The sequence below is a fragment of the Ambystoma mexicanum genome, chromosome 11, assembly GCF_040938575.1.
Source record: "Ambystoma mexicanum isolate Mex_15411 chromosome 11, UKY_AmexF1_1, whole genome shotgun sequence".
NCBI lineage: Eukaryota > Metazoa > Chordata > Amphibia > Caudata > Ambystomatidae > Ambystoma > Ambystoma mexicanum.
The window spans coordinates 645011871-645156049 of record NC_090934.1 but is presented as its reverse complement, the minus strand read 5'-3'; positions in this window follow the sequence as shown (position 1 = coordinate 645156049).

The window sequence follows — 144179 nt, the reverse complement described above, 5'->3', positions numbered from 1 at the left end:
AGTAAGGCGGTAAGGATTTACCGGTACCAGTAAAATACCGGTACCGGTAAACCCTTACCGCCATCCGTGTAATGAGGCCCAATGACTTCCGACATAAAAACTGGAATTGGCATATAATTCCAATGAGTAAAGGCCTGTTGGTTTCAATAGTCTCACTGGATCCCCAACATCGAGGCAATCCAGCCTCCTGAGGTTCCCTTGCTACCCCTAAAAAAAAAGATATATTTATTTGTATATACGTATTTATTTATTTATTCACACTGAAGCTCCTGGGCTATGGCCAGGGCCATGTGGATCTTGTGGATAGGAACAAAAAACAATGTGTCTTTCTGGAATTCTATACAATAACAGCTAGACACATTAACGGGGTGAAAGGTCATGTTCTATTGCTTCCCATAATGTCATTTCAGGATGGTGTCATCAGAGGTCATATGATGTCACTTCCGCTACCCCAGGCTTTTTGTTGAAATGATGTCCCTGATGGGGAAGCAGGATGATTCTCCAGACCTGTCAAAAATGTATTGGGGAGGTGCGTCGATTGCTGAAGATTACTTTGGTAGAGTCAGTATCTGACAATAGAAATAGAACAGTGCAAACTTGGGATGAAACATCTAAATTCAACTATTCAAAATGTGTCATTGATATGGTGGATTTAAATGTAATAGCTATAGACCCCCTTTTAGCCCCTGACCTCCTTTAGAACCACTATGGTCTTTTCGAACGATCCTTCTCAACCCCTTATTCACTCTCACTCCCAGAATTCCTTCCCAACGTGCTCCTTAACCCCAAGACTCCTACACCTATGCACCTAGTGCAAAGCACCTTCTCCCCTCAATTTACTCTCCCGATGCATCGTCACACAGTGATCGTAACCCTTCTAACACGCCACTTGTAGTTTGCCAGTACTCCATATGTCAACCACGTGGAACGCTGGAGATTCTAGGAAGTGCACCCCCACCCTATGTGCTTCTTCCTCTGACATTCATCTTGCTACATGTTAACATTGTAAGCAATGCATAGTACCAGCCCACAACTGAGCGTTAATCATTTTACTATCTGATCTTCAGGATGCATGCTGTTTTATGCAGTAGATTAATTATTATTTACTTTTCTTACTGTATCTCATTTAGTGGTTCCGCATATGGTCATTTGTTTGAGGCTGCACCATACACTGAAAGACTGTTCTGGGAATGTAAAAAATGTGCATGCACTAAGTGGGACAATAAAGAGGAAATACCAGGCCTATAATTACACCTTTCGGCTCAAAAAAGTACTGCATCAGACGTGCCCTAGTGTGCCATCTGTTTGCAGAAAGTGCATTTTCACAAGCTAGGTCGTTGTGAAGCCGGCTTCGGCTGTTAGAGTTTCACATTTGCCACCAACTAAAATAAAGATAGCTTCCAAAGAGCAGCATATTATACCAAGAAAGATCATTTGTGCTGAATATTTGATTTGGGCCTCAACTATTGAATATCATCTAATATGATATGCATAGTTTTCATTTATGTAAACATTGCATAATTTATGTCCAAAATCAGCAGGGAAATGTAAACCTGAAAATGCATGCATAAGGGTGAAAACGTGCGCCCACGCTTTCTTTTAGCTCAAACTCGAAAAGTAAGCAGGAGGTAAAGGAAACTGAAGTCTTTATGGCTTGGGGCTTACATTTATTATTCAAGGCATTCCTTGAAAATTGCTGTTATATTCCTCCCCAAAGCAACACGGTCATACGTCATTACATAGAGCAATCCGTTTTAAGAAGACTGGAATGATTAATTATGCATTCCCATACATGCTCGCATTTTCCAATCTTCTCAAAATTAGCTGATGTCTTCCAGTTGGAAACAGCACCTGGCTATTTCGCAGAAACATCAGACCCCAGCTGCTGAGTGGTGTTCACTCTTTTGAATGTTGACGGCCATGTGTTTATGATGCAGTATTCTGCCATGTATCTTTAACTCACCTTTAAGTTCCAAGAAATTAACACTTTCTAATACAATACCAGAGATAGCTGGGGTCTTTACACCTTGATCCTACACATGTTTCACATTTTTCAGTGTTCTGATGCACGTTTGCAAATGAGGCAAAGGCTGAGCGGTTGATTCACAGTAGCAGACAGGAAAGCAGAGCAGAAGAAGATTTAGGTGCATGCTCTAATTATTCATGAACATAGTAATAATTTGAGAGTACACTGAGCATTGTCAAGATAGAATGCACTTTCGCTCACTAACATGTGGCAGACTATGCCCATGAACCATGGCACCACATACGGCATTGAGAAAGAACCCCCATCATTGTACTACCAGAAACAAATATCAAGAAGGTACTTTGCAGTGGTTAAGGAAGGCATACTTCTTTAGCAAGGATAGACCATTCATGAGAATGTAGAAAACCCAACCCTTCCAAGGAGCTGTTGGGCAGGGTCTCTGTGACATATTACAATCGGGTGATGGTCTAAAAGCCCGGCTTAGTAATTCCATCCCACTGAGGGAGATCTGCTAATCAGATCTCATGTTCATAATCTCCATGTCCAAAGCATAGTGAACACATGCACACTGATGAATTTGTGTCCTGATCTGCAGTGCCTGCTCTCTGGTAACATAGTGCAGGTTCATGCATTACAGGTGCCCATTTGACAGCTGCTGTGACAGCCAAGTCTCTGCAGTGCAGGGGCTGCATTTATGATATAAATCTCAGTTCCAAAACCCCATCATTATGAGTCTACTGTCCTTGTGGCATGTTAACCTTTAAATATAAGCCCCTTTGTTAAAGTATGGTGGATAATATTTCTGTTAATTAGTAGCAGCCAACTGAAATTGGTATCACACATGTCAGCCCTGTGAGCCCAGCTCAGTTGTTGAACATTATGGTTAGTTCCTCCAGCCATGCTGTCTTTGCTGTTCCCAGCAATACTGTTGCCCTGGGGGTTACCTTTCTTCATTTCTTTTTAAAGTCTTGTAGCACACTCCCCAGATAGACAGATACTCCACAGAAAGCTGTCCTTGAAACAGGAAACAATGGGCACACCCATTCACAAAAGGAGTATCCTTGCACCAGGGTGCTGCATACCAAAAGGGCCTTCAATTCCATTTAGAAGCGAAAGGTGCATCATTAGTGTAGACACAGGGAGCACCTTACATCTGGAGGAAGTTTCCACCATCTTGTTTCTCTCTGCCACTATCGTTCCTTCCTGTCTGCTCCACGTCCTGTTGCACAAATCACTTTTGGTGTGATTACAGAAGGTAAAGTCCACTTATTTATAGAACAACGACTTTACCACTAAAGCAGCTTTCCTTTTGCCCAATCACATGTAGACCTTTGTCTTTAAAAGAAGTTGTCACCTGCTCCTTCTTTGGACCATCTCTGGACTTCAATCTTTCAAGACGATTTCATTTAACCCTGCTGGGAGAGCAGTCCTTTCAATAGTCTTCCATTAGTGAGGTGAAGATGGGTAGTCCAAAGCAGAGGCTAGAGCTGTCCCCTAACCATCTCTAATGCACATTATGGGTAACCTGATGCTGGAGCAAGACCTGAACCTCTGACAGCCACACTCTTATCCAGGACCTCACCATGGTGAAGGACCCCTGAAACTGTGTTCCAGCCTGCCCCGTGTTTGGCAGCATGAGAAAAAGGCTACTCTTGCTACTGAGACCCTGGCATGGATCTCATAACTCTGGAGAGGAAAGTTGTGCTCTTTCACTGTTGAACCGCTGTGAGATGTGATTCATGCTCATTTTACAATGTTTCAAACCAACAGGAGACACCAGAACTACCTTTGCAAATCACCAACTTTTAAACTGCAGTTCTGCCCATTTGAATCAGTTTGCTGCCACAGCGTGCCAGCCGAGGCGCATTGTTGCCTCGACTTGAAAAAAGCATTGTTCCACCTGCATTGTTCGAACTGCTGTTCCTACCACCTTTCACATCATCACTCTACTTGCAGATTGAGATGACCCTTGTGTGCTCTGCCTACTACATCCCTCGAGCCTCCACATCAAACTGACTCACCTGCACACCAAATCACCAGCACGACCTCCATTGAACCTCGACCACCAAACAGAACCTGGTGACCTCCATGATTCACATAACTTGAATAAAGCTTCAAACCAAAGCATCCTACCGTTTGACACCACCTTGACACCTGCTTGCTTCTGAACTATTGCAAAGGCCACATTTCAAACTGAATCAAACACCAAACAGCACCAAGAATCCCAGTTTGCAATGTAGAACCTCCAAGAAAAAGGTATTACGGCTGACAACTACCCCCTGGTCCATTTTGGGCCCTAGAGACTGTCTAAGTCACATTAATAATTTGTGCACCTCAAGAACATATGCTTTTTGAACATTGTGGTTTTTATTGCCTTGTCTCCACTGTCTCATTACCCAAATTGCTGCATCTTGCTATATTGCATATTCTTTGTTTTTTCCACTAATGTGTGTTCTATTTCATTATTATTTCATTTGGTGTGTTTAATTAAAGTAAACATATTTTTTTATCGAACCTTGATTGGACTTTCCTTTCTTTTGGACCACCATACTTCACTGTTTGGGTTGCCACTGAATCACATTCACACCCCTTTTGAGAGTAGTGCCTCCTTTTGACCCACAATATCACCTAAGGAGATGGAGGTATATCTCATAACTGGATGGGTGGATGGATTTATTCATGGATGGAGGGATGGATGGATGGGTGGATGCATTGATTCATGGATGGGTTACTTCATGGATGGATGGTTTGATATCATATCTCATAACTCAGCCTGTTTTACCTTCATGATTGGGTTCACTCTTGTTTTGTAGTAGTGTGAGGGCTGAGTAGGTGCTTTAGACTTTTCTCATCCTTATTTATTATTTATTTATTTAAAAATGTGTTAAGCACAAACTAATGCCCAGGGGAGTCTAGGCGCTAAAGGATGAAGTACAAGAAGACGGGTACATTAGGAAGGTGAACCAGTTGGTAAATCAGATCAGATGGGACTTCCAGGGCAAAGGTACATTGCCACAGTCTCCCCTCAGGAAATTTGGAAAAAAAGTTAAAAATTGTGCATTCCAAAGTATACTTGTCAATGTATATGATTTAAAAGGTTCTCTAGCGTAACAGTAACTTAACATTTAGTTTATCTTTGGTAAGAGTGAGGAAACACAAACTGGAAACCTTATAACACATGTGTTTAACTACAAGGGAAAGTTTGGGAAGAGGGGATGGGCAAGCAAGGAGCCAGGATGACTGGAAGAGAAGTTAAGAAGAGCAGAAAAGCAAGCTGCATCAGGCAAATCGATCTTAGTGTGTTGATGTAGCACTTTGTCAGAGCCTGAAAGTGCTAAAGGGGAAGAGAGAGCAGAGGAGAGCCGGAGTGTGTGTCGAATGAGTAGTTGTCGAATTGCATTTATGAATGTATGGCTATGGAGCAATAGTGCTTACAAATGTGTCTTAATTATGTTCATGGAAGGCCTAGTTTAAGTATATTCTAGAATATGGTCCTTATTCTTGTCTTAACAGTATCATCACAGAGACCCTAGTTGGAGGAAGCTCTGCCCACAGTTGCAAGAGTTGACAGCAGAGAAAGATTATGATGAGTTTCAGTACTCATGACATAAGTGTGAATCTTTGATCTCTGAGAGAAAGTTAACAATGTTTGGCAGTTAAGCAATGTGCATTTCAGGTCAAGCAGTATTTGTCTGACCTGCTTGAAATAGGAATGTGACGAATCAGAGTGTCTTTAACTATGTTCTGTGATGGATCTAGGGTATTTGTACCTTTTCCCCAATGCAGAACCATCCTCTTTGAAGCTAAGGAGGTGAGCCTGCTATGCAAGACATACCCACTCTATGGGTCTGGGCAAGTGGGACCTTACCAGGAGTGACTCCCCTCTTGGGGACAATAACTCTCATTCCCATGAATAGGAGAAACTCCCTATAGAAGAAACACTATGCCCTTATATTGGAATTAATATGCCTAAATGTACTGTTGTAGTTACCTGCTCCTTGACTTTTGGCAATGCCGGAATGCACAAAAACAAAACAAACAGAAATGAAATGCCCCTTTAAGAGCCAGTGATAACCCAAAAGAGATGAACAACCCTACAAAAGGTCGAGAGCACAATGCACAGTGGATAGCCTCTGATATACGAATGTCCTGCAGGGATGGAGTGCTGCTGGGCCACAGAGACAGTGATAGTGCAAGAGAATTTTAAGAAGCTAAAACAAATGCCAGAAGGCCAGCAAGGAGAGCAGTGACGCAACCACTGTAGGGACGGGAATGAGACAACCATCCCTCTTGGTGATGTGACCAAAGGGTTTACGTGGTTGGCTTGGAGCCCACAAATGAACGCTGATACCTTGCGCAGACGGATTCACAAGTACCCTGCTCCACTGGTGTACATAGAAACAGCCGAGGTGGGCGGTTGAGTGACAGAGACGTGGAGAGACCAGAGGGTGAAACCAGGGGGAAGATGCCCTGATGAAATGCAAAACCCTGGGAGCCAACCCAATCCAGACAAAGGTAGCAGGGTTGTTCTGGGAAGGGGAAAACAACTGAAAACAAATGAAATAACTGTGGATGTGGGTTACGGGAGCCCTAGAAACCTGAAATGTTGTCTTTGGAGAGAGCCCTTAGTATTGTCAAGTATAATAAATCATGCAGGCCTGGAGGGCCCTATAAAAGACCCTGGAAAAGTAATTAATATGATAGAATCTGGAGGCTTCAACCCATTATAGGAGAATGCTCAAGAAAAGCATACCAGGAATTGGGGAAAATATACAAGAAGGATCACTATGTTTAAAGATGTTAAGAGTTTAAATGTCTACCAAGAGTTACAGAATCCCTTGAGGAGTGTGCAAGGAGGATTGAGGAACTTTCTTTATTGACTTTAAATAAAACCTTCTTTTCCATCTGAACTATGAACATTACCCTGAGAAGAAGCCCACTGAGTTCGGCCAAGGGAAGTTATAACCAGAAGCACAGTGCTCTGGTCTTTAGGTTAGTCTGCCATAGTGATCAGGCCAGATAGAATTAGAAATTAGATTACGGGTGGATGACATACTTATTTTTTTTATGACTGACTATCAACCTTTATTTTAGGTAGGGACAATCCTTCAGTGATAGAGACAGCTAGACAGCAGAGGGAAAGGGAGGCAATTCCACAGAAGGGAGCCAGCCGAGGAAAGTGATAGACCAACAGCTCTCTGTTTAGCAAACTGCTTCGCACGCAGGGAGTTGGTGCCAAAGGAACGTAGGAATCTAGAAGGGGAGTATTTGGTCAGGAAGTGTTGAAGATAGAGTAGACCCCGGCCCCATATAGCCTTGTGGATGATACAGAGGGATTTGAATTTAAACCATGCTGGGACCGGGAGCCAGTGAAGTCTTTGTAGGGCAGGAGAGATGCAGTCCCTAGGCTTGAGGCCAAGGGTAAGTCTTGCTGCCCTATTCTGGGCTATCTGGAGGGGTTGCAAGGTGGACGAAGGAAGATGGTTCCATGTGATAATGTCCCCACAAAAAGGTGTGTTTTCTTTATGGAGAGGGGGATACCCCTGCAACTCCAGCTCCCATTTACCCCATATATATTGTCACTTATGCCATTTCCCGGTGACTAAATGTATGGCGACATTATATATGGGGACAATATTACCTTATTACCTGATACCAGAAAGATTAAAGAAGAAGCTATTGCAATAGTCTAGCCTGGAGAGGACCAGAGCACAGGTAACATTGAGTCTCTGGGGGAAGATGAGGAAGGGTAGAGTTCCTTTCAGAAGGAAGAGCTGAAAGTGGGACTTCTTGACAATGTCCTGAATATGAGGGATGAAGGAAAGGGAGAAGTCGAAGATGACTCTGAGATTCCTGGCTTCAGAGGAGGGGGAAAGGGGGGAGCCCATGGAGGTAGGCTAGAGTGACAAGAAGAAATAGGCTGCAGGGGACCCAATTGGGAGAACCTCTGTTTTGCTGGCTTTGAGGCAGATGTCTTTAGCAGTGCACCAGGCCTGGATGGCAGAGAGGCAGTCGGAGAAAAAGGAAGGTGCAGAGACGTCAGTAGGAAGTTTGAAGAAGAGTTGTGTGTCATCAATGTAGCCCTGGAAGTCGATGGAGAAGGAGGAAATGAGGCGTGCCAGAAGAGAAAGGTATATGTTAAAGAGACAAAGTGGAAGAATGGAGCCCTGAGGGATGCCACAGTTGGAGGTAGGAGGAGGAGAAAGAACCCAAAATAATTTTGGAGCACAGTCACTTAGGAAGGAGGTACGCAGTACAGTGCCCGCTCCGAGATAGCAAGCATATCAAGGAGCCATTTTATGAGGATGGAATGGTTCACTGTGTCAAATGCAGAAAAGAGATCAAGGAGGATGAGGACAGCAGTAGAGTTTAAATCCAGGGATGCAATCAGTTCTTCACGGGTGTTCAGAAGAGCAGTTTCCATGCCTCTGGATGCTCGGAATCCAGACTGGTGGTCTTGTCGACCTCCAACAAGTTCTGTGTGAGAAAAGAGTTGGGTGAGGGCCAACTCCCTAAGCATTTTCCCCAGGAAGGGGGTGATGGAAATGGGGCATTAGTTGGTTGGGCAGGAGGGGTCTGCAGAGAGTTTTTTTAAGGAGTGGGCACACAAGGAAGTGCTTGAGTGAGGATGAAAAAACATTGTCATGAGGAAATGTATAGGCCAGTAGGGCTAGTTATTATATAGATTCCTACAGGGGACAGTAGCCACTGTCCAATCAGTGAGTTTGAATTTACATGTATATTGGTTCATTGGATTGTTTTTGAATGAATCCTTTTTTGGGCCTATCTTACATTTGGTGACCCACAACATGATTCCAGGCCCAACTGGGGGGCCAGGAGCTCCTCCATCACATTTTCTTGGGCAAACGGCACCTGCATGCAGAGAGCATAAACTGCACACACCACAAGAAGGCCCACCAACGCTGGGGTAATCCAGAAGCTTGCCTGATCACTGGAGGCTTTGATGCCACCCCCATGTTTGCAGGCTCTTTGAGGGGGGTAGACAACATTGGTGGTCCTTGGAAGAACATAAAGAACAAGAGTGCACCTGATGCATGAACAACAAATGGAAAAGTGAGTATTGTGAGGAGTGGGAAGTGTATGAGAAAGTGAACCATGTAGTGTACTTTTCATTTTGAGTAGAAACAGAGAAATGGGCTCCTGCAGAGTGACATCACAGTAGTAGTAGTGAAAAAAGAGGTATTGTAGGGAAAACGTCCCTCGACAGAGGAGGGAGGGCAGCACTGCTTAAAAGAGAAGAGAAGTCCTGCAGTGGAGAGGACTGTGTCCCTCTGTCCCGAGGTAAGGGGCAAGAGGAGGAAAAATAAACCGCTGTGTATATACGTGGTGATTTGGGAGTTTTTGTTAATTGTGATAGAAGGGTGTTGTTTAATTTAAGGTGAGAATAGTTTTATGTGTGTGTGAAGAGTGGCGGAAGAATTTGGGGTGGTGAACGCATTGTCGGAGGGAGATTCTTTTGGAGATTCTGTTGGGGGTTGTCAAGCAGAGACGCACAGTGATTTTGTGTTTCCCTCTATGTTTTTTGTGGTAAATATGGGTTCACCAAAGGGGGCGGCCTCTGTAGACTTTTGTTGGAAACTTTTTTGCTGTGCTGATTTGCCATTGTGTCATTGTTATGTCATGTTATGTTACCGAAACATGTAAAGTGCAACATTCACCAACAGACCTCTTGGTGCTAACAGAGCAAGGTGAGGAAAAGAAAGAACTAGAAGAGATACGTTTTAATAGACCGCATAAAACCAAGAACATTCTCAATCGCCTGCAAAGCACGTGGAAGAGAGTTCCAAAGTTGAGCTGTGGCAACGGAAAAGGAATGTCCCCAATCCGAGCAGCCTTAAATTGAGGTACGGAAACAAGACAGGCCTCTGCAGAGCGCCCATACCTATTCTATTCTATTCTATTCTATTCTAGTGAATTTGTATATAGCGCCAACATGCCTGCAGGCCTCAGGGCACTCACATAACAACAATAGAGAGCCCAAAAAAGTCCTAAATTAGTGTGATGGAATTGGGCTCCTAAGCTCCTCCATCGGCAGATAAGGGTGACATCTGGTCTGTAAATACTCTGCACCAGTATCATAAAAGGCCCAGTGAACCAAGCAGAGGGCCTTAAATTCAATATGTTTAGATGTTTAGCAACAGGTAGCCAATGAAGTTGGCACAGAACTGGGGAGATATGCGCACAACGGGGGGTAGAAGTGGTTAATCTGGCTGCGGGATTCTGCAACACTTGGAGCCGCTGCAAAAGATAGGTGGGGTGTACAAAGAATAAGGAATTCCAACAGTGCATGGCTGACATGATTAAGGAAGACACCACAGGAACATGTGACTGCCATGGAAGAAAAGGAAAGACCATATAGAGGTTTGAAGATGATAAAAACCTGTGACTTGTGTTGTTTAAAATGTGTACACCAGTGGACCATATGTGTAAGAAGCTTCTGACATATATAGAGAAAATCCTTAAGTACCATAATGAATGGATGACGGGAGCGAAAGGGAAGATGTTTACTGCATCACCTGTGGAAGGTGCACACAATAAGGGAATCATTGAGCATATGTACTTGCATTTGATGTCAACATAGGGTGTTGTTTAATTTAAGGTGAGAATAGTTTTATGTGTGTGTGAAGAGTGGCGGAAGAATTTGGGGTGGTGAACGCATTGTCGGAGGGAGATTCTTTTGGAGATTCTGTTGGGGGTTGTCGAGCAGAGACGCACAGTAATTTTGTGTTTCCCTCTATTTTTTTGTGGATGTATTTTGAACAGCAAACATCTGGTTCAGGCTGAGCAAACGACATGCTCAGCTGGCACGGTGCAGCAGTGTACTACTTCGAGAGCACAGCAAAAAAGGTTTGAAGCGTCCTAAGAAGAGCAAGAGGCAGGCCCACAGGTTCAATTGGTTCAAATGTGTTTGAGTGTGTTTGATGACAGTTTGATTTGGTTTGGCAGGGGATAACTGCAGGAGACCAACTGCATTACTTCTTCAATTGCTGTGAGTCCCTAACAGGGGTGAGTGAAAAAAGGAGCCCTTGTTCTTGTTATCGTTCTACCACAGGGGGCTGCTAACACCTGCAGAGGTCCTTCACCTCCAGTGAAGTCCTTGATATTGGAGTAGCTGGTAGAGTGGTAGTTGTTTCTCCTACAGCATCTTACTCCCATTTCCTATGGGAAGCAAGCTTGCCTATGCCTCAAAACAATTCTTCAACTGAATGGCATAGGGCTTTGAAGAGATCAACTCTCACAAAAGAAGTCACATTAATTCTTCCTTAAGTCTGGATGGTCCAAAAGTGAATCAAAGAAAGAGGGGGGAACAACTTCATAATAAAGGTTAGAGACCATAGTGGATTGGGTAAAAGCAAAAGCAAGTCTTTTGTAAGAGGCCCAACCCCTATTAACAAGTGGTCTTTTCCTAATTGCATCATGCACAAAGTGGGTTGTGCGGCAGGAAGTGGAAGGGCAGCAAGGAATGAGATGTAAAAGGAAGAGGAAGCCTTTCCCAAATCTGTTTAGCTCTGTCTGACTACACTAACTCTGCCTCATTTTCAAGCCCACAGCATCAAAGCCCATTTGGCGTACACTACCCCTGTGTCAGGCTGGCCCTTTTCTTTAGGGTGTTTCCTTTGATTCCTGTTTTACCGGACAGCTCCTGCTGAGCCCAGTCCTACTGGAGAGAGGTGTTAATGGACCTCACAAAGGATCAAACGAGAGGTATAGTGTTTCAGTCTGTTGACCTGCTGGCTAAGCAGGGACAGGCCTTGTGACTAGAAACTCACAACCCTTCTAGAACTGACATCGACTCAGTGGTGACAATTCGAGTGTTTACATGTGTGTGAATCTTTTAATAATTATGTGCCACCATACCACAAAATGTAGTATTTGCTTATGTTGAAAGTGTTTACATGTGTGTGAATCTTTTAATAATTATGTGCCACCATACCACAAAATGTAGTATTTGCTTATGTTGAAATACTTAACTGCCACCAGGATGATACTTCTTCAAAATGATGTGGTTTTGGAACAAAGGTGCAGATTTAAATGCAGTGCCTGCACTGCAGTAACTTGGATGTTACAATATCTGTCAAAAGGGCATCGCTATCTTTGAACCTGCTCTGTGCCACTGGCGGGCAGGTGCTGCAGACAAGGAGATTGATGCAGCAGGGCACATGTCCCTATGCTTTAGGCGTTAGAGCTTTATGACTGTGGGGTCCGGTTACCAAATTACCCTTTCGGAGCTGGAATTGCCCACATAATTGTTTTAATTATTAAAAATCACAAAGGCCAGGGCTTCTATACACATGCCAGATGGCAATTATTTTGACCAGCATCACATACTAGGAAAGAGCAATGATAGCTAGTGGTTTTTTCATCATGATAGGAATCCAGGGAACAAAGGGCCTTGATGTAAGTAGCATAGTAATTATTTACCAAGCCTTTCAACAAGTAATCCAAGTTTCTGGCTGCACCGACTGGAAGAGAGAAACAAGATTGGGAGACGTTATGTGTAGATTAAATGAGACAAGACTGAAGAGGGAGTGAAAACATGAGGTACAGACATTAATGAAATTTGAGAAATACCAGTTGGTATAACTAACTGCAAGATCAGTAGGGGAGAGCAAACAAGAGAATATGGCAAAAGTTAAGAATTCAACTGCACTCAAGGTTGTCAATTAAGTTATGAACTTAAGAGGTGTGTTCTATGCAAGGGTTACAGATGATTCAGGAATAGCAAGTTAAAAGCTATCAGAGGTGGGTAATGCAAGAGAGGGTACAAAATGCAAGACAGATTCAGAACAGAAGATAGCATCAAGGGAGGATTTTGAATGTGAGAGGGCAAGGAGTAAGCTGGCCATCATGAACATATTTCAGAATAAAGAATAAGCGGAAGTAAAGTTAGAAATAGTGAGACATATAGTAAAACTAGTCTTGCCAGTGAACTTTCTAAAACAATTAAATTTTATGGTCCCACAGATGTTTTAATTCTATTTGTCTGGTTTACCCTAAGCACTAAAAACGGCTAGATCATTTCCTCTAAAATTGTACTCCACACATATGTGAGTGCTGCTATATGCAGACTATGGGCCTCATTACACGTTGTGCGGTAATGGAATACCGGTACCGGTAAAGATTTACCGGTACCGTTTATTCCCTAGGCCAATCACGACCCGGACCCACCGCTATCTGCGCACCCGTTAATTACGGTGCCACTAATAGCGGCAAGGCTGCGGGCGCGCGACCCCCAGGCCGGAATTAGCGCCATGGCGCTAATACCAGGCCATCACAAGCCATGCGGACATGGCATTAGCGCCATGTTAAACACCCAAAAACCCCTTACTGGCATGGCGCTAATAACGGCATCGAAAAGCACCCGTTAAGAGACCTGAGCAGTGTACCCATCCACTACAGGTTTACACAATCAGCACAGGTGCATGCAATGGAGACAGGCAGCACAAAAGAGCACACCACACCCCTACCCACACCCCTTCCCACACCAAGATGGTCCCAATAGCAGCAGCATGACATGACAGCCTTGACTACATGATAGCAGTGCAGCACCAACAGCAACAGCCCACACCAGAGGTGACCCGTAACAGGTACCCATTCCTCACACCATACAGGGAATGCCAGCGATCCACTGAGGAGGTGGCTCCCAACCCCTGTACGGAACCCACAGAACCAGCAGGAAGAGGACAACAATATTGCACATCCCCGTACCTGCGTCGTGATAGAGCTGGCAGTTAGCCTTCCAATGACAGTGCTCTGCTGCCTAAGCAGCCTGAGTGAGGCACTCCTGTACAGCCGTGTCAAAGTGGCAAAGATAACCAAGCTATGTGTAGAGCACCAAAAATTGTGCATATTATGGAATGTGCCAATGCCACCTGAAATTGACATGCAACCACCAGAAGAGCATGATGGGTATGTGGATGAGTACAGGTGGAATGCCCCGGCAGGACATGCAAGAGGCAATGCCAAGAGGGCACAACGATGTGCATCAGCATCTGATTCTGAAATCCCATCAGGCACAAAGGTGAAAAAGCATGGACGGAGATGGATATTGTTGCCCTGGTGCATGTTTGGAGTACCATAAAGGACCCTGTCCAAGATAAGTGACACATACGCAATGATGGAGACCACGCTTGGGTTTATTGAACAGAATGTGATAAGAAATGCAACACCCCAAAACACCCAAATGCACCCTTACCCCCCTCCCTCCCCAAAACACCCAAATGCACCCTTACCCCCTCCCCCCCAAAACATCCAAATGCACCCTTACCCCCCCCCAAAACACCCAGGTGAGTCTTATGGTGTCTATAATGTTTCCTGCACCACATGTGCCACCTGGTCCTTTGTGGAGCTAAGCATCAGGGCCCCCACCGACATTGGGTTGCTGTGATGCGGGACACCTCAGGTTGCGCAGGGAGCGGCGCAGGGGGCTGGTCTGCTGGGAACTCGCTGAGGAGGAGGTTCCCAGTCGATCTTGTGTTGGGGGTTGGTGATGCTGCTCCATGATGTCCCCAATACGTAAAATGGCGTGGCGGAGTTGGCCCATCTCCTGGAATATCCTGTCAGTGCAGGCCTCCATTGCCTCCTTTGTTTGCCCTGCATATTTTTGGAGGTCATCCCTTAGACGGCCTGTCTCGGCCACATGCTGGGCGACCAGCGCAGCCATGTCTTCCTGCCTCCGGCTGATGGTTGCAAGGTCTGCCAGGGTGGTAGGTGCTGCTGGGCTGGACGGTGCGCCCTGGTCCATGCACCTGGCATCCAGTGAGGACAGCTGAGGGCTCCATGCACCTTCTACAGTGAGGGTGTCATGTGCTCCCTGGGTAGCAGATCCGGACGTTGCCCTCGGACTCCCCTCAATGGACCATGTTGGGCTGGGGTCATGGATGAGTTGTAGGAAGTCGATTGCATCCTCCTCGTCACTGGCCAGTGCGGTGGCTGCTGCCTCCCCATTGGAGCTGGTGGCTGCGGAGTGCGTGCCCTCCGTGCTCATCTCAGCAGTGATGGGGCACACTTGCGTGGGTTCGGCTACAACAGGAGCCGTGCCCTCAGGCTGTGATGCAATGGTGCTCCTGCTGCCCTTGGCCCTCTGCAGATGGACTGTCCTCCCACTTCCCCTGGAGGTGGTGGCGGTGTCACCCCTCTCATGCATTCTGGCTTTTTTGGCTGCTGGGGGAGTACGTGCTGCGGTGCTTGTCTCTCCAGTGTCTGTCGGTGATCCTGTGGAGGAGATAAATAGGGTACATCATTGTTAATGGGTCTCGGTGCCTCATGCAGAATGTTCACGTCATGCTGCTCTATGCATTGGGGCCTATTCATCAGTGATTCTTGTCATGGGGATGTCGGGTTGGTCATGCATTGATGGGTCAGTATTGCACGTGTATATGGTGATGCATGCATGTATGTGTGTGGCAGGACCAATGGCCTGGTCATTGACACATGTTTGGGGTACCCCCTCACCCTTCACTGTGCATTGTTTGAGGTATTCACTCACCTCCATCAGATGAGATGGCCACACCATGCTCCATGTCTCCGACCCCCTCTATGGCTTCGACTCCGATGGTGGAGGGACATGTCTCCGCCCACTCCTTCATCTTCAGAGGTGATTCTGCGCCTCCTCCTGTGGCCATTGCAAGGTTGCGGTTGACTGATAGGATATTCCGCACACGTAGCCGGAGGTCGTCCTACCTCTTGCGGCAGTCCTTCACGCTGCGGGTGGTAGTGCCCACCGCACTAACTTTGCGGGCAACTTCGTCCCAGATGGCCTTTTTCTTGATGATCGCCTCCCGGCGCATATCATTGGCGAATACGACCTCCGCATTGGCTGCAAGTGTGCTAGTCAGCATTATGAGCTCCTGTGGTGTGAATTTCTCTTTCCGCTGTCGATCAGAGGATTTTTTCAGGGCCTTTGACATCTTCAGGCAGTCCTGGATGGTTTTTGGTCAGAGTTCTCCGGAAAGATGTCCTGGATGCAGAGGATGGCAATGGATTGTGTTTTTAAAGATGGCCGCCGTTCTCTTTCCCATTCCTGTGCGATGACGCTATTTCCGGTTCCGTTTTTTAACGGTGTCCGCTAATAGCGGTGACCGCTATTAGCATGTTGCGTGAGGGAGGAGGTGCTATCAGCACTGTGGTCGAGGCCGGTAATGGGCATTTTGTGGACTTTTGCGGCATGGCGGTAATGACATTTACGGCATGGCGCTATGCTCGTGTCCGCAAACTCGTAATGGGACGCTATTAGCAGTCTTTTGCGAGGGCGGACATGCTAATAGCGCCATGCCGTAAAATTCCGATTTTTACCGCACAACGTGTAATGAGGCCCTATGTTGTTATTCTGCATTTAACACTGAATGGACTTCAGAGAGCTTGCCAGCTTTTGAACACTATTGTGTGAAAAACGTACTCAGTGGCCAAATCATTTATTTTTATAAGGCTTGAAATTGTCAATTTGGGTGCAGTATAGCCTCAACAATAATTGTGCAAGTAAAGGATTTCAAATATTTAGGTGTCATTTTTCAAAGACATTTAAACTTGTTAAAACATTTCTTAGAGATATCAAAAAGAGCAGTTATCATGTTGAATTCATTGAACATGTTTATGAATGCCCAGGGATCCCATCTGAGAGGCCGGACTAGTCTGAGCTCTTTGGATTTTTGTAACCCAAATGGTGCTGGTAATTCGGTCTCTGGAAATTAGCTCAAAATGCTGGATGCTGGAAATGTAAGTTCAGTCATGTAACCCTACTAATCCTGTCTATTCACACCCCTTACTAGCTGCCTTAGTAGTTTGGGAACATGTCAGTTACAGAGTGACATGTGTATTACTAGAAATCTGATGGAACCCTGTTCCAACAGTCAGGGACTGCTGTTAACAGTGGCAGAGCCAGATGACAGATTAATAAAGCAATTGAAAGCCATGTCTAGTTTTGTCATGAACTCTGGGCATCTGGTAAGAAGCTAATCTGTGCCTATTGATATTATATTGGTTTCTACTCCTGCCAGAGGTTGTGTATCTAGATGTTTGGAACTTAATTTCATCTTACATACCATTTGGGTTCAACCCTAGAAACTTCCCTTTGTTATCTCTGGGAATGATTGTTTCCTTCCTCCAAAGAAAAGACATGCCACAGGGGCAGGGAATAACCCATGTTTCAAAGGGCAGGCTATGCTAGCAAGAGGAAAGTCACAACACATTAGTAATTACTAGCGACTCTTATTCAGGGCAGACAGCCGAGAAGGAGAAATAACAGTAGCCTGGAGAGTAGTAGAAGATTCATTAGACCACTCATACTTGTCCCTTCCCCACTTTCTACAGAAAACACACTATGGGACTGGCATCACCGGGCAAATACATTTATTTATAGCAGTCGGGGCTGGAAACTTATACAGTTGAAATGGTCAGAATCCACTGTAATATATGGACGATATAAGGTTGTGAGGTCACCCATTTAATTGAATCATCTATGGATGTCAGAAGAAGAAAGATTTCACATGAAACTTTATTTGTGTATAGACTGCTGAAAATAATCTGCTATAGAGGGGAAGATTGTGATACCACAAAGTAAGCAAGACCCCACCCTCTACAATCCCAGGGTACCATTTGGAGTGAACTGCTGTGTGGACAAGGCAGCCTGCAACCTGAGCACTGGAACCAGGTTCCTTCTCACTCGAGATGACAGTCCCAACTAGTGGCAGAAAAAGGGCTTGCCTTACCCCAGAAGACTCTGGACGAGTTACCTTAGCAACTCATTACTAAGGAAACAGCTGTGGGCTCATTTTTGCACCTCAAAGTGCTATTTAGCTGACTCAATTGTTTCTGAGTATTTTTAAGAAGCTATGGGCCACTTGGAGCTGTTTTTGACACCCACCACTTCTTCGATCCAATTCTAGCCATCGAGTCAGTGACTTGAACATTACCTGTCGTTTTCAAGATGATCACCATTGTAAAAAAAAATGTAATTGCTGGACCTCATCAAACTGACTCAATCACTTTGAGAGAAGACTCAACCATTACAAGGTGTACATTGCAATGGTACAGTGTGTCTTATTATCTGTTTAAGTCAGTTCTTAGCACATTTAATACATCTTATCTATAAGGATATTTCTTCTGTCTTTCCCTTCAGATTCAGATCCTTCTAATGTAGAGTGTTGTGTCTCAGATAATCTTATATTTGCCTGTAGAAGTCTGAGAATTCTAAGCCACCTGTTCTATCTTTGAAATATTTTGTCTAAAACACTCTTCATTCATTGTTGGGTTTTTGTATTACCAGTTGCCATATTTGCAAATCTTTGGGGGAATTTGCTGTACTTCACACTCCACTGTTATCTACTTTAATATATTGACATATTTGATGATAAGGTTTGAAGATTTTACCTGAAGCTATAATTAGGACAGCTGAACATTAAATGAATTAGCAGTTGTTACGGAAAAGCCAAAATACAATCAGATCATTTGCACACTATGGGCCTCATTACGACCCTGGCTGAATGGGTTTAACGGCTCCAGTAGAGCTGCCAGTGCCGTTAAACCCATTCCGTCCTATTACGAGGTCCCGTTGCAGGACCCGCTCTGGACGTCTGGTCAGACCAGACGTCCTTTGTGGGTCCCGCGAGGGGACCAGCATGCTAACAACGGGCCTGTCATTAATGGGCCCGTTGTTAGCATGCTCCCCATTCCCATTGAACCCTATGGGGCTCAAATGGGAATGGGGATGGTCCGGGTTCCCTGAATGGGTAAATACTGGTCTTCCAAATGCAGAATGGCCCAGTATTTCCCCATTCAGGGACCACAGACCCAGACCCATGGCTGCCTTCGAACTCGTTTTGAGGCCCTATGTAAACAAGCAGTTCAGGATGATATACATGATTAGTTTAGCTGTGCAGTTATTATTTTTAAAGTACTGAGTAAGGCACATTCAAAACCTCTTAGTACTTTTGTATACAGCTCCAGTTAACTACATATGTTTAAATATATTAAGCGGTTTAATCTTTTAAAAAGGAAACAATGTGAACATTGAGATAGGAAGTAATGTTTCCAGTTAACATATTATTTATACAAAATGATTTCATGGTCATTGGTGTGTGATGTGTTACATGGTTTCAATTAGAAATGTTCCTGTCAACAAAAACATGTGATTTTGGCTGGAAGAAGGACTACAATTGAAGAGATAAGAGATTTAAGTTAATGTCACATAAAAGTGTGAGGGGTCAGAAATGCGAGGCGGACAACTTTGTAAACATTTTTCACAAGAAGCCATTTTATAAACTTAAAATGGTGTGATAAAAGCCTTGCTTTCGTTAACCTAACGTGGGTTTCCCAGCATATGAAACTACAGGCCCGATTCATGGAAATGTAAGCAGAAATCGCACAAAGTCCACACGTCGAGAAGGACACTGCGCAAGCCTGCGAGATTAAGTAAACCTGCACTTGGCATATTCATAGATCAAAATGTGCAATTCCAGCAGACACACAGAGGGAATGGAGCTGCGCGAGGAACAACCACAACACACCCCCATGCAAAACCAAAACCCAAGCCATACCCCAACCCAAGCACAAACCTCTGCATCCACCCCTGAGCCACCACTCCCAACATCCACCTAGAGGGGTGAGGGCAGGAGCCCTCCCAGCCCCCCAGCCCAGCAGAGGACCCGAGGAGGATCCGAGGAGGGAAGAGGATCCAGGAAGAGAGCGCGCCATCGGAACAGGGCCTGCCTGACCCTGTCCCCACAAGTGCCTGACTCGCCCATGCCGGGCGCATCGCGGCACGAAATCGAGGCTAAACCTCGATTTCATTCGAAGGAACCGCCGGCAGGCGGATCGCCGGCCAATCCAAAGGCCATTCTAAGGCCTGTTGTGTGCCCCAGGTCCCCCACTCCCAACATCCACCTAGAGGGGTGAGGGCAGGAGCCCTCCCAGCCCCCCAGCCCAGCAGAGGACCCGAGGAGGATCCGAGGAGGGAAGAGGATCCAGGAAGAGAGCGCGCCATCGGAACAGGGCCTGCCTGACCCTGTCCCCACAAGTGCCTGACTCGCCCATGCCGGGCGCATCGCGGCACGAAATCGAGGCTAAACCTCGATTTCATTCGAAGGAACCGCCGGCAGGCTGATCGCCGGCCAATCCAAAGGCCATTCTAAGGCCGCTTGTGTGCCCCAGGTCCCCCACTCCCAACATCCACCTAGAGGGGTGAGGGCAGGAGCCCTCCCAGCCCCCCAGCCCAGCAGAGGACCCGAGGAGGATCCGAGGAGGGAAGAGGATTCAGGAAGAGAGCGCGCCGTCGGAACAGGGCCTGCCTGACCCTGTCCCCACAAGTGCCTGACTCGGCCATGCCGGGCGCATCGCGGCACGAAATCGAGGCTAAACCTCGATTTCATTCGAAGGAACCGCCGGCAGGCGGATCGCCGGCCAATCCAAAGGCCATTCTAAGGCCTGTTGTGTGCCTGTTTGGAGCCACAGGAGCCAGGGGCCACAAACTCTGCCCGTGCTGCTCCAGGTAAGCCACCTGCTGCCTAGAAGCGTCTAATTTACAACGCATTACTTACGCTCTTCTCTAACTAATTGCTGCCTATATAACTGGATACGTCCCATCTCATCTCCTGTCACAGACTGCAATGCCTGCCCAATTGCCACTTTGTACCTAGAAAACATTATACTGTGCCCAGTAAATTGTGTTGCACTGCTGTTGGCTACCTAATTGTGCCTTTTCGCATCTAGATGCCCTTGCTCTGCACCTACCCTCTTGATAAACCTGACCTAGGTACCCATGAACCTATGCATTTAAATTTGCCCCCCATTGCTCTGCTAATGAATTGTCTCATGTTTGCATAATCTGATCCACACCCGTACCCACCATTACTACCATTGCTGTGTCCTCGTACTTAGACCCTAGTTTTATTGGTACTACTTACACCTAGGTGTTCATGGTCTCTCTTAGTGTGTCGTGCCTCATGGTCGCCAACGGACCACTTGAACTGTGTTGTGCCTTCTGGTCGCCAACGGACCACTTGAACTGTGTTGTGCCTTATGGTCGCCAACGGACCACTTGAACTGTGTTGTGCCTTCTGGTCGCCAACGGACCACTTGAACTGTGTTGTGCCTTATGGTCGCTAACGGACCACTTTAACTGTGTTGCGCCCTATGGTCGCTAACGGACCACTTGAACTGTGTTGTGCCCTATGGTCACCAACGGACCACTTGAACTGCGTTGTGCCTTATGGTCGCTAACGGACCACTTGAACTGTGTTGTGCCCTATGGTCGCTAACGGACCACCTTGATTGTGTTGTGCCCCATCATCATTAACAGACCATGCACTCTAGCCCACACTGTGCTTCGTGAATATCACACCCTCTACCACTAGGCGTAGCCCCAGCTTCAACCAGCCACCTGCACTATACTTTTTGTGCCACCCTAGCCAGACATCTCAACCAAACAAGGAAAGTAAAGTGCATCTGCGGACCACACTAACTACCATGTGTAGAAATTTGACCTCCTCGACCCTCCTAGCTACAATCATGACCTTTGCTACCCTCAGCTCTCGCCCCCCCATTGATAGAAACCTGAGACTCAGGGCAAGGCTACCTTGCATTTACGAACCTAAAAGAAACAGTACGAACAATACTGCTAGACTTCCATCTTTACAGACACACATGGATAAGCAAACTCTAGCTACGACACCTTTAATTCCAACCCTAACTCCTACTCACCCCGACCAAAAGATACGCCAGAGTCAAAATAAGCACACAAAAAGACTCGCAAGTCATCCCATTCCCAACAACACCCTAACTCTTACTGGATCCCTTATCAATGCCAGATCCATGGTAGCACATGCAATTGAAATTGCTGACATACTGAACAACAGTAGCATTGACTTCCTTGCCGTAACAGAAACCTGGCTCCATGAGGCAGCAGGACCCTCACTGATGTTAGCCATACCTGACAACTACCAGATCCACAGAGTAGACAGACCTAATGCTAAAGGCGGTGGCCTAGCAATCATCGCAAAAACCACCTTGCCTATCCGACTCACCACCTCACACCCCTGCCCTTCCTGCGAAGTACTTTCAGCAAAAATGCAACTCTCCAATAACTGCACGCTAGCCATTCACCTGATCTACAGGCCCCCAGGCCCCCTGGGAACCTTTGAAGATGACCTTACTACCCTCATAGCGAACAATACCCAAAAACACTCGCAAATGTTGCTGATGGGTGACTTCAACATCGGCTTCAATGAATCAGGCAATAAAAATGCCCTTTCTATAACAGCTATCCTAAACGACCAAGGCCTTACCCAAAAAATTCTCTCCCCTACACATGCTAAAGGCAGAACCCTTGACTGGGTCTCAGAACTCAACTGTAACATAGTCATCACCTCCATCACCCCTCAACTATGGACCGACCACTTTCTAATTAAATTTCATTGCCACACTTGACCTCCCCAGTCCCAAGACTATCAAAATGATACCACCTCTCCCCACCAGAAATAAAAAAGATATTACTACAGAAAAACTTATCCCCCTCCTCCTCCCCACTATTAACGGTCTGAAGGACAACACTGACCCAGATACACTAGTAGACACCTTTAACAAAGCTATGTCTCACGCACTAGACACCATTGCACCTGCAAAATTACGCAAAGCTAAGCAAGAAGCCCACCTCAACGCCTGGTTCACCCCCCACCTTAAGGACCTTAGAAAGCAGAAACGAAAGCTCCAAACCATCTGGCGTAATTCGCCCACTAACAACAACAAAGCCAAGTTAACCCAAGCTACAAAACACTACAAGTCTGAAAACATCAACACCAAAAGAAATGTATTCAATGACAGAATTACCAATGCCAAATCGAATACCAAGGAACTATTTGCCATCCTCCGGGAAATGGAATCCCCTATCCAACCATCTGACACGGTCCCAAAGGACAAGATATGGTGCACTAATATACAGAATGCCCTATCTAACAAAATCTCCACCCTTCAACTTAAAATAACGAACAAAAAAGACGCCCTCTCTCTCACTGATCAACAACTGCCTCCAGTAACTGAACCTACCACTATCCCCCCTTTTAGCTTTAAACCGATCTCCATCATCGACACTGAAAAGGCCACCCTCTCACTGAAGCCCTCTAATTGTAAGGGCGACAGCTGCCCAGCTCAAATAATAAAGGACGCTGCCAGAGACTTAGCCCCTTTCATCTCAAAGCTCATTAACTCATCCTTCAAATCTAACACAGTGTCAGCCAACCTAAAAGAATCCTGGGTCCTCCCCCTTCTCAAAAAACAAACCCTCGATCCTTCTATCCCGACTAACTATAGGCCCATTACCACAGTGCCCTTCCTACTAAAAATTATCGACAGAGTAGCCTATCTCCAAATTCAAGAGTACCTAGAAGCTTATCATCTACTAGGCTCGCGCCAATCGGGCTTCCGCCCACTCCATGGCACGGAAACTGCCCTGATAGACCTCAAAACCAAAATTGAGGAATTTAAGGATAATGGGAAAACAGCGCTGCTACTCTTACTGGACTTGTCAGCAGCTTTTGATTTGGTGGACCATGCAGTCTTATGCAACCACCTCAAGCTGGCTGCCAACTTCACAGGAGACGCTATAGCTTGGGTTCAATCCTTTCTAGCCAACCGGACTATGAGAGTGTTCTCCTCCACTACCTGTGCTGACCCCATCCAAATCACATGTGGAGTCCCACAGGGTTCCTGTGTCTCACCTACTATGTACAATATCTTCACCAAGCCATTGTTCGACAAGTTGGACAGTCTGGGCGTCACCTACACTAATTACGCAGATGACACCCAGATCCTCATACCCCTGTCGGGCAACTACGAAGTGGACCTGGCTCTGGTGAACAAAATTTACATCCTCATTCAAGCATGGATGGCCACACATGGCCTCTGCCTGAACGACGATAAAACTGAAATCCTGCTCCTCGGTTCAGACCACAAACTATCCAAACTCACCCCGGACTACACCTCATTTAACATTGATAACAATACTATCAAGGTTATGCGCGAGGTCAAAACGTTGGGTTTTTACCTTGACTCAGCCCTCACCCTCAAAAAGCAAGTGAACTCCCTCGCCTCCTCAACCACCTACACGTGTAAACTCATCCGTGCCGCCAGACCCTTCCTGTCCAGTGCCAGCTGCCTCACCTTGGCCAATGCCCTTGTCATGTCTAGACTCGACTATTGCAACGCCTTATACTCAGGGGCCAACAAGTCGGTCACTGACAAACTCCAGAGATTGCAAAATAACGCTCTTAGAGCAGCTCTGAACATCCCACGCAGAGACCATATCTCCAAACATCGGATTGAAGCCCATTGGCTAAAGATAAAGGACAGAATCCTTCTTAAAACTATCTCCCTCACCGCTAAATGCCTCAACAATCAAGCACCCCCCTACCTAGCGGAAAGAATCAACTGGAGACCCTCTAACCGACTGACGAGATCTGCCAATTCCTTCCTACTGGAAGTCCCCAGATTCAAACTTACCACAGCGGGCGGTGCAAGTTTCCCAGTTAGAACTGCACAATCATGGAACACACTCCCACCCGACCTTAGATGCCCTTTACCCAACACAAGATTCAGATCCTACGCTCTCAAATGGCTGCACAACAACGACATGCAACGTCCCTCACCCTAGTGGTAACGGCACAACCTGTTATAATGCTGCTCTCTTTGCGTTTAAACTTGATATTCTATATGCATTGTATCACCTACTGTGACCAACCACTGTTCTTCTGTAACAGCCTGTGTCAGGCTTTGTAACTAAGTTTCGAGCCCTCTTGTACTGCTGCGCCCAGATGCCCACGGGCTCGGAGCGCATTACCAAATAAATAAACAAAACAAACAAACCATCCAGCACCACTGCAAAAACGCTGGGCCCCCTCATAAGCATGCAGCACCCCTGCGAAAACTCGTAAGTTAAGGATGCACCCCCAATGAAAACACGCAGGCTCCCTCGTAAGCTAAGGCAGCACCCCTGCAAAAACACGAGAGCCTCCTCGTAAGTCGAGGCCGCGCCCCCCAACAAAAATTCACAGGCTCCCTTGTATTCTAAGGCTGCACTCCCAACAAAAATGCAGACTCCCTTGCAAGTTAAGCACCCCTGTGAAACTGAAAGTCAACACCCCTACACCGTAGGCACTCATTCTGCAGGCATATACTCCTACTGAATATTAACCCCTCAAGTCCAGACACCACCCACCAGCCCCCTTCAGGTCCGACACTACCCCAGGCAGTCCCCTCCACCTCTGACACTACCCCACACAGCCCCCTTCATCTCCAACACTACCCCAGGCATCCCCCCTCCCCTCCAACAATACCCAAGGAAGCCCCTTCAGCTCCAACACTACCACAGGCAGCCCCTGCAAGTTCAGGCACCACCTACCAGCCACCTTGAACTCCGACACCACCCGAGGCAGCCCCCAAAAGTACAGACACCATCCAACAGCCGTCTTCACCTCTGACACTACCCCAGGCAGCCCCCTTCACCTCCAACAGTGCCCCAGGCAGCCCCCTCAAGTCCGGACACCACCCACCAGCCCACTTCACCTACGACACCACCCCAGGCTGCCCCCGCAAGTTCAGGCACCACCCACCAGCCACCTTCACCTCCAACACCACCCGAGGCAGCCCCCTCAAGTACAGACACCATCCAATAGCCACCTTCACCTCTGACACTATGCCAGGCAGCCCACTCAAGTCCAGACTACACCCACCAGCCCCCTTCACCTCAGACACCACCCCAGGCAGCCCCCTCAAGTCCAAATACCACCCACCAGCTCCCTTCATGTCTGACACTACCCCAGGCAGCCCCCTTCACTTCCAACACTACCAAAGGCAGCCCGCTTTATCTCCAACACTACCCCATGCAGCCTCTCAAGTGCAGACACCACCCACCAGCCCACTCCACCTCTGATACCACTCCAGGCAGCCCCCTCAAGTCCAGACACCACCCACTGCCACCTTCACCTCCGACACCACCCCATGCAGCCCCTCAAGTCCAGACACCACCCACCAGTCACCTTTACCTCTGACACTACCCCAGGCAGCCCCCTTCACCTCCAACAGTGCCCCAGGCAGCCCCCTCAAGTCCGGACACCACCCACCAGCCCACTTCACCTCCAACACCACCCCAGGCTGCCCCCGCAAGTTCAGGCACCACCCAACAGCCACCTTCACCTCCAACACCACCCGAGGCAGCCCCCTCAAGTACAGACACCACCCAATAGCCACCTTCACCTCTGACACTATGCCAGGCAGCCCACTCAAGTCCAGACTACACCCACCAGCCCCCTTCACCTCAGACACCACTCCAGGAAGCCCCCTCAAGTCCAAACACCACCCACCAGCCCCCTTCATGTCTGACACTACCCCAGGCAGCCCCCTTCACTTCCAACACTACCCCAGGCAGCCCCCTTTATCTCCAACACTACCCCATGCAGCCTCTCAAGTGCAGACACCACCCACCAGCCCACTCCACCTCTGATACCACTCCAGGCAGCCCCCTCAAGTCCAGACACCACCCACTGCCACCTTCACCTCCGACACCACCCCATGCAGCCCCTCAAGTCCAGACACCACCCACCAGTCACCTTTACCTTTGACACTACCCCAGACAGTCCCCTTCACCTCCAACACTATCCCAGCCATCCCCCTCAAGTCCAGACACCACCCACCACCCACCTTCATCTCAACACTACCCCAAGCAGCCACCTCAAGTCCAAATACGACCCACCAGCCCCCTTCAGCTCCAACACTACCCCAGGCAGCCCCCGTCACCTGACACTACCCCAGGCAGCCCCCTTCGCCTCCAACACTACCCCAGGCAGCCCTCTTCACCTCTGACACTACCCCAGGCAGCCCCTTCACCTCCAACGCTACCCCAGGCAGCCCCATCACCTCTGACACTACCCCAGGCAGCCCCTTTCACCTCTGACACTACTCCATGCAGCCCCCCAAGTCCAGACACCACCAACTGCCCCCTTCACCTCCGACACTATGCCAGGCAGCCTCCTTCACCTCCAAGACCACCCCAGGCAGCCCCCCCACCAGTCTCCCATGCATGCAGTTCAATGTATGGCTGCAACTCACCTGAACCTCTGTGGTCTTCCTACTCCATGAAGCACACCATCAACATGTCCACTGCTAACATGATCAACAGGAAACACTGAAGAACAATCCTGGACCGTAGCATCCGCTGTCATTCCCTGGCAGACTGGAATCTGAAGCCCCCCAGCCAGACAGCACTACATTGCATCAACAACCCTGTGGCCACCCAATCAACATGTAACAAACCTATTCATACATCGGCCAGATCTACATATAATGACCAGACACATCACAGTCTGCGCACAAGTGATTTGGGTGGAAGTGGTGCCAAAGTCCCTGTTAGGGCCACAATGTGACAGGCCCATGGTGTGATGGGAGGACAGAAGAGAGTGCATGACTCACTAAGACAAGAAATGTGTGCTGCCACACAGGAAGAGCAAAGGTGGCTCACAGAGGTGGAGCAAGACATGAGAGCAGGCAGTGTGTGTGCGCATGACATCGGTTTAAAACAGCAATGACAAACACATGTGCAAGAAGCCTGACCGGGGAACACCTCCACAGTGAGTCCACCTCCCTCCAGCCCAACCACACTGATGCCAAACACACAGTGATGCTGCACATGTAAATGCAAATAAAAACATACAGTGCAAACCCAGTCTTCTGATGGACCCACCCCGACATGTCAGGCTGATGAACATCCTTCCAGCTGCAACCATTACTGCAACAACAACACAAACACACAGGCACGCCACAAGACACATGAGTGCAATGGAGAGATGCACCGGCTGAAAAGTGAACTATCAAATTTGCAGACACACAAGTGAACGACCCTATACCTAAATAACTATGTACAGGAAAAAGAGGGAAGCAAGGTCTGGGGCAAATAATAAAGGAAACTTACACCTAAATAACTATATACAAAGGCAGTGGGCTAGTACTCCTCTCCAATCTCCCTCAAACTGTCTACCAGGGCTGAGTCGAACGCCACTTCCTCCTCATCAGGTGGGCCTCTGTTGTTTCCTGGAGGGCTTGCAGGGTGGACAGCATCTATGCTTTGACTTCCCATGCCGCCCTACAAGTGGCCACCAGGATTGCAGCCCGCCTCCTTGCCCAACATAGTGCAACCTCAGCCCTGGCCATCACCACTCTAGCTTCTTGTGCCCACTGGCTCTCTGCCACGATCCATCGTTCATAGCTCATGAACACGCAAGACATTGAGTGCATAATTTCCACTTGATCTTCCTGCTTCAAACTTTCCACCTGCCTCTTTGGGGTGGTCTGCCCTGCAACATAATGCCTCCTCCTCATTGCCACCTGTTGCCGCTGTGCCCATTGCATGCTCCATTGGTACGCCCTCCGACCTGATGACGATCATCAGGGGCGTACGTCACCTGCACTGCTCCATGGTGACTGCTGTCCCTCCATTGCCTATGCCCCTGTCGGTGCCTGGGTGGGTACACTGACTGCCTCAGCTGCCGTACATGTGACTCCCACTGCGGACGGGGATGTAAGCTCCACCAGACGGGGTGATGTGGGTGGGACTAATGCACAGGGGGCCCTGCTGGTATGTGGTCTGGAAGGGAACCCAGGAGGATGACCGGTGCACAGAGGAAGAAGTCGAGGAGGTGGTCACAGCAGTGAATAGCCCACGGAGGCCAGCAGGGAACAGGCCTGCTGCCAGCAAGGACACAACGCAGTACAGCTCATTGTGATGTTGGGCAAGCAGACAATGAGCAGCCTGCCAGTCATCACCAATGACAGCAGTTCACCTCGTAAGCCCTGCCAGCTGGGGCAGCACCTGATCCCAGATGGACAAATCAGCCGGCAATGGGATGACGGTCTGGGTGGAGGCATCCCAGCAGGCACACAGTCCTGCATCAGATGGCCAAAGGGACAGGATTTTAAACAGGCACCTCCATGGTCACCTACACAGCCTCATGCTTCTGGGACAGGAAGGCAGCATGCTCTCCCACCTCGACACCTCCACCTGACCCCATGGGCTGGGCTGCAACAGCCACCTCCTCCGCCTCCTCCTCCATGAACCGGGATGACTCCACAGTGTCTTCCACCATGGATGGCCCTTGTTATGCATCACTCAGTCCCACCAATGCTGAGGAGTCCCCTGCCACTTCCAACTCCTTGGACTTACCCCCAGCAGCCACACCTGATGGTACAGACAGCACCTCAGCCACAGCTCCACTACTAAACCCAACACCAACTGACAAAAACCCTTCAACTTTGGTTAGTAATGACTATTCTTGGTATACTGCGGAACTCCATACTCTGCGCACAACCAAAAGAACTGCTGAAAACAACTGGCTAAAATCACCAACACTGATAAATAAAAAACTATTCCAGACTCTAGCAAACAATTACAAAAAATAAATCATTAAAGCTAAGAGTGAAGTCTACAATCAAAGAATCTGGAATGCCCAGTGTAACACTAGGGAATTATTCACAATCCTCTGGGAACTGGAATCTCCGGCACTCTCCCCAGACCATGCCATCAAAAATGAAAAATGGTGTGCTACATCCAAAATGTTCTAGCAGACAAAGGCTCTTCATTGCAACAAAACATTGCTCTAAAAAATCCAAACTCAATCTCAATCCCTCTCATCCTACAACACTCCCTTCATTGGAACCCTGTGAGGCTATCACATTTGCCTTTACAACCCTGTCTATTTCAGACACCATCAATATTATCAAAGGCCTAAAACCGTCTAGATGTAAGGGTGACATGAGTCCTGCAACATTGCTTAAAGAATGTGCAACTTAAATGGCACCATTTATCACCAACATTATCAACAGCTCTTTTGCCACCAACACCATCCCGGAAGACTTAAAAACAGCATGGGTCCGACCTTTGCTCAAAAAACCTACATTAGACCCCAACATCCCTACTAATTTCCATCCTATCACCACAGTACCATTTTTATTACAAATCTTGGACCGTGCAGCCTACCTGCAAATCCAAACGTATTTCAGGCCATGGAATGGAAACAGCCCTATTGGACCTAAAAACACAAATAGACCAATATAAAGACAAAGGGTATCCCTGCATCCTTTTATTACTTAACCGTTCAGCAGCTTTTGACTTGGTTAACCATGAGATCATGTGCCAACATTTGGAAACTTCCACCCACTTCTCCCCCATCTCCATTAAATGGATCAAATCCTTTCTCTATAACCAAACCATGAGTGTCTTCTCGGATACCTCCGCTGCCTCCCCTGTCTCTGTTACCTGTGGCATCCCACAAGGATCCTGTGTGTTCCCAACCGTATATAATGCTTTCACCATGCTACTATTCGATACGCTTGACAAAATGGGTATCATGTATACAAATAACACGGATGATACACAAATTCTCATTCCGATCACCAGATGGTATGACACAAATTCAAAAAACTTAAACAAAATGTACCTCGCAATCCAGACCTGGATGGTGCTTAATGACCTTTTTCTGAACGATGACAAAACCGAGTTGATCCTAATCGGTAAGCAAATTAAACTTAATAACTCACCACAAGAACATAAGTCCTTCAATATCGATGGCAATACCATTTTGGTTGCAAATGAAATAAAAACCCTTGGAGTCTACATCGACTCATCCCTCATCTTAAATAGACAGGTCAATGCCATAATCTCCTCTGCCACATACACAACTAAACCAATAAGAGCCAGTATACGCTTCTTCTTTCCGGACAACTTGATCACACTGGCCAGAGCCTTGATACTCTCCACGATCGATTACTGCAACTCTTTATTTGCCGGAACTAGCTGTAGAAACATAAAAAAATTAAAAATCGTTCAAAATAACGCCATTAGAGTAGCCTTTAATATCCCTATCAATGAACACAGCTTTGCCACTAGGAGAAACATCCACTGGCTCCCGGTCCATGACAGGATCAAATTTAAAATGTTGACACTCACCCACAAACGTATTTCAAACAAGGCACCTGACTACCTTAACAACTTGATTAAATAAAACTAGTCCAGCCTCTGGACTTTGCACGCTCTACAAATGTACTAATAAAGTAAAATAAATAAAAATAAGCCAGTGTGGCATCAACAACATTTGCAGGAGCATGGCATTTCTCTGGAACCATCAGCAACATCCACAGCTACAAACATGGACATGCAATCCACATAAAAACAGACACAACAACTCAGGCACAATGAGAAACACTTGCATGGCACTTCCACATGTAAATGCAGCACAATGTGGCCAGAGCACAGACACATACCAAGATGAATCACATGACCCTAGGGGAAGGTCAACGTGACCCAACCGCAACCTGATGCACATCCATGAGAGACATGCCACATCGGCAACGGGGTGGCCAGGGAGAAAACGTGTATGGCTTACACAAACGTAAAGCAAGTGAACACAGAAGTGGCATACCTACGCCGTTGAGACTTTGTGGGCAAGACACATAGTGGAATCATGGCTACCAGTGGCCAACCATAATTGCACCACTCTCTGCATGGACAAGCCATCACATCAAACAACATGCCTTTGCCACAACCCATCCTGCGTGCTTGCAACACATACATACATCAACTGCACAGACACACGTGGCATGCCATAGCTACATGCACATTCACATGGCATGCACACACATCACTCCGAGTGTACAAGCAGCGTCATGACCAATCACATCACAGTCCCACTAACTGCAATGCCGAAACGGGAGTATGCAAAACATCCAAATGCACCTGTGATCTCCAGACTTGAGTGATGCATAGTCAAACATTGCTATTGTCACCACAACCACATGAGCAGCACGCATGCACATGACATGTTCAGCACTCCCTCAACGGTCACACTTGCCATCCAGGCACATCTCAGACACAGGAAAGATTGCATGTGCACAGTTTGCAAACATTTACTACAATACCCAATGAAAATTACAGTGCATTTTGAATCCGTACAGGTCCCACAGGGAGAGCATTTTCTGGGGCATGCATGCAGATGTTTGTCGCTGAGTCATACATGCTTCAAAAGTAAGGGGGTCACTGCAAACAGGCTAGCACATGCACAACACACATGCACTGTAGAGCAGTACAACATGCGCAGACCTGGGCATGCAGTTCCGGGTAGAACCTCGCCAGGACCCACATGTTGTTGTTTGACAACCAACACCTCCGCGCACAGTGCCCATCCATGGTTGCATCGCCCTTCAGGAAGCACCGGGCCTTTACGTGGGTCCTGGATTTGAGGATCTACCAGTGCTTGTGGATGGTCTTGTAGTAGCGGACTGCCACCCCCTCCATCTTGATGGCAGCCGTTATTTCCTCCCAGATCTGGAGACATCCTTACTTGCCACGTTGCATCGCTGGGTTGAAGAGGGCATCATAATTCTCCAGAACATTATCCACCGGAAAGTAAATTTCTTTGGCAGTGAAGTTGACAGCCCTTTTTGTTTTGCTGCCACGGGGGTTGCCACTCTGGTCAGAGGTAGATGGTGTGGACATGGCAACCCCCAAGGCAGGTGTGGGTGTGTAGGCTGGTCCTGGAGATGGGCTGTGGGGCAATGTTGGTGGTATGTGAAGATGGGAGTCAAACACAGAAGTTTGAGTGGTCACAGGGATGGAGACATAAGCACAGGCAATAGCTGGAAAGCAGGCACCCCGATGCAGTGCAGGTGGGAAGCAGGCACTCACACTGGCCCTCACAATGGTCATGCAGCATTAGATGGCAAAGTTGGAGTCAGTACAGGCCAGGAAGAGGCAAGTAAAATGGCACAGAGGCAGGAGAGTGGGTCTTTCGTGTGCAGCTTGAAAGGCAGCTGAAAACAGAGTAAAGGCCCCTAGTCGCGTAAGTTTCGTGACACACACTGCACGCAGTGCGTCTACACAGCTCTCAGCATTAATTGGGGATCATAAGGACGAGTAAACGCATCACTGGCTGCACGCGCAAAGGAACAAAGACGGAGAATTGTAGTTTCCATGTATTTTGGGGGGGCACGCAATCCGTTCCCTTCAGGTAGCATACTGTTCTTTTTTTGGAGGGGGGGTTGTCTGTCTGCGCATACATGCATTTTTTCTTTCCCCCATTTTGAGGCACACGGTTTGTTGCCAACACCTTTATTCTGTTTGTGCTTGTCACTGCGAATCGCATACCTCTTTTTTCATTGTCAGAAGCTTTCCGGGTGTCACGTATACACTTTTTGTGTTATTGGGTGCCACTGTGTATCACATACATCTTTTAAAAAAATGTTGGGATGTTTTCAAGGTGTCCTGTATGCACTTTGTGTGTTATTGGGTGCCACTGCATATCGCGTACCACTTATTTTGCCTATTTGGGGTACATTTGAGCATTGCTGGACCACACATTTACATCGCACATCACGTAGTCTGTTCCCTGACTCACATTGCCCAGGACAAGGACTTGGTGTGCCTCCCATTCATCCATTACACCTGTGACATGGTTGGAAAGGCCCCAAAAGCAAAAGGGGGCAGAGGGAGTCGGGGTGGAGGTGATGGTGGTGAAACACTTGCCCCTGCCCTATGTAGTTGGGGAAGTGGTGGCGATACACCTGCCCCAGCCCCAGGAAGACATGGCAGGTCCCAGTCCAAAGGTGGCCCGGTACCTGGATGCCAAAGTGGTTCCAGAGAGAGAGGGGTAGCTCCAACCCCCCATACCATTTGTGGCTGGAAGGGACACCCTGCACAGCAGAGGGAGGCTCAACCCCAAGAAACAGCACAGGACACTGTTCCGTACAGGAAGAAGAACTTCTCTGATGAGGAACTGCAGATCCTGATTGTTAGGGAGATTTCTCACCCACGTGCTAAATTACTTCTACCTTAGAGCCCTCCAGCTGTTTTGCTATATTTTTGCGCTTTGAAATTTTCATTTCCAATGTGTTGTACTTTATGCTCATGGACTATGGAGTCTCATCCACCCCATAGGCATCATCTTTTTACTGTGTGTCACCCAGCACCTTTAGTGCAGCGACACAGGGTTGTCTTTTCAGACTTCCCACTTTAAACTCAATTTTTTGGGACTGACTACTGCCTCCCAGAACATGTAACGTTACCATTGACTTTACTAGTCTTTTTAAATTTACAGACCCAGTACACCCTATCTTCCAATAGAGTTCTGGAGGGGTTAATATTTATCCCAGTTTCCTTGATTCTCATGGAACATTATTATGTTCCACGTTCTCTTAAGATTTGGCTTGTGGCAGTGGTATCTACCATTTTTATTCTACCGCAGACTATGAAAATAGCCTTTGGTACCATTTGTGGCTACAGTGGTAGCCTCAAACTCAAACCCAGTAAACCACTTTTATTTTAACTTACTCTGCCCGCCAAACCAGGTTTGGTTCCTTTTTTGCCGTCCTTTGGTGGACTTTTGCACAGAAGCCCTACTTAGGCACCTGAGCGTCTGGGTGGACAGGATGTGAGGGAGGGTTTTGAGGATCCCTGCACAGGGTCTCCTTGGAGACCCAAGTCTCACTCTTGTTTGATTGGCTAGGTGGCTGCCCTGCCAGGACAGCCGAAATTGCTGTGTGATTGACAGCCAGGCTGTGTGAATGGGGGATTTGGTGCATAAAAAGCCAGTCTCTGGGACTAGAAGGGAGAGTCGCCACTGGAATGAGAGAAGCAAAGAGAAGCTGAAGGAAGACGACTGCTGCAACTACTGGACACCCGGTGAAGCCCTGCTGCAGGTCCGAATCGCCTGAAACTTTGGTGAGAGATGAGATCTGCAAGGAATCTTCTCCCCTTGTGCTCGGTGGGAACAACCAGCTCGCCAAACACCAGACACCGGTCCTCATCCTGGTCCAATTCACTGTGCATCGCTGCAGTAGATCGGATAGCCAGTGGGAAGAGAACCAGTTTGGATTTTATGGAGCGCACCTTTTATTCGTCGTTTTGCTCCGCTGCTGGCTTCTTCCCTGGGCAGTCCAGGACCCTCCAACCGTCCTCCTTCTTGTCCTCATGACTGAAGCTTCAGGAACCGTGAGCCTGCAGGAACTGCCAGGAACAACTGCCACAGCTACAGCATTCTTCTTCTTTAAAGGTACTGTGCAAATTCAGTTGTTCTTTTCGTCCGACCGCAGTGAAAGCGTAGGAAATATTTTGCCTCTCCGAAGGCTTGTCCTTCTCTTTTAAGAAACTTTTCCTCTGACCAACTTCATTTTGAACTCAAAGACTTAACCCAAACTACTTTGAACTGTGTGACCCTCTGCAAAGTCTCTGAACCATTAACATTGGCACAGACCTATTGGCCCTCATTACAACCCCGGTGCTAAACCATGGCGCTATTAGCACCATGGTTGGTGCCGGTGTTGTAACGAGTCCGCCATGGTGGAATGGGGAAATACCGCCCCATTCCAAGGTTGGCGGGGCAGTATTTCCAAATTTCACCATGGCCCTTCCCCATTCCCATTTTCGCCCCATAGGGCTCAATGGGACTGGGGAAGGCGCTAAGAACGGTACCGCAAATTGCGGTACTGTAATTAGCACAGAGGTCCCTTTGCGGCACCCTACTTTAACGGCTGGTGAAACCAGCCATTAAGGTCGGTCCTGCAAAGGGACCTCGTAATCAGGCGTTAAGGGTTTAACGGCGCCGACACCTTTTACGGCGCCGTTAAACCCTTAACGCCAGGGTCGTGATGACCCCCATTGACTTGAATCCGAGTTGTAGTAGCCTTTTCTAGATTGTCCTGCCTATAACTTGTTGGTGCTATTGATTTTGTATAACCTTGTCTTTTCTCCCTTTTAAATTGCTGGAGTGCCATTTTGCTCACACTTCATTTTGAGCTTAACTTGTCCAAAATTGATTGAGTGTTGTTGTAGTATATTAAGACTGTGATTTTCTGCTGTTTTCTGACAGTGAACTGGTTTATAAATGATGGTGTAAATAAATGTGTATTCTTTTACTCAGAAACCTTGAATCAGTGTTTATTTGAACCATAGTAATTGTTGTGCTTTGTGTGATCTCCTTTACTGCTCACTTTACTCTTGAGATATGTCTGGCTGCTCAGTCATCACTACCACTTTACTGTGTAGTACAGGCTTGTACCAAAGGTGAAATTGTACTTACACTTGTAGTCTTAATTGTGTGTGGTGTTCCCAAAGGGTACTGCATATGATTCTGCCTAACACTGATTGACTACGTGACCGATCACCATTGTGACATGTGCCTGTATGTGGGGAGCACACGTAGAGTCGCACAATGTATGGTGCATTGGCAGCATGTCAAGGATTAGATAAATGCCTTGGAAACAGGTCATCAAGCGCTGGAATGATCTCACCCATCGCACCAAGCAGAGGTTCAGTGTCTACCTGAAGTCTGGACTGTCAACTGGAGGGGGCCACCAGAGGAGGAACAGTTCACACTGCATGAAGAGGCTATTAGCCAAATAATCCTCAATGAGCAGGTGCCAGGCATGGGAGGCCTGGAGAATTATGAGGACACATCAGATGAGTGTCCATCATTGCGCCTCTTGTGTTTTGCCAGGTATGCATCACCCACACTAAGTGTGTATTGGGACATCTGGCAGAATTTGTATGACAGCCCTGGGTAAAGCATGTCCTGTGATGTACAGACTCAGGTCAATTGGCCATCATACTGGGCATGGCGCATGAGGCAGCCATTTGTGGCACATGTCTGTGTGACAGGACACATCCCTCACAGGGTACTCCCTTGGTACTTGGGAAACATGTGACACTTACAAGTAGTGTTCATTACTACATTTGTGTTGCGTTTCACTCTGCACTGCTAGACCGAAGCATGCACACAAAGTATCACTTACATGCCATGTCATGCAGAGATGCATGTTGCTTTTGTCAGCTTCTCTTATTATGTCCTTCTCACGATGCACATCTGAGCTGTCTGTCAATGTACATTGTCGTGTTCACAGAGTGTAGTTGCATGAGTGTCCCCAGACCACAAACACATTGGCTCAATTTCAGTGCCACAGAGAGCCTACTCATTGTGGTGCATGCGCCCTCTTACCCCCCAGACCCTGTGCTAACTGCATGTGGCCACTGCTTTCACCCTCTTGTGGATTGTTGGACCTTATTCACATTGCCAAATCCACTCTCCATTTCACTGCGCTTCAGGGACCTTGACCAGAAGTCACACTTTCAAGTGCACCCACTCATGGGCTTCTTGACTTTCCATGCCTTCCGGCAGGTCCTCATTGTCTCCTGTACCCTGTCCCAGACCTGATTAGTGTGTCATGTATCGACCGTGGTGTTTTCTGTGAATATGGATGTATGCATTGTACAAAAAAATGTCACATGTGCATTATTTTACCCCTGGCATGTGTGGCGACTTGACGGTTGAATTCCCCCTCATTGTGCATTTACAACACTGTTGAAAATCAATGTGCCCAGTGCTGGCATGGACGTGATGGGGGGGGGGGGGGTGGGGGGGGGGCACTTGTCAGCAAATGCCATGCCTCAGTTGCTTACCAGACCAGGTGTGTATGCGCAATGTCTGATGGGTGCATGTTATGCCATTTCCTGTCAGAGTACTCCTTGGAGCATATGTACATTGTAGTCTCTTTTGATGTGTATCAATATGTCTTTCTCTCTCCATGTGCAGGTGAGGATGCACCAGATGCAGGGATGGAGGAGGAGGAAGAGTTAGTTGTTCGGCAGACCACCAGTGGGGGACATGGTGTGGTAGGCTGTGAGAACCCACTGGTGCTGCAGACCATCCTGAGTCATGTTGCAGACTCTTTGGACTCTTTGGACTCAGATGTCTCTGATGCTGAACCGGATGTGCATGCCTAGCCAGAGATGAGTGCCCCAATGTGTGGATCAGTCGTGGCTCGTGAGTCTGTCGTGGGGCAGCTGGCTTCACAAGGCCAGTCAGTGGTGGCACCCCCGTCTTCGGTGGTTACGTCTGCAAGGCAGACTCTGTTGCCTTCCATGATGCAATGAATACAGACATCACTGGCCTAACTGTGCTGGTGCATTCATCAATGTCACACATGGCCTCTGAAGACCAGGCCTTGGCACTGCATGGTCTGCCTCCAGCACCATGCCCAGCTGCTGATCAACCGCAGGATGGGGATCCCAGCACAGACATGCCTCCTGGTCCATCATAATTCCTCATTCTGCATCTTCCACCCCCTATTTTACTCACTGCATTACTAACAATGCAGTGCTTCAGTGTCCCACTCCAATGGCATGGGAATGGGAACTTACCATCCTGTCGCTGCCCGTAATATCACGGTAACCTCATATTGAGGGCCAATGTTTTCGTCAGGATGGTTTCAACATATTTCATCAAACATTTCAGTGGCCATGCCACTTTCTTTCCACCACAACCTTTCACTAGCCTTCCAGGACTACCACTAAAAATCAATTTCCTGGTGTACTCGCCTGCCAGGATGAATCTACTAACACTACTACAACTACTCTGCGCTGTGGCTTACTTCAAACATCAGTTAAGTCTTTTGACAACACCCAGTGATGCTGTTTGTTCCACTGTTCAATTGGCCACATATACTGCAGGTTATATTTCTCTCCTCATCTCTGCTCTTCACAAGGAGGGCCACTTCCCTGCCATCTTTGAATTTTCACTATTACACCTGACAACTGTTGATAATGTCTTTTATCCAAGTGTCTCTTTCCAAGAAAGTTGTTTTCCCCTTTTCTTCAAATTACCCTTCTTTGGCTTAGAAAATGTAGGTTATTATATGTCTTACAGATTGTCCCCACTTTACTTTGGCAAGGCTGGTTATAGTTCTGGTTTGATATTGCCCCAGCTTTGCTTTGCCAATGGTGGATATATTGTGAGTTGTCTGTCCTTGCGCAATGGTAATCACAGCCTTTCTTAAATATTGTTCTTCTTTTATTTGGGGTGTGATAGGTAAACAATTCTGCCTTTTTTCGTTCCTTTTCATATAATGTGTGTGCTAAAAACACTTCTTATCAATAGTTTGTTATTCAAAAGATTGGCTAATGGTTAGCAGTTTACAACGGAGCGGCCTATGGTCACCTGTCCGAGGGCAACTCTCTGGGTTTTCCCTGTGCGTCCGTGTGTCCCGCTGCTGCTTCTTTTCCGCTCTTCCATTTAGAATTTTCTGAGAGCTCCGATTGAGGTCCTGTGACATGCGTCGTACTGGGCAGGAGTCCTCGTTACCCCTCTCGCATCCTGGTGCTCGCCAGCTCCCGGAGACAGACACAAAGTGCAGAGGGCATTTCTCTCCCACTGGGTAAATTTAAACAGCAGTGCTTGCCACTGCGTGACCTCTGCAATTTGGGCATATATTCAGCATGCAAAATATTTGCATTACATGTATGATTATGTTTATTTCCAAAACAGAAGTGATTTCAAAACCTATAATAAATGGGGATCATATGATAGATTGTAATGATGTTCTTTAATTCACAAAAATGATATAATACATGATAATGCACGTGAGTAATGAACTTCAGCCAGTTCAAAGCATATGATATCAACCTGGTGAAATACACTGATTGGGGCTCTTCACTGGTGTGACAGAACAGGACAATGTGGCGGTAATGGGATTGCCACCTATTTTCATTCAGCAAGTGTGGTAGTAATGCAGAGGAGATACTCAAAGAACTACACTGGCCATACATCTTTCATATTAGCATCTACAACTGGAGGAATTATTGCAGCAGAATTACCACCCGCTATAATTCTTCCAAAAATCCTAATTGAGATTTATAGATCAACATCACCATTATGCCACTTTTAAAAGCATATAATTTGCCTGAATACAAGTGGTATATAACGGCAAACAGGTTTGGCGGTAATTTCTCTGGATTACCAACAAAGTTGTAATCAGACCTATTGCTCTGAAAGCATGGACATGCTACACAGTGGAATTACTGTAGTGACGTCATTGCAGGTGGCACCATTGGTGGAGACCCTGCATTACCTTGCCTTAACAGAAGTTTGATCTGTTCTCCAGTGTTCCGCAGTATCAGACTCCTAGAAAGATGTTCTCAAATGAAGCATCGACCATCTCTCTTTCTTGATTTTAAACCCAGCCTTTCACTTCTCATGGAATAGTTGGCAATTGATTGGAGTGTATCAATATATTTACATTTTTCAGTTTTTCTCTGTGACATGATTGCAGAATGTAGAATTTTCCACTGGGTGCCACGTTAAGAAACCTGATGCACGCATCTGTGTACCCCGCAAAACATAAAAAGTGCTGACAACTCACTGTTTCGCACATCACCCAAAATATTTCATCCATCGAATTACATGTTAAGATAGCTCATCGTATGTTCAGTTCTGTCTAAACCTACACTCAGTACCGAGTGTTGGCGAGTCATATTAAACCCTACATCATTCTGATGTTGAAAAATGGAGTGACATTAAGCTAGGTAATGTTTACCCCTATTATTACAGCATTCATAAGGTACATGAATCCTGTAGGAAGCAGTATATAAAATCCTGATAATAGTATGCTGACTATGGTAGAACAAATCGAAAATCATTATCATAATTCAAACTTAAATATCTCCGTGTTTTCAGTTCATAAATCTTTATCTGCCTTTCTTCTGCTTTTTCTTTTATATTTCAGGTCTTTAATTACGTTTTGCATAATTTAGGTCCGATTCTGAACCAGGATACAGCTTAAAACAGAAAAGCTAAGCAAACACAGATCTATCGACTTCTGCATAGTCCAAATACACAAAGTAGGTCAGCAGTCACAATTCCAGTACATCTGCCAGGAAAAAGCTTAAGATAAAAAGGAATGGGCCTGGAGAATGAGAGGCTTTTCAAAATGCCTTTCTCAGACTGATTCCTGCCAGAAGGGATTTCCTGAATCAAGATGCAACAATGAAAGTAGAAACAGTTAGTGGAGACCTGCGAGCCTGCAGCTGATATTGAAACCCGCCCCTAATCAATTGAGAAATGTAAATTACTTTAAACACAACTTGGGTAAGATTAAAGAAACTTTGCATTGGTAAAAGAGCAATTAGCTAAATGGGAAAATTGGTGCACAATGAAGAATGGGCCTTTAAGTCCTTGTTCTGTCGTACAGACCTGGACGAGTCGATGAACCTCATAAGACCCACCAAAAGTCAATTTGTGGTGATCGTTTGCCATGAGGGCCCCAGTAGTCATCCTTTGGGGAGTACTTAGGGGAATGGACGATGGTTTTGTGGTCCCACTCCTGGAGAAGGTGCCTGGCAGGGGTCTGTCTATCTTGGTGGATTAGAGTGATGGTTCGATGGTACTGTCCCTTGCCAAGTGACAAAGACCCAGGAATTCCCCCAACACCACCCTGGGTCGGTCATCCAAACTGCATAGTTGTTTCACCTGGACCCGTTAGCCACACTCACAGTGGCCCACAAAGGCAGACAGGAGACACAATCACAAGCACACATGCATTTTCAAACAGGAGGAGGAAGCCACACGAGTGTTATGTACATGTGCATTTATTAGGATGGGGTAATACCCAGGTAGTGTTAGGCATGTGTTTTTTTTAAGTGATGCTTGGCACGCATGCATTTTGCAGGGAGGAGCTGAACCTCACACTAGGTAGTAGCATGCCTGTGTTTAATAGACACAGTAGAATGCCAGACGAGTATTAGGCATACATGTTGTAGGTGGAAGAAAATGCCAAGGCAGGGTAAGGGACACATGCATTTTGTAGGCACAGAAGAACGCCAAATGTAGGCAGGCAATGGGGTAGGCAATGGGGAACACCAAAGTAGTGACAACAACATGTTTGCTTTTTAGAAAAGGAGATCATTGATGTATTGTTGGGTACCTATTCATTTTGAATACCAAAGCATGTAGGTTGTGATTTGCGGGTAGAGAGGAATGCCAAAACAGTGTTAGGCAGATGTGGTCAGGGGATAAACACATATGTTTTGTAGGAAGAATAGAATACCAAGGCAGTGTCAGGCACGCATGCAATGCAATCCCCAGGCACATGTAGGTGGAACATAATGCCAAGGTTGTGTAAAGTAAATATGCATTTTGTAGGTGGAGGAGATCACCAAGGCACCAAGAACCCCACGTGATGTTTATAGGTGGAGGAGAACAGAAAAGCAATGTTAAGCACGCACGTTTTTGTTTACAGGGCGAGCTAAGGGTCGGACCACACCTGTATTTTGTAGCTTTCGGAGAACGCTCAAGAAGTTTTAGGCACCTCTATATTTTGTAGGCTGAATTCCAATGCAGGGGGGCAAAAACACTCACATTAATTGTGTTGGCAGGGGAGAATGGCGTGGTGGTTTTATGCAAATGTGTCTTTTGTAGGATGGTGAAATGCAATTGCAGAGAAAATACCATGTGTGTTCTGCTGACAGAGAAGAATGCCAAAAACAGTTACGTAGATGTGAATGTTGCAGTCAGTTGAGAACAGCACATCATGGAGAACCCCGTATGGGTTTTGGAGGCAACACAGAATGCCAAGGTAGTTATAGGCACATGTGCCATTATAGACAAGTGGGCATTCCATTCATTTCAGTGGGAATCCCATGTGAGATGTGTTGGCAGAGACGGTCACCATAGCAGCATTAGGCAGATATGCATTGTGTAGTCAGGGACTCAGAGTAGATTACAATAGGAAGGAAACACATATGTGTGCTTTTTAGGCAGAGCAAAAGACCGAGCCAGTGCTTGGCAAGCATGCCTTTTTTAGGCGTCAGAGAATGCCAAGCAGTGTCAGTCAGATGCACGTTTTGTAGGCAATGGAGAACACCAAAGCAGTGAGGAGAAACCCAGGTAAGTTTTGTAAGCATAGTCGAAAGCCAAAGCAGCGTTATACAAATGTGCATTTTTCAGGCAGGGGGAGGATAATGCTAGAATTCCCATGCACTGTTATATGCACATTCATTGTTTTGGCAGGGAGAGTAGGTGGGGGGCATGTTCCTGTGGCTGCCTCTGGCCTAAGAGCTGAGCCTAGCATGAGTGGTCTGGAGATCACCCATAAACCTCCTTCAGCCCCAACATCCATGTGGTAGCCCCACCTCTTTGACCACCCTGATTTCAGTCCTCAAGGCTAGGCAGGGACTTTGTCACACGTTAGGCACCTCTGATTTTTTTAGGCAGAGGTGTACAAAAGTAGTGCAAACACCATGAGTGTTTTCCTGCCATGGCAGTATTAGATCTGCATGAATTTTTGATGGCAAACAAAGCCAAAACAGGGAGACCCACTGTTAGGGAAAATTCTCCAGAATGGCTAATTTCCCTTAGCTACTGAGTCCCTCAGCAGCTTTGCTGGATTTCTAGGATTTTTATTTTTCACCTGTTAACAGGGTGAGCCTTTTTCCCCACTCTTACATGTGTTTTGCTGTGTGTGTTGAACATTTTTGTGTTCATAGACTGTGGAGCCTAACCTACTCCAATGGCATCATCTTTTTACTGTGTGTTATACAGCACTTTCAGTGCAGTGACACCTAGCTGTCTTTTTCAGATTTCCCACTTTAAACTCCATTTTCTGGGACTGACTACTGTCTCCCAGAACATGTAAAGTTGCCATTGACTTAATTAGTCTTTTTAAATCCACAGAACCCGTACAAACTATCTTACATAGAGTTCTGGAAAGGGTTAATAGTTATCCCTTTTTATCTGTTTCTCATGGAACATTATTTCGTTCCCTTTTCATAAAGATTTGGTTGGTGGCAGTGGTATCTACCCATTTTTCCTACCGCAGTTATTTTAAATATCCTTGGTATTGTTTTAGGCTATCTTACTAGCCTCAAACTTAAACTCGCTGGACCATATTTACTTTTATTTGGTTCCGGCTGGGTTTATTCACCATTTCTTTTTGTAAAAGTCTTTCTCGTGTTTTACTCTGCGTGCCAAACCAGGTTTGGTTCCTTTGTTCGCCGTCCTTTGGAGGGCTTCTGCACAAAAGCCCTCCTTAGGCGCCTGAATGTCTGAGGGGGACACGATGTGAGGGAGGGGTTTGAGACTCCCTGCACAGGATCTCCTTAGAGACCCATGTCTCACTCTGTGTGATTGGCTGTGGTGATTGTCCCACCGGAACAGCCACCCTGCCGTGTGATTGACAGCCAGGCTGTGTGAATTGGGGAAAACTGCATAAAAAGCAGGTCTCTGGGACTGAGAAGGCAGAGTCACCATTGGATCGAGAGAACCGAATAGAAGCTGAAAGAAGAGGACCTCTACCACGACTGAACCTACCGGTGAAGCCCTGCTGCGGGTCTGAATCTCCAAACTTCAACGACAGGGAAGATCTGCAAGGAATATTCTCCCCTTGAGCTGGTGGGAACAACCAGTTCACCAAACTGCAAGCCAGGCCTCTGTAAGGATATTTGGCGTGTTACAGCACAGAGTACAGCACTACTGCACAGGTAGCAATTTTTTTTTTGATGCAGCGCCACCACATGGGTGTGGTGCATTGCTATATGTGTTGCCAGATTAACATGCCAGATTAACATGGACATATAAGTAAAGACAGGCTATTCAGTCAAAAAGATGCAAATCTATTTTTACAGTTAAAAGCACACGTGCACACTCAAAAATGCACACTATTTTTCACCTGAAATGCCTATGGTGCAAGAGACACATTTGAAAATTAATAACTAACATTATTAATAAATAACCTGACTAATAAAATTGCATTTAACATAACCCACTAATAAAAATATGTCTCCACTGCAGAATTAGGCCTACTCTGAAAGTGAACTTTTAAACGCACATTCATTTTTTTTCTTTTTCTCTGCTGCTCTGTCCACATAACTACAGGAAGCAAAAGGGCTCAAAGGAACAGGAAATCAGTTGGTTACAAATAATTACTGTAGAAATGAGCCATTGTGTAGTGAGGGAGGAGATGGCATGATTGATTTCTGATTGGAGCAGCGTCATAGCAAGTATCATGCTAGAGGCAGTGATGAGAGTTTTGCTGGGGGAGCTTGAAGAGAGGGGGAGAAAAGTCGGGATTTGGCAGAGCTGGGAGAAGGACCTGTTTCCTGGCTGAAGCATTCCTGCTGCAAAAGCTGAGAATTCCAGGCAATAACCCCGGTTTGAGAATGAAAGACGCTTGTTTTCACTGGGGTTAATCTTCAAGGGAGCCAAATTCAGAAAGAGAACAGCTGAAGAAAACTCATGCTGAACAGATAAGGTAATTACAGAAGTGTGGGGGCTGAGTGTGTACGAGAATATTCAGTCAGTGTAGGAAAGGAGATTCCTGTGCTTTAATCACATGTTTAATGTTGCAAATTGAGTTCTTGTCTCTGCCACTCTCTTTTCAGTGTATCACAGACAATGCTGTTACTGTGCCATTTTATTTATTTCTGTAAAGAGTGAGATCGTGTTTAAATGCAACTTTTATAATACACAAAAATATTTGAAAGCAGACGGGTGGTGTGTTTTATATTTACCAATACAGTGCTGATGATGTGGGGAGATGTTTAGACAGTGCAATTGTCATTTTCAAGGTAGCTAAACGTCAAATTTGCTGCAGCCGTGTGCACAATGTAATTCAGTATGAGCAATTATAACTAACTGTGCGTGTTGTAGTTTGTTGGAGGTCTATGAGTCGGCAAAAAGGGAGGCCCGGGACATAGTTCACTACCGTATATAAGATAGTGAAAATACCACATGATAGCTCGCTGCCGTAGATAAGACAGAGAGAAATTGCCCATGGTGGCACACTAAAAATGAAAATGTGGTGTTCCTGAAATGCAAGCCTGAGGTCTCTCTAGTGATTACACGAAAAATCTAAGCAAAAATAAGGGGTTCTGGATATTGGGGCCACAAATAAAACAAGGGAATTATTCTCACCAAAATACCACCAACCATGCATACCAACCACGCATACCAAATACGCATGTCTGTGTGCTGAAATAATGCATGTCCACTGTATTATTGTTGTACATGGCCCAATCTGAATACAAGGAGTGATTGTTGCTAAGTTATTTTTCGGCGGTAAGAAAATACCGTCAGGCCCCAAATCTCCACAAAATACCCTACACCTCCCTCCTCTGGTCTAATTTGCTGTGCACAGCTACAGTGAACCGGATAGCCAGGAGGACCAGACCCTGCTTGCGTTTTAAGGAGCACAGCTTTTATTCTTTGCTCTGCTGCTGATTTCTTCCCTGGGCAGTGCAGGACCCTCCAGTCTTCCTACTTCATGTCAGTCTGAAAGTCGCTTCAGGAACCATGAGCCTGCAGAACCTGCTAGGAACGTCCGCCTCAGATACAGCCTTCTTCTCCATTTAAGGTACTGTCCAAATCCGGTCGTTCATTCCATCCGACCGTGGTAAAAGTGCTTGAAATCATTTGCCAATCCGAGGGCTTGTCCTTCTCCATTCTTTAAAGTAACTTTTCGTCTGACCAACTTCGTTCTGATCTCTTGGCAAAGACTTAACCCTCATCTACTCTGAACTGTGTAGACTTCTGCAAAGACTTTGGTCCATTGACTTTGGTCCAGGCCTCTTGATTTGATTTCCTCACTGTAGTTACTTTTTCTAGATTGCCCTGCTTACTTACTTGTTGGTGCTGCTCAACTTTTGTCTAACTTTGTCTTTCCCTCCCTTTTAAATTACTGGCGTGCCATTTTGCTCACACTTAATTTTGAGCTTAACTTGTCCAGAATCTATTGGGCATGGTGTAGTGTATTAAGATTGTGATTTTTCAGCTGCTTGATAATAGTCAAATGTTTTATAACTGATGTGTAAATAAATGTATATTCTTTTACTCAGAAACCTTGAGTCAGTGTTTGTTTGAACCAAAGCAATTACTGTCCTTTGTTTAACTATTGATACTGCTCTCTTTACTCTTGAGATAAGTCTGTCTGCCCAACCATCACTACCATCTTACTGTGTAGTACAGGCTTTCACCAAAGGTGAATTTGTACTGCCACTTGTAGTCTTAATTGTGTGTGATGTTCCCAAAGGGTACTACATATGATTCTGCCTAACACCCACACACAGTTTTGTGAGTGGTGCATAATGCCAATACACTGATAGGCTCATCTGTATTGTATAGATGGAGCCGTGCTTGATATACAAGGATTTTGTAAGCAGGGCTTAATGCCAAAGCAAGTAGGACCACAGATGGGTTTTATAGAAAGAGAAGGGATTATTAGACACATATACGGTTTGTAGGCGTGGACCAATCAATGACAATTTTAGAATCAATGCATTTTGCAGGAAGAGGAGAACATCAAAGCAGTGAAACTCCACATGTAGGCAGGGAAGAATGGAAAAGAAATGTGCATTTTGTAGGAGGGGGAAAATCAAAGTTGGGTGAACAGCACAATGATTTTGTAGGCCTGTTGTAGGTAGAGGAACATGCCAAGGCAGTATTAGGCAAACACATGAGCTGCAGAATGGAAGAATGTCAAACTAGGGAGAATTGCATGTACATTTTTTAGCACTCTTTATGCAAAGAAGAATACTTAGGCAATGTTAGGCAAACCTGTATTTTGAAGGTGTAGGAGAACACCCAGATATTGTTAGGCGCACCTGAATTTTGTATGTGGAAGATAAGGCCAAGAGAGTGAAAGCCACTTGTCCATTTTGTAGGCAGTGGAGCACTGACACTGTTGTGCATTTAGGCAGAGGAAAGGGGCAACAAAATGAGAACCCCATGGGCTCCTAGGCAGAGGAGAATACATAAGCATTGAGTGTATTTTGTAGTATTCGGAGGAAAAATCCAAAGCAGTATTAGCAAATGTGCTTTGTGTAGGCAGGGGGAAATGCCTCCGAAGAGAAAACATTTGCTCTAAGGCACATGCCAGATCACAAAAGCAGTGAGAATAGTGTATATTCTTTGCTGTTATAGGTGAATGCCAAAGCAGTTTTATGAAAATTTGTCGTTTGTAGACAGAAGCAAACACCAAAGAGATCGTGTGATTTTTGCGCATTTTGAAGGGAGGGAGAATGTCTAAGTTGAGACAACGGTAGGTGAATTATTTAGGCAGAGGAAAATGGCATGGCAGTGTTAGGCAACCATACTCATTGTATACAGAGCCCAACCCAAAGACAATGTTACATACATTTTGGGGGGGAGGACTCAACAGTGTTAGTTATACATAGGAATTTTCTTAGAAGGAGAAAACATTAAAGCAAAAAGGTCTACATGTCCATGTTGTAGGCCAGAGATTAAAGCCAATTCATTGTTAGGCATATGTGTTTTGTGTAGGCTGAGTTCAATGCCAAGACTGTTTTAATAAAATTGCAATTTTTAAGTGGAGGAGAGCACTCTAAGGCACTTTTAGACGGACATGCATTTTGTAGACGGGGCAATACCAATTAAGGGATAACTATGTATGCGCTTTGTTGGCGGAGGAGGAGAACCCCAAGGACGAGTTAGGCAAACACATGTTTCATAGTCAGAGAAGACCAAGCTAATGCTTGACATACATGTAGTGTACAGGGGTAGACCGTCAAGGCAGTGTCAGCTACGCACCAATTGTTCAGGCAGAAAAAACACCAGGAAGAACTGCATGTGAATCGTATGGACAGGTGAGAATGTGAGTGGGAAGAGAAGAATAAACCCATCAACTTTTCTAAGTGGTGGAGAACATCAAGGCAATGCTAGACGTATTCACCTTTTGTGGAGGAGAGAACGCCAACTCAGGGAGAACCAATTGTGAATTTTGTAGGTGGAGAAACATGTTATTGCAGTCTTATTATTAGGCACATGTTCTTTTTATAGATTGAAGATAACACCAGGGAAGATTTAGGGACACTTACAACGTGCAGACAGAGGAGAACGGCAAGGTGCGAGAACCCAACTTGAGTATTGGAGGCAGAGTAGAATTCAAAGGCCATGTTAGGCATGAATGCATTTTGTTGTGTTTTTGTAGGTGGTTGAGAACGCCAAGCATGGAGTTCTACATGTACATTTTGTAGGCAAAAGAGAAAGCAAAGGCAATTCTACTAATGTGTGCATTTTGTAGGTAGGGTACAGCAACAAGGCTGTATTAGGCACTTGTGCATTTTGTAGATGCCGAAAACCCCAACCAGGAAGAACCACAAATGTGTTTTATCAGCAGTGGAGAACGCAGGTAGTGATAACCCTGCATGATATGATATGATAGTTTATTTATATATACACAATGGGGTTCATTACAAGGTAGGAGATAGCCATGCTGCTGTTGGCGGCATGGCTACCCCCTTACTGTGTATCGGGTCCGGGTTCCTGGAATGAGGAATTACCGGGCCACTCCGACCTTGGAGAGCCCGGTAATTCCTCATTCGAGGAACCATTCCCCATTCCCATTCGAGCCCCCATAGGGCTCAATGGGAATGGGGAGGGTGCTAATAACGGGCCTGTTAAGAACGGGCCCGTTGTTAGCACCCTGGTCTGCTTGCGGGACCCGCTAAACCCGTGCGCAGACTCGTAATGAGGCGTTAAGGGGTTGACAGCTCTGGCACAATTACCGGCAATGTTAACCCCTTTCCGCCTCACTCGGAATGACCCCCAATGTGTTTCAAAGCACTTCAAGGCAAGGGAGGGAACAAGGGAAAATACAATGACTCCTTAAAGGCCATGAACAGTAAGGATGTGAAATTAACTATCGTACTCTACCTGACGACATTTCAGATAGTGCAAGAGCTGAGACATAGATAAGGAAGGGAGGGGGAGAGGGGGAAGGAAATGGAAAGAGACAGGCGAATACCGTTATAGGCCTGAGGACATTTATGGTAGAGCTGAAGAACACAAACGGCGAGGGAGAGGGGTGCAGAAAGGGAGGGGAGGAAGAAAACAAGCGACTATCGTACTAGGTCTGACGACATTTCAGATAGTTGCTGGAGGGGTGGGGAAAGAATCTAGGGGAGGGGCGGAGACAGATGAGGTTGCTATCATACTAGGTCCAGGGACAATTCAGACAAAGTAAGTGCATAGAACAAAGTAAGGGGAGGAGGGGAGGAGATAGGTAAAGGGAGAATGGGAGAGGAGGAGAGAACAGAGAGTAAGCAGTCAAAAAGAGTGGAGAAGCAAGAGGGGAGAGCGAATTCGATTGCAGAAGTCAGTAGTAACACATAATGTTGCAAGCCTGGATACAAAATGACGATGGGAAAAGCATGATTCAGGGCCACCATGAGAAAGGGTGACACACCGTGAATCAATGAAGTCCATAAATGTAAAATCCAGCATTGGCCACAAGATGGTGATGGTGAAACCAGAATGTATCAGGACAGACTCCTACAGAAGTAGGCTGGAGGGGGGGAGCAGGGTAGAAGAATCAACCAAAACAGGCAACACCTGTGTGCGAGAAGGAGGGGCACAAGGGAACATCACGGGGGAGCAGAGGGGTGGGGATGGCCTGTGGTGACAGAGGGAGTAAACACATGTTGGTGCATGCTTACCTGCTGTCTGAGCAGGGGTTTGGGCCCTGGATCCTCCTTGTCCGAGCAGGTCCAAAAAGGAATTGCCCTTTTCTTTGTCTGCCCTTCACTTATGATGCCTGGGCAGAGACTCCCTTGATCTAAGGGTTAAGAGCAAGAAGGAAGAGGCAGGGCTAAGAAGGGGAGTCGGGTCTTAGGCTAGGTGACCAAGATCCACTTGCACCTGCTCCCCATCTTCAAAGGAAAAGAAGCTGGTGGGCTTCTTAAGTAGGGAAAAAGAGCGGATTTGTAGGTGGAGAAGTGGGCACACCTGCCTTTTCTAGGTGGGGGAGAAAACCAAAACAGTGTTTGACTCACATGAATTTTGGAGGCAGGAAAGATTGTACAAAAGGGCGAACCACATATGCTTTTTTATAAGTGGACGAACATGCCTAGGCATTTTAGGCACATATGCATTTTGCTTGTGGAAAAGTATGTCAAAAGAGTGCTATCCACATGTGACGTTTGTATGTGGGGAGAATGGCAAAGTAGTACTTTTTTTAGGTGGAGGGGAATGCCTATGCATGTTAGACAACTAGCATTGTAAGAGTAAAGCAAGGACATCTTAGGCACAATTGTGTTTTGAGGTGGGGTAGAATGCCTAGGCAGTGATAGGCACATATGCATTGTGCAGACACGAGAAAATGCAGCAGCAGTGAGAATAACGTGATGTTTTCTTGATGGAGGAACATGTCAAGAATGTCTTAAGACAGTTTGCACGCAGAAGAAGTACCAAACAGTGATCACACCACATACATGTATGCAGAATAGACCAAGCAACATTTTGAGAGCTCCGTATGTGTGTTGTAGGCAGGTGATAATGTTAAAGCAGTTTTTACACAAACATGTTTTTTATAAGGGGAAGGATGTCATATTCGGGAGAACCACACATACATTTTATAGGAGGAGGAGAATGCCAAGGCAATGTTAGGCAAACAGACATTTTGTAGGCTTAGAGAATTCCAAAGCTGAGAAAACTTCACATGTGTTTTGTAGGGGAAGGAGAATGCCAAGCGCATGCATTCTTTAGGTAAGGAGAAGGCCAAATCAGTGAACACTTGCATGGAATTTCTTGCGTTTTGTACGCAAGGGAAAATGTCAAGGCAGTGTTAGGCCCACTTGATTTATACATTTGGAGAACAACGGCAAAGCAGTTAGGACCCACATGCATTGTGTGGTCCAAGACGAGCACCATACAAGTGAGAACTCTACATGCATTGTGTAGCCTGGAGAGAAGGTGAGAGTGGTCAGAACCCCACGGGCATTTTTTTGGGCAACTGAAAATGCCAAAGCAGTGAGAACCCAGTATGCGTGGTGTGGGAGAAAGATGTTTCTAATGTGTTTTATGCAGAGGGGAAGACCAATGCTGTGAGAATGCCACATGTGCTTTGTAGGAGGAAGAGAATTCTGAGCAATGAGAACCCCACAATCAATTTGTAGATTTGTAGGTGGCAGAGAATGTCAAAGTGCGTTGGACAATTTGCCCGTTGTGTGAAGGAGGTGAATAAAATGAACTTTTGAATCTGTTTCTGTATCCCAATGTGGTACGGGGTGAGGTAGGGGGCAGTCAAGGAATATATCTGTGCATTTGTGGGTGTGTTTCATTTGCTACAGATGTATCGGTATGTATTGGAGAAGTCCACATAGTATGTGGGCCTTTGTGCTGGCCAAGCTAATTTGTCAGTAGCTGTAGTTCTTATACTTTGCCAATAACTGGGGTATATATCTCAAGTGAATCTGGTGCATTATGGGGAATTGGAATCATGCATGCACTGTTGTTGCACTTGCATCAGGTATGAAAGGATCAGGTTAAGAGGGAGAAAGGTAAGGAGGGGGGGGAGAGGAGGAGTAATTGAGCTTCTGTCATCTGAGGCCTCTGACAGAGAACAGATGACATCAATTCAGCAAAACAGAGGGCACTCCATAGATGACAACAAGAGTTAATTCCTGAGCATTACCTGCTTCTGATTTCCACAGAAAATAGGACATTGAAGACCATGACAGAGTCGTTCCATCACTTTATTCTTGATTGATACTCAGATACCCCTACTTTGATGATACCACAGATAGGTAGGTGGAAAACAAACAGTAAATGGGGGTGCATGCATCAAGAAACCCATGCAATTGTGAAGTGAAAGCACTAAACACAGGAAACAAGACCAAGTAGCAGCTGTGTACAAGTGTATCATATTTTACAAAAATGGTCTGAAAAAACACATGCTTACTTGTAGAATAACTTTGCAGTCAGTCGCATTAATGCCTCTGGCTCCTCTGTGAAAATCATGCATACACTATCCTATGCAAGGTTTACTGAGCAGACATCAACAAGTCGTAGAGGTTTGGATACATCTCAGTCCTCAAAAGAAAATCAGATGTATAGAGTTATACAAATACATCTTGCCACCTGCCATACATGAAAAACGTGTCTTGGGAGTGGCGCTGTGAGCTAATTTGAGCATCTATCCCATGTGGGCCTTTGGCATCAAAACCATGCTTAGGGAAAGGTGATAAATCACCATCTCTCCCTCTCGACTGCACACACTGAATACACCTGCAGCACTTTCTTCCATACTTACTCCAGAGGGCGTGGCTAATTAAGTTATTTTACCAATTCCTGTTAAAACAATGTCTTGATTGCAGATTCCATGGTCTACAGACAACCTATTTGCCCATCAAAGCAACAGTCACCATAGCTGAAGCTTTTGAGCATGTTACAAAATGTTATAAAAGACACACAAAGCTTTGTGTATTCTTTGACAACCTAGTTATAGTGATGCCAATATATCTGATTCCCTACTTCTTTCTTGAAAAACATGGCTTAGGACAGCTACTTGTTCCCGATGATCACCACCGGAGAATTAGGAGTTGGCAATACCTCATGCGGCTTTCAGTACCACACCTCTAGAAACTTATTCTGTAAGAATTGACAATGGCACTTGATCTCTTTGATGGTAAGGCAGTCCACCAAAGAAATCACAAGTGGACCAGGGCATGAGGCATATATTTCATGGACATTACTGGACACTGGATATATTTAACCATATCTATCATCATCAAAGCTAAGGACAACACCTGTGCATCATCATGTGCAAGCTTGTCAGCTTGTGCACAGAAGGGTTTGAAAGCCAGTCACATAGGGGTGTTACATTCTAGGAGAAGGTAAAGGTGATGAGGAGTCGTAGTACATTTTCTAAGTCACCATAGTGTGTAAGTGGTCCTGGTGCCAGCTGACAACAGACCTAAAGCTGTAGCTTCTATGGTGGAAGACCAAATGATGCCATTGCGCTGCTTTACCAGATCTGTATGCTTGTGGTCTTACAGTTTTGAAGCTAATGCCCACCACTTTATACATTGGGAAGTGTTGCAGAGAACATCCTGCCCATGTTAGCTACTCTTACAGTTCTTGAAATAAGTTAGGAAAGCAACTGCCTTACAACCAGATGAAAACCACAATGCCGACTGGATGGAATACACACTTCATTTGCAGAAGCGTCTTTGAGAACAGTGCACAATAAAGACCAATGGCAAGAATAGCCAGAACAAGCAACTAGGGTGTTTCTAGCTAATTGCAACACATTGGAAACTATTGGACAATGCATGTTCTAATACTGTAGCCACTTGAAGAGGCCAGCTTCATGTTAGCCTGTACTCTACATCACTTAATGAGGCACTGTCAATAGTGTATGTGTGTGAAGCAAAACTAGTCCACATACGAAATTAACATGACATGTCTGGCGATGCAGAAGCAGGGCCAATGGCCAGAAATCTGTTCTCAACCTTGTGACAGGATCCATGCCTTGATGTGATCAATGGCAATATGGAATTTTTTCTGGCATGATTTCTTCACTCATGGATTTAAGTCAATTTGGAAGCTTTATAGTATCATGTGCGCAGATAGAAAAAAAAACGCAAGGCCTTTTCATTTGCAAGGGTGTATATGTGTAAGAATGCACTAAAGAGTTCTTAAGGAGCCAGGAAGGAACATGAAGAGAGTGACAAAAGACGGAGAATAAAAACCTAGATTTGGGTGCATTTACTAAAATAATACTGCTCAAAACAGCGCACACTCATTTTTCTTAGCTTCTGACACTAGTTCAGTTGGCACATGATGAGGTTTCTCATAGTGGAAACATGCTAGAGGCTGTAGGATAGATTGATTCCCTATTTTAACATGCTATATGCTTCAAAGGGCCCACAACATTTTAGCAGGTCGAATGCAGAACAGATGTAGGCCTATATTCTTGAAACATGCTAGCTGAGGACTGACAAAGATAACCTGAAATTCTGGCTGGACAGGTGGCCAAGGAGATCATGTGTTCTTGTTCATTTAGCTGTGGAAATTGTGAGAAACCTGACAGTTCTCCCACCTTCTCCACTGGATCTTCCATTCAGGAGGTCAGGGAAGGGCCATCGCTTTTGGATTCGGACCCTGGCGGTGGACAAGCGAGGGAGGATCGCCTGAATGGAGGGTCACAGGGATTGGGAGAAGAGTACCCGAGAGCAAAACATGGCATCCCCCATTTCCCCATTACACACCAACCCATTCTACTTCAGCCATAATGGGGTATTTTCAATCACACCCCTTCTCCCCCTCCCTATTTCCAACAAGTACTGGGATGAGGAAGAGGTGACCGAGAATAATGAAGATTACACATAGCCACAACATAGGAAGACAAAGTGAGCCCTACCACCTAGCACATTTGAATTGTCCCACTAATAGCGTCAGGCAAGGTATGGCACTTTTCCCCACCTGACTCCCGTTAGCCCTCCCTTACTTTTTTATATGCACTTACAGAATTGTCCCTGGACCTAGTATGATAACAACAAATGTTTGTCTCCCCAACCCCCTCCATTTACTTGTCACCCCCCTCCCGCACTTAACCTCCCTCCCGCACTATCTGAAATGTCATCAGGTCTAGTACAATAGTTGCTTGTTTCGTTCCTCTGCCTCCTTTATCCTGCCCCCTCCCTCACGTATTGTTAATGTCCGGCTCTACCAAAAATGTCATCAGGCTTAGTACGGTAGTCGCCTGTCTGTTTCCCATTTTCTTCCGGTCTGTGTTTTAGCTCATGCACTATTTAAAATGTCGTCAGGCTGAGTATGATAGTTAATTTCACATTTTTGTTGTTCATGGCCAGTAAGAATGTAATTGTATTTTCCCTTGTTCTCTCCCCTGTCGTGAAGTACGTTGAAACACATTGTTTATAGGCTCTATATAAATAAACTATCATATCATATCATATCATAAAGGATGATTCTTCCAGGATCATTGACTGAGCTCGGGTTGCTGGATGGAACCAGCAGGCCAAGGAGCAGAAGGCAGAAAGGTGAGGAGCCCAGACGAACCAATGGATTGTAGGATGATGTGATGTTGGCCTAGTGTGTGTGAAGGGCTACAGTGTGGTGAGGGAGCCGTGTCTCCAGAGAGTTGGAGTGGGACATAAGGCAGCTTATCAGCCTTGGATAGCCAGTGCTCGTTCCTCTGTGATGTGTGCAGGTCCCATGGGTATCTGAGGTGCAGCTGGTGAGACCCTGACCTCGCCCCAAACCCATGTGGACTTACTTGACCTGATCGCCAGTGTAGCGCTACTGTGGATGAGTTTTTCGAAGCAGAGAGAGAAATTCAGTAGCGTGCTTGTGGCTGCAGCAGGAGCGCTGCGAATAGAAGAGCCTGGCGAAGCAAAAGCAGAAAGAAAGCAAAGCACAGCAAAAAAAGGTAACGGAAAAGCAAAGCAAGCGAAAACTGGAAAGTGGCAAGAGAAAGAAAGAAGAATGTAAGAAAAGGTGTGTTAGAGGCGCAGATGAAAAGAAAGACAGAACAAGTGCGCTGGTGACGTGAAAGCAGCTAAGAGGGGGTGCAAGTGACACGAAAAGAAGGAGAGGGGCACAAGAGAACAGAAACAGAGAGACAGTACAGAGACAGTGAAAGGAAAATTAACAATCATGAGAGGGTGAGAGCAACTCAAAAATGAGAAAGTGGTGCAAGCGACCCAAAGGAAACACAGAGGGTGCCAGTGAGCACGGTGTGGAAAAAAAGGTGCAGGAGAGCACAGTGAAAAGTAAGGAGAAGTGTGCAATAGGCACTGAAAGGGGAAAAGCAGGTGCAAGGGTGCATGCCAGGAAAATAAGGTGTGCAGGGCACACAACAAAGTAGAAAAGGACATAGTGAAAGAGATACAGCAGAGGAAAAGGTGCTGGAGAATAAGGAGAGGGGTAAGAGGTCAGAGGGGTTGCGCAAGGGAGGAGCAAAGAACATGGCATTCTCTAAAGTCTCTGATACTACCCCCATGAAAGGACTGTACAGTGAAAGGTACATCCTGACAAGAGAATCATTTTGTTTGTTTGAGACCTGAGGAGCCTAGGCCTGGAGAAGGGAACCCTAAGAAGCCCACTAGAGGCATTGGTGAACTTCGTAAGATAGGACATACGCTTGGGAAAGGGAACCCTGGGAGGCCTAAAAGGAACTGTGAATCCTCAGTTGAATTATAAAGTAAGAAACTATGAATCTTTTGGGCCAGAGGGGCCTATACTTGGGCAAGGGAACGCTAAGAGGCTCACTAAAGACATTGCAGAACTTTGTGAAGAGAGGCATACATTTGAGGAAGGGAACCCTCAGAGGCCTAACAGGAACTTTGTCTTTTTTGTTCGGAATTGGAAAGATCGAAGCTTAGGGAATGAAACCACAAGAGACCCAGAGATCCTGTGAACTTTATTGGTTTGCTGCAAGAGTCCTATGTGGAAGGTTCCAAGGGTGATTCTTTTGAGTTGAGCTATTTTGAACTGGCAGAATTATACCTTTTTGATAAGATTACCTGAAACCAGCTTTATGTTTTCTTTTGAATCACCAATTGCCTTTAAGGTCTCCTATCACATTTGGTTTAAGAGTGAGAGCAACCATCGGTTTGGACACAGCCAAACTTTGGTTTTGGACTTATGGACATCATCTGCCCTTAGAAACATCAGTTGAGGGAAAAACCCTTAGAGGTAGTGCCAGATAGGCATAAAACCAACCCCAACAAGTTTGATAATAAATGTTTTCAAACTTTTACTTTTAGGTCTGTGCCTTTCTCAATACCATGCCTGTCTCACAAAAGCACTTTATTGTCCCTCCACTAGTGTAATGTATGCACATATGTTTGTGGCTGATGGTGCTACTATGGAATACCACAGGATGTTCTCAACTAGACAAATGTTAGCAAGTGTTCTTACATAAAAAAGAACAAGTATCTTATCACCAAGGATTCCAGCAAGAGGAAACACCAGGCTGAAGACCATACAACCAATATTTTAGATGAGGATGTGGGTGCAAAGCCAGATAAAATTAAATGGAAGGCAGAACAGGGGGGAAAGGGTGGTCACTTATTCTGGTAGTATTGGTTGAATGAATTGGACATGGAAAACATGTGTTTTAGGCGCACCCTCTATTGCGTGGCTGTATGCAAAAGTACGTCACTATCTAAGTGCTAGTACCACACTCATAAACTTGATGATCTGTCAAAATGTATGTGCCTTTACCTACCAGCAAAGCCACTCCTTCAATTTGTATGTGGGCTCCCCATTAAAGATGTCTTCCCTGTTCCACCCTCTTGATCAGTCATCTACAATAGGTTAGGAATGTGCTTGAGCATGCCCTTCTCCATGGCATCCACCAATGCTTTAGAATGCAGCTTTCCCTGACAGGTAGACTGACACCAGGGAATTCAGGCAGTATGTGCACACATTCTCTCTCTCTCTCTCTCTCTCTCTCTCTCTCTCTCTCTCTCCCTCTGTCTCTCTCTGTCTCTCTCTATCTCTCTATTTCTCTCCATTTCTTTCTCTCCTCTGGCCTCCCCCTCGCTACCCCTCTGACCACTCCTCTCTCCTGGAGTGATCACTTCCTCCTCTCCTCTCATCTCTCCCTCTCTTCCCCCCAAGCTAAGCCTACCCCAACATTGTCACCTACCTTTTCGGACATCCGACCCATGGAGCATGTGTCATTTGAGGCTTTCGCTGCCACCTTCTCTCCCCCTCCTCCACCCCTAGCTGACTCACACCCTGACACAGACCTGCACTGCTCTACTCTTCTATTTCTGATACTCGTGATGCTCTTGCCCCTGTCATGAGGATCCGTTTGAAGTCTGAGGCCAAGTGTAATTCTTAGTATAACTCTGCCCTAGCTAAACTTAAATGTAGGTGTAGGGTGGCTGAGAGGAAATGGAGGGCTTCGTGTTCATCCTCTGACAAACTGGCCTGTCGCCCTTGTCCAACATCAAAACTGACTTTCTGTCCTCACCAAGAAGAGGGTTCACATTGAAGCCCATGTCTCTGCAGCATCGAACAACCGGCTGAACTTTTTAATATCTGCAAGGAGCTGGCCAACCCTGCTGCAGTCTGTACCCCTCCTCTTGCCTCCCAGGCTCTTTGCAATGCCCTTGCCACTCACTTTATCTAAAGAACCCAGGAAATCCTGTCCACCCTCTCCTCCCCTGTCCTCTCTTCCCTCTATGCCTGTGCTTACTGACCCTCCCTCAGTCACCCCTACCCTCTTTCTCATCCTTTCCTCTTTTCTTCCCTGATGAGGTCGCTAGACAAGTCAGATCTATGAAAGCCTGGTCAAAACAGGCTCATCCCTGTTCCTTTAAAACCATCAAGGACCACATTGATATCCTCTCCCCGACCCTTACTGATTTTTGCAACCTCTCCTTTGCCTCTGGATTCTTCCCCTCTCCCCTAAAGCCCTCCCTTGTGCATCCGCTCCTCAAGAAATCCACAGCTGATCCTTCTTGTCTTGCTAACTATCGCCCAATTTCCATTATTCCATTTTTGGGTAAACTCCTGGAAAAGCTGGTCATCTCTCAGCTTAACCTTCTTTCCGATTCTGTTGGCTCTCTCCATGACTACCAATCTGGCTTCAGAGCTGCTAGAAGCACAGAAACTGCTGTCCTGAACATCCATGAAGATCTGCTCTCCAACCATGACTGTAACATTCCCTCTGTCCTCATCTCACTTGATCTCTCCTCTGCCTTGGACACGGTCAGCCATATCACCCTGCTCAACTGTCTTTGTGACAATCTGGGTATCACTGATCAGGCTCTAGCCTGGCTGACCTCTTTCCTCTCTGATCGACCCTCCCAGGTTCAACTTAGGTCCTTCCTGTCATCCATCTCCCTCTCTACCTGTGGAGGTCTAACCTCTCGCCCTGGCTTTTCAACCAATACCTGGCAACTGTCGCCCACTGCATTGACATGTTCTGCTCAAATTTCCAGTGCTAAGCTAATGACACTCACCTCATTTTCAGGCTGCCCTCTGCCACTTCCTCTCCTTCTCTCATCTCTGATTGCCTAATTTCCATTCAAGATTGGTGTGCTGTCAACAATATTTGTCTAAATACAAACAAGACTGAGACCCTCCTCATCGGTGCACCTTAACCATCCGTAACCTTTTCTCTGGCTGGCCTGCCTTGGCCCTCCCCCTACCCCTACCTAAGAGGAAAAGAACCTCGGGGTCATCTTTTACTCCAAACTTTCCTTCTCCGGCCACATCTCTGATGTCACTAAAAAGTCAAACTTCCTACTGCACCTCATCAGAGGTACTCTGTCTTTTCTCTCCTTCCCCCAGAATCTCACTATCTCCCAAGCTCTGGTTCTCTCTAGTTTGGGCTACTGTAACAGCCTCTTTCTAAATCTACCTACCTCCATTCTCCGCCCTGTACAACTAATCCAGAACAGGACTGCACGACTTGTCCTTGGCCTCAAGCCCAGAAATCGTATCTCTCCAGCTCTGAAATCCCTTCATTGGCTCCCAGTGGATGCAAGGATAACATTTAAAACTCTCTGCTTAGTCCATAAGGCTTTCTGGGACCTGGGTTCAAAATACCTTCAACTATCCCTCCATAAATACCTCCCCTCTAGAGCTCTTCGCTCCTCTAACTCTAACTCCCTCACGGTTAGTCGTTTTTCAAAGAAACAAGCTGGGGGTAGATCGCTGTCTTCGGCCAGGGCCTCCCTTAGGAACAGCCTCCCTGACACTCTGAAACTTGAGGAGAACCATCTCCGGTTCCGGAAGCACCTCTTTGCTTTTGCCTCTGCCCACCTTCCCTGCTGCTTATCTGCTTCTCTCTCGGCACTGTGCACCTGGCCACCCTCTGTCCCTCAGGCCCCGGTACCTGCTTCACTCTTCCACCCGCCTGCACTGCCTCCGGACCACCCATTGCACTGGGGACTGTATCTGTACCCATATAGTCCCCCACCCACTTTTATTTGGCACTTACCAGACTTGCCCTGACTGTTTATCATAGTACTTGCCACTTTCTGGCTGCACTACCACAGTCCATTGCATTATTTATTTTATTTATTTTTATTTATCTGTTTTTCCATTGTACCGCACTTTCCACTTCTCCCCATTCCATGCGTGTTCTCAATGTCACTGGGCCTAGTAAGATTGTTGTTTTTGTTTTCCCCTGTTTCCCCTTTCTTGCCTTGTCGCGCTCTGAAACACGTCTGTATGAGCAGAATGTAAATAAAATATCAATATCAATATTTGGGTCAGTGGTTTGCAGAATGGTGTCACAGTGGACTTTGACCTGCTTTGGATTGAGTATTGTGGTTGGGCCTCATGTCACTTTGATGGATTTATATTGTTAGCATACATGCATGCAGGGATGTCCATGTCTGGACGCACATTCCACACAGGTACTCACCAGATTCTGTCTGCCCGCTGGCTCCAAACTCTGCAGCTCCCACTTCCTCGATGCCGACCATGTGTATGATGCCAGCAACCATCGCCTCCCATGGTGTGAGCACAAGTGGGTCAACAGTCCCGTCTCCAGTGGCAGCTGTCTCCCTGCGTTGGATGGCAAGCAGCCTCTGAACCCTGGACGTTAGGTATTTCCAGCACTTTTTAGGTCTGTTTCGTCACATTGGAGTTTTCCTACGGCCACCACCGTGTCCCTGATCTCTGCCCAATTAGCATTTTACTGCTTCTTCAGGATCTGCCGGGGTTGGTTTCCTTATAACTTATCCAAGTGAGCCAGCATCTCCTCAGCCAATACGGTGAGCTCCGGCTCAGTGTATTTCGATTTGCACAATCTGAGCCCTGGTACCCTTGACTTCCCTTTTTCACCTGACATGATTTCAGTTGTCAGTACGCCTGGATGGCACTCTGTTTGTTAGATATTCGATGGATTTTGATTGCTGAAATTGCCAATGCAGCTTTTTTATATAGGCTGCAGCATAATTCCGCCCATGGAATTTCTGTTCATGGAATTTACGGAGACAGAAATTCTGTGAACGGAATTTTCAGTGAAGTACTCAGCAGTAGCGGTAATTCCACAATGCAGAATTACTGTTACGGCCAATGGCAGGTGCGCGTCCCCAACAGGTTGTAATTCATCAGTAACTCTACTGAACAACACAACAGTAACTGTAATTCCGATTTGGCAGAGTTTCGCTTAATTGCCGCTTAAGTCATGAGGAGGGCCATAGTGTCACAACCCATTTCTGTGTTCTAGAAAGAAAATTCTTAAAGAGGAGCAAGTTGCACGATATAACCGGGTGAACTAACCAACAAGTTGGAGAATGGAAATGCTAAATTTGTCAATCTTCTCAAAATTACAGCATTGGAAATGGTCTGTGATGGAACGCAGGGGGAACACGTTGGCATGCATCACAAATGGCCACCTTTGAGACCATTTATGGCCTCAAAATAACCCCAGACACCTTCTGGCCCCAAAGCTGCCTCTTGTGGGACACTGTACCTCAGATGGAAGATGACTGGGTAGTGGTACTGCGTGTCCCTCAGACCTCCTTCGCATGCAAGCAGAGTGGCAGGAACAACGGCAAGGAGACCAAAACGCCACTGTCGGCTGCTCTCAGTTTCTTCCTTTTTCCTGCCTTACAGGGTTGAACTTGATCCTATCCCCTTTGCTGCTCTTTTCAAGACCTCCACTGCTCTCCTGTACACTGGTATCCTCTTGATTGAACCAACTCTATCAGCAACCACTGTTAATTAATGCACTATTTTAAGAAATGAATGAAGGCTGCACCAGGGAACACTCCTGCTTTTCCCTCTCTTGTCATCACCATCCTCATTCCTCCAGGGCTCACTTGAATCCTCATTGCCAAATTGAAGTGACCTCTTTCATCAGGTAAGTCAGGAAGCATGCATTGATGAGGCGGGAGATGGAGGGTACAAAAGGAAACTTCTTGTATTATGTTAGTTAAGTATAAATAGGGAAACAGGAGAGCAGTGGGTTTAGATCCGTTGCAGTTGGCTCCCATCCTTAAAGTCCCTTCAACTGTCCCTGGTGGAATTCTTCACATCACTAGGTTACATTATAAGTCATTGGGCCTCATTACGAGTCAGGCGTTAAGGGGTTAACGGCGCCGTAAATGGCGCCGACCCTTAACGCCTGATTCCGAGGTACCTTTGCGCCATGGTGAGTTTAACGCCTGCTTTTTGCAGGCATTAAAATCCATGGCGCTAAGGGACCATGGTGCTAATTACGCCACCGTAATTTACGGTGGCGTAATTAGCGCCTTCCCCACTCCCATTATGCCCTATGGGGCAAAAATGGGAATGGGGAAGGGTAAATGGGAAATGGGGATTTACCGCCCCACTCAGCTTGGAATGGGGCGATAAATCCGCCATCCACCATGGTGTAAACGTAGTTTACACCATGGTTGTAAGGGTACGACCCAGGCGGTAACTTAACACCTGGGTCGTAATGAGGCCCCTCGTAATAGATGATGTGCATATTGCACACATCCATTCTGAAGTTGTATTGAAAGAGCTCCAACTTCTATGCTCAAGGGCAGGGAGAGCCAGGAGTTCAGGAAATAATTCGTGCAGTCCAGGGACATGGTTAGCATCTGTCTTTCTTCTTCTCTCAGAATTCACTCCTGTCAGATCCAACTTTCACAAATAACTTACTTTGCCCTCTGTAGCGAAGAATGCTACACAATAGTTGCCTCAGGAAATGAACAAGACCATCCTCTGGCAGTAAGGCACAGTGCTTCAGGAATGCATTAACCCTCCACATCCCAGCAGTAGCCCAAAGGGGATAACACATGAAAGGCAACAAAACAAAAACACAGCTTTTAGCCTCAATTCAAATATGGAGATAGACCAATGAATACTATTCTGCGGCTTGGAACCTCTTTAGGAATTTCTTAAATAAAAACTCTAGTTTAGTGATAATGGGCCTCATTACGAGTTAGAAGGTAGCCATGCATTAATAAGGGCATGGCTACCTCCAAACTTGAGCCCGGGTCCGTGGTCCCTGAATGGGGAAATACTGGGCCATTCCGATTTTGGAGGGCCCCGGTATTTCCCCATTCAGGGAACCCGAACCATCCCCATTTGAGCCCCCAAAGGGCTCAATGGGAATGGTGAGCATGCTAACAACGGGCCCGTTAATGACGGGCCCGTTGTTAGCATGCTTGTCCCCTCGCGGGACCCGCAAAGGACGTCTGGTAAAACCAGCCGTCCAGAGCGGGTCCCGCGAGGGGACCTCGTAATAGGGCGATATGAGGTTAACGGCTCCGGCACCCTTACCGCCCTCCTCATAATGAGGCCCAATTTTCCCCAGTTTGTCAACATTAAATAGGTGAACAGAATGAACAAATATGAGACATAAATTTGATTAAGGATTAAAGCACAGAATATTCCCTGGCAGAAAGTTTTAGGAATATAACATTACAGGCTGTATTTCATACATTTTCAAGAAATGGAAAATAAGTGCAAAAAATGCGGGCAAAGACAGTCTCCATCATAACATTATTTGGATGACTATGCACTATAGAATTCACGGAGCGTTGGAAGGCAATGAATGATGCAATTTATAGAAAGGTATTAAGGCAAGAAATGTGTTAAATTGGTCTCAGTGAGCCTCATAATCCTTGCAGTGGGGCATTCTTTAACATCCTGAATGTAAGCAACCAATTAAGATAACAAGCGGTGTAATAACAAATAAGGTGTAATATTTTAGATAAATAAAATGTGTACTAGACAAAACTCAGATGCCGACACAACATAGACGAAGCAGAAAATCCAGGACAAGAATCCAGATCCACTGACTACCAAGTTGGCAGTTTTACAGCTAGAAGCCTCTTAGAGTTGCAGCACAATACCATGCACCATAAACTGAAACAGAAATGTTTTTCTTACAGGTAACAGATAATAGAAGGCAATAATACTATATTAAGAATTATAAAAAGAAAAGGACCAATCTTAGGGCGGGAGACATGGTCAGGAATTCCTTCATCTTCCCCAGAATAGTTTTTTTGTTGAAGAACCTATTAGATATCCTTGAGAAAACAAGCATTTAATGAAAACAAACAATGGTCTAGTGTACATACTTTGACACATTAATGGTGCTGTCCTCTAGCATTGTGTGTGACTGGATTTTCACAGTCAGAGAGAGAGCATTTTTGCATTTTGTTTATTTGAATTGCTGTTTTAATGAATTTCACATTTTCTTCCAAAATCAACATTTGTTGTGTAGACCATCATCTTTTGATGATGTGTATTAAATCTGAAATATGATGAGGATATCTATGTTAAATTTGTGTCTTAATCTGCCAACATTGTCAATTATTGGTGTATATAATAAATTATGTTATGCTAAAGAACACATAAAGAAGTTTTAATAAAAATCACATTCATGTATTTGTTCAGCCAAACCATATATTTCAATCAATATATATAAAAGTGAAAATGTGTCGGTTTCTGGCAAAGTGTTGTTCCTTAAACAATTCCACACCGTATCACCAATCTGAACCAAATGTTGCATAGTTGCCTGTTAGGACCCTCCGGATATTACTGACTACATAACATTATGACACCACACCCCTTTCCCTGGATTTCAGCAAAAGTCAACATTTTTTGTGGGTTTGTGGCAAAGCATTGTACCTTATACAATTCCACACTATTTCACCAGTCTGCACAGAGTTGTGGATAGTTACCTGTAAGGACCCCCCCAGAGATTACTGGCTACATGATATTTGAATACCCCACCCCGCTGCCCAGATTTAATCACGCGTTCAAAACTAGTTTGTGGGCTTGTGACTAGGCGATGCATTGATCCTTATACAATTCCATACTGATTCACTAGTCTGCACCAAATTGTGCATAGTTACCTGTTATGACCCTCCAGACATTCGTGACTACATGCCATTTGGACACCCCACCCCATTCCCCGTATTTCAGCACAAGTTAAAATGTTTTTGTGGGTTTTGGGCTTGGTAAAGCATTGTTCCTTATACAATTGCACACTGTTTCACCAATCTGCACCAGATTTTGCAGGACCCTCTGGACATTACTAGCTACATGACATTTGGTGGACACCCCACCCCTTTCTCCAGATTTCAGCACCTTCACACATGAGGCAGTTGCCTGAATTTGGCGAAACATCAATGTGGTTGAAGAAGAACTGGACTCGACACGGGGAACTAAAGTCGAGGTACAGGCCGTAGGATCAGATTCAGCATATACTTCCAGGCATAGTTATTGAGTACAACTCAATCAATACGGCGGTGGATGACGAAGAAGCCGTAAAATATCCAACAGATTTTCTCAACTCACTCAACCCCCCGGGAATGCCACTGCATCAACTGAGAGTTGGGTCACCCATCATGTTGCTTCACAATCCAACCCACCTAGTCTGGGTAATGGCATAAGGCAATGCGTTAAAAAAAGATGTCCAACATAATTGAATCAACGGTGTTCACCGGGAAGGGAAACAAAACATGTTGTTTATAAGCAAGACTTACAATGAACATGCACTTCAGTAATATGGAACTTTATGTCCATGGTTGTTGGTGCGTCGGCATCATGTCATCCATCATGCTGTTCAGAAATCTCCATGTTGTTCTCACGTACAGTTATAGGTTTTGGAATGAGTTTTTAAGAAGAACAATACATTGGGCCTCATTACGACCCTGGCGGAGATCCATGGTGCAATTTGCACCATGGTCCATGGCGCTAAGCTGCCAACTCCGCCATGGTGGTTGGCGGATTTACCGCCCCATTCCGACCTTGGCGGAGCGGTAAATCCCCAATCCCCATTTACCCTTCCCCATTCCCATTTTTTCCCCATAGGGTATAATGGGAGTGGGGAAGGCGTTAATTACGCCACCGTAAATTACGGTGGCGTAATTAACAACAAGTCCCGTAGCGCCATGGATTTTTCCGCCTGCAAAAAGCAGGCGTAAAAATCACCATGGCGCTACGGGAACTCGTAGTCAGGCGGAAAGGGGCGCCATGGTTTACGCCGGCGTAAACCCCTTTCCGCCAGGGTCGTAATGAGGGCCATTGTGTTGTGTAGTCTTTAAACATGAGAAATAATCTTAACATGTTGTGGATTTTTCTTTTCACCTTTCTTATCGATCCTTTCTGAAAAGTGTAAAGCTACCTTAAGTTATTTCTAACCAATAGTACCTATAAGAAAATAAAATCCCTGAAAACGCCAGGTATATCTGCTGGTTCCCTATAAACACTTTCAATGAAGCAAATCAATTACACCCCAACCTAATAGAAAGGCTGTGGTTAGAAATACAAATAACATATCTGAAGGCATGAATATTGCATCTCCTCCTCTTCCAGATAGAACAGACTTACATGGCAAGGTCTTACCCTTCTGTACCCCACATGGTTTGGAAAATGGTAGACACAATCCAACCTTACAATATTTACTCTCATCGAGGGACATGTGGATACCTTGTTCAGAAAGATCTTGTCTCGCAGCACAAACCTGAAACTAAAATACATATGATCTAGAGATCACACGAAGTTGCAGTTCAACATAAATCAGAACCTATACAAAATGCTGATACAAAGGAACAAAGGGGAGAATGAAAAAGTCAACATGCTCCCTGTCAATTTGTTTAGTTTTGAGTTAGGATGGATTACAATACACAGTAAAATACACGGGCTAGAATTGCACAAGGGTTTTTTTTCCTCGGGGAAAAATGAACCTGAAAACACTTCTTTGGGGGCCACATATACCTACCAAGATTTCTGTGGTGTGCTGGGCAGTTCAGCATGCCTTTTGACATGAACATTTTTTTTTTTAAAGCTAAAATCAATGAATTATTTTGAAGTGCAATTGGTAACATTATTTCTCAAAGCATACACATTTTGATTACATTGTATTACAAATATATCAATGCATTTGAAATATGTAACATTTAATAGAAACATAACGAAATATGTCGCTCATGTAGGTTACAAAAGAATATTTGAGGTCTTCGGTTAACAGAATAAAAAAAACATCAGCATCACACCAAAGCCGATAATTTACCCACCTGCAAGTACAAACTCTGCTATGGTTGGTTGAAAAAAGCAGAAAAGGTAATGGTATGGCTAAGGGTATTGTGGGCCATTTAGAAAGCAGGGTCAGATTCGGTTAGAGCAAATTGCCCCTGTACCACGGTTAGTGAAGTGGAGGAGGATTCCATAGACAGGAAGAAAGTTCCTGTACAATAGTGCGTGCATCATGTTTCAAAGTAGCAGATCAGAGTTCAGGATACCACAAGGCTGTTGTGAAATAATGCATTCATTTTCAAGTGTTGATTGTTTCCAGTCCTCTCCTTGGTTGCGTGACTGCAACACAAAAGCTCTAGAAATACTGTTTCCCCAAAATCACAAGGCTGTACTATAGTAAATCCTTCTTAGCCCAGTAATGACTGCTGAAATTATTGTTTTCTTCCCCATGACTTGAGTACAAGAGCACAAAAGATAATCTTCATCGAAAGATTGCAAGGCTGCTCTGTATTTAATCCCTTCAAATCCATGTCCCTTTATCCAATGAAAACAAGGCTTAACCATATAATGCTAAACCGGGGTGACAAAGCTATTGCTATTCACACTTTGACTCATTGAGTCTTTCATGACAAGAAAATATAGTGCAAGCAGTAAAAAGTACAAAAAATAGTGCATGTATCATACATCTTTAAAAACCCGTCTCAGAATATCATCACAATCAAGCGTTAATGAAAGCTGAAGGTACAAAATACCGAATCATTCTAAAATTAAATTCTTTGGCCCCACCACGGGGAAAAAAGACCTACCAAGTGGAATGTTCACTCTTGGATGAGCAGCCCTTATTGTGCTTTTGTGGGCTCAATTCGAAGCTATTTAGGACCTTGGGGGAAAGGTGATGATGATGGTATTAGTCCATTTACATTTGTGGCCATACTGGCAGCCCCCAGTGCCTTATATAATCCTGGTGATTGCAGGCGTTTTTAGTTCTCTGGCGCCAGTCTCCAAACATAAAGCTTGCAATAGCTTTACTCATGTTACTGTCCTGATCCCCTAGAGGAATGTCATGGTGTCATCTGGGTTATCCAAAAGACCTTCATTTCATAAAAAAAGGGGAGGAAATGTTGGGTCCTGAGATGGGGCGAATCCTCTCTCTCTCTCTCTGCCATGCACATTATACATTCTGACTATCAGTTAAGTGAGAATCATAACCGGGTATGTGGCCAAGGCCCAGTTCGGTAAGATCGTTCAGCAGGTTCATCCTGTATCGGGCGATGCGAATTTGTGCAAAATGTTCATGCAATGCCAGATGCACCAATTATTTTTTCTTAGAAGTTGACTTGTTGACCATGTATCTGGCAGGAGTATCCAACACCCTTCTCTGTTGTTTCTGGAAGTTGCGTTGAGCACAGCTGACGAGAAGCTTTTGGGTAGGTACAACAGGTTTTTCCCAGAAGAGCCTTTCACATGTGCCTATTTTGGCAGTAGACTTTTTCAGTTTCTTTTGCATATTGGCACCATATTTATGCACCAGCTTGATAATGGCTCTGCCTACGGTACAGGTTTTTCTGGAAGCCAGCTCATTGTGGGCATTCCAGCAACGATTTTGGGTAAATGTCCCACCCAAGTAGAAGAAGCTGTCCACTACTTCTATTGATTCCACCTCTAACACAAAATAGTGCATGTATCATAGAACTTTAAAAACCATCACAGAATATCATCACAATCAAACATTAATAATATCCAAAAGTACAAAATCATTCTAAAATTAAATGTTTGTGCATCACCACTGGAAAAAAGACCTACCAAGCAAAATGTTCAGTCTTGGATGAGCAGCCCTTGTGCTTTTGTGGGCTCAGTTTGAAGGAATATGATTAGGACCCTAGGGGGAGAGGCGATGATGATGATGGTATTAGTCCATTTACATTTGTGACCATAATGGAAGCCCCCAGTGCCTTATATAATCCTGGTGATTACCGGCCTTCTTATCTCTCTGATGCCAGTCTCCAAACATAAAGCTTGCAATAGATTTAGTTATGTCACTGTCCTGATCCCCTAAAGGAATGTCATGTTGTCATCTGGGTTATCCAAAAGACCTTCATTTCATAAAAAGTGGAGGATACGTTGGGTCCTTAGAGTCATAAGCAGGGCATAATGAGAAAAAATGGGGCAAATCCTCTCTCTGCCATGAACATTATACATTCTGGGTGCAAGTCACCCTTCCATTTGTTGGTAATGGCAGCAAGAGGTCAAATGTTCACTTGTGCAAGCATAAATATGTGTCTCATCTGCGGGTAGGTGAGTGTTGATAGGTACGGTTGGTAGCCTCTCCCTGCTGAAAATATATCTCCCTAGGAATGTGTGCAAAGCCGCATGTACCAAGCCAACCAACCTCTCCTCCCTCAGCATCCCTTGTCTTTGCTGTTGAGTCTCCTTCAGTTTGTGCAATAGGTGCCCATGACTATCAGTTAAGGGAGAATCATATCCGAGTATGTGGCCAAGGCCTAGTATCAAAAGAGCGTTCATCAGGTTATTCCTGTATCTGGAGATGTGAATTTGTGCAAAATGTTCATGTCATGACAGATACATCAATGCTTTTTTCGTAGAGATTGCCTTGTTGACCATGTATCTGGCCAGAGTATCCAACACCCTTCTCTCTTGTTTATGGAAGTTGCTTTAATTACAGACCGCAAGAAGCTTTGGGAAGGTACAACAGGTTTTTCCCAGAAGAGCCTTTCACATGTGCCTATTTTGGCAGTAGACTTTTTCAATTTCTATTGCATAGTTGTTGCTATATTTAGGGGCCAGCTTGATAATGGCTCTGCCTATGGTACAGGCTTTTATGGAAGCCACCTCATTGTGGGCATTCCAGCAAAGATTTAGGGTGAATGTCCCACCCAAATAGGAGAAGCTGTCATTTACTTCTATTGATTCCACCTCTAACATGAATCTGGAATGTGATCTTCCCCTGTTCATCTTGCTGAAAATCATCACTTATGACTTGCCTTTGTTCAAAATTAAACGATTATGTGAACAGTGAGAGGACTGCCTGTAGCTGGGCTCCGAGGGCATTGGTGGTCCTGGCAAGAAGGACAGAGTCATCAGTATATAAAAGCATGGGCACAGGCCTTCCCACTATGTTTGGGTTATCTCTTGCAGCTTCTTCAACATGTTTCATCATGTTATTTATTTATAAGCAGAAAAGAACAGGGGCAAGTAGATATCCTTGTTTAACGCCTCTCCCAGTTTGTACTTTTTGTGTCGATTATCTTTCTGCTCAAAACCTTATTTGAATGGTGCCACTAATGATGTTAAGCAGGCTTTTTTCCTTCACCCATAGTTCTGAGTTTTACTCACAGCTTCTCTCTGACCACTAGTTCAAACGTGGAAGAAACATTTTAAAATGCAGCATAAAGTGACATTTCAGAGGCCTGGTCAACCGTGGAGAGCCCTAGTCTGAAGACTTCTGGAATCATGACTGGCAGAAACTGCTAATAGCAGCTAATGAGCAAGGCATTCAATCCTTCTGGAGGGGTGTGTCACAGGGTCTTCAGAAATATAACTCCCTTATTGAAACAAACATTGCTGAGGCAGAATCACTCGAGCACATTTCGCAGACATTTGGTGGATTGGAAGCAGGGACTCCATGTCCGCGCTCTAATGACTTGGGTCAAACACTCTCAGAGTGAGCAGGCGTCCCAAGGTGGGGGCTTTCTCTGGTATAGATTGAGAGGGCACATCAACAGGCCAAGAACATTGGTCCATCAGAAAGACCACTTTTTGCTGAAGCAATAATTCAAATATCAATTGACCAAATGTCATCTGGAAAATCTCCTGGCATCAACATGATTCTTGCTGCGGTATTTAAAGTCCTACGGGATTGGTGGGGTAAAATATTTGTACTGTCGTCCCCTACTTTTCCAGCAGCGGGAGATATCCATCGTCTTGGTCAAATTCAATTGTTGTCTGACTGTATAAGAAGGGCCCTACACATGAGGTCATGTCTTACTGTCCCTTTAGTCTGATCCATATAGGCTGCAACATATTATGTCATATAATCCTCCTGTGGATGAATGAGTCATTCTGTCCCCCACCATGATTGCTTTGTTTTCTTCCAAACAGAAAACAAGAGCTCACAATATACTCCATGTGGACGATCACAAATGTACACTGTCACAGGTTTATCTGTCCCCCACTTCTTTTGGTTTTCCTTTGTTCTATGTGGAGCAAAATAGCTTAGTGTCTATGATATGTTCCATAATCACAACATGCCCTACAATGAATCCATGTTGAGTGTCAACCTTTCCTTCCTTGATTTCAGGAGCTTGGAATATATCATTTGTCCATGATCACAAGGCAGGACCCGTTACAGCGTCAGGCAACATCTTATAGCGCTTTAAAGTCAACACAGACTGAATGAATTTCTTGTCAAAATCAGTTGTGAAATCTGTGGAGTACTGTTCTCATGTCCTATTTAACTCTGAGGAGTGCTGTTCTCATGTCCTATTTAACTATTGCGACAACTGATTGTTTATATTTTTGTGAAATTTCATGAGTCAAGATTGCATTATATTGCAGTTTCACTTAACGAATACCATGGCCTGTGGCAACCTTCTGTTATGAAGTTGTACTACTATTGCATGCACATTTAGGGGCCGATTCATGGAACAAACGTGCGCCGAAAATCCATGCGCAAGCCGGCGCAAGGGAGCGCAAGCGTGAGAAACGCAGCGCACGCGTGCGATTCAAGGAAGACGCTGCGCGTGTTTCCCGCTGTCCGTGTGCCCAATCCAGCCATAACGCACACAGGCATACACGGCGTGCGCTATGCGCACAGCAAAAGCGCACATAGCGCGGCGCACACAACCAAAGTGGGCGTAACAGTGGGCGTAACACGCGGAATGGGGAACAACGCGTGAAAAAGAAGGCGTAACTGGTGAGGGACTGCAGGGAACTACACAGAACGCACGCGAACAACCCGTATTCATGGATCCGAATACGGGAAATCCGCACACGGCAAAAGACGCACACAGGCGTCAATGGGCCATCACACGAAGGCAGGCGGAAGCGTCCCCGCGCACAGTACAAAAGTGCGCGCAAACAACAAACGCGTATATACAGCTACGATGAATGCCCCATTTGACGCAGCACTGATCGTGGGTCACCGCAGGAGGAGGAGAATAGCCAGAGCATGCATTTTCGCACCACGGACAAGCCTTTTTGGGATGCCTGATGACCAGGTCTATGGCAGGTATAGGTTTCCACCCCACATCATCCTAGACCTGGTCAGGGAGTGGGAAGATGACCTTACATCCCCCACCCTTTGCTCCCAAGCATTGAGCCCCTTGGAGAAGGTGCTCAATGTCCTGCATTTTTTGGCCACTGGATCATTTCAGCGGACTACTGCCATAGTGGGGGGGTCTCACAGGCCACGCAGTCACGCTGCCTACACCATTTACTGGCAATCATGACAGCGCGCCCCTCAGTCCGCAGGCACATATACATGCCCAGAACACCCGCAGAAAGGCAGGCCGTTGTCCTGGATTTTTTCAGGGTGGCACACTTCCCCAAAGTGCTCGGTGCCATAGATTGCACCCATGTGGCCCTACGTCCACCTAGTGCCACTGAGCACATCTACCTAAACCGCAAGCACTGGCATTCCATCAATGTACAGGTGGTATGCGATGCAAAGGGAATCATCACCTGTGTCTATGCAAACTACCCTGGCTCCACCCATGACAGTTTCATATACAGAATGTCCGCCCTGAGCCGGGCCCTGGAAGCTGGGCAGCATGGTGACACATGGCTCCTAGGTCAGTACAAATGCCCTTGCACATGCATGCAAGTCACACACAGACAAATACCCAAACCCTAATAATCTAAACTATTATCACCTCCCCAGGGGACAGTGCCTACCCTCTGAGCAACCACATGATGACGCCAATCCGGAACCCCACCACACCACCCCAGGTAAGATACAACGCCGCCCATATTGCAACCAGGGCCATAGTGGAGCGCACATTCGGAGTGCTCAAGTCACGTTTCCACTCCCTTGACCGCTCTGGCGGGCAACTACTCTATGCACCACCAGTAGTGTGCAGGATCATTGTGGCAGCATGTGTCCTGCACAATGTTGCAACACGGCAGGGCGTCCCGGTGGACATGGTGGTGCCCCCACATCCCCAACCACAGGCACAGGCACTGCCCATGGGAGGGGACAGGGCACGTGGCGAGGAAGCCCGGACCCAGCTTGTGGCCACATTTTTCACCTAAACTCCCACCCCTGCGGAGTGCACACAGGCCTGGCACATACCAGGTGACAATCGATGATGACAAAGAGACAGTCAACTGTCACAACCCTACCACCCTGAGATAGTTGCCATGGAAGTGCCACATCGTCTGCATCCCTAGCTACTTAAACACAAGCTATCCTGTGTGACCAAAAGGCACACATATGACATATGACATGATATGGCCTATACACAAGTATTTCAAGGTGCGATGAGGCAGGGAGGGCGGAACAAGGGAAGACAGACAACGGTACTACTAGAACGGTACTTAGATTGTGCAAGTGCAGGGGTAGGGGCAAGGGAAAAGTGCAAGGGGAAGGGGAGGGGGGGTGGGTGTGCAGTACAGGGGAAGTAGACCAAAAAACAAATACATAGGTCAGCTGGTGGCAACTGCAAAGGTAAGTGCAGACAAGTGCTGGGAAGGGGGGGCTGTAGGGATAGAGAGACAGTACCGCAGTGCTGGGGTGGCCAGGGAGGCAGTGCAAGTGGAGAGTGGCTGGGCCAGGGTCCGAGGTCGGTGAGAGTGGCCCAGTTGCAGATCCAGTGCAGTTCCACTGAAGAATTCCGCAAGGGAGAGGCAGAGAGAAAGCAGAAGCAAAGAGGAAGGTCTTGAGGTGCTTCCCGAACCGGAGATGGTTCCCCTCAAGTTCAAGTGAGGCAGGAAGGCTGTTCCAGAGGGAGGGCCCTGCCGCGGAGAGAGATCTACCCCCAGCTAGTTGCTCTGAGAAGCGGATGACCCTGACATGCAAGGTGTGCATCACACACACCTGCAAAACAGGCCATGGCCATCACTGTTATGTCACACAAACCCTCCCAAACCACAACATGACATGGCAAGCAATACCCACACACCAACACAGTAACAATAGGGTACACATTGCCATGTCCAAAATGTACAGTGCCATCGGACAATGATGCCTGACCTGGAATCAGATGAAATGACAGACCAACAACCTCCCACCCAAAATAAGTCATTTCCAAATGCATTACAAGAGTTGTAGACGTAACATAACAATGAATGCCTGTCTACATGCACATTGTGCATTGCAAAATCAACACTGCAGCTTCTGTGTGCTGTGTCCTACTCCTGCAACACACTGCTCAGCGCACATCACAGTGAACAGCCATTGTGTGTGATGCACACCCTGAGCATCACATCTAAGCGACAGACCACATCAAAAAGCAAATTAGGCATGTACAGGATCCATAATTGGTCACAGAACATGTGCTGCAGGGACACAGTGGCCACCAGAAGGCAAACAGTGTACACGTGGATATGCAAGGGTGGGAGTACATGTAGTGCATCAGAGTGCAAGTGTGTGGGTCTGCAAGGACATGCACTCAACATATGCATGTGCACTCAAGTGACCATCAGTGTTCTCTACACATCACATGTGAACATTCACCATGTGTACACCCCAGCATGTCAAACCACAACTATCCCCTCGCACCTGAAAGGTAAACACAACACATGAACAGGCATTGATCAGCAGAACACAACATGTACATAGGATACCACCATTACAATGTCAGAGTTCCCATCACACTGCAGGGCAAGGCAACTATCAACAACAAACCCCCCCTCCCTCACAAATGACCATGATCCACTGAACAACTGCACCTGGGTCATGGTGCCTTCAACCCTCAATTCCACCTGGCCACAGGATCACCTTTACCCTTCGTCACCATCTCCCACCTTGTGTGTAAAAAGGTGCCTGCACCCTCAGAATCCACACTTATTTCCAAAATCACAAAATCCAAGCCATAAAAGTAAACCAGAACACCCTCCAGTAGATGACTTGACGTAGCAGTACCTCACAAAGGCCAAGTACTACCACAATGATGCAACAACCAAGGTAGCACAGTAAAACAATGTCACAACAGGATGTGAACCATGTGGGGTACATAACATAGGATGATGCACCATGAACGGATGTGTACTGTCACAGGTCTCGTGTACAGGCGCGGGAGTGTCATGAAACAACCACCCCCACCGTGTCCTGGGTGCCTGCAAGGTCAAACTCACACAGGCCCCTGAGACCCTGGTGGGGAAGGAGGTTCAGGGATATGCAGTCGGGACAGGTGTTGGCACACTGGATAACTGGAATGAGTGGCAGGAGAGGGGAGGAGGAATGACACATGAAAGTAGGGAATGCACGAAAATGTACTACCTGCATGAACACATACACAATCCAAACAAACTTGGACATCATTGTCATGGCCTTCTGTAGTCCAGGCTTAGGAGTGGTACGAACCAACCACCCCCTCTAGGGTTTTGGCGCCTGCAAGTTCGGGGCTTACACAGGCATCCGCAACCCCAGCGGGGAAAGAGGGTAGGGGAACGTTGCTTGGATAGGTACGGGAAGCAGGAACACCGGGTAGAGGGTACAGGGTTCAAAATTGCATAGGATTCCGGGTGATTAGGGGGAAAAAAACATACCAAATTGAATCACACATACATCCATGCATTAGTGCACCCCCCAGCAAGCCTATGCAGAGCAGTTTGAAAGAAAAACAACAAGACACTTAGCTCTGGTTTTGAGTGCTGGCCTCCTGCCTGCGCACTCTCAGGTCCGGTTACAGGAGCACTGCAATGCTGCAAAGAGAGCCACAGTCAACAACCTGTACGTGCCAATTACACAAAAACACACCACCAAACATGCCCCATAGCAACAAACTACTCTACAAACAGACAATCTGGTGTAGATGCTTCGTACCCATATATAACATCACCCCTGTGACGGGTCATACACAGTCAATGCAGTAAGTCAGCCGCCGGTGGGTGCGTGGCAAATGGAACACCAATGTGTCACAATTCACAAAACATGCAATGTTCCCTTGGTAAGCAGACAGACCCATATAGCAAGCCATGACTTCAGAGCAAGTTGCGTACCACCATGACCGAAACAAAGTTGGCAGTGCATTTATCATAAAGTACATGGAAATGAAATGCACTGCACCCGAGTATGTCCCTTGCTGTATGTCCCTGTGAGCTGCCCCTTTCCATGTCTCGGAAGGCTACATGGTTGATACAAGTGCCTCAATAGACCTTGGTGTACCGGAGGGTATGTGCCACTGCCCCTGCAGGTGTCCCAGACAACCTTACAATCAACAGCCATCAGTCCACCAACACATCTGAGCTGCATTGTGTGCTTTAACACCAATATTCGTCCAAGCTCACCCTCAGTGCTGCGACTAAGCCTGCATGTGCAACACGCCTGGTGCAAGCTTTGCTGTGTTGTGGCCCCTCTGTGCTGCTCACCTTGCCTGGAGTTCCTTGGAACACGTCAGCAGTTCTAGGATGTAGGTCTGCAATCCCTGTGCCTCTGCTTGTGCACACATGTGCATGTGGGCACCAACAAATGTGTCCAGAATTCCGTCGTCCAATGGGCCATGTCTGCTGGCAAAGGTGCTCTGGAGGCTCATCCCCCTGCAGAAAGGGCATGAAACACATGATTAATGCTTCAAAGTCATCTGTGTATGTCTCTTCAGGCATCTCATCACTTGACCATGTCAGAGAGTAACAACATAAATCACTCCATCAGTCCGTCTTTCACATCCAAAGTGTGGAACACTATCTACAGCATGAATTGCAACAAGCATGTGTACAGTAAAGATAAGAAACATACTACACAATGCATAGCAATTAATGTACACATTAATCATGAAACACCCCATCTAGCAAAAGCTGAACAGTGGACAATAACACCAAAATCATCCCCACTAGGGGTGTAAACACAAGTCACACAGGGCCAGACATGCCACAGATATGACAGTCCAAAGCCCTTGTGTAAATGTTTGTGACACCGAACCATCCTTGCAAGCCCATGGATAAGGGAGGCAGGAGTGGCATATGTGAGTTAAGGACCCCAAGCAGCAAACACATACACAAGACAAGCCTGAAGGGCCCAGCTGGAACCGACAGTGGATGCCTTCAAAAGCCACAAAGCACCGCACCGTCACATGAAAGCACAATAGACAAGCAATTTTAAACTATATTAACTATTAACTAATTACACTAACTATGGAAAACCTACATTACCTAATTAAACTAACTATCAAACAGAAACTTAACTAACTAAACTAAAAGAAAAATCAAAAATGGCCATATACGACCCGGGGGAAGGGGAGGCACCCAGGAGGGGGGAGGTACAGGGTGCTGCCCAACATCCACATGTGATGATGCTGAGCCAAAAAAAAAACCTCCAATATGCTCAACGCCTGCACAGCCCGACCTATGTGGGAGATAGATGGTCGTCCGAGTCTGGCTCATCCTGGAAAGGAGGACGTGGCACAGTAGCCTGGCCACGCCTAGCCGCAGCTTGCCCCTCATGGGCAGCAAGTCTGCCGGACGGGTGAGCCTGGTTCTGTGTGGCGATGTGACGTAGGTCTGCATGCAGAACCTCACGTGATACACGTGCTTCCTCTTGCAAGGTAGCACGTGTAACACGGAGTTCCTCCTGCAAGGCCTGGCTGGACAACCGCTGCACCTCCCGCCAAGCCTGTAACTCAGCCGAGATGGTACGCTCAAGCTGTGCAAACCTCTCCTCTGCCTGCTGTCTCTGGGACATCATAAGGACACCCAGAGTGGATCTGAGGGAAGCATACTCCTCCCTCAGGGCATCCATGTGCGCCTCTGCGTGAGCAGCAATTGCTTGACGCAGAGACGACATTTCAGCCTGGCATGCCCTGTCTGAGGCCGCCATGCCCAGCCTGAGCGAGCGGGCCGTGGACCGTGCCGCCTGCTGCTGGAGAAGCACCTGCCTAGCAGGGGGGAGCACAGATCGGGCCACACGCTCCATGCTCACAGCGATGTTCTCCATTGCTGCCCCCTGCCGTTCTGAATTGGCAGTCATGTCTTGCTCCCACTCAGCGGCGACCGCGTTGCCGGGCTTGACCCCTGCAGGACCCAAGGACCTGGGGTCCACGCTGTCTTGGCACCGCCCGCGGCTGCACGACTACATGCCCCCGTCAACGTGGTGTCCCAGGCACATCAGTGACTGGTGTGGAGGGTGACCCTGCATCCCGATCCACCACGGGCGGAGGAACCAAGATTTTCTGATCCCTCAGTGCAGGTGTCGCAGACAGAGGAGTGTCCACATCAAAATCACTCACCCCTGACACATGGACTTGATGCTCATCCAACTCAACATGGACGTCAGAGTCGTCATCAAGGCTGGACTCATAGGCAGCCAGAGACAAGATGGACTGCAGCACTTGGGGGTTTTCGTGGCCTACCACCCCACGACCCCCACTAGTGCCGGGTTGATGTAGTGGTAACAGCCCTGTGTCTGGCATGACAACACCATCCTCCGCCTCCATTGCGTCATCACCTGAAAAATAGAGAGAAAAAAGGTCACTACACATGTCAGAAGCACACAACACACACACACACCGACAGCAAATGCATCAGGCAGACATGTGACACACAACATATAACCTGGCATGCATGCTGGGTCAACTTTGAATTGCTTCTGTGATCAGACCTGTTGAAAGGTGGCAGTTTCCATGGAAGTGGGTCTATGCAGTGCAGAAAATGTGTACGCCACTCACTACCTACATGTACAAGGACTCCATGGTGTGTGCCAGGAAATGTGAAGGCAATGCAATGTCAAATTCAGACATCACGTGCATTGTGCATTCAATGTGTACCATATCTAGAAGCCAAGCACCCCTCCACCCCAGTACCAAAGCAGGGATGCCTAGCATGGTATCAAAAGGCTGACCATATACCTGTGTATTGACAGGCAGTGTTGACTGGCATCAACAGCTTAATGTGATTCAAGTGACAACACTGCAAATGATGCTGGGACAGTAAGCAGGACACATGATAAAAACTCTGGATTCCGCCAATGTGTGAAGAAGACACAACAACAGTTGGACAGAGTCATTGGCCATTGAACAGGCTGAGGCCTGTGAGCCACACAGATTGTCAGACACTAAACATGTGTGCAACGCAGGACTGAGCCATAGTTGACATGGGAAGGCTGATGAGATGGCAGGCAATGTATGTAACCAAGGACTTGTATTACAGCGATCATCCAGTCAAGGACACATGGAGCATGAATGGGCACTCATGTCCCGGCGGGACATCTGACCTATGCACAGTACAAGTGAGATACCCTGCATCAAGTACTAAGGCTGTACCACACGGCATATGTTTGGCAGATTCTACGCTGGAAGTTAGCATCTACACAGGACGCATGAACAAGAAAGTACACATTGGCAAGATTGAAGAACACCAGTGCAAAGGTGGAACTGGGGTGCAGAGTGGCAGAGGAGGGGCAAGGGAGCATACCTACATGGAGTCCCCGCATGCAGGCAGAGGAGACATGCATGACGGAAGCATTGCATTACTTACACATCAGAACCATGTACACATCACATGTAGCGGCAATCATGCACAACACATCCCACAAGTGAAACACACAAGTCCTCAACAAACACGCATCAACACTCACTGGACTGGGCATCAAAGTCCAGCATCTCTCCCACTCCTTCGACCAATTCAGGTGGTATGAACTCCGCAACGAGTGCCTCATGCGGAGTGAGCTCTTCCTCCTCTGGTGCAGGCCTACCGCCAGTCACCAGAGTCAAGTTGTAATTAGAGGCACGCTTAGCCTTAGTGCTGAGTTTGATGTCATTCCAACGCTTTTTGCACTCTTGCGCCGTGCGCACCTCATGGCCGAATGAACTGACATGTTCTGCAACATGCTTCCAGTGGGTGTCACGTTGGGCAGCCGTAGTCTGACTATTGGCACCCACTAGCATGTCACGGCTGTGGCCCCGCACATAGTCCACAAGGAAGTCCAGTTCCTGCTTACAGAAAGGCTTCTTCCTCGACGTGCAGGAGGTCATGGCTGTGTGTGGGGTCCCAGCCTGTGCTGCAGGTGCAACCTTCCTCCTCTTGGACTGTGGTGCAGACCCTGGCTGGCTAATGCCACCCTGACCAGTATGGCCAGTGGGTTCGGTGGATTGAGCCAAGGGAGTGGCAGGTGGAGGGATGACCAAAGGCCTGACTTGTGTCAGAGGCAGCTGGGTGCCCACTAATGGACCCTGCGCAGCAACATCAGCTGTGGCAGGGTCATTGAACGCAACGGTCCTGGTTGGCAGACTCACAACCGGGGTGCTGTTGGGTGCATCTGCCCCTGCACTTGCCAACACCCGGCTGTTCGGGGCAGCAGATGACATGACTGCCCCAGGGACACGTGTCTTGGTCTGAGCAGCCCGGCATGCCCCTATGGTTTCCCCCCTGGCCTGTTGGAGATCTACCAAGGGCTCTTCAAGTGCCAACGCAGCCTGCGCTGGCAGACCCCGAACCTGGGTGGCGGTGTCCACAGCTGCACCTGCAGCTACCACTACCCTTGGGCCCGTGGCAGTCGATGGAACGGACTGCCGGGTCACACGGGCGCCAGTGCCAGATGCAGAAGCTGCATCCCAAGGAACCACAGGGGGTGGTGGCATGAAAGTAACCGACACATGGCACAACATTGTGCTCAAGTGGCGCACCCCTGCCTCTTCCCCCTCTGTGGCTGCCCTGGACACCCTGGAGTCCCCCTACTCCCTGGTCACCACGGCCACGTCCCCGACCACGCCCGCCACGAGGAGTACGCCCAGCTGAGGCGCCCCTCACCTTTGGTGTCCTCCCAACCATGGCACAGATGTAGTAGTGCCGGCACAGATGGAGTGGTGCCAATGGGAGGTGTACACCACAATTGACCTGGGCAATTGGGGTGAAGGGGGTGGGAAGCAAGATGTTAACAGCCCCCCTGCACCTGCAAGGCTGTATGTGACCCCGGTGATGTAGTGACGGGTCACGCAACGTTCAGGCACCCTAAAACTGCAGTAAAACCGTGCACGCAACCCTGCAGCCTATGTGCGTGGATTCAACCTCCCGCAGTACGCGGTGGCACCCAGTAACACGAATAACGTATACGCGCGGGACATGCAGGCTACTATGACATCGAAAATGGGTGCGATACACAGGGGCACCCGCAGTGGGAAAAAGAGCGTGTGCGACTCACCGTCTGACTAGCGCGATGCAGAAAAACACGCGTAGCCAATACCCCCGCCAAAAGAAGAGATACGTCCTTGATAGCTGTGAAGTTGTGATGGCGCGCGAAACAACAGGAAGCAGCAACACACGTCGGTCTCCACGAAAGGCACGTACAGCGAACTGCTGGGCCCGCTCACCTTTAACCCGTGCTGAGGGAAACGTACGCGCGCGTAACGTCACTTACGCGCATGGGCCCTTTCCTCGTATTACACGCGGACGTGCAGTTTTTCACGCGCGCTGAAATGCCCATGCACACCTGTGCGCGTCACTTCACAGGGGCGCTTGCGCTTGAGGGGCCTTCTGTTCAATGAAATCGCGTATGCGTGCAGACGCGCTTACGCGCTAAGGGCCTTTCCTCGAATTACACGCTGACGTGCCGAATTTTCACGTGCCAAATCACTCCGTATCAAGCTGGCCACGCGTAAGCACACGGAAGACCACGCTCCTGCCCAGAAGGCCGAACTACTGCCCCCCAGAGCCCCGAGCACGCTCCCACCTGCCATCTGCTGCTGCCTGACTGCCTGCTGCCCACGTGCCCTGCCATTTGCTGCCTGCACATCAGCCAGGGGTGCTGTTGCTGTGACCACCCCTGCTGGAACCGAAGACTCCCGACTGGGATTCCATCGCTCCACAGCCCAGCCCCAGGACCCAGTTGCCCACTCACTCCTGCCTCTGGGGTTGTCATGTCGGGCACTGCAACATCTGGCACCACTGACAACCACCGGCCAGAGAGGCAGAGGGGCACCAGCTTCAGTGCCACCGAAGTTGGTGTCCTGGTGGAGCAAGTCCTGGGGCAGTATGATGCCCTCTTCGGAAGTTCCCGCACCGACAAGGAAGGACGGACTCGGATCTGGACTGACATTGTGACTGCCATCAATGCGGAGGGGGTGGCAGTCCGCGACTTCCAACATGTCAAGAAGCGCTGGGAGGACTTCAGGTCCAGGACCCTGAACAAGGACCGGCACTTCTTGAAGGCAGCGGATGCCAAGGGGCGCCGGGGCCACTTGTCGGAAGATCAGATGAGGGTCCTGGAACGCATATCCCCAGCGCTCCACGTCCAGGTCCTTGAGAGGCAGACCCGTCTGGAGTCGAACGGTAAGTGTACATGCATCCTGATTGTGAGCTGTGCGTGTGGTCATGTTTCAGTAGTGTGCAGGTTGCACATCTGTTTGTATGGGGTCGAGTATGGGTGGGGGTGTACAGGGCCGTGGGGCTAACACATGCGAGGGCTGTAATGTGTGAGACATGGATGGTGCTTGTGTGTGTAGGCTTGCATGCCAAATGCAGTTGTGTGGGCACACATGTTTGGATGAATGTGTATGTAAGTAGACATGTCCGTGATGTCACGCATGTATGTAGTTTTCAGCTGCATGTATCAGCACTGTGTACATGTGCATTTGTGTGTATTTGACAAGGGCGCAACAGTGATGCAACATGGATGCATGTGACAGCGGGATGTGGAAGCCTGATTGGCAGATGTGACATGGATGCCCATCTGAACACTGCAACACTTGGCAGAGGTGTACACATGCATGCAAGTGTGGTGGTGTGTGTACATGTGTGGTGCACTTCCTGTGTTGCATGTGATGTCTGGCTCAGCTTTGCCTGCTCATGCTGTTGTATGGGTATGGATGGTGCTGGCAGTTGCGATATGGCTGTGGTATGGCTCATGTGTGCGAGTTGAAATGACATGTGTGTTGGGGATTGTGATGGCATGTCTGAGATTTGCCAATGCCACTCATGTACAACTGTCATGTGTGTATGTGTCCATTGTACAGTGCCCTGATGCCTGTGTTTTATTTCTCCCTGTCTGCAGCGCCAAATGATGAAGAGGGCGGAGAAGGTGCTGTGGAGCACAGCGGCGGGGATCCCACCGCCAGCCGGAGACGCAAGGCCCGGCTCCCCTCCCATGTTGTCATCTCGTCGGGGAGTGAGGAGTCCGGTGCCGCATCCCAGGCTGCAACTGCCGGGGGGAGGTCCAAGAGGCGGAGGTTGGAGTTGGACTCCTCGGCAGCAGAAGGGGCAGCTGGGACCCCACAGGGCCCAACGGGGGAAGATGGCACGGAGTTATCCAGGTTGTTGGGGGGTTTGGTGGAGGAGGAGGCCGTGCAAGCAACAGAGACGGGGTCTGGAGGTGGGGATCCCACTGGTGCTAGTGGTGCAGTGCAGGACCAGGGACAGGAAGCAGCACAGGCCGCCGCGGAGGTGCCTGTGTGCAATCCTGTCCCTGACCCTGCATCATCTTGCACAAGCAAGGATGCCTACGTCCAGACCCGTTTTCAGGCAGGGGATGAGCAAACGACAACTGGCCTTCCTCTGCCTGCGGACGTGGCTATCCGGGTCCAGGTTGAGCCTGTCCTGACTGGTGTGGCGTTGCGTCAACGGGCCATGCGAGGTGACCTGCAGTCTTTTCATGAGGAGACTGCACGTCATCTCGAATGGCTCGTTGACCACGTCAGCCTGCTGGGACAGGTCACCAAGGCCGGATTCCTCCGTTTGATGGGGCTTGCTACGACCCCCTACGCGCCAGTCGTCCTCCGTGCCATCTTCCCACCCATCAGTCACCTGGGTGCCCTGTGGAGCTGCCTCTGACGGTGCGGCCAGGCTGGTGGAGGAGACATCCCTGCCACAGTCGGGAGTCGGACGTCCAGCAGGGGTGGTCACATCAACGACTGCACACCAGCTGGCGGAGGATGTGCAGGCAGCAGGAGGCAGTGCACGGGCAGAGGCACAGCAGCAGCAGCAACGGGGTGGGAGCCATGAAGGCTCGGGGCCTTCAACATCGGAGGGGCAGGCATCGGCCGGAGGGCAGGAGGACCCAGGACAGAGAGTGTCTTCCGTGTGGCAGCGGTTGGGCCACGCCATAGATGCTGAGCGGCAGTGGGCGGAAGAGGCACGGCTCACAATGGTCAGGGCGGAGAACTCCATGCGGAGGGCCCTGAGGCGGGCCGAGTGCCTCGAGGCAATCCGCAGGGGGTTGGAGGTGGACACGTCGACGGCCCTGCAGACCCTCAGGGCCATGGAGGAGGACCGCCTCTGGGACATTGAGCAGGAGTTTGATGATGCCCTGGCCCGGGACATCCAAAAGTGAGCCGTCAGACTAGCCTGCTGCTCTTGTACATAGTTATGTAGGTAGTGTTAGGTTTCCTTTGTTTTTTTATTTATTTTGGACCTTTTGGACATTGGCCACATTTTTGTATATATTTTATTTTATTATTTAGTGTTGTTAGATAGGTTTCATTTCTTTTGTTGGGATAATGGACCCTGGTTTGTTCGTCTGTACATAGTTCACTGTTGGATTTTATTTTTCTTTCACAATTTACCCATGGAGCAATGGCTTTCAATTATTATTTCTCATTGGATTTTCTTTTGTGGACAGTGACTTTGGACACCATTCCTTTAGATTATGATTTTTGGTCTTGCTTTTTTTCACGGACATGCTTCTTTTCATTTTTGTACATTCCCATTTCTGTTTCTTTATTTTTGAATCTATTTATGTTTCCTTTAATACATATTTTTTATCGAACTTCAATGTGTAGTATCATCTCATTGGTTTCATGCATATCTCGATATGGGTTTGAGATTCACTGACACCCATTGGGTGTATGTGAGGGACCTGTGTTTGTTTTCGAAACTTGCAATTGGTGTTCTGTCATGTAATTGCTAATTATGAGTGGGTGGATGCAATACTCGGGTGGGTGTTTTGCATTTGGAGGCTGACCATAGGGACCAGGGATCTAGATTGTGATGACATGTTGGCTGGGGAACATGAGTTGGGGCCTGCTGGCAGGTGCCCCACAGTGATGGGGGGTGGGGGTGGTGGGAGACATGGGTGGGGGCCTGCTGGCAGGTGCCCCACAGTGCTGGGGGGTGGGGGTGGTGGGGAACATGAGTTGGACATGGATGGGGGCCTGCTGGCAGGTGCCCCACACTGCTGGGGGGTGGGGGTGGTGGGGAACATGAGTTGGACATGGGTGGGGGCCTGCTGGCAGGTGCCCCACAGTGCTGGGGGGTGGGGGTGGTGGGGACATGAGTTGGACATGGGTGGGGGCCTGCTGGCAGGTGCCCCACAGTGATGGGGGGTGGGGGTGGTGGGAGACATGGGCGGGGGCCTGGTGGAGGGTGCCCCTGTACTGCTGGGGGGTGGGGGTGGTCAGGGACATGGGTGGGGGCCTGGTGGAGGGTGCCCCTGCACTGCTGGGGGTGGGGGTGGTGGGAGACATGGGTGGTGGCCTGGTGGAGGGTGCCCCTGCACTGCTGGGGGGTGGGGGTGGTCAGAGACATGGGTGGGGGCCTGGTGGAGGGTGCCCCTGCACTGCTGGGGGGTGGGGGTGGTGGGGAACATGAGTTGGGCATGGGTGGGGGCCTGCTGGCAGGTGCCCCACAGTGCTGGGGGGTGGGGGTGGTGGGGAACATGAGTTGGACATGGGTGGGGGCCTGCTGGCAGGTGCCCCACAGTGCTGGGGGGTGGGGTGGTGGGGACTTGAGTTGGACATGGGTGGGGGCCTGCTGGCAGGTGCCCCACAGTGATGGGGGGTGGGGGTGGTGGGAGACATGGGTGGGGGCCTGGTGGAGGGTGCCCCTGCACTGCTGGGGGGTGGGGGTGGTGGGAGACATGGGTGGGGGCCTGGTGGAGGGTGCCCCTGCACTGCTAGGGGGTGGGGGTGGTGGGAGACATGGGTGGGGGCCTGGTGGAGGGTGCCCCTGCACTGCTGGGGGGTGGGGGTGGTGGGAGACATTGGTGGGGGCCTGGTGGAGGGTGCCCCTGCACTGCTGGGGGGTGGGGTGGTGGGAGACATGGGTGGGGGCCTGGTGGAAGGTGCCCCTGCACTGCTGGGGGGTGGGGGTGGTGGGAGACATGTGTGGGGGCCTGGTGGAGGGTGCCCCTGCACTGCTGGGGGGTGGGGGTGGTGGGAGACAAGGGTGGGGGCCTGGTAGAGGGTGCCCCTGCACTGCTGGGGGGTGGGGGTGGTGGGGACATGGGTGGGGGCCTGCTGGCAGGAGCCCCACAGTGCTGGGGGGTGGGGGTGGTGGGAGACATGGGTGGGGGCCTGGTGGAGGGTGCCCCTGCACTTCTGGGGGGTGGGGGTGGTGGGAGACATGGGTGGGGGCCTGGTGGAGGGTGCCCCTGCACTGCTGCGGGGTGGGGGTGGTGGGAGACATGGGTGGGGGCCTGGTGGCGGGTGCCCCTGCACTGCTGGGGGGTGGGGGTGGTGGGAGACATGGATGGGGGCCTGGTGGAGGGTGACCCTGCACTGCTGGGGGGTGGGGGTGGTGGGAGACATGGGTGGGGGCCTGGTGGAGGGTGCCCCTGCACTGCTGGGGGATGGGGGTGGTGAGAGACATGGGTGGGGGCCTGGTGGAGGGTGCCCCTGGTGGCTGGGGGTGCAGGGGGACATGCGTTGGTGGGCAGTAGTGCAAGTTGACATGTGGGTTGGCTGGGGGGCATGGCCATAGTGGATGGGGTGCCTGCAGGACATGTGCAGGGTAGGCCCCTGTGGTGTTAGCCACCTGCAGGGGCCGTGGAAGTTGTAGAGGGAACATCTGGGAGGACCCACACGTGCAATTCACGTGTGGTGCTCCCGCGCACCCCTGTAATACATGTACCCTGATGGAATCGCATGTGGAACTTCAAGCGCACCCCTGTGATACACGTACCCTGCTGAAATCGCGTGTGGAACTTCCCGCGCACCCCTGGAATACACGTACCCTGCTGACTTCGCGTGTGTGACTTCCCACGCACCCCTGGAATACACGTACCCTGCTGATATCGCGTGTGAAACTTCCCGCGCACCCCGAAATACACATAGCCAGGACATTCGCGTGTGGAACTTCCCACGCACCCCTGATATGCACGTACCCTGCTGATATCGCGTGTGAAACTTCCCGCGCACCCCAAAATACATGTAGCCAGGACATTCGCGTGTGGAACTTCCCGCGCACCCCTGATATACACGTACCCTGCTGAATTCACGTGTGAAAATTCCCACGCACCCCTGATGTACACGTACCCTGATGGAATCGCGTGTGGAACTTCAAGCGCACCCCTGTAATACACGTACCCTGCTGAAATCGCGTGTGGAACTTCCCGCGCACCCCTGGAATACACGTACCCTGCTGATATCGCGTGTGAAACTTCCCGCGCACCCCGAAATACACGTGGTCTGGACATTCGCGTGTGGAACTTCCCGCGCACCCCTGGAATACACGTACCCTGCTGATATCGCGTGTGAAACTTCCTGCGCAGCCCGAAATACACGTAGCCAGTACATTCGCGTGTGGAGCTTCCCGCGCACCCCTGGAATACACGTACCCTGCTGATATCGCGTGTGAAACTTCCCGCGCACCCCGAAATACACGTAGCCAGGACATTCGCGTGTGGAACTTCCCGCGCACCCCTGAAATGCACGTACCCAGCTGAAATGACGTGAGGTACTTCCCGCGCACCCCAGTGATACACGTAGCCCGCTTGCCGTGCTGGTACAGGGTTAGCGCAGCCATTTGCGCTGGATTGGGGATTTTGATGGCTTTTCCCTGCGCGAGAGGCGTTCTTGGGGGCGTAACTGGCGCTGCTGCAGGGTCGCTGCGCCACTGTGCGCCACGGCTGGTTTTGGTAGCTGGTATCCATGAATACGCTGTGCGCGGAAATGGGTTTTGGCACACGCGGGTGGCGCAGGGATTCGCACGCGCACACTGTGCGCCAGCTGCGTGCGCCACTTGTGCGCTGAATTCTATGAATTACCCCCTTATTTGCATCTTTTTTATGCAGGGAAGTGGTTGGATTCCCTTAAAGCCACCTGTGTGTACTTAGGGAAATGGTTGGTTTCCTTTATAGCAACATCCATGGACTGCAATGGTGTGTAATGGTGCAAGTGAGTTACTGCCTGCTTTGAAATCATTATTTTGTGTCTTTTGGTTTGCTGAAGTATGGTCTATTGCATGTATGGAAATAAATATGCAAAGAATAAAGGCGTGTCCCTCTTTTACTTGATTTGCTTACTGTCTAATGTTTATAGCTCAAATAATAAAATAACCATATGAAGGATTTATTTCTTGAGAAACTCTAGTGACTTGTATTGCAAACAATGACGAATTCAATGGCTGCACCTGGCAGGCAGGCCGGCCATATTATGTGCACTATTAATTACACCATAGTGTAAAAACAATCCTTAAGTGAAAATGGTTGCCTATAATATAATACAGTGATTCAAAGGCCCGTATGGAATTGTTACATTTCAAGTCACAGCTGGATGTTAAAGGCACTCAGCTGTAATGTTCTGCTGTAACCGAATGCATGCACACACTAAATAGAAGAATTGTACCAGAGCTGCTGACAAGGACACACGTGATAATAACATTGTCAGGTGTGTCCTACCATCACAACAGCCATGCAACCACGCATTTAGTTGAGATTCAAAGGCTCAATGAAAGGCACTCTTTGCATTACAGAGCAGCAGCTTATTATATATCGGAAGCCACATTATTATAACCTTTAAGGACACTGTAATGCAGCAGAAATGTCGAAAATCTTTAATCTAACAATTGAAGCTCTTAAAAGTTACATTAGAACATGTCTTCCCAACGTACACAGTTGCACTATCTCGTAAAAAGGGCTAACATTAAAAGACAGCGTTCACTGCTATGCACTCTTTCTGCATAAAGGAGCAGCGGATTAACACCAGGAGCCCTCAAGTACTGCTGCATAAGTACTAGCAGAGATGTAAATCGTTCTCTAGCGACACATACAACTCACAGATATTCACCAGTTACGGTTACCAAAGTAACACAATTTAGAGACCACCACATAGTGCTCATGGCACACTTCATATGAGTGTACAGTAGAAGCAGAATACTATCACTAAGTAGTGACAACGAATACATGTGCTAAGAGTAGTTCTTGTCTCCGGGGCCACGCAGAATAAAGTAAAACTGGGCCATAAAGATGATTTGCAAGTGTGTATGTTCCATGTCAATTCATTTGTATTTATTTTATATTTATAAAGCGCTCACACAGCCCGCAGGCATCGAGGCGCTGTTACAGGAATTGTTTGTTTTTCTTAATTGCGTGTTTTTTTATTTTTTTTTTAGTTGTCTTAGTTACGTATTTATAACACAGAGGTTTCTAAGCGCGGACCCGAGGATCGTGCTCCGTGTCGTCTTGTTTCTAAGACGCGCACGCTGCCGCTGAGCTATCCTCCTGGGACAGCTCAACCCAACACCTTTCAGTGTCAGAGTTATAACATTAGCCATAACACGGGGAATTACTATGGTTTTCACTCTGGGCCTATTTTAACAGCCAGTCAGCCAAAATTATTGCCATGTTTGTAGACATGGAGGGGTGATGAACATGAGAAAAGATACAAACACTGCCGGTGTGTTTCGGATTTAGTAAATAGAACACCCATGTTGGATTGAATGTCAGGATTAGGTAATGAGCACACGCTGACCTGCAGTGCATTGTCGGCTTGAATGTAAAAATGGAATCCCTGACTCTGTCAGACGCCTCAACGGAAAAAAGGGTTTGGGAAGAATCGGGGAAAACCTTCCAACAGGGAAAAAATACCTGCAGATTTTGAGCAGGTGGTCGCTTGTTGCAGAAGAAGAGCTCCAATCTAGTCAAAGAAGAGGATTGCCTCACTGGCAAAGCGTCCCTGAAATGCAGGAGACTCCGGTCTGAGGCAAGGAGTTGAATAAAGTCAGATGTCAGTAGTTATGTTCTCTAAGGGTGGCAATCCTTTGAAGGGAGCGCGTGGAGCAGGGTTTTGAAGAAAGGAAGTCCCAGCGAGAAAGAAGGGAACGAGGGAGAGTGAGGAGTGTGTGGAGAAGGAAAGGTAGTACCAGACAAAGAAATATGAAATGTGAGGAGGGTTTACCCAGCATGCTGCAGGCAGAGGAAAACACAGTCTTCAATAATACTTTGGACACAAGGAGTGCATAATGCAGGATCGCAAGCCGGGAAGAGTTAATTATGCGAGGAGCGCATACAATGACAGCAAGCATACCCACAACAGAAGAAAGTCTCGGCTGGCAAGGAGCGCAGCTGTGAGTAGATACAGGGTTGCATGAAAGGAACAGTGCAATCCACGGAGGTCGGTGAGGAAATATCCGGAAAGGCATACCACAAGACTGTAGTGTTGGTGTGCAACGTGTCATAGAACCCATGACGCGATGCAAGAAGTCCAGCGGGCCGTGTAGCACAAGGCGGTGTAGAATGTCCATCGGTGGTTGGAGAAAAAGGATCAAATGTATTCTGTGCAGTGCTTCCATTAAGTAAATAAAGAGAAGGTTTGAGCGAGCCCCGCCTTCTCCGATTGAGCCGGAAAGGGTTCCAGGATTCATGCAGTGAAAACAAGGTGAGCAGTGATAATGGGGGAACACAAAGAAAAAAAAGGAGTATAGAAAGGGTGCCACGATTAGGCAAACAGCAGGAGCCAGAAAGCTCCTTTCAGATGCACTTGCTCAGATGAAGTTGAAAGGCATTAGAGGAAGTGCACGGCCTCACATCGCGTAATCATGTGATTGGCTGCCATTTCCGAGGGTCAGGCAATGTTGTGATGATCTGCACTCCAGATAAGAGCAGTCCTCCTGGTCGCAGTTTAAAAAAAAAGGGGGATTGACATTTAGACAGGCTTGGTATTAGCACAAGTAGCCCACTAATGTATATGTAACATACAAAGTTAAGCTGAGTTCTGGTAAAAGACCACCTGGACAGCATAGCACCACAGCTACTCTCAGAGGGGGCGGAGACATGGCTTTATACAGTGTTCCCCCATCTACTATGTTTCTACTAGAAGCTGCTGAGCCACGCCTTCCCTGGAAAAGATGGCTCCAAAGTTTCAAACATTATGCCAATGTAGTAAGTGGCACAAACTACAGCGTAGGCTGGAAAAACATCTCTGTTCTTACATTGCCTGGGACCATCTGGGCAGGACAAATTTGAAGAATTACCAGTTCTAGGTACAGATTAAAGACATGAATGAATATGAGAAAGCCATAAAGAAAATGAACAAACACTATGAGAAAAAAATTAGCACAATCCTAGAACAGTATACGTTTGGCAAACACATACAAGAAGAAGGAAAGAGTGTTGAAAAGTATATATCTGCATTGTGCAAGCTGGCAAGAACATGCAGATTTAATCAACAGTTGGATGAGAGACTTAGAGAAATGTATGTTGGAGTATAGTAGTAGCAAAGTAAGAGAAAGGCTGTGGGCAGATGATGATCCACCATTGGAAACAGTATTTAGGGTGGTCTCATTTGTTGCTTGTTTGACTGTTGCGCTCATGTCTGAGTATCATTTGTTAGATTGATGAGGGTGGCGGAGGTCTTCAATCTCATCTAATCCCAGGCCATGGCATGAATCTAAATCTCTTCCCTCCTGCTCCTCTTCTTTGCCTCCTGCTCCACCCTTGATCAATATATAGCATTTTTACTCTCTGTTACTTTATAGGAAAGATGTTTGCCCATGTTGCATCACTCCGTTTATTAGCATTTTGCCAGTATTGTGGTACTAAAAAATCTTGGGTGGCTGGGGCGTTTCGGCTAAAGTGCATATCAGTGCCATGTGAGGTAGGTTCTGTGGTTGCATGTGTGTTTCTATTTGTCAGGTCAGGCGTACCAAACAGGAAATAATCACCATCAGATTCATTGGTTTCATCATTAATATCGTCACCCATAGCAGCGTATGTAACAACAGGGGTTTTGACAGTTCGGTTGTTATGCAACGTTGTAAGAATATCATTTAGGGAGACATTATGTGACCAGATTGTCTTAACTCCAGCCCATATAAGGCTAGATCCTTCTTGTATTAGGTGCACCCCACTCCCCCCTCTTTCATATCCCCAGTTATGAAAGTCAAACTCCAATAGATGCCAAGGCAAAATAACATTGCAGAAAACACTATTGTTACAAAGTATAATCCACAATCATAGTTGTAATATTTATTAACTCTATTATCTACACTGTCGCTACCTAAATTAGAGTCGTTATTATAAAGGGCCTCGTCTCTGTCATATTTCCACCTGAAGGGGCGATATAAAAGGGTTAAGTACATAAAAATACTTTATATATATATATTTTCTTTTCCATTAAAATGCACATTAGCATTTACTTATTTCATACTGATAATCTTTAAGTCAATTCCAGAAACAAAAACCTTTTACTAGGCGCTAACGTCATTTTTCTAATATTCATATTTCTACTTTCCCATTTTTAACTCGTATTATAATATAGAAAAATAGTCTGAAAAGGTAAGTAGCGAGAAAGTCATGGAGAGATAGTGAGAGACAGGAAGAGAGAGGTATCCTACATACTTGTTTAAAATCCTTTTCTATACATCGCTCATTTTTGTATATTTCTTTTTTTTCATGCGCTTTTCAATCCTTTCATTTTGTCTGTTTTCTACTTTCCCATTTCGTGCCTTATATTCCTCTCCTCTATATTAGGGAATTCTGACATCTTGGCTTTGCTGTTGTTCACTTTGGGGTGTTGTATTATCATGTGCCCTTCTCACATCTGAGAGATGCACCCAGTACTTCAACCCCTAAACTTTTACTGTGGTGACAGTGCAATAAATGACCTCATATGGGCCATGAAATTGCGGGGGGTTCTATTTCCGCACGAAACTACGCACATATACATTTTCTCCCGCATTAGCTGTCCCGTGGGGCTGTCTTGTGCTGGTGTTGTTGTATTTGTTTCGCTCTCCTGTGTAAATGGGGGTGCTATTTGTTTTGCTATACTTCGTACTGCACGTGCCAGTAGGGTGAGGTATTCCTTAAATTCCTCCCCTAGCACTGTGGTAGCTCTGTGAGCGTCTGATGCTCTTCTTACTGGAGAAAGTGGCATATGTATGCACCGTCCCGTCACTATTTCGTGCAGGCTCAAATGATGGGCCTTACTCGGTTGTGTTCTGAGTTGGAACAGTGCTAGGGGCAAGCAAGGCACCCAGTTCTTTTTTTCAGTGCGTTGCATAATTTGGACAATTTACTCTTGAGGAAACCATTGATTTTTTCTACCACTCCGCTAGCTAGCTTGCAGGTGATAAATCGAACATAACTTATGTTTTACTCCTAATACGTGGTACTGACCTGATCACATTGCATATACCACACCTGGAGAAAATGCCCTGTACCAAAAATTTTGCTGCGCAGTTTGCGTCTGGGTGGACACATGGTCCAGCTTCGACCCATTGTGAGAAGGAGCAAACTATTACAATCCAGTATCTTGTCCCTTTACATCTTTCTCCCATATCTGCATAGACAATGTGGAGCTCCCTGAAAGGCCCTACAGGGCGCGGCAGTGTTCCTCGTAATGTTCTGAGAATCATACCTGAATTGTATGTTTGGCATGTTGCGCATTCTATTGTTAATTGTAAATTTGGGACAAACCATTCTCCCTGAATGTCTGCTGCAATGTGTTGTTTTGTTACATGCGTTGGAAAATGTATTTGTTGAAATGCTATGTGTAACAATTCCACGGGCATTACTACCTTGCCTGTCATTTCCTGTCGCCATATTAAGTCTGTGGGTGACTGTTTGCATCCCCGCTTCCCCCATAATTCTTGCTCTTCTTGCGGTGCATGTTTTTGTAGCTCTATTATCTGCAATATGGGGGTGCAGTTGTACCTTGTGCTTCTTGGTTGGGTGTTTTTACAATGCATTCTAGCGGTTGGGGAACTTTAAAGTACGCTGCTTCTTTTGCGGCGGCATCTGCTGCCGCATTCCTGAGCATCATCGTGTCCATGTGGTTGGTGTGTGCCCAGTACTTTACCAACGCTACCACTGATGGTTCTGCTAGTGCCTCAATTATATCATTCAATAGTGCTGCATGTTGTACAGGTGAGCCATCTACCCTCCTAAACCCTCTTCTTCGCCATTGTGACAACCCTGAATGTACCGTTGTTGTCACGTATGCCGAGTCAGAATATATTGTCACTGCGCAACCTTTAGCTGTATGTAGTGCATAATTAGTGCAATAAATTCCCATGCTTGTGCTGAATAGTGTGATGGGAGGCGCTTCTGCACTTTAACTTCGTACTCTTCCCCTTCTATTCTCACAACTGCTGCTCCATGTTTTTCTCCTGTCTCACTGTCAATTGACGCTGACCCGTAACCGAAATATATTTCCCCCGCTTCGAGGGCATTTTCACTTGCTTTTGGAATGTCATCTTCTTCTCCCTCATATGTGGCGCAATCATGTGCTTGCATGTCTTCTACTGTGCAGGGCTCTGTAATGAATGTAGCAGGGTTTACAGTTTTACATCTAACCACATGGACGTTTGGGCTGGATATTATGATCTCATATGCTGTTGCTCTTTGTGCTGTGAATGTTGATTTGAATCTTTCTAGAATGGCAACAGTGAGTGCTCTGCATACAGTGTCACGGAACAACCCATCACAATTGTGGCGCTTTTCTCTATCGTTGTTACGCTCACCTGGTGTCCATGGGGGTGTCGATCTGAACTGGGCTGTTGTTACCTCTTCCAGCGACACACGGGGCGCCGAAATGATGGACTGGGCCGGACCACCCAGCTTAGCTTGTTTTGCCCGTATGAATATTCTTCTGTAATGGAGAAAAGGGAATTAGCCACCTGCGGGGACTGGGCGCCAACCCCACCTTCCCCCACTCCTGCGATCTCTTCCCACAAATTACTTCCGAACTCTTGCTATGTTCTCACCTGATAGTTTGGAAAGATGAGCTCTCCATCCTGCCTCGAGTGCAGGGGCGCGTAGATGACCAGTTACTTCACTGGTGTGGGATGTTGGAGAGTTTCAGAACGGTATTGACTCCGTAAGGAAATAGTTTGAAAAAGAGTTCAAAAACGTCTGGCCTTCACTCTGTTCAAATTCCCTAGGTTGTCTTAATAGTTCTTGAGAAGAGTTCCAAGTGGCAACCAGTAAGATGCAGGTAAGTGTTTATGGATTCTGTTCAGTTCGATAATGAGGACCTGGTCTAACCTGTGACCCTTTCCTTTTGCAGGCGCTGAATCGGTGGAGGTTCCGGTGATTGCGGCCTCAGGCAGTAACCAGGTAAGTCTGTAGCGGAATTCGGTTTCCCCTACTTGCGCTTTTGTGTTGCTTTTGTTTCCCCTTTGTGGCCGGGGTACGGCAGAGAAGCTGTGGAGGCCGCGCCGACCCGAGATGAGGTAAGCACCCCCTGTGGTATCAGGTAAGTCCTGGGGATTGCCTTTATTGTCTGGGAATGCTCCCTTGCTCACCTTATTGTCTTTATTTCCACAGGTGTTGGAGAGCGGCCGCTGGATGCTGAAAAGCGTGATGGAATGCGGAGGATTGCTTCAGGTGAGTTCCCGTGCGGCGCTGCAGGATGCGAAGCGGCGCGCGTCTGATGATTTCTTCCTTCTAGGTCAGAGCCAAGAAGATTCAGGATTCAGGTAAGGATTGCAGGTAAAACTCCGGTTCTAACCTTCCCTCTGCTTTCTTTCAGGTTTTCAGGAGCTCCGGCATCCAGGCGGGCGTGGCTGAAGACTGGAAGCTGCTGCAGGCACGGTGAGCGTTACGCTGCAGGTGCAGAATAACGCGAAGCATGGGTTGCTGTCAGGGCGTGGTTTAAATAGCCTTGGAAGTAGTTCCAGGTAAGTATCCTTCCGCGGCCTCACCCGAGTAAAAAATTGTTCCTAGGGAAAAATAGTCCCTCCTAGGCCTCATTTGACTTCTGGTCACTGGCAGCATGGTCTGCCTCAGGTAAGTTAGCAGCATGGTCTGCTTCAGGTAAGTCCTTGACCATGAGCCTGGCGCCCATGGCGCCAGGACTGATTCTGAACTCATGAGCCTGGTGCCATAGGCGCCAGGACTGCACCCAAATAGCCCCTAATTGGGGTTCATGGGCTTGCATTAAATGGCATGATGCCTGCTTCCGGGGTAGCTGGGCCAAACCTGGTTTCCCAGGGGCAGGCATCGTGACAGCACTCCCCCTCAAGGCCCCTCCTAAAGTCGTTCTTCCTCTGGGCTTTGGTTTGTTAGGGAACTCCCGGTGGAATTTCTTCACCAATTGGGGTGCGTGCACATGGTCACTACTTTCCCAGGACCTTTCTTGGGGTCCGTATCCTTTCCAATCGATTAGGTAAAAGAGTTTTGACCTAACCCTCTTGGAGTCCAAGATGTCTTTAACTTCAAATTCAGGTTCTCCGTCAATGAGGATGGGATCTGGTGGTTTGGTTAATCTAGTTCCTGGTTGGACTGGTTTCAAGAGAGAGACATGGAAGACGGGATGAATTCGCATATGGGCGGGCAGGTCCAACTTGACAGCCACTGGATTGATAATGGTCTTGATCGAGTAGGGTCCCAAATATCTAGGATTAAAGGTTTGTGTTCCCTTGAGTGGGATGTGTTTAGTAGATAGCCATACTTGGTCTCCTATCTGGTATTGTGGTGCTTCTCTCCTAAATTGATCAGCGTTTTTCTTGTATTTATCCTTAGCTCTCTGTAAATGTTCTGTTGCTTCCTTGAAGGTTTGTGTAATGACGGAGTGGAGATGGTCTACTGCAGGCATCTCCAAACGTTGGGGCGAATCCAAGACCGAGGTTCGAGGATGATGTCCATATATAGTATAAAAGGGGCTGTGCCAGTTCCTGAGTGTACTGAATTATTGTACTCATATTCAGCGATCCATAAGATGTCTTTCCAATTGCTCTCAGACTGATGTAGCATACAACGCAGGTACTGTTCAAGAGTCTGATTGGTCCTCTCAGTTTGACCATCGGTCTGGGAGTGGTGACTAGTTGAAAGCCTAACATCTATTTGTGCCAGTTGGCAACATTTTCTCCAGAAGTGTGAGATGAATTGACTCCCTTGGTCGGAAATTGACACGGATGGGAAGCCGTGTAGGCGAACAATGTTTTCAAGGAACTCCTTGGCCAGGGCTGCAGATGAAGGTATCCCTTTTAATGGAATAAAGTGGGCCATTTTAGAAAAAAGATCCACAATAACTAGGATTGTGTTGAAAGCACGGAGGTAAGTCCGTGATAAAGTCTATGACAAGGTGTGCCAAGGAATCGGTGGGATGTCCATAGGTTGTAATAGACCAGCTGGTCTTCTTTTTTGACTCTTGTTTTTGGGCGCAAATGCCACAAGATAGGACAAACGACTTAATGTCCTTTCGCCAGGTGGGCCACCAAATTTGTTTCTTGATTTTAGCTTCTGTTTTTGTAATACCAGGATGCCCCTCCATTAACGTGTCATGGTAACAAGAGACGACTAGCTCTTGTAGTTCCTTTTGTGGCAGAAATAGACGTCCTCAGTAATATGGTAGCTCATTGGTGACAGAGAAGTCTGGGCCTTTCTTAGCCCAGTCTTGTAAGGCAAGATGATCAAAGAGTTGTCGGATAATTCCTTGAATGTCTTCCAGCGTCTGTACAGATGTCATGCCAAGAATTCACTGTTCAGGAATTATAGGTACGGGTTCCAGGGTCACTTCTGCTTCTCCCATCCCTATTCGGGATAAGGCGTCTGCTTTACCATTCTTACAACCGGGCCGATAGGTTATTACAAAATCAAATTCGGCGAAGAATAGTGCCCAACGCAGTTGGCGAGAAGACTGGGCCTTAGCTGTCTTTAGATATTGTAAATTTCGGTGATCGGTGATGACTGTAATGGTATGTCTGGCTCAGAGCAGATAATGCCGCCAACCCTTGAAGGCGGACTTGATAGCTAACAGCTCCTTATCAGTAATGGCATAGTTTAATTCTGGAATCGAGAACTTTTTTGACCAAAAGGCCACTGGGTGAATCTGGTTAGTTTCGGGGTCCTTTTGGGAGAGGACAGCTCCCATTGCCAAGCTGGATGCATCAGTCTCCACAATGTACGGGAGTTCAGGACGTGGGTGCCTTAGGACTGGTGCAGATGTGAATTTAGCCTTTAGCTCTTGAAAGGCGCTTTCCGCTTCGTCTGTCCACATAAAGCGTTTGTTTTTTCGTAAGAGCGCCGTAATGGGATGAACAATATGCAAAAAGTCTGGGATAAACCTGCGGTAAAAGTTGGCAAAGCCGAGCATGCTTTGCACACCTTTGACAGAACTTGCGAAGGCCATTTGAGAATTGCATCCACCTTTCGTATATCCATCCTGATTCCTCTCGGGGTTAGGATAAATCCTAGGAATTCCACTTCGGTGGTGTGAAAAACGCATTTTTCCAATTTGGCATAAAGTTTGTGCTGGCGTAATTTTTCTAAAACTGCTCGGACGTGTTTGATATGATCAGATTCTGATGAAGAATATACTAGGATGTCATCAATATAAACGACAACGCAAACATCAATGAGTTCTCTAAGGACATCGTTCATGAAGAACTGGAAGGCTGCTGGTACATTGCACAGTCCAAAAGGCATCTCCTGGTACTCAAATAGTCCGTACTTAGTGCGAAAAGCTGTTTTCCATTCGTCGCCCTCTTTGACACGTACCAAATGATATGGCCCCCGGAGGTCGAGTTTAGTATAAATGCAAGGTTCTTTCACTTGGTATAGTAATTCTGGGATCAAAGGCAACGGGTACCGATTTTTAATGGTTATCTGGTTCAGTGCGCGATAGTCTATGCATGTTCTGAGGTCACCTTCTTTTTTGGGCACGAAGAACAAAGCTGATGATGCAGGGGACTTAGACGGGCGAATAAAACCATTAGCAAGGTACTGGTCCAGGTATTGGCGTAGTTGAAGGATTTCGGGCTCCGTAAGGGCATAGATTCTGCTGCAAGGGGGTTGTGCGCCTGGGATGAGATCTATTTGGCAATCATACGATCTGTGCGGAGGTAAGGTGTTTGTCTGTTCTTTTTGGAAGACATCTTGAAACTCTTGATATTCCGCAGGTAATTGCATGGCAGCTGGGGTTACAGAAGCCAGGGCTGTTTTTTGAGATTTCCTGGGGTAACAGGTGTGCGCACATTCTGGGAAGGTGATTCTCTTCTCACGCCAATCAATGCAGGGATTATGTTTTTCCAACCAATGTATCCTCAGTATTACTTGGAAATGCGGGGCCTTGATTAGATCAAACACCAAAGCCTCTCGGTGCCCATCCTGCGACAGCAATGTCATCTCTGTGGTGGAGTGAGTTATGGGACCAGAGGCAATTTCCGTTCCATCAACTGTGGTGATGACATCTAAGGTGGTTTTTTGGGCGAGAGGTAGGTTCATCCTGGAAGCCAATTCACGGTCCACGTAGTTTCCTATGGCTCCGCTATCAACGTATGCTTTTACCGCATGCATCCGAGATGGCTGTTCTGGATCTACGAGGACCATTGGAATGATGAAATGCGAGGTCTGAGTGTCCTTCTTTAAGCTCGGCAAGCAGACCTCTACGCTTGCCGGGCGAGATCGTTTCCCGAGTCAGAGTTTTTATCTGCTGCCCCCACGACCTTCTTAGGCGGTTTTATGCAGAAAATGACCAGTATTCCCGCAATATAAGCATAGCTGCAATTGCCGTCTCCTTTCTCTCTCTTTTTGAGTCAAGGGTCCTCTCACCCCACCGATTTGCATAGGTTCTGAGGCTTCTGCTCCCTTGGAACTGACGTGGGTCTTGACCAACACTCGGTTCTCAAACTTGGCTCGATTGGCCTTCCTATTTTGAAGTCTGTGATCTAGTTGGACCACTAGGTTGATGTATTCTGCACAATCTTGAGGCGGGTTCACAATTTGGGCCAAGACATCTTTGAGTTCTCCTCGAAGCCCTTGAATGGAACAATGTGATTTGTTTAACTTCAGGCCATTCGGTTTCCACTATTAGTCTATTAAAGGTTGCAATGTAAGAGAGAAGATCCTGATTCCCCTGTCGTAGGGACAAGAGTTTGTTATCCAGGGCCTGACCCTGGGAGTGTCGGGCAAAAAGTCTTTCCATGCTTGTTTGAAACCTCTGGAAATCCCGAAGAATTGGGTCATCCTGATTAACTAGAGGAATTGACCAATCTGCTGCACTGCCGCTGAGATAGGACAGTACAAAGGCTACCTTGGCTTGATCACTTGGGAATGCTGCAGGTCTCCATAAAAAGTGTAAGCGTCACTGATTCATGAATACGGCAAACCTTTTAGGGTGTCCGGCAAAACGTTCGGGCGGAGCCAATGGAACAGTTCCTGGCAAATTTATTTGTACTGGGTTACTTGATGGTACAGGAGCTGGACTAACGCTGAGTCCAGGTAGTGGTGCTTGCCCCGCCTGGTTTTGCAATAACTGTCTGGCCAAATCATCTGTCCGTTCCTTTGAAACTATCAGTTCCCTTCTAAGGGCATTAGTTTCCTGGCAGGCGGAGTGCACTTCAGATCTTAGCTCCCCTAATAATTGGGCTAACTGATCCGTCTCTGAGGTCTCCATAACGCCCAGGTGGTCTTTTGTGGGTAGGCTTCGCATTCTGTTACGCTCACCTGGTGTCCACAGGGGCGTCGATCTGAACTGGGCTGTTGTTATCATTTCCAGAGACACACAGGGCGCCAAAATGATGGACTGGACCGGACCACTCAGCTTAGCTTGTTTTGCCCGTATGAATATTCTTCTGTAATGGAGAAAAGGGAATTAGCCACCTGCGGGGACTGGGCGCCAACCCCACCTTCCCCCACTCCTGCGATCTCTTCCCACAAATTACTTCCGAACTCTTGCTATGTTCTCACCTGATAGTTTGGAAAGATGAGCTCTCCATCCTGCCTCGAGCGCAGGGGCGCGTAGATGACCAGTTACTTCACTGGTGTGGGATGTTGGAGAGTTGCAGAACGGTGTCTCCGTAAGGAAATAGTTTGAAAAAGAGTTCAAAAACATCTGGCCTTCACTCTGTCCAAATTCCCTAGGTTGTCTTAATAGTTCTTGAGAAGAGTTCCAAGTGGCAACCAGTAAGATGCAGGTAAGTGTTTATGGATTCTGTTCAGTTCGATAATGAGGACCTGGTCTAACCTGTGACCCTTTCCTTTTGCAGGCGCTGAATCGGTGGAGGTTCCGGTGATTGCTGCCTCAGGCAGTAACCAGGTAAGTCTGTAGCGGAATTCGGTTTCCCCTACTTGCGCTTTTGTGTTGCTTTTGTTTCCCCTTTGTGGCCGGGGTACGGCAGAGAAGCTGTGGAGGCCGCGCCGACCCGAGATGAGGTAAGCACCCCCTGTGGTATCAGGTAAGTCCTGGGGATTGCCTTTATTGTCTGGGAATGCTCCCTTGCTCACCTTATTGTCTTTATTTCCACAGGTGTTGGAGAGCGGCCGCTGGATGCTGAAAAGCGTGATGGCATGCGGAGGATTGCTTCAGGTGAGTTCCCGTGCGGCGCTGCAGGATGCGAAGCGGCGCGCGTCTGATGATTTCTTCCTTCTAGGTCAGAGCCAAGAAGATTCAGGATTCAGGTAAGGATTGCAGGTAAAACTCCGGTTCTAACCTTCCCTCTGCTTTCTTTCAGGTTTTCAGGAGCTCCGGCATCCAGGCGGGCGTGGCTGAAGACTGGAAGCTGCTGCAGGCACGGTGAGCGTTACGCTGCAGGTGCAGAATAACGCGAAGCATGGGTTGCTGTCAGGGCGTGGTTTAAATAGCCTTGGAAGTAGTTCCAGGTAAGTATCCTTGCGCGGCCCTACCGAGTAAAAAATAGTTCCTAGGGAATAATAGTCCCTCCTAGGCCTCATTTAACTTCTGGTCACTGGCAGCATGGTTTGCCTCAGGTAAGTTAGCGGCATGGTCTGCTTCAGGTAAGTCCTTGACCATGAGCCTGGCGCCCATGGTGCCAGGACTGATTCTGAACTTATGAGCCTGGCGCCATAGGCGCATAGGCGCCAGGACTGCACCCAAATAGCCCCTAATTGGGGTTCATGGGCTTGCATTAAATGGCATGATGCTTGCTTCCGGGGTAGCTGGGCCAAACCTGGTTTCCCGGAGGCAGGCATCGTGACAATCGTGAAGGCCGCTGCTTCGAGAGCTTGTTTGCATGCGAAGTGGCCCTGCATCACTGAGTCTAATGTGCTGCTGTAGTAGGCCAATGGCTTGTGGCCTAACAATGTTTTCTGTGTTAGAACTGCTGTCATCAATATTCCATTGCAATGTGAGAAGAGGTAGAACTCCCGGTCATAGTCGGGGTTGGCTAAAACTGGGGCGTGTGTGATGAGTTCTTTTAATTTAAAGTATTGTTTATTCATTTCCGGGGTCCATTTTATTGGGGTGCTGTTCTTGTGTGCTTCTCTTAATCCTTGCAATAACGGGCATGTGTATGCTGCATAGTCCAGTATCCATGCACAGCAATAATTACACATGCCAAGAAATTTCTGCATGTCCTTCACTGTCTTGGGTATTATTGTGTGCCGTATTGCTGCTGCTCTGTCTGGGATAATTCTCTTACCATCCTTTGAAATCAACTGCCCTAGCTACAATATTTCTGCTAGGCAGTATTGAAGTTTACCTTTATCCACCTTGTACCCCTTTGTAACTAATAGATTTAGCAATGTAATGGAATCTGCTCTGCACTGTTCTTCACTCTGACTGCAGATGAGGAGATCATCCACATATTGAATTATCGTGCTCTCTACATCCACATTACCAAGGTCTTCATGCAAGATCCTATTGAAGATGCTGGGGTTCTCACAGTATCCTTGTGGCAATCTACAATGTTTATATCTGTTCCCCCAATGTAAATGCTGTAAGATATTGACAACTGGTATCAAGTGGCACTGAGAAAAAGGTGTTTTTCAAATCTACAACTGCGAAACATGTGGCCTCTTTTGGTACACTACACAAAATGGATGCGGATTGGGCACTAGAGGGAATTCTTTTTCTTTGACGTCATTGAGTGGGCAGAGGTCCTGTATCATCCTACACGCCCCGCCCCTCGCTTTCTTAATTGGGTAAATAGCTGTGTTACAAGGTGAATTGGATGGCACTATTATACCTTATTGTAATAATGCATGTATAGTTTCTTTTATTCCTTCCTCTGATTCCCTTGATAATGGGTACTGCTTCATTCTAGGTGGAATTGCACCTGGTTTCAGTTTTATTTTTATTGACGTAACCTCCTGAAAATTCCCTACATCATGTGGGCCTGTTGTCCATAGTTCTGGCAGTACTTTTTCCATGTCATCATCGAATATATTGAGTGGTGCACTAACGCTGGCCATAAGGGAGTTGTGTATTTCTCTGTGCTGGATCATTATGTCACATGGTACACTAAGTTCCATTATAATTTCCCCATCAGTATCAAATACCTCGACTCACAATGACTCCTATAGACCCAGATGTGCCTCTACTATGTGGCGCATCACTGAATGTAAATTTGTTTATAGTATTGCCCTAATGCACATGTTATGTTCGTCACCTACGCATTAATTGTAAATATGTTTATAGTACTGCCTTTAATGTACATGTTCTACCCTCCGACTTGGCGTGATATTTCCGGCAATGTAACCCTAGCTGGACCTCGCCACACGTATGTAACGAAGCTTTGCAACCCTCTTGCTGCCTCTGCGCCTGGCTACCTTCGGGTTAGGTGCGCATTACAAATAAATAAATACAAATACAAATTGTCAGTACACAATTCTTCATCGGTCAAATCACGCAAAGCTATATTTTGATCTATGCACAGCACTGTTCTCCATTCGCATCCATGCGTGTCCAGTCCTATTACCGTGATACATTTGCTTGAAACTTGTACCCCTTCCAAATCAATTGACATAATTGTACCTGGCACAACATCTGAGTTCACAATGGGGCAGAACACAAAATCAGATGGCACTCTCCATTCTTTTCGTGTTATCTCGGGCACCACTCTAGCAAGCACTCGTATTCCATAGAGGAACATGTCGATATCTATGGGCACTCCTCTCACTGCTATTTCTTTTGTCATAGTAATTATCATTAACATGGCTCTTACTTGGCATACCCCTGGGGTGGAGCATACTATCCCTCGTTCTGTAAAAGAGATGGAAATATTCAATTTGCTCGGGGGTCTCTTCCTAAAAAGTTTATAGGCGAGTCTTCATGATATAATAGGGGTGCTCACACAGTCTTTCCCCCCACCGTTATGTCTAAATCTTTTGGGTAGGGAACTTCCAAAATAACCCCAGAAAACCCCTGCGTTTCCAAATTTTTTCCTGAGAGCGGGAACCGGCCTTCCATGAGGCATGATTTTTCGGCTCCTGAATCCACCATAAAGATTAACTGTTTGTTACCTATCTCAGTACCCACCAGTGGTTCCTCTTCTGCATGTAGGATAGTTGATAGGACTGAACACGCAAGAGCTTTCTGTGGGCTGTCCTAGTCTGGGTATGTATCTCATCCGGGTAGTGAGAAGACACTGTCTCCTACCACTGCTGTGCCACAGAATGGTGCCGGTGCACCGTTGGCAGTTGCTGCAAAAATGTTACTTTGTGCGTTTCCCATCGTGTTCTGGCGTGCTATCTTTTGTGGCATACCTTGCTGCTGAGGTTGCTGTCTGGGTGGAATTTGATGTGCTCTCTGCGGGTACTCATTATAGCACTGTTCGTGTTGCCCCCTCCCACCCACTGGTAACCCATTAGGACTCCCTGGATGTGGGTGACCAAATTGTTGCTCGTTTCCCATGGGAGGCGGCCCTTGGTAATATCCCATCGGTCGCATCCGGAATTCTCTGGAAAAATGTCCCCACCTCCCACACCCCATCTGCTTGGTCACCAACTGCGGACACCAATAAGCTTTTTACATCCCCTATGGCCAAGGGTACCCCTGCTGTATTTTTTTCAAATGCGTGTATCCACTTCCCAGCCCCACCTGAAAGTGGAGGGAGCAGTTTCAACAAGTTATTTTTCTCCATCTGAGCCAATGGTATGTAGTGGGGCCTTCCTGCTCCTTTATGTATCAGAGGCATCTGTAGTTTGGCCTTACCTCCTTTTTTACTTACTGTTCCCTTCTTTGCTTTGCTTGACCTCATGTTTCCTATCCTTTGCCTCAGTCTCCCTTGCCATCTTGGGTGCCCTCCCCCATCCTCTGGCTCCTCCCGGAATGGAAGGGAAAATCCTTCCGCTGCTACCCCTTCTTCGTATTCATCTAGCTCACTCCACACTTCATCTATCTCCCTATCCGAATCTCCCCCTCCTTGTCCCGCCCCGACCTGGTCATCTGCGGGTTCTGCTCGCACTATTCTTATTGGTTTGTCATTTAAATGAAAGAAGAACTCGCCTGATTGCCACACATGTTCTTGTCCCTTAGGCACATTTCCCTGAGGCAGCAGGGAGGGTGTAGACCCTGCGCTACACTGGGTGGAGGCGTCAAATCACTTGCTACACTGGGTGGTACCTCTCCTCCCCCGGGCAACATCTGTCTCCTATCACACAGTGCTCTTAATCGTGTTATCTCCATTTGTGTACTGGCAAGTTGTCTTTCTAAATACCCAGTAAGCTGTGCTATGTTTACCGGAGGGGCACTACTGGGCCCCTATAGGCCTCTTGGGTCATAAGGTGGCGGCCGTGGCAGCTGGGGTTGTCGTGGCACTTGTCGCAGGCACATACATGGGATCGCTGTATCCTGCAGTGGGCCTTGTTAATAATAGGTAAAGTCTGGTGAGGTCATTTTCTCCTGTTTTTACAGTGCACTCCTCTGCGGTTACTCCCTCCTCTCCTGTCGGGGCTGTTGGCCCTTCCGAAGACACTTCTTTACTTGCGTCAGGGGACGTTTCTTCAAACATCCTCCATAAATCTAGTATTTCATGTCTGTTTTGCAGTTGTTTACCTCTGTACTGCTAACAAATGGGTTGTTACGAGATCTAACACTCTTTTCTCAAAGGAACCTCCTTCTGGACATATTTGGGACGAGCCCTCTCCTTTTATGTCTTTAAGCCACTGTTCATGGTATTTCTGTATTTTTTCACTGTAAAAGATATGATATGATATGATATGGCATTTGTAACGCGCCTATACACAGGTGTTTCAAGGCGCGACGAGGCATGGAGGGGAGGAAACAAGGGGAGACAGACAGCGATCCTACTAGGCCAGGTGTCATTCAGATCGCACAAGTGCAGGGGTGGGGGAGGGGGAAAAGTGCAAGGGGAAGGGGAGGGGGGGAAGTGCAGTACAAGGTAAGTGGCGTAAAGTAATAAATAAATAGGGCCAGCTGGTGGCAAGTGCAAGGTAAGTGCAGAACAAGTGCTGGAAAAGGGGGGGGGGGCTGTAGGGATACAGAGACAGTCCCGCAGTGCAGAGGGGTTCCAGGGCATCAGTGCAAGTGGAGAGTGGCTGGGCCCAGGACCGAGGCCGTTAAGAGTGGTCCAGTTGCAGAATCAGTGCAGTTTCAGTGAAGAATATTAGCTGTTCAGCAGGGGAGAGGGAGAGAGAAAGCAGAGGCAAAGAGGAAGGTTTTGAGGTGCTTCCGGAACCGGAGATGGTTCTCCTCAAGTTTCAGGGAGGCAGGAAGGCTGTTCCAGAGGGAGGCCCCTGCCGCGGAGAGAGATCTACCCCCAGCTCGTTGCTTCGAGAAGCGGCTGACCCTGAGGGAGTTGGAGGCGGATGAGCGAAGGGCTCGGGAAGGAAGATATTTGGGAAGAGAGAGTTGAAGGTATTTAGGACCAAGGCCCCAGAAGGCCTTGTGGACGATGCAGAGGGTTTTGAACTTTATCCTTGCAGCCACTGGGAGCCAGTGTAGAGATTTCAGTCCTGGAGAGATACGGTCCCTGGGCTTGAGGCCAAGGACAAGTCTCGCAGTTCTGTTCTGTATGAGTTGCAGAGGGCAGAGAGTGGAGGCAGGCAGATTAAGGTAGAGGCTGTTACAGTAATCCAGCTTCGAGAGAACCAGGGCTCGGGAGACAGTGAGCTTCGGGGGGAAGGAGAGGAAGGGAAGAATACCTCTGAGGAGGTGCAGCTGGTAGTGTGACTTCTTAGCGACGTCAGAAATATGAGGAGAGAAGGAGAGTGTGACCCCAAGGTTTTTTGCATTGCAGGTAGGAGCAGGGAGGGGGCCAAGGGAGGCAGGCCAGAGAGCTGCAGGGAAGGAGGGAGTGGGTGTACCGATGAGTAGAATCTCAGTCTTACTGGCATTAAGGCAGAGGTCATTGGCGGCACACCATTCCTGGATAGCAGACAGACAGTCAGAGATGAGGGAAGGAGAGGGGGAGGTTGAGGGTAGCCTGAAAATGAGCTGGGTATCGTCCGCATAGCACTGGAAATTAGGGCAGAGAGCGGCGATGCGGTGGGCAAGGAGTGCCAGATACTGGTTGAACAGCCAGGGAGAGAGATTAGATCCCTGAGGGACACCACAGGTGGAGAAAAAGATGTCGGAGAGGAAGGACCCCAGTTGGACCTGGGAGGGTCGATTTGAAAGGAAAGAGGTCAGCCACGCCAGAGCCTGACCAGTGATACCCAGGTTTTCACGGAGACGGTTGAGCAGGATGGCATGGTTGACAGTGTCAAAGGCAGAGGAGAGATCGAGCAGAATGAGAACACACGGAGTGTTGGAATCGAGGTTCAAGAGCAGGTCTTCACGGATGTTCAGGAGAGCAGTTTCCGTGCTTCTGGCAGCTCTGAAACTAGATTGATGGTCATGAAGACTACCAACAGATTCAGCATGGAGGTTAAGCTGAGAGATGGCCAGTTTCTCCAGGAGCTTGCCCAGGAAGGGAGTGATGGAGATAGGGCGATAGTTAGCCGGGCAGGAGGGGTCGGAAGAGGGTTTCTTGAGAAGAGGGTGCACAAGGGAGTGCTTGAGGGGGGAAGGGAAGACTCCAGAGGCGAAGGAGTGGTTGCAAAAGTCAGCCAGGGCAGGAGCCAGGGAGTCGATGTGGTCCTTGATAGTTTTGGAGGAACAGGGGTGAACCTGTTTAGACGAGACTTTCATAGATCGGACTTGTCTGGAAACCTCGTCAGCAGAGAAAAGTGGAAAGGCAGAGAAAGAGGGAGGAGGGGTGACTGCAGAAGGGCCAGAGGAAGAGCCGGGAAGGGAGGGAGGGAGGTGAAAGGAGGAGAGCAAGGACAGGATGTCCTGAGTTTTAGAGATGAAGTGAGAGGCCAATGCAGTGCAGAGGGCCTGGGAGGGGACAGGAGAGGTAGAGACTGCAACAGGGTTGGCCAGCTCCTTGCAGATTTTAAAGAGTTCGGCGGAGTTGTTAGATGCCGCAGAGATGCGGGCTTGGATAAGGGCTCTCTCACAAGGGGATGTGTTGACAAATATGCCCTAAAGTGTACTCCTCCCATGACGTCTTGTCCCAATTTCCTGTGTTTTTCACTGTTATACTTAGTCGGGTACACAATGCAGCTAAAAAAACTCTTTCCGGCACTCTTTTCAATACCTTTTGACCTGCACCAACTTAAATGTCAATAACCTTTTTTACTTACACCGTTTTTCAAGAACCACAAAACACACTTTTTAGCAATACTTATTTCATAGACGACATAAACACACACATGCTTTGTCGACAGACCAACACAATTTACTTCAACAACATTGAACATGTAACATGTACTATCCTCTGGTGTGAATCGCCCCTTTGTTTTGTTCTAGTCTCTTATTTCTTATTCTTGTTTTCTCATTCACTCCCCACCTCTGAGCCCCCTTAGGCTGCCTCCTTGAAGAATTCTGCTCACACAGAAAAATAATATTCAAATGTACTACTCCGAGCCTACTAAATATTTGAGACTTCTACGTTTTTTCTTTATCTCCACTTGTATCCTGCACTGGTCCAGACAATGCTACGCGGCGCCGCCTTCTTCCCCCCTTCAGAACTAGGATCCCGTATTCCTCTTTATTTCTTCATCCACAACAACCTAATGGCCATATAAAGGCCATTAGGCATAGATAAGAAAAGCCTAACAGTTTCACTCACACAGTCCCTAATGCCAAACTTTCAATTCCCCCTATTCTCTCGCCCCTATCTTTACACCACCTATTTCACTATTTTGCCCCTCACTTGAGAATCTCGCAACCAGTACTCATGTGTCCGGTGTGGTCCAAGAGCCTCTGTTCATGGTCTATCTACAATCGGGTCCGCATCCCAACCAAGCCGTGACCCGCCTCGGCAAGCAGTTGGGTATTTGCAAAGATGACGGGGACCCTTGGCACCTCTCTTTTTTGTGCGCACACTGGTCGACCACAGAGGCGATGGTTTTGCTGGGGGCGTCTCGGATCTTGCCGCACGGCATGGGGGCCTCTCACAGCACACACCCTTCTCGATCACGTTGGTGGGGGTCACCAAATGTAAAGGCTCACTCCCCAAATTACCAATGCAAACTCATAAAGTATAACACATCCCAGTATTGAATAAGACTAGGAGAACAGGTTGCAAGATTAATAAGTCTTTATGTAAAATTGGCATCCAGAGAACTCTGCTGCCTCAAGAGTGCTCTGGCAAAAAATACACGTATATGGAATTATAAAGCAAAACAGCGTCATCAGTGAGGTCACTAACATAGGGTGCTACATTGGTACAGGATTGGTTGGGGAGCGATGTTACATATGTTCCTGTAAGCGCTGCTTCTTCCGGATAGGCTGCCCAGTTGGCGGGAGGGTGAGCGTCACAAGGTCCAGCTGCCTGTGTCCAGGAGGGGTGAGGGTTAGGTCACGGCGAGATAGAGTTGATACTAACTAAGCTGGTATGAGAAATTACCACTAGACATATAATAAATGACAGTCCTCAATACACCTTTGAGTAAATCTTTGCAAACATATAAATTGCATTCACTTGATTACATCATCTTTCATTGAGACTTTTATGAGACACAGGGCTTTGGGGTCTTGTCCCTTGTGATAACCTGGATGACTGGGTGGGTCTTTGCACATCAAATGAGTGGTGAGCATAATGACACATGTTTGTTTTGGGACACGATATACTGCGACAGAGATCTGAATTTAGTGGGGGCACTCTAGGGTGGGCTGCACAGCAGGGTCACACTTCTGGTACATCAAGAAAATACCTTAGGAGGGCACAGGGTTATTTTGGCAGTAATTTTCCAATAACGGGGGTAAGAGGGTAGGAGCAGGTTTGTGGAGATGGATGATACATTTTACTATTTGTTTCAATTATCCCTGGTGCATCTGTGAGAAAGGGATTTATGAAGCTTTCAGACAGTGGAAGAAAAGGTGGGGGCCATGAGCGGGCTGTGCCCAACGCTGCAAAGGGGAGAGAAGCCTTTTCGTAGTATCGGAGTGCGGCCTAGTCCAAAGATGGAGTCGAGGGCACACAAAATGGAAGCCAAGTGTATCTCACAATAGTACCATCTATGCTGATGTTAGCATAAGGGTAATGGAGGCGTCCCCCGCTAGTGCCTGAGCAAGTGGTCCATTACGTACAGAATGTACAGGGGGGCCCAAATGACCCTTCATTCCCACACACGTGCCATACCACTATCCATGAGGGGAGAAGTAAAACATGAACTAAGGAAATTAGAGAAGGAGGGTATTATAGAACGTATTGATGCAGCAGAGTCGGTGTCATCTCTGGTGTCGGTCCGGAAACAGTCAGGAAAGGTCAGAGTGTGTGTGGATCTTTGCCAATTAAACAAACATGTCATACCGAAAAAGCATCCACTCCCCAACATTCAGGAGCTAATCGCCACAATGTGTCCTGCTAATTTCTTCTACACTTGACCTTAGTTCACCTTACCTCGGCGTATCACCAAATTAAACTGCACAAAGTATTACATCATCTTACAGTGTTTATTACGCCTGAGGATTATTTCAGTATCATAGGATGCCATTTGGTCTCGTTTCAGCCTTTTCAGTTTTACAAAAAGTTATGTACAGAATATGTGATGGAGGCAAAGGTGTAATCTTCTTCCAGGATGACGTTCTGATTTATGCTGATGACAAAGAAGAGCATGATAGAAGCTTAGAGAACGTTCTCAAAAAACAAGGTAGAGTGTTATTGACAGTCAGCAAGGAGACATCAAACATGAACAGAAAAGAAATTGAATATTTGTGTCATGTCATTTCCAAAGATGGCATTTCACCAAAGAGGGAGTTGGTCAATGAAATAGAAAAAAATGCCAACACCTATCTATAAAGATCAAGTAAGGACATTTTTAGGAATGGCCGAATATTATGCCGAATTCATTAAGGGCTTTGCCGATTAACGATTAGCCAAACAAGCTACTTAAGGAGTTTTTTTTACAATCAAATGTGCAGTTTTCATGGAATGCAAACTGTGAGGAAGAGTTCCAATTTATCAAACAAGCTTTGGCATTGGCACCAGCACTGCAGAATTATAGGCGCTGATGACAGATTGTCATTTCCACGGGTGCTAGTAATGTTGGATTGGGTGCTGTGCTCTTGCAAGTTGAGGGAAAAAAGGAGTATGTGATAGTATTTGCATCTAGCATATTGAAGGGGCTAGAAAAAGGCTATGCAAATATTGAAATGAGGCTCTGGAAGTGAAGTGGGCTATTGACAAATTTGGGAGTTTCTTTTGGGGCACCAAATTTGAACTACGCACTGACCAGAGTCCGTTGGTCAACATTTTTTCAACTAAAGGTCTGGATAAAGTATCCGACAGTTTAAGAAGGTGGGTGTCCAGCCTACAGGAGTTTGACTTCACAATTCTATATATTCCAGGATTAAGGAATTATGCTGCTGATTACCTGTCACGTATGACGAACAGTATGGAAGCAGAAAATGTCAATGAGGAGGAGGAAGACATTTGTGAAGTGTGGGAATCTGCCATTTCCAAACAGGAGTGGCATAGTTAAATGGAGAATGATGACAAACTAAAAACTGTGCTTAAATATGTGTTGGATGGGCAATTGAGTAAAGCCACAGCGAAGGAAACAGGCGTTCAAGTTCTGTGCTACCTGAGAAATGAACTGCATATTTGTAATTGTATCCTCATGAGAGGGGACACATTGATACCACCAGACGGTCTGCAGGAGAAGATCATTCGGCTTGGTCATGAGGGGCATCAAGGTATTGCGAAGACAAAGCATTTTATAAGGAACAGTTATTGGTGGCCGGCCTGTGATGCTCAGATCGAGAGAAATGTTTGGGACTGTATCCTTTGTGCTTATAGCAATAAAGTATGAGTGAGTGAGAGAGAGCCAATGGCATTGACAGACATATCTGAGATTCTGTGTGAGAAATTGGCGATGCACGTGTTAGGACCGACATGGAGCAATGGATGTCAGATGTATTGCATTGTGGTGATTGATGTTTTCACTAGATGGGCGGAGGTGAAAGTGACACGTCACGTCACCACAAAGTGCGTGAGTGAGTTTTTGGAGGAATTGTGTGTGCGGGAGAACTACCCGTGTGTGGTTTTCACTGATAATGGTCCCCAATTTAGATAAAAAGAAATGGAAACGTATTTTGAAAAAAGGGCAATTGTGCATAATACTAGTGCCATTTATCATCCACAAACACATGGAATTGTGCAAAGGTATAATAGAATAATTAAGGAAGCCATCAGATGGGCATGGTCCAATGGAAAAGAATGGAAGGATGTGGTAAGGAGGACAATAGTTGTCCATGGGTCCACACCACACTGCACTATGGGCCTGTCCCATTTGAACCCAATTGAGGAAGAAAGGGTATAACAAGACTCTTTCCAGGATGGATGGGGTTGTGTCAGAAATGGAAGTGGAGGTGCAGGGTGTGTAAGAGAGAATTGGGAAGTGTCAATTGAGAAACAAGTCTGCCTGGGATAACAGGCGGTTTAGGAAACACAATGTTCCCCATGTGGGAAGTTGGATCAGAATCAAATTGCAAGGCGTCTTGCATGGTGATGGTTGTTGATGGTCTAGACCCATTGAGGTGAGTGAGTTATTCAAGCATGCACTGAAAACAAAGGATGGAAGAGTGTGGAATATGGAAAGGGTGATGGTGATGGAATTGAGACTGTCTGAAAGGGGTGGAGATTCAAGCTGAGATTCTTCCTTGTAAGGCTCATCAGACACTTGGCCGGAATCAAGATCATCTAGAAGACGCAGAGTATCGTCTGTGTCAGGCGCAGCTGGTATTTCGCCCATCCACTTAAAGGTGGGGGAGGAATTATAAGAGACTGTGATACCTGGACGACTATGCTGATTAGCAGTGGTGGTAGAACTGTCAGTGGAAGGATCACAGTGAAAGAAAGGGGATGTGTAGTGTTGGTGTGCATCCTGTCATAGAGCCATGACGCAATGCAAGAAGTCCTGCCAGCCATGGAGCCCGAGGTGGTGTAGGGCGTCCATTGGTGGCTGGGGAGCGGGGCTCACATGTACTCCGCACAGCACGTCCATTAAGTAAATAAAAGAAGTATATAATAGCTTACCGGCTCCCTGTCCCTCACATCAAGATGGCAGCGAGGGATAAACCAGGGAGTGCTATCTTGAAAGTAGCAGCGCGAGGGATCGCCAATTCCGGCGTCTAATATAGGAAAGTTTCCTGCATCTGAGAATGTGACATTGTCAGTGCAGCAGCACTAGCTTGCATAGTGTAGTTCAGGTCTTGTCCACATGGGGTGGCCATATAGGGAGGAATCGCTGATGGAAATGGAATGCAGTAATTAATGGTTCTCCTATTCCACTCATACCACACCCTCCAGGATATGGGATTCCTGACATTGAAGGCTTTTCCAGCCTAACTCCATAGGTGTTTCTTTATCCTGGAACATCTAACACAAAACGTTATTTCTTTCTCATGGATTATTAGTGCATGTCATTTTTCCTAACATAAAGTGCATTTTCATCATCAATCGTAGTTCGTGCATTTGTTGAGGCACAGCTATCACTTGCCTCCATGACAGCTTTATGTAGCCTATACTGTTCTCATTTTCGTTGCATTCTAGTACTTCTATTTAGTGTTTTACTTCATAAATGCAGGACTGCAATTCCCCAAATGCAACATAAAATACATTATGTGATGGGCTACACACAAGTCATGTGGAACAAATTGACAGCTGTGATATGGTTCTTGTACTTGTCAGGCAAAGGATTACATGAGAACAGACGATTCTCACTAATCTCATGGGTGTGCATATAGAATGTGTCATATAACCATGCATTTGAGATTTGCCCTTTGATTTTTCTAACAATACCATGGCCCTACTCATCTTTCAGCAGGGCCACTAGGAAGCAGAACAATGGATGGTGCCTGGAGCCACACACTGGAGGCTGCACTTGGCATATGTTGGGAGCATCAAAACATGAGGGCTTCTGCATTACACATGATGACAGAGCAGGCATATGACAGTATTATTGGGCGGTTGTATGCTACACTTGGAAAATGATGACATCAGCTATTTATGTGGGGTTATACCTTACCATATTTCTATAATTCAAGAATGCAATGGAATTAATGGGGCATGTGAGGCTGTGCAAAGCATATCAAAGAAAATCCAGGACATGTGTGGCGACTCCTTAAATATGGTGACTATTCCAGGCGTAATATGACATTATTTGGGCATTCGAGGTGGAACTTGACATATGATGGGAGCATCTGGTATGTAAGTCTAAGCCTTGTATGTGGTGATCCTGTGCCCAGGGTCTCGCGCATTTGCAAATGACTGCTACATTTTGCCAGCTTACACCATTTCGAGCACAGGGATGCTGCAAATTGCCCACGCAACCAGAAATACCCTTATATAACGCCTTTACCTGTGCCACAACTGTTGACTTGGCCAATGCATTTTTGTTTTGCGCTCCAACCACAATATGCCTTTAACTAGAGGCGTGTCAATGATACATATGAAAGAGGGTTTCCTTACATGCTAATGGACACTTACATTGCTTAATGCTTTTGTTTCAGATGTGTAATTTGTCTTACTATATGAGCAGCGGATTCATGGAGTTAATTCACAGCACATACACCTTAAATTCATACATAGCATGTATGACTCTCCAGCTTTGTGTTCATAATTAAAGCCGAACAAACAACTGCCTAAATGATGTTTATCAGGAAATAGTTATCTTCAGAGCATGAAGAGAGACATCATCTCCAATGGGCACGTTCAGCTTCAAACACTGTTTGTGGTATCCGACAAGATGTTTTCAGGCGATCTTGTGGAAAACATCTGTTTTAAGATGTATTTGTCTCTCTTTGTTAATCCAAGACGCCAGAAGCTGGTTATAGTCGATGGCAGATGTAAAGTCTTTAAGACAGTGCTATGAAGTTAGCATGTGAAAATGTCAACATGAGGCAGAAATGTCTTGCAATTCATTAGGTTTTAAACAAAAGCAAAATAGCAACAGGATGGTAACTAAAAGACCAGCAGTGATTTGTGTTACAATTGTTGGTTCAAATGTATAAGTCAATCCAATTGAAAATGTTTAAGTTTAGTAACTTCCACATGTTTTTATTTTATTTTTCAGTAAGTACTTTATCCTTCAATGGTCGATAATTTGTGAACGATTGAATTGGGACATAGTGCCAAATAGTATTGCAATATTTAGCAGGAGAAAGCGCCTTCTGAAAATGTGATCTCGTGAAATCTATTTATATTTAATTCTCTAAGTATCTCTGTGTGTTGGGGACTGGCCATATGCACACTTTTACAGCTCTCAAACCCAAGGAGGCTCTCCTCAATGGAGTGATACATTATACTGACAGTTCATGCTCATAGTTAAGTTTTGAAGATTTCTGCATGACTAAAAAACCTTTCATGTTCGGGGTGACATGAAAAATGAAATAATGAGCATTGAGCGCGCATTAGTTTATTGGTAATTCAAACATGAAACCCGTTTAGCACAGTCATGTTTCTCAATATATAATGATCTTGGTCATTCTTATGTTCCCAAAATGTTATCAAAGTAGCCAAGAAACCTCAGATGGGCTACTTTCCCATTCCACTACAAATCTACAATTGTGAATTTCAAATGGGAAAAATGTACAGATGGTACAACTTAAAATACTACACTTCATCTGAACATAATGTATGTCGTTATTCTAGGTTTTGAAAATGTACTTTGCAGAGGAAGACCAGCTTAACGTTCTTTTGGGGGCTTTAATACATACTGGAGGTGATCACTAGAGATGAACATTGAACAATTTTAAAACGAGCCAATTCACAATGTGTGACAAAGTTCACTGCCTTATTCTCTGGACATCTTGCATTTCAACGAAGGGGGTTGGGTGTCGTCCCAAGCAAGCAGATGATGAGCCAAGGGTGTTATGAAGAGGATTCCCGGTTCATCCCAATTAGTCCCCATCTCAACTGGGGATGGGGCCCCCCTTCAGGAAGAAGCCTGTATCCCTGGAAGCTGAAAAAACATGGTCTCTGGGAAATTGTGATCTTCCCAACACAAACGTGCAACACTTTCACTTTCACTGAAGCCGGGGACTCTGTAGCTAGTACCACTTTGACAGAGGTGAGGAACAGTGGCCATATGGACATGGTAGCAACTACCAGCTTGGATCCTCTCATGTGAGCACTGGAATCCCATCCACATCTAGAGGGAAAGAGAGGGACCTGATTGCGGAAGAAAACTCTTCATTCTTCCTGCCATCCATCACACAACGCTTCCTCTCCCATACAGTTTAGATCTGATTGGCTGTGAGGGGTCTACAAATGGGAAAGGGTTAGAGCCTTTTCAAAATACATTTTCCTGAAACAGTTCAGGGGAAGGGAATTTAAAGTTTTCATACAGGAATTGCTTTGTTGAAATTGTATATATATGGTTTTACAAACTTTGATGGAAGTGAAAACAGAAATTCATTTGTGCCTTGTTCTCATGTTGTATGTTACTGTGAGAGTCAGATGTAATTTGGACACAGGGTCATATGCTTTTATTTTTGTTTTAGTTTCATAGGTAGGGACATTCTCTTTTGGCTAGGGCACGATAGGCCTTTTTCCAACCCCATTTACCTTTCATAAAAATGGCTAATGCTGAGATCACTACAACTTTGTGTCCACCTCTTATTGCTGACTCCTCACACTACACTCCGAAATTGAGGTAAATGCAATACAGTGGCTACACCCAAAATTTAATACAGTGTCTACACTCAGAAATTCAGCTACACTCAGAAATCAACTAAATTCAACAAAGTATCTACACTCAGAAATGTAGCTAAATGCAATACAGTTGCTATGACAGTGCAGAAAGGAAAGACCAGAAGCTAAATTCAATACAGTGGCATTATTCAGAAATTCAGCTAAACGCAATATTGTGGCTACAACACAAATTCAGCTATATTTAATACAGTGTCTACACTCACACTCAGAAATGCAGCTAAATTCGATACAGTGGATACACTCATAATTCTGCTAAATTCAATATAGTGGCTACATGCAGAAATTGAGTTAAATTCAATACAGCGGCCATACTCAAAAACCAATACTGTGCTTACACCCAGAAATACAGCTACATTCAATATAGTGGCTATATTCAGAAATTAAGCTAAATGCAATACAGTTAATGCACTCACAATTCAGCTAAATGCAATACAGTGGCTACACTCAAAATTCAACTAAATGCAATACAGTGGCTACACTCAAAATGCAATACTGTGCTTACACCTAGAAATACAACTATGAACCGGGACAGTCGACCCAGCCCTTAAAGACGAGTTAGCAATACTTTGAGATGAGTGGGGATGCAGAAGCTACTCAAACATCAATAATCAAAACGACTCAGGAAGTTGGCAAAGTTGACTGCTTTATTATCAATTATCTAAAACAGGGAGTACAACGGACATCAATGGATGTCTAATAGCATGATCTCTTAATACGTTTAACAAAGAACATCATACACATAGTAAAGACTCGTTATTGATGACGTTAACCTACGTATTCACTAACGTCATCCTACATTGCAAACTACAAAAACCTACTGGCAAATGTGATAGGCTTAGAGGGAACATCTAGGTATATGTTCCATACTAGTCTAAGAAATTGATAGGCTTCTTAACATCAGGTGATACTACTAAGCCCATGCTTCAAACAAGTCACTATGAATGTCACTAAATACCCAACGTCCTATTGGTCCTATTCGTTATACAAACTACAGGGCTCTTAATTACGCAGCCCCCTACAATTGGTTGACACTCTTAAATTAGTCAGTACTTTTCCACCCACGTTAGCAACACGCTGGCTGGACTTCCAGGTGCTGGTGAGCTGGTCATAACCATAGCTTTATCACCAATTAACATATCATCTATCATCACCTCCGTGGTCTGCACGTCAAGTAAGCCTTTCTGCGTAGGTGTGGTTCATCATGTTTGGCCAAGTCCATCCATTCACGTGACTGAAGACCACACATTTGAGCTCTGGTGCATTTAAAATACTACTATTAAATGAAACTCTGACGTCTTCCTTGTTTTCGTCCATGCCTTCTGAACAGGAGTTTCATTCTTTCACACAATTGTAACTAATGTCTGCTCATCCCAGTTCGATAAGAACTTGGCTTCTTGGGGCTGATCCAGCCTTGCCTTTCTGAGATTCACTTCTGTAATTACGTTGTTTTTCAACTGCGGCATACTGGAAAAGGCCTTCCTTTTCTAGTCCAGCTCTGCTATAACATGTCATGGAAACATCCATTCTTTACTTTATTCCTATATATGTATACGTTGACGCATGCTGGAATCTATTCACTACATAGCCTCAAGAATACTTTGTCTGCTTGCGTTTCTTTGCATCTGTACATGTGTAAAATGACTTGATATCTTCCTCGTTTCTGTAGCATAAGTTTCTTCATCTCAAGCCCGAGGTGTCACTTATCTTGATACTGTCTTGATGAATTATAGACTATATTCACTTCTCTTGTCTCTGCATCTCTTCCATGTACATCAGTCTGGCTTTGTGTGACATCACCAATCTGCTCGTTCATTCATTGGTCCTGCTTCTTCTGGGATTTCATTCAAGTGGCCATCAAACTGTCTCATATGTAGGTATGGCTTTCTCAATCGGAACCTTGCCACCAGGATTCTCCTTGGTATCAGTATTTTCACTGTTACTGCACATGTCTCAAACTCTGATTCCCAACATATAGGCAATATAGACAATATGCTTGAGGTGGGGGTACTTGGCTCCTTCTCTACACTTACATTCAATATAGTGGCTATATTCAGAATTAAGCTAAATTCGATACAGTGGATACACTCACCATTCAGCTAAATGCAATACAGTGGCTACACTCAAAAATGCAGTTAAATGGAATACACAGGCTGCACCCAAAATTCAGCTAAATTCAATACCGTGTCTAAACTCAGAAATGTAGCTAAATGCAATGAGTGGTGAAAAAGCAAAAACAAAGAGGTGACGACTGGAAGGTTTAGAATGCATCCTAACCTCTGGTATTGCTCTGGACAACCCTCCAGACATTGGTCTTTGCTTGCCAAGCCATTACAGATGGGGAAAAACCATATGCAAATCAGGCTAGGTCCCATCCAAAAGGGGCAGTCCAGCCCGAGCTGTTAGTTCACATCCCTTCTGCACAAGACCACAAGCATCCCCAGACATGTTTCGGCCTTGTTGGGCCTCATCAGTGAGGAGTAGCTTGGGTCTCTAAGCTCAGCAGGCACGGGACCCACGTCTGGGCATACCCGTCCCATTCGGGGTGACAAAGCATAAAAAAAGAGGTGATGGCTGGAAGGCTTAGAATTAATCTTAATCTCTGCCATTGCTCTGGGCCAACCTCCAGACCAACATTCTTTGACTGCCAAGCCATTACAGAAGGGAAAGACCAAAAGCAAATCAGGCTTTCATCCGGCCCCAAAAGGGGCAATCCAGCCCGAAGTGCTACGTCACATCTCTTCTGCACAAGACGAAATGCAATAAGTGGTTACACTCAGAAATGCAGTTAAATGGAATACACAGGCTGCACTCAAAATTCAGCTAAATTCAATACAGTGTCTAAACTCAGAAATGTAGCTAAATGCAATGAGTGGTGACAAAGCAAAAACAAAGAGGTGACGGCTGGAAGGTTTAGAATGAATCTTAACCTCTGGTATTGCTCTGGACAACCCTCCAGACCATTGTTCTTTGCTTGCCAAGCCATTACAGATGGGGAAAAACCATATGCAAATCAGGCTAGGTCCCACCCAAAAGGGGCAGTCCAGCCCGAACTGTTAGTTCACATCTCTTCTGCACAAGACCACAAGCATCCCCAGACATGTTTCGGCCTTGTTGGGCCTCATCATTGAGGAGTAGCTTGGGTCTCTAAGCTCAGCAGGCACGGGACCCACGTCTGGGCATACCCGTCCCATTCGGGGTGACAAAGCAAAAATAAAGAGGTGATGGCTGGAAGGCTTAGAATTAATCTTAATCTCTGCCATTGCTCTGGGCCAACCTCCAGACCAACATTCTTTGACTGCCAAGCCATTACAGAAGGGAAAGACCAAATGCAAATCAGGCTTTCATCCGGCCCCAAAAGGCGCAATCCAGCCCGAAGTGCTACGTCACATGTCTTCTGCACAAGACGAAATGCAATAAGTGATTACACTCAGAAATGCAGTTAACTGGAATACAAAGGCTGCACTCAAAATTCAGCTAAATTCAATACAGTGTCTAAACTCAGAAATGTAGCTAAATGCAATCAGTGGTGACAAAGCAAAAACAAAGAGGTGACGGCTGGAAGGTTTAGAATGAATCTTAACCTCTGGTATTGCTCTGACAACCCTCCAGACCATTGTTCTTTGCTTGCCTAGCCATTACAGATGGGGAAAAACCATATGCAAATCAGGCTAGGTCCCACCCAAAAGGGGCAGTCCAGCCCGAACTGTCAGTTCACATCCCTTCTGCACAAGACCACAAGCATCCCCAGACATGTTTCGGCCTTGTTGGGCCTCATCATTGAGGAGTAGCTTGGGTCTCTAAACTCAGCAGGCACGGGACCCACGTCTGGGCATACCCGTCCCATTCGGGGTGACAAAGCAAAAATAAAGAGGTGATGGCTGGAAGGCTTAGAATTAATCTTAATCTCTGCCATTGCTCTGGGCCAACCTCCAGACCAACATTCTTTGACTGCCAAGCCATTACAGAAGGGAAAGACCAAAGGCAAATCAGGCTTTCATCCGGCCCCAAAAGGGGCAATCCAGCCCAAAGTGCTACGTCACATCTCTTCTGCACAAGACAAAATGCAATAAGTGGTTACACTCAGAAATTCATCTAAATGCAGTAGATTGGGCCTCATCACGAGTTGGGCGGTATTTCCGCATATTTTCCGTCGAGCGCTATTCGCTCTAATGCCATGATGTTTGGCGGAAATCACTCCAGATCATGAGTCTGTGTGCACATAGACAGGGACATGCCGTTAACGCAAATAGCCCTTGGCAGAAAAAGTGCCCAGGAACCTGAAAATTCAGCATGCATTGCGCTACCGCAGAGCCACGGCGCTAATACCGCGCGGGAAACGCATCACCGCCAGAAGTGGAAATAAAGCGGCGGCCATTTTGGAAATCACAATCCACGAAAATTGCAGCCCCTGCAAGCCATCCACTCTTGTTAGCCTAGGAAAATGTCTCAGGAACGCATCAGGGGCAAGTCAGCCCTGCATAGGGTGAGAAAACCAAAGTTTACAGACCAGGAGCTTGCCATTCTTGTAGAGGACGTTCTGGGCCATCTGGAAGAGCTGTATGGCCCCCAGCAGTGCTCAGCATGGTGACTGGAGGAGGGCCAGCACCACCACCACCGGAGATCACCCCCTGGGAGGAGCAGATGATGACCCTGATCGACATGGGCACTATTGAGGGAGTTAGAGGAGCGGAGGCTGGCACCGGGACCCAGGAAATGCATTAATCTGTAAGGCCCATGCCTCCAGACCTTTAGTGAATGTATGTGCATGCAATGTGTGTGAGGCACCGTAGCCACCTATTACTGGCCCCTCATACCACCACCATACCCTAGCATCCCCTTATACCATAAGTACGTACAATTCGTCTACCAATATGGGAGCTGTGCATCCTCAACAGACATCTGAAGATGTCACACCAACATGTACAAGCAGTGTCCCTCCCCTGTACCACCTTCCAACAATCACAACATGGGGATTCACTAAAATGCAATGGCCAACCATGATAGAGACTGTGTCCAAACCCACTGTAAAGCATGAAATGCATGATACAAATGTAAGCTGCCCTCAACTCATACAACACCCTATGTACCTCCACAGGCATGCAGCACTCATCACAGGCCGATGTTGATGGGGAGGAAGCAACAACATCCAGCCGCAGGTCCCGACGCGCTTCTACCAGCACCACCCCGCTAAGGGACCAGCAAGAAAAGACAAGATGCAAGATCCATCCAAGTTGACCCCACCGTAGCCCACTCAGACGGGTGCAGCATCCAGAAGTCCACAGGGCGACAGTGCCTCAAACACCGGAAGTGACGACGGGCATTCACGATGTGGAGGGAGCCACCAGTGGGTCTAACTCTGATGAGGCCCACAGATCCACAGCAGCACAACACACTGCACTGGCGTCTTCACCCAGCCTCAGTGTCACATATGAGATGGGCACACCCCAGGGAAGCCTGGAGCAGTCACCAGTGGATGCACACACTCCACATGTACGTGTGCATCGTGCCTGCACACCCGAGCCTAATGTGGACACACCATTTTATGATTCCTCTGAGGATAGGCACTGCAACCACAGCAGCCACATCAGAGGTGGCACCATGTCCCCCAACAGCCCCCCTTCAACCCCTGACAGAGCTGTCAGTTCCATCCCCAGCACACCTCAAAGACCCATCGTCATGGGAGCTGCTGTGATGGGGCGGCTGGATGTGATGGAGGCCCGACAGCTGCGGATTGAGACCATGTCAACAGAGCAAAACCGCCACATCAAGGCTATGAGCCGTGCCATAAGGAATGCAGCCAAGACCATGGCATGTGACAATGCTCGGACCCGTCGAGTTGAGGAGGGTACGGGAGCTGCTCGAGGTCCAATCTGCTCATACTGAGCAGATTCGGGAGGCAAACAATCTGCTCCACCAGCAGCTCCAGGTCTCAAGAGCAATAGCATCTGCCACTAAAACACCCACAGAGGGATCCCTAGAGGCTTCGCCCAAGCGATGTTCCCTGTGCAATCTCCCCCGCTGCTCACCAGAGGGAGCGGCCATGGAAAGCACCCATGTACATCCTAGATCAACATGGCACAGTTGTGCCAAGCCCTGGGAACATGGACCCACTAGCACTGTTTTGGGGTGTTCTGAGGGGGGTGGGGGTATTGTGTGCTGGGGAGTTTACAGGGGGGTGGCAGATTGTGTGATGGGGAGTTCACTGGGGGTGGGGGGATTGTGTGCTGGGGTGTTCACAGGTGCATGGGGGATTGTGTGATGGGGAGTTCACATGGGAGTGGGGGATTGTGTGATGGGGAGTTCACAGGGGGGAGAGGGGACCGTTCAAATAATAATAAATCCCATTCAAAATGCATGCAAAGCATGGACATTCATGATTGAGTTGAAGTGCTCTTTATTTTACAAATGATATGTGTCAAATGTATCAATTCTCCGGATCAAAAATAATTGTCAATCAAGGCCTGTCTGGCCAACCTCCCCTCCTTCACCCTATCCCTGTGTGCATGTGCCCCGGCATCACTCACATTCCCAGGTGGCTGTCCATCAGCATCAGTGGTAGTGGCACATGCCTGCAACAGCAAATGGTGTGCAGCATGACACAGGTAAGTACGATTTTGCCAACCTTCTCTGGTGTATACATCAAGGCCCCTCGTGTATGGTCTCAGCTCCCGAAGCATGCCTTCAGCAATCCAAATGCCATTTCCACCCAGATGCGTGTACGGCCCTGGGCAATGTAGTATGCCAGCTCTGCTGGAGCATGTGGATGACGCACAGGGTTCATGAGCCATGTGTACTGCGGGTATCCAGAATCACCAGCAGGGGAGAGAATGCGGACATTAGGCCAAGGTTGGTTCTGTAGGTGTATAAGTCTCAGACATCAGTGACATTGGTAAAAGAGTCAAGAATGTGGTAGGAAGGTTAATGCTATCTCAGTGCATTGTTCTCATGCATCCTTCATCTTCCAGGACATGCATGGGCTGAGGTTTACATGCAGCAGTGTATCCATTAATGTGTAAATGCTTATGTGTCTCACACTCATGTAGTACATTTACGCTATTTTTCATATGGCTACTTTCATTGTGGTGTGGGCTGTGCAAGGTGCTGTATTCAATCAATGGACTACTTACTGCAAGCAGCACCCCTTTGTCTGTATGTCACTGTACTCTTGTCCCTTGTATCTGGATGAGGGTACGCAACATGTTGTTAGGCCTTTTGTTGTGGCATTCACTATGGCTGGTGTTGCATTTGCTACTTGGCACAATCATGTACATTTTGCCAGCAATGTGATTATACAATCAGGGCTCACTATCTCGGGGATGGTCATTGTCGTGACTACAACTATTTGTTTTGTGGAAGTGCCTACATTAGGTCTATATTGGCATGACTGTCTGTTGGCCAGGGTGGGATATCTCTTCTGTGGCAGGGTGAGGAGCAGCACTGCAACACACTCAAGATGCTTTGTGGTAGTTTGCCCTCAATATGTGACTGTGCTTCCACAAGTGTGTGCCATTCAGGGTGTGTTCTGCTGTGTGGAACGTGTGCAAGGGTTCTCATGCGAGGCACATGCATGGAAATGGTGCTGTGCTAGTGCTACCTGTTTCTCCTGCTGGCATGCACGTATTCCTGTGTGTATGCCGCCCCCCAAAATTTGACATGCATTTCTAATGAGATTTGTACTCACCCAACATCCATGTGTTTTGGCATTGGTGCCTCCCCATGTAGACTGGCAGTGTACTGTTCCGCAGGACCATGGAGTCGTGGGTGGATCCTGGGTAGCGGGCACAGCAGTGGATGAAGGTTAGGTTGGGGCTACACGTCATCTGCACGTTCATGGAATGGTAACTCTTACGGTTCCTGTAGGCTTGCTCACGTTCCTGGGGTGCAACTAGTGCTACATGTGTGCAGTCTAGGGCTGCTAAGACGTTCAGGACTTGGGCAATGGCATGGAACAGTGCCTTGAACTGGTTAACATGTGTGGCTGGCAATGCAATGTGCTCATTGACATGGAGCAGCAGTGCATCCAGCACCTGTCCCAGCACAGCATTGAAGGTGGACAGGGCCATACCATGCATCATGGCAACAGTGTGTTGGAAGCTGCCAGTTCAAGGTACTGTAACACAGACACAAGCTTGACAAGTGGGGTACAGCAGTGCTGATGCTATACGGCTGCCTATGTCAGCATGGATCGTGTTCAGCAACTGAGTAATGGTTGCCCTGTCCAGACTGTACTCGGTCACCAACTTCCCGTCAGCGAGGGCCCAGGGTGTTGGCCTGGCCGTGGGGATGGCTGGCTGCCTTGCTGGTGCTAGTCTCCTCCTCCTCCTCCTTCTCCTCATCCCCACCACCCCCTGCACTCCAAGGGCCCTGGGCTGGTTGGCAGGCCTCTGTAGCTCCAGGCGCAGAAGGTACATGTCCACATCTAGGCTCCCAGCTGCAAATGGCAACATGGTGTTGGGAAGGGTGTGTTGTGCATGGGTGGGTCTTTTGTAGGCCTCTGGTGTGCATTGTTTTCACCTTGGCCCCTAGTGCTGTCTCCTTCCTGCTCCTGATGCTGTAATGGTATTAGAAAGGGTGTGTTATGCATGGGTGGATCTTTAGTAGGCCTCTCGTGTGCATTGTTTTCACCTGGGCCCTTATTGCTGTCTCATGTGTTCTTTTACCGCCAGCATTTGGCCAGGGGTATTTTTGGTGGATTTTCCAGTGGTTTTTATGGCACTAATTCCTCCTATGCAGGACTTGTGATGTCTCTCTAATAGCGCGTTTGGTTGCCAGCGCTATTACAGCCGGCGCTTTTACAGCTGCTGCACTACCGCCAGATGTATTAGCGCCTACGGGATTTGCAGTCGTGATCCTGCAGAGTTGTAATTGGTGACGCTAATACTGTTTCTGCCGGATTTAAGCGTTACCGCCCAACTCGTGATGACCCCCATTGTCTGCACTGAGAAATTCAGCTAAATGCAATACAGTGGATCCACTCAAAATGTAGCTAAATTCAAAACAGTTTCTTGTGAAGGCATCATGAAGCAAGACACAGACAACAGATTTAAAGTTCAAACAAAAGAATGTTATTAACTAAAAGGTCAGGATGGTTTAAGGCCTAACATGCCCTTTACTAAGGTGGGATTTCCCTACCTAAATAAACTAAGGATAGCCTGAGTCAGTAAGTTCCACTCAAAAGTCTGTCTGTGTCCAAAACCTATACTTGGCCTGACAACTAATGCTAAACAATGTGTAGGGATGTCAACAACCAAAGAAACAGTGTTCAAACTGAAGTTCTGAGCTTCTTCCAGCTTCTGTGTATGGTAATATTTTCCAAGCACCTAATCTTGAAAGAGTGTGAAGTAAGCAAAGTCTTAATAATAAAATAAAACAATGTGCTCTTCCATTTCGAACACACTTTATATAACTAAACGCATCTTTATAGGGAACAGCCTGATAAACATACCTAAGATATAAGCTTTTATAAGATAGCCATACAAAGTTATTGTCACTATCCCACGTATAAGCCTTCTCTTTAATTTCACATAATGCAAGTGTGACATGAGCCGAGGTGGCTATCTCATAGCGAAAGTTATTTAAAAATTGTAAAACATCTTTCCACCAGATACCAAGAGGAGTCTTAGTTGAGGTATTAAGTAAGCCGTAAGGCTTAATTCACATTGTATTGCTTAAACTGGGGTGCATTTAGGCAACCCCAGTGCACCTATCCACATGTTTACATCAGGAGCAGTAAACCACACAGTGTCGATTTTGACGCCATATAAACTCCCTGTTACAATACTGGCATTACATATATATTTAGTAACCCTTCTATTGAGTAACCTCCTTTCTACTTTATGTCATTTCTTATTGTGTTAAATTTCTTTATGGTCATGTTTGCCACTGACCTCCCCAGCTTTTCTCCATTATCTGAACCAAAGAAAGGAATACCCAAGTATACCTAATTCTCCATCATCGCAATAGTTTGTTTATCAATACTCCATCTGAATTTTGTTTTCTTTTGCCTACTACTTTGGAAGACCATAATGTTGGTCTTCCTATGATACCTAACCATTTTCCACAGAGTATCTTTCTAGCTCAGTCATGGAACATTGCAAACCTATGGGAGTTGAGTCCAGAGGAATTGTATCATCCTCATAGGTCAACCATCATATTGGTTGTGTACCTATGCGGGGAGGAAAATTATGACACTCTACCATATATTCATTTCAGCCAGCTACATACAAATTATAAAGTAAGGGAGCCAAGGCACAACCCTGCTTCAAACCATGATTAGGAGCAATACTCTTACTCAAATCTCCCTCCTGATTCAACCGTATCTTCACAGAAGTGCCCTGGTACAGACCCTTTAATAAATATATGATCTCCACATTCAATCCCCACTTCGCCAGTCTCTGCCATAGTCGGGCTCTTACAACCGCATCAAACACTGCTTTATAATCAATAAAGCAGACATAGAGTGGGACACTCCCCCTCATTTTAGCCCTTCTTACCAGAAATGTCAATACCAAAAGATTCAAAAGGTTACTATAGCCCCTTCTAAAACCTATCTGCTGATTCTTCAATATTTGCTTTTGTTTCATCCGTTGGCTGGTGCCTGTAATTAGAATTTGCACAAACAATTTAGAGCAAGCATCAACCATGGAGAGAAGTCGATAATTAGTGACATCTTCTCTGTGCCCTTTTTTGTATATGGGGATCATAACTGACTCCGTCCAACTTCGGGGTATCACCCCAGTTGAAAGAATAATTTGAAATTGTACATATAATATTTTTGCACACAGCTCCGGTTCTGCCTTCAACACCATATTGGGAATCTCTTCAGTGCCAGGAACTTTTGATTCCTTAAATTGCAGTGTTCCAGGAAAGAAAGCACAAGTCCAGACACTGGTAATCTCACAGAGGGAAGCAAAAATCTACATATCTACACCCTTTTATTTCAAGGTGTTAGTCATGAAGGTTTTTTGAAGAGACCGAACCCAATGCTCAACAAGAGTCATCAGAGAAAGAAAAAGAAATATACAGATGTGTCTTCAAGATGAAATGATTTTAATTATAACATAAAGTTAAAATATAGTTATAAACATTGATTTAAAATGCACACAGATCAAGCAAAAATGAGAACAAAAAATAAGTGTAAACATGAGAAAAACATTGTTAAACAAAAAAACACATTTGGGGTGATCAAATGGAAATAAATAATATTGTAGTGGAAACAATACAGAAAATATTCAAAGTTCAAAAGGATACTTTATTCTGTGTATCCACCACTTACATGCACCAACAATATCACTCTTTTGTTTTAGAGATGAATCGTCTAACTAGTTGTACATGTAGATGCACTTGTTGTGTATGACAGTATGATCAGCATCTGATCATTTCTGATTTTATTAACTTGTCAAGTATGCCAAGGTGTTTGCCTGAGTTTCAAACTATTAAACACAGAGCTTCCTAAGATGATAAACCACGACCATATTTAACACAAAAAAGAAAGAAGAGTTCATGTGTTTTAGGTGAAGCTCTGTTGCATGTTTCGGCTGGCCGGAATTGGCAGCATCTGAGTTCAGCCTTCCCCAGGGTGAAAAGAATGACCTCAGTCTCCTAAAATGTAGGTAGAAATGAGGGGGGAGGCAAGTAGAAAATAACAGAAAAAGAAGGGGAGTGTCAATTAGGTATAAAGAACACAACTGTAATTACCTTTTCTTATTGGAAGGGTCTAGACAAAATGCTACTAGGTTCATTTTTACAAGCATGGACACCTCAATACTCAGCCTGAAGGATGCCAGGGGTATTGGAGAGGTGTAGTCTGGTTTCCGGAGTAACAGACCTCCTGTGATAGCCTTTGCTGATAACCGTAGATAATGTTGTCAAAAACTGTACAGGGCTGGTGTTCTAGTTCTTGGGGTTTGTGATTTAGCCCAAAGTTGGAAAACCACGGCAATTGGCACGTTTTAGCTGCCTGTGAGGTGAAAGAAGGTACCTGGAATCAGTTCAAAAGGGTGCCTTATGTTCAAAGTAACTTTCACTGGTGTGAAACATAGGTAAGAAAAAGAGGGGATGTTCCTACCTTAGAAAGGAGTAAGCGGGATCTTGGTTCACGGGGTAAGACTTGCACATGAATGTGAATGGAGAAATCTGCTAGGTTCCATGCAGTTCGTGATTAACCAGGGGTGCGGCGTGTTAAGGAGATCAGATTGAATCAACATATGAAAACTCTCGTCCGTCCTGGCAAAAAACAAAATAGACAGAACAGAACAAGACACTGTTAGGAACAGACCGCTGCTGAGAATGGTGGATTACTCAGAGTGTATGGGTGCAAACAGGCCCTTGAGCTGAATGGGGACTTACACGGAAATTCACCAGGTATTGACGAAGCGGCAGGAAAGTGGTCCATGTCTGCTTCTAGAAGAGCTGTGTCTGTGATGCAGCGGCATCCTCACTGCAAAGAGGAGAAAAGTGGTTGTGAACAGGGCATGCGCAGAGAAACTGTATCACTGCTTGCTCGAATAGCTGCCATGGAGACGGCACTTTGTTTAACAGGGTGCCGGCATGGCTGCTCGTTTGGAAACGGTAAGTGTATTGTTGAAGTATCGGAAAAAGAAAAAAGAGAGGGCCATTTATGCCCTGAGCAATAGAAGTAGAAAACATTATGATGTGGTCTGGAGCAGCGTGAATTTGGGAGTGCCAGCTCTCAGAAGATGGTGATCAGTGTTATGAGTACGGGCACATGCGCACTTAGCATTTGTGCTGAAATGCATAAATCAAAAATTGCGAAATGTGTTGGAGTAATGGACACGGAAACCCTTAAATAGCTAGAGGCGAGTGCCTAAGCGCATTTCTACCCATGTGTGGTAATAGGTGCCACAAAGCCTAGTCTCATGCTACCGGGTACCGTGGTGAGATAATGGCTATGGACCTAAACAGATTGAGGGATAAAGACCAGATAAGTGAAAAACGAAGTTGGTGTACGGCTAGTGTTGACTAGCCTCGAAAAGGCCTTAGAGTGTGCCCTAAAGTAGGGGATGGATGGGGGGCCTTTTTTGGGAGCCAAAAAGGTCTGGCTTTGCTAGATGAGAAAAGACCACAATGAATATGGTGTCCTGGCTTTTGGTGCTGACCCCTGTGGGGTGAGGCCTATGCTGGAGCTGGGTATGAACCTTAGAGTGGAACTAGAAAATCTTCATTGAGGCCATTGTTGAATCTGTCCAATATATGTATCCAGCGGGCTTCTTTAATGAGTAGACACCTGCTGACATTGGCTGAATTATTATTATTATTTTTTTTTTTTTCCTACTTGTATGTAATCAGAGAGAGTGATTTTTACAAGGATGCGTTCTCTGAGGTGAGGGCATCTTGAAATTTGAGGTCTGAATCCCGGCGCGTCGAATGCAGTAGTGGTCTCAGAGGTTATCTGTGGTACGGTCATCAGTTGCTGGGAGCCTTGCCACTGTAGGTCAATGGCCAGCGCAGCGTCTAGGTTGCAGCGTTGATTTTGATGAAGGCAGCTTCCATTATTTTGGCCGTAGCAGCAGCCCAGCGGGATTTTTCACCAGATATCAAACGGTACCACCATGTTTGCTCATCGATCAGTGCCGAGTCGAGCCATAGAGGGGATAGAAAAGCTGTACGGACTTGAGTTAAAGCGGGGCAGTTTAAGAGAAGGTGGCGGACGGTCTCAGTAGAGTCCGGAATTTTACACAGTCTGCATGTGATGACGATCGACAGCCTTCTCATCGCTAAGATTTCTCGAGTGTGGAGCAGGTTTAAGCGCGCTCTTAGAAATGTAGAGCGAAGCTTTTTGTCCGGCAATCTCAGACAGTACGCCATGGGGAGTTTCAATTTGTTGTAAGTCGGTGGGAGATGGTTAAGAAACTTGGTTGCGACCGCTTTGTCGGTAGTGTTGATTCAGTCTTGCAATTTCAGTTTTTCACTGACTCTTTGCGGGTTTGTGATCAGGTCGTTTAATGTACAGTGCAAGTCCTCCAGTTTGGTTTTTTGGAGGTGAGTCCATTTTTGGACAGCCTTACAGTTTGATGATTCGAGTTCCTGTCCAATGATGTTGGAAATTGGCAAGCCGTCCTTGATGAGAATCTTCCTGAAGAGGGCCAATGAGGACCCACTGACGGAGGCACTTAGTGATAAGAGGCCCAGGTCTCGTCTGATGGCTTCGATTAGAATGGCGGTGGGTAGGCCTAGGAGTGATTTCCAAATGTAGCCCTCCAGCGTCCTCCAAAGTTTAGACGGAACAGTGAACATGGCGTCCATGCCATAGGTCAGGGCCGGAACCATTTTGCCTTTGTAGAAGTTAATGGCCGGCACTAGCGAGAATTTGCCATACTTTCTGTCAATCGCTCTTAGTTGGAAAGTAAGTTGTTTGGTTTTAGACCACAGACGTTGTTGCATTGTAAGTTCCTGCGAGGAGCCATCGAAAATCACTCCTAGATATTTGAAGTGCGGGACCACTTCGATGTTGGTTTTACACACTGACCAAGGTCGAGTTTTTTTCTGGGAGCGGCCCGATCTGGAGAGGATCATGATTTTCGTTTTCGTCTGATTGATCTGAAGGTTGTTGGTGCTCATATAGGCTTCCAGGTTGTCCAGCTGCCGCTGGAGGCCAATCGGGGTTTGGTCAAACAGAATCAGATCGTCCGCGTAGAGAAGACGGGAGAGGGTACTGTTGCCAAACTTCGGCGGGAAGCTTCGGACCTGGGCTTCCGAGTCTTTGTAGTCCCCCAGAAAAGCCACGAAGAGCGCCGGGGCTAGAGGGCAGCCTTGCTTTACTCCTCTGTGAGCTTGGATTTCTTTGGACAGTACTTCCTGTCTGTTCAGCCGGACGTTGAGTGTAGTATTGGTATGGAGGGCTATTATTGGTAGAAGGACGTCTTTCGGGCAGTTCCAGTTTTCCAGCTTTCTCCACAGTCTAGACCTCTCGACTTTGTCGAATGCCTGTGAGAGGTCGATGAATGCCACATAAACTGTGGGGGACCCTTGTTTTATTTTGGCTTTCAAGATGGTGAGTATGAGGATGTTTAGTGCAGTACCACCGTTTTTCTTGAAGCCTAGTTGGAATGGGTCACTGCAAGGGGCCGATTTCGCCCATCGATTGAAATGGTCCAGGAGGAGAGTCGCAAAAAGTTTGCCCATGATGTCCAGTAGGGTGATTGGGCGATAGCTTTCAGGTGCTTCCCTGCTTCCTTGTTTGAAGATTGGGATGATGGTTGCTTTGGACCATGATGATGGAATCTTTCTGGTGGATCTACAATGGTCAAACAGAATGCTGATGAAGGTGGCCCATTCAGTGTGGTGTTTCTTTAGGTCTATGTTCGTCAGGCCATCTGGGCCCGGAGCTCGTGAAGCTTTTAGTTTTTGAATAGCTGCACTTATATCTGCTGGAGCTGACAAGTCGATCCAGGGGGCGGCCGTGGTATCAAAAGACGTATTTGTGGCAGAAGTCGGACTGGCGAAGAGATCAGTAAAAAATGTGACCCAGACTTGTTCCGGGACTGAGTTGATCATAGCTGAGGCTGTGATTCCATGGGAGGCGTTTACCAGGGACCAGAAGTCCGCTGTTTTCTTTGTCGTTAAGACTCTCGTCATTAATTCGGCATCGTGTTGGTATAGTGCGGCTCGGCGCGCTCTGATCCATGATTTATAGATTTTGTTTTCGTCTTTCCATCGGTCCCATGCAGCAATGGTGTTGTCAGCCTTGGCGCGTCTTCTGAGTTGTCTCAATGCTTTTTTTTTCAATGCTATTTGTTTGTCGTACTGGTGATTATGGGCTTTTGGGGTCGCCAGCCCCGGTGTCACGTGATACTTATGCTTGAGAAGCATAGGTAGGTAGTTCGGCCTTGGTGGTGCGTCGAGAACCATTTCTGACTCAATTTCTGAAACGTACTGTTGAGTGATCAGTCTAATGTTGGCCGATGTCAAGCGAAGGCGCATTTGTTGGGAATTCGTTTCGACCGATGTCAGGTAGCGAGGTGGAATGCGGCCGGTAGAGGGCCATGATACAGTTAGCATGTTGTGGTCACTTGGTAGAGTTTTGACTACGCAAAAATCTTGGATAATTGCACACAGTGCTGGGGAGGCAGAGATGTAATCTAGAGTAGCTGAAGACCGGTCTCTCTCCCGGTCGGTAGGTGGGACTGCCCTTCCAAAATCCAGGCGGCGTTATGCAGGTTCCTGGATGACATCAGGGTCATCCAAGCTAGACCCCTGCGCTCCGCTGCTGTGGTGACGGTAGGGTTTAGGGGGATGTTTTGCGGTTGAGTGCATTTCGCGTTGAGGTCCCCGCAGATAAGTAGATAAGGAGTATTCCATTCAGTAAGAATCTCGTCGATTGCCTCAGCCATAGTTTGACAGAAGAGTGGTGTCGATGACCTTTGAGGATCCCAATAAGTAGTAAGCAGAGCGAGCGGTAGTGCTGGGGACTGCTTTGCGTGTGGTTTCGAGAATTCAGGCGCAGGGTTCCATTCAATTAAGACCGCAAGCACCTCGTAGGATCTTGCCGTTGTTTTGATCAGTTTTAGGTTTTGATCTGACCGAATTCCAATCAGAAGGCCTACTGAGGGGCGGCCTAGGAGACCTTTGACAGCTGGCGAGATCACGATGTCGTATCCGTCCATTGACGGTTTTTCCTGGAGCCATGTTTCCTGGAGACAAAATATGTCAAATTGGCCCAGGTCGACGGTATTGTGTTCAGTTAAATGGGAGTGTCCTCTGGTGTTCCAAGAGACCAACGATAAGGACTTTTGCTGAAATTGGGTGTTGGCTTCTTTTGGTAGTTGCTATCTAAGGAGCTTTGAAGATAGGGCACCCTTTATCCATTCCCATGGGCCGGATGGAGTTGTCGAGTTTGTGCTAGCCGTCGGCGGAGATGCTATAAGTTGCACCCGGGGACTGTAATTGAGCGGGTCTTTTCGCGGGGACTGATCTCTCCAGATATGCTTTCTATTCTCCCGACGGGATCTATGGACTTGAGAACGGGGCGGGCGAATCTTAGCAAGATCTTGTCTGCTATTTCTAGTATAGTGGATTTTCTGTGGTGATCGGTTCAGATCGGAATATTCACGTACTGGGCGTGGCGAGCGGGCAGGAGAGTCTGGGCAGGTTTTCGGAGACCCGGGTGAGGGTATGAAGTAAGATTTCAGTTTGATTCTTCGATCAGCATGTCGTTGAGATGGGGTGTGGGCGCTGGACCTTCCTTTTTTAGGGTATGTTTCCCTAATGGGGATCTTGGGATCCAGAGTTGGTAGTTCAGAAAGCAACAAGCCTTGAGCTTTTAAATCTTCACCGGCTTGGCGGCAAATGTCTTGTATTGCGGAGGAGTAAATGTGGAGGTAGGCTTTAGCCTTGTTATCTCTGTGATAAGGCTCGATCCACTTAAAGTCTGACGAATTTAGGTTCTTTAGGGAGGGTAGAGACGATGTTATCTTTAGCACGGTTCTTCTGTTCAAGATGACGTATTTGTCTTTGCTGGAAATTTGCTCTAACTTGAAAAGACGGGTGGGGTTGGCCCTCATGTGGTCAGCGTGTTTTACTGTTTGGTGTCGGATTGAGCGTGCCCCTGGCATAGGAGATCTCGTTGATCTGGTTCTTGATCTTGATCTCCTTTGTAAGGCAGTAGCATGTCTTGGAGGGTCGTTATTGCGAACGCCCTGGGTGGGCTTGTGAGGACTCTTGGCCATCAATGACTGGAGTAGGGGGTCTGCTGCGTGCTTGAAGTTGGAGGTAGACGGAGATGTTGGTGGGAGAATGCCTTTGCAGGGACCTGACTCAGGCACTGCTTGAGCGTTGTGAGATGATGCCGACAGTATGAGACTTGAGTTTAGGCAGTCTTCTGTTAAGACCGAGGACTTGGTCAGGTCCGTTATGGAGCCCGCTCGAATGGGGCCGTGGGCTGCGGTTTCAAGAGCGGTGTGATGGTTGAACGTCAACACTCCAGATTCAGGCTTTCGTTGGGTTGGTTGGTGAGCTGGAGCGGGTGCTTGATCAATCATGGCTAATTTTAGAACTTTCTTGCATGTGGTCGTGTTTGTACTTGGCGATGGTTGTAGCTTATTTGCGAATATTGTGGCAAATTCGTTAAGGTTTTTGAGGTGGGAGGTCTGAGTTGATTTGTGCAATGGTGTATCTGATACAAAACCTTTTTCCGAACAGGAGGGAGCTGCGGCCGTGGGCGACACAGAGACTGCCTCCTGTCTTGTTGTGTGTGGAAGGTCATACATCAGGTCAATGGCTGTTATATATCCTTCTAAGAAGGTAAGCTTTGACTGTATGTTCGCTAAAATGGCCGTGTTATCCTTTGAGACGTCGCTTAGCGTTTCATACAGCTTGCAGATTGGGGCCATGGCAATGGTTATGGCTGACATGATTGTGCTCAGGTCCTTTCTGTTGTTAGGGGACTCTTTATGGGGCGGTGAAGGGAAGTCCCATCTTCTTCCCGTCTTCAGTGGCGTGTCTATTGTTCCTAGAGAGGAAGGGTTCGCCAATGAGTGCCTGCGTGTGGGGTTGGAGCCTCCAATATCCAGCGAGGTCGAAGGCCTTGATGCTGCTGGTCTTGTTTGGAAGTTGGGATCGTCCCGACATAAGGACTGGGATGCGGGGACTTGGTGGTTAGCCGCGGACGTGGCAGAAGTTAAGTGGGTCTTTACCCGCGGATGGGGGGGCGTTTTTCTTTGTGGCCCTGCTATTGGTTGCAGTAGGTCGAGAATGTCCGAAAGGCCCTGATATGGCAATCGAGTGGTGTTGATTGGATCGGCGTTTGCGGATACCACCCGCCCCGGGGTAGGTGATGGTGGGGACTTCGCCAGCAGGTCTGAAGGTGTGGTTGGAATGTTAGTAGGCGGGCGACCAGAGCCTGGTTGGGGCTGGGTTGGCGCGTCCGGTAAGGATCCGAGGAGGGGAGTGCTCAGTGGCGGTGCTTGCCCAACTGAGGGTAGATGAGACCCGGTAGCACCCGTAGTTTTTCTGGATTTAGGCGCTGGAGGGGTCTCGTTGAAAACTTCCAGGATTTCCGCATCTGATAGTTCAGAGTCATTGGATAATTTTCTTTTGCCTTGTGTCTTGAAAAAGTTCATCAGAGCGTTTGACAAGCGCGGAGTGGAGAGGGCAAGTTTTGCATAGCCCTTTTTCCTTTGGGCTTGTTGTGAAGCGACCTTTTTATTCTGATTGCTAACTTTATGAAGGCCGGCCGCTGGGTTTTGCTGTTTTTTTGTATAGAGAGCCACTTTGGAGTTTGTGGCTGCTGCCGCCGTGAGCTTAAGTGCCAGTTTGCCTTTGTTCCTGTGTGTTGGTCTTTTTATGGTTTGGTTAGTGGAAAGTTTGCAGTTAAGATTATCCAATGTGGCAGGGGGGTTGTCGGAATCTGAATCATGACTCTCCTCATGCAGGGGAATCGTAAGCGAGGGTTGTGTATGGGTGTGAGAGGGCGTGACAGCACAGGCCCTGTTTTCCGGGGTTCCAATTAAATCTGAAGGGGGCGTTGTGGTCACTGCCATCAGAGGCGACATAGACACACTGGGTGTCAGATATAGGGTGGCCTCTTCGGCGGCACTGGGTGTGGTTAAATTCCGTGAGTGAGCAGCGCCAACCGGGCTAGGTCTGCCCAGTTGGTCCTCCTGAGCCAGGTGGATCTGGGCCGTGATGGTCCGGAGGGTCGGGCTCTTCTGCCGGTTGCGGGGTTTATCCAGGACGGGTAAATTGGTGTTCAGCTGGGCAGAGCTCAAGGCCTCTGCAGAAAGCGGGGCTGGTGCCAATCCGCCCGTTCCTGCTTGGGTGCTGGGCGCGTCAAAGGTGGCCGCCGGCTTTAGGGTGGTAGCCGGGGACGGCGAAAGATAGACGTCGTACGCGGCAGCCGTCACCGGTGTGGCCACCCTCAGACCCCCTGGCAGGGGCCCTCCGGCTCCCGCACAGCCTGGGTCACTCGCCGAAGCGGTGAGGGGGCGGCCATCATCGGGTGGTGCTGCTGGACCTTGTCGTTGGTCTGCGAGACCATGACTTATGACTGAGGAGACCTTGTAATTGAGAGCTGCAGGCTGGCTCGAGATGAGTGGGGTCCTTTTCGTTTGGCTCCTTAGTAAGCGTTGATCTGGATCTTCCTCCATCTCAGATGTAGGAGGAGGATGGAAGGGGGACAGGGGAAGGAAGGGGGTAGGGGAAGGAAGGAAGGGAGGGCGAAGGGCCGGAGAGGGAAGGGTGGAAGCGGATAGGGCGGGTGGGGTGGAATGGGGTGGGGAGAATGAGGTAAAGGAGCAGGAGGTAAGATATCGACGCCGGCAGGTAGCAGGGATCGGTCAGCTAGGAAAGGCCAAGGAGGGCTCAGAGTTCACTTTTAGACCCCAGACTTGTTTCAGTTTTCTTTTCAGCTCAGTTCAGTTGAAAAAAGCGAGTCCAGAGAGACAAAAAGCGGGAATGCGGGTCAAAGGGAGAAGTGCCGCTGGGCAGTATGGGCAATGAACGCCTACCTCTGTATCCTAGCGGTTCTCTTGCGGCTCTCTTGGGTCGGCGATCAGCCAGTCACCCCCAGCTCCTGGAGCGGACTGGAGCAGACTGGAACTCTGCCCGGAACTCCGCGCGCGCTCCGCACGGAAGTAGGGTTTTTATGGAGGTTGGGCTTGTTTTTCAAAAAAGTCCAGCCAAAGCAGCCAAAGCAGAAGAAACAGCAGACACGTCCTCTCGTGGTGTGAGTTGGAGCAGACTGGAACTCTGCCCGGAACTCCGCCTGGCTGAATTATTCACTGTGTCTACGATCCACCATATTAGATCATCTACCATATGGTGTGCTTCCAGGTAGTGGTTTACCAAGGGTGTACCTTGATTTTTGCATCTAATTTGTGATCTGTGTTCACAGATTCTCACATGTATTGGTCTAGTTGTTTGGCCCACATAGCACAAGCCACATGGACATTCTATTACATAAATGGCTTGCTTGGTCTTGCAATTTGTAAGATTTCGTAGTGTCCAGACTTGCACTCCTATCGTGAAGTCTTTGATTTTTTGGATAAATCTGCACACAGTGCAGTTACCACATGGAAAATGGCCCACAGTAGTTCTTAAATTCCATAGGCCAAGTCTTGGCGGCGGTGGTACAAATTTAGAGTGAACTAAGTGGTCTTTCAAATTCTTTGCCCGTTTGTAGCAATACACAGCAGGGGTTCATTTGGTTGAATCACTCCTGTGAGGGCCCAATGTTTAGATACAATTTTTTGAATTTGGGGTTCATGAATCCCATGTGTAATGACACAGGTAGTCCGTGGTTCATATTGTTCCTTAACTTCTTTGCTTTCTCCGGCTAGCATGGATTCTCTATTGCTGAACCTTGCTCTCTTTTTGGATCTTGAGATAATGTGACGGGGATAGCCTCTTTCTAGAACTCTATTGTCTAGATCAGAGCATGTTGGTAAAAATCACTGATCTCTGTACAGTTCCTCCTAATGCATAGGTATTGGCCATAGGGGAGATGTTCCAGTGTGTGCAGCGGGTGATCACTAAGGAAGTGTAGGAGGGTGTTCCTGTCATTAGGTTTTCTAAAAAGGTTACATTTCAGGGCCCCATTGTTATGTTGGATTTTGAGATCTAAAAAAATCACATCAAGGTTGGTGTATTGCATGGTGAATTGAATATTGGGATTTCTATTGTTGAGCCATTGTTGAAATGTAATGAGTTCATTGGAGGTGCCAGCCCAGATAAAGAGAATGTCGTCGATGTAACGATCCTATTCTGTGATTTGGCCTCTAAATGGATTTGTAGCCGATAGGAAATGAGTTTCCTCAAAGTCTGCCATAAAGATTATTGTGAGGCTAGGAGCGAAGGTTGCCCCCATTGCGGTTCCTTTAATATGAAAGTAAAATTGTCTATCAAATTCAAAATAGTTTTTGGATAGCGCTAAGGTAAGTAGCTCTATTATAAAGTTTTCAGATACTCTATTCTGCAGATTAGATTTAATTAGATATTTACGCATACATTCAATGGCTTCTGTTTGTGGTATGCTAGTGTATAGGGAACAAATGTCCATTGTCACCAGAAAGTGTGTGTTGTTATTAAATGGGAGACCATCAAAGGTTTGTATGGTCTGGGTGGTGTCACGTAGATATGTGTAACGCTCACCTGATTCCCGCAGAGGCGCCGGTCTTGACTGGGTGAATGCCGTATCTTCAAAGGTGATGTGTAACACACGGTTGGCTCTTTGGGCTGGACCTCTGTGCACTGTATGTCTGACTCGAAGAGTAAGATGTCTGCAGATAGAAAATATGGGATTAATGAACTGGGGTTATTGGGTGCCTCTCTCCTCTTCCCTTTCTCTTCTCCTGTAGAACCCCAAAGGTTAACACCCTCACCTTAGGTAAGTGAACGCCGAGCTCTCCATCTGCCTCGGGGCAGGGTGCCGTAACCAGTTTCTTCACTGGATAAGGGTGCAGGCCTCTTGACCTCAGAGGACTGCTGTCCGTCGTTAACTGCACAAACGGTAAGTTCTGGGCACTTCAAATGTCTTAAAAGTCTTTTGTAATGATATCTCTTGTTTTGCAGGGTTCCGGCGATGGCAGATGGCGGGCTGATGAGAGTTGAGGATCGAACCCGCGTGAGGAATAGAAGCGCCTGGAAGCACGTAAGTAAGCGCTTGTAGCCTGCTTCACGATGCGCACTAACTGTCCCTTTTATCTTGCAGGTACAAGTTCGGAGCTTTAGAGAAGCTGAAGGGTGCTGGAATACCCACTGGATTCGGCATGGGAAGGAGTAATGGCACGTGAGTAATAAAGTTGCCTAATGTCTTTAAACGCACCTTCTTTTGTCTTTCAGATGCGGGATGCAGCGCCGAAGGCCTCCGGTGCGTGCGAAGAGCTGGTAAGCTTTTGTCTTTCAGATGCCGGAATGCAGTGCGAAGACCTCCGGAGCATGCGAAGAGTAGGTAAGCCTTTGTCTTTCAGATGCCGGAATGCAGCGCGAGGCATTGGTGACAGCCGATGGACCAGGTAAGAGATGCGCTGCCACTGAAGACCGTAGTGCTAACCTGTTCTTTCTTTGGGCCTCATTACGACCCAGGCGGTAAGTTACCGCCTGGGCCGTGACTTTACCACCATGGCGTAAACTACGTTTACGCCATGGTGGTTGGCGGACTTACCGCCCCATTCCGACCTTGGCGGGGCGGTAAGTCCCCAATCCCCATTTACCCTTCCCCATTCCCATTTTTGCCCCATAGGGCATAATGGGAGTGGGGAAGGCGTTAATTACGCCACCGTAAATTACGGTGGCGTAATTAACTCCATGGTCCCTTAGCGCCATGGATTTTACACCTACTAAAAGCAGGTGTTAAGTCCGCCATGGCGCTAAGGGACCTCGTACTCAGGCGGTAAGGGTCGGCGCTGTTAACGCCGCCGTAAAACCCTTACCGCCTGAGTCGTAATGAGGCCCTTTGTCTTTACAGGTGCTGCTGAAGACTGGATTCCAGGATGGTAAGCCTTTGTTCCCTTAGGCCCAGGATCAGAAGCAGAAGACACGATGAGCGTTCTGCTGCAGAGAATGCAGAATAACCCAAAGCAAGATTCATCCATCGGGTGTGGTTTAAATAGCCTCCTGTAGTGCTTAGGTGTCTCCTTCCACAGCCACGCCTAGGTAAGAAAAGAATTCCAGCTTTCCAGAAGAGTTCCAGTGTTCTGAACCTAGGGAGTGGCTCCTGCCCCACCCAACAGGAAAAGTAGTCCCAAACAGAAGAGGATCAGGGGTTCAACTGGCAGGTAAGTAAGCAGCATGGTCTGCTGCAGGTAAGTCCACCCAAGCATTATGAGCCCGGCGCTTCCAGCGCTGGGACTGGGCATCTTTATGAGCCTGGTGCCACTGGCGCCAGGACAGGGTCCAAAAGGTCCCAATTGGGACTGGCTGGCACTCGGAACCGGGGTTATGGGTCTGCTTCCAAGGGAGTCGGACAAGTCCTGATCTTTTGGAAGCAGAGATCATGACAGCACCCCCCCTCAAGGCCCCTCCCAAACCGGGCTTCTCCGGGGGTTTTGGCTTGTTAGGAAATGTTCGATGAAATCTTTTGATTAGATGAGGCGCGTGGACATATTCTGCAGGTTTCCAGGATCTTTCTTGGGGACCGTAGCCTTTCCAGTCAATCAGGTAAAATAGTTTAGATTTGGAGATCTTGGAATCCAGGATGCTTTTGACTTCAAACTCGAGTTCTCCATCAACTAGAATAGGTTTTGGAGATGTAGTTAGTCGGGTTTGAGGTTGCACGGGTTTTAATAGAGAGACGTGGAAGACCGGATGTATCTTCATGTGAGGGGGCAAGTCCAACTTGACCGCTACTGGATTTACTATGGTAGTGATGGAATAGGGACCAAGGTATCTTGGGTTGAATGTGCGTGGTCCTTTTAAAGGTAGAGATTTGGTGGATAACCAGACTTGATCTCCTACTTGATATTGGGGGGCTTCCTTCCGATGTTGGTCTGCTCCTTTCTTGTATTGTTCTTTAGCCCTTTGAAGGTGAGAAACGGCTTCCTTAAAGGCTTGGGTGATTGTAGAATGCAGGTGGTCTACTGCGGGTGTTCCAAGATCTCGGAGTGGATCCAACTCCGAGGTTCGAGGGTGATTACCGTATAAAAGAAAAAACGGGGTCTTCCCAGTTCCCGAGTGGACAGAGTTATTGTAGGCATATTCGGCTATCCAAAGGATATCTTTCCAAGTTTTTTCAGTTTGTTGTAGCATGCAGCGCAAATACTGTTCCAGAGTTTGATTGGTCCTCTCGGTTTGTCCGTCGGTTTGAGGGTGGTGGCTGGTCGAAAGTCTCACATCAATTTGAGCTGACCGACAGCAACTTCGCCAAAAATGAGAAATAAATTGACTACCTCGATCCGAAATTAGAACTGAAGGAAAACCGTGCAGTCGGACAATGTTTTCGAGAAATTCTCGGGCCAGAGTTGCTGCTGTTGGTAAGCCTTTGAGTGGAATGAAATGCGCCATCTTGGAGAATAGGTCCACGATTACTAGGATCGTATTGTATCCGGAGCATGGAGGTAGATCGGTGATGAAGTCCATAGAAAGCGTATGCCAAGGGCGAGGCGGGATGTCAATAGGGCGTAAGAGGCTGGCTGGTTTTTCCTTTTGACTCTTGTTTTGGGCGCATACTCCACAGGACATTATAAAGTCTCTGATATCTTTTTTCCAAGACGGCCACCAGAAGTAGCGCTTGATCTTTTCCGAGGTCTTGGTCATACCGGGATGTCCTTCCATTAAAGAATCGTGATAACAAGTGATTACCTTTTTCTGTAAATCTGTGCTGGGCAGGTATAACCGTTCTTGGAAATATAATAGGTTGTCCTTCACCGTAAAGTCCTTTCCCTGCAGATGCCAATTCTGTATGTCTGCTGGAGTTACCAGTAGCCTGGCTTTATCCTTAACTTCCTCTATGGATTGTGTGGCGATTACACCTAGAATTCTTTGTTCGGGAATGATAGGTACAGGTTTAGGATTGATCAAATGTTCTTCCACTCCCATCCGAGAAAGGGCATCAGCTTTACCGTTTTTTGTACCAGGTCGATAGGTAATTATGAAGTCAAACTCGGCAAAGAATAGTGCCCAACGGAGTTGCCTAGAGGATTGAGCTTTTGCGGTTTTCAAATATTGCAGGTTTCGGTGATCTGTAATCACAGTAACGGTGTGTCGGGCCCCCAGAAGATAATGCCGCCAAGCCTTAAAGGCGGACTTGATAGCTAGAAGTTCCTTATCAGTAATAGTGTAATTGATTTCAGGAGGTGAGAATTTGCGGGACCAAAATGCCATGGGATGCAACTGATTGGTTACTGGGTCCTTTTGTGATAGAACTGCCCCCATGGCAAGGCTCGAAGCATCAGTTTCAACGATGTAGGGGAGTTCTGGGCGAGGGTGTTTTAAGATCGGTGCAGAGATAAATCTAGTCTTCAAATTCTGGAAAGCTTGTTCCGCCTCGGTAGACCATTCAAAACGTTTGTTTTTCTTTAACAAGGCGGTGATGGGCTGGACTATTCGAGAGAATTCGGGGATAAACCTGCGGTAAAAGTTAGTAAAGCCTAACATGCTTTGAACACCTTTTACGGAGGATGGCGATGGCCATTTGAGAATTGCATCGACCTTCTTTGAATCCATACGCACTCCGCTAGGTGATAATATGAATCCCAAGAATTCAACTTCAGTCACGTTGAAAACACATTTTTCCAACTTAGCGAAAAGTTTGTGTTGACGCAATCTCTCGAGGACCATTTTCACGTGTTTCCGATGTTCAGTTTCCGATGAAGAATAAACGAGGATGTCGTCAATGTAAACAACAACACACACATCTATGAGCTCTCTGAGGACATCGTTCATAAAATATTGAAAGGCGGCCGGGGCATTGCAAAGTCCGAAGGGCATGACCTGATATTCAAATAGCCCATACGTGGTGCGGAAGGCCGTCTTCCATTCATCGCCCT